Source organism: Ambystoma mexicanum, chromosome 2q, assembly GCF_040938575.1.
Source record: "Ambystoma mexicanum isolate Mex_15411 chromosome 2q, UKY_AmexF1_1, whole genome shotgun sequence".
NCBI lineage: Eukaryota > Metazoa > Chordata > Amphibia > Caudata > Ambystomatidae > Ambystoma > Ambystoma mexicanum.
Window position 1 is genome coordinate 186,459,306 of NC_090924.1, and position 123,644 is coordinate 186,582,949.

At 44.2% G+C, this 123,644-nt stretch overlaps 22 non-coding genes across 22 annotated transcripts; all 22 read right to left on the reverse strand.

Moving 5' to 3' along the window:
• Positions 1 to 2,088: 2,088 nt before the first annotated feature.
• LOC138570840 (U6 spliceosomal RNA) lies at positions 2,089 to 2,193 on the reverse strand. The gene has a single exon (XR_011303862.1). It is a non-coding gene; the product is annotated as a U6 spliceosomal RNA (small nuclear RNA).
• A 5,475-nt stretch (positions 2,194 to 7,668) lies between these two features.
• On the reverse strand, positions 7,669 to 7,773 carry LOC138570841 (U6 spliceosomal RNA). The gene has a single exon (XR_011303863.1). It is a non-coding gene; the product is annotated as a U6 spliceosomal RNA (small nuclear RNA).
• Positions 7,774 to 13,244: 5,471 nt separating this feature from the next.
• On the reverse strand, positions 13,245 to 13,349 carry LOC138570842 (U6 spliceosomal RNA). Its single transcript, XR_011303864.1, has one exon. It is a non-coding gene; the product is annotated as a U6 spliceosomal RNA (small nuclear RNA).
• A 5,475-nt stretch (positions 13,350 to 18,824) lies between these two features.
• Positions 18,825 to 18,929, reverse strand: LOC138570843 (U6 spliceosomal RNA). Its single transcript, XR_011303865.1, has one exon. It is a non-coding gene; the product is annotated as a U6 spliceosomal RNA (small nuclear RNA).
• A 5,467-nt stretch (positions 18,930 to 24,396) lies between these two features.
• On the reverse strand, positions 24,397 to 24,501 carry LOC138570844 (U6 spliceosomal RNA). Its single transcript, XR_011303866.1, has one exon. It is a non-coding gene; the product is annotated as a U6 spliceosomal RNA (small nuclear RNA).
• A 5,475-nt stretch (positions 24,502 to 29,976) lies between these two features.
• Positions 29,977 to 30,081, reverse strand: LOC138570846 (U6 spliceosomal RNA). Its single transcript, XR_011303867.1, has one exon. It is a non-coding gene; the product is annotated as a U6 spliceosomal RNA (small nuclear RNA).
• Positions 30,082 to 35,556: 5,475 nt separating this feature from the next.
• On the reverse strand, positions 35,557 to 35,661 carry LOC138570847 (U6 spliceosomal RNA). The gene has a single exon (XR_011303868.1). It is a non-coding gene; the product is annotated as a U6 spliceosomal RNA (small nuclear RNA).
• A 5,467-nt stretch (positions 35,662 to 41,128) lies between these two features.
• On the reverse strand, positions 41,129 to 41,233 carry LOC138570848 (U6 spliceosomal RNA). The gene has a single exon (XR_011303869.1). It is a non-coding gene; the product is annotated as a U6 spliceosomal RNA (small nuclear RNA).
• A 5,481-nt stretch (positions 41,234 to 46,714) lies between these two features.
• Positions 46,715 to 46,819, reverse strand: LOC138570849 (U6 spliceosomal RNA). Its single transcript, XR_011303870.1, has one exon. It is a non-coding gene; the product is annotated as a U6 spliceosomal RNA (small nuclear RNA).
• A 5,475-nt stretch (positions 46,820 to 52,294) lies between these two features.
• On the reverse strand, positions 52,295 to 52,399 carry LOC138570850 (U6 spliceosomal RNA). Its single transcript, XR_011303871.1, has one exon. It is a non-coding gene; the product is annotated as a U6 spliceosomal RNA (small nuclear RNA).
• Positions 52,400 to 57,889: 5,490 nt separating this feature from the next.
• On the reverse strand, positions 57,890 to 57,994 carry LOC138570851 (U6 spliceosomal RNA). Its single transcript, XR_011303872.1, has one exon. It is a non-coding gene; the product is annotated as a U6 spliceosomal RNA (small nuclear RNA).
• Positions 57,995 to 63,480: 5,486 nt separating this feature from the next.
• Positions 63,481 to 63,585, reverse strand: LOC138570780 (U6 spliceosomal RNA). Its single transcript, XR_011303809.1, has one exon. It is a non-coding gene; the product is annotated as a U6 spliceosomal RNA (small nuclear RNA).
• A 5,485-nt stretch (positions 63,586 to 69,070) lies between these two features.
• LOC138570781 (U6 spliceosomal RNA) lies at positions 69,071 to 69,175 on the reverse strand. Its single transcript, XR_011303810.1, has one exon. It is a non-coding gene; the product is annotated as a U6 spliceosomal RNA (small nuclear RNA).
• A 5,479-nt stretch (positions 69,176 to 74,654) lies between these two features.
• Positions 74,655 to 74,759, reverse strand: LOC138570782 (U6 spliceosomal RNA). The gene has a single exon (XR_011303811.1). It is a non-coding gene; the product is annotated as a U6 spliceosomal RNA (small nuclear RNA).
• A 5,479-nt stretch (positions 74,760 to 80,238) lies between these two features.
• Positions 80,239 to 80,343, reverse strand: LOC138570783 (U6 spliceosomal RNA). The gene has a single exon (XR_011303812.1). It is a non-coding gene; the product is annotated as a U6 spliceosomal RNA (small nuclear RNA).
• Positions 80,344 to 85,822: 5,479 nt separating this feature from the next.
• On the reverse strand, positions 85,823 to 85,927 carry LOC138570784 (U6 spliceosomal RNA). Its single transcript, XR_011303813.1, has one exon. It is a non-coding gene; the product is annotated as a U6 spliceosomal RNA (small nuclear RNA).
• A 5,479-nt stretch (positions 85,928 to 91,406) lies between these two features.
• Positions 91,407 to 91,511, reverse strand: LOC138570785 (U6 spliceosomal RNA). Its single transcript, XR_011303814.1, has one exon. It is a non-coding gene; the product is annotated as a U6 spliceosomal RNA (small nuclear RNA).
• A 5,481-nt stretch (positions 91,512 to 96,992) lies between these two features.
• LOC138570786 (U6 spliceosomal RNA) lies at positions 96,993 to 97,097 on the reverse strand. Its single transcript, XR_011303815.1, has one exon. It is a non-coding gene; the product is annotated as a U6 spliceosomal RNA (small nuclear RNA).
• Positions 97,098 to 102,572: 5,475 nt separating this feature from the next.
• LOC138570787 (U6 spliceosomal RNA) lies at positions 102,573 to 102,677 on the reverse strand. The gene has a single exon (XR_011303816.1). It is a non-coding gene; the product is annotated as a U6 spliceosomal RNA (small nuclear RNA).
• Positions 102,678 to 108,172: 5,495 nt separating this feature from the next.
• LOC138570789 (U6 spliceosomal RNA) lies at positions 108,173 to 108,277 on the reverse strand. Its single transcript, XR_011303817.1, has one exon. It is a non-coding gene; the product is annotated as a U6 spliceosomal RNA (small nuclear RNA).
• Positions 108,278 to 113,757: 5,480 nt separating this feature from the next.
• Positions 113,758 to 113,862, reverse strand: LOC138570790 (U6 spliceosomal RNA). The gene has a single exon (XR_011303818.1). It is a non-coding gene; the product is annotated as a U6 spliceosomal RNA (small nuclear RNA).
• Positions 113,863 to 119,343: 5,481 nt separating this feature from the next.
• On the reverse strand, positions 119,344 to 119,448 carry LOC138570791 (U6 spliceosomal RNA). Its single transcript, XR_011303819.1, has one exon. It is a non-coding gene; the product is annotated as a U6 spliceosomal RNA (small nuclear RNA).
• Positions 119,449 to 123,644: the final 4,196 nt, after the last annotated feature.

Here is a 123,644-nt window from a genome sequence, read left to right on the forward strand (position 1 = left end):
AACACTCTATTCCCCTGAGTGCATGTGGGCCCATGGCTGGATCAAGGACAAGGCAAGAACAGGAGCTGGCTTAAGCTGTCAGCACCCAGGCTGCCCCATTGCGTGCTGCAAGCAACAGATGTTGGACCATCCTTTAAGAGATTCTGAGGCTGATTTCAATGTTAACTCTGCTGCTGATTTAAGGATTGCTTAACCTTCGACCCGAGTCTAGTTTGCTTGGCTAAGCCCTGAAAATCTTTTACAGCTTGTATTGGTGGGAGATGATGTGAATTTATAAAGAGCAACGGGATATGAGGCTTGTGTGCCACAAAATGCAGGTCTATGATCTTTTATATGAAAGCCACTTTGGAAAATCCTATTGAGAGCAAAAGGATTACACAAAAGGAAAGGGGGTCAGTGGGTGAAGAGATACAATTAACTGACTCACAGTCAGATGTGCTAAGTCCAAATCCTACCCGTTTCGACATTTTGTCCAGGTTTTTCGTTTCATTTCTTAACAGATCCATTCCTATGTACCTCTGTGCTTTTAAGAGAGTTTTCATTGTAAGGGAGGGATATACAGTATGCCTTAAACATTCCTGGGCAGGGAAGACTCTCTGTAAAAGCAAGAGTAGCGTACAGCTTCATAAATAATCAGCAGGACCCTCTAGACCTTCCCCAAAAAACATGAAATGATTTCTCTGCATGTATGTGCGTTGAGCAGCGCAAGTCGTTTGCTTAATGCCAGTGGTTAAATGTCACTTTCCCACAGCGCAGAATAAAATCACTTGTACAGGTCCCTTCTGCAAAAGCATTACCGCTGTAGAAAGCAGTGAAAAGGTGAGGCAGTGTGCAGTCACCCCGACCCTTCACGGCCCTGATCGGCCACGATCGGCCAAGGACCTCTCTATGAGAGCTGAGGGTGGAATTTTTCTGGACCTCGGTAACTTAGGGAGACATGGCTAAAGGGTTCCTCAATCAACGGCCCAGCCTTTGCTTTGTGGCCTGTCCGAATATTTCTGTTCTCCAAATTATGTGCCGCTGCTCGGGTGTCATTTGGTGGGATGGAATGACCTCCCAGGAATGATCCTGGCAGATGATTTGCATAGGCACACCCCTTCTCCCTCTCTCTTAGCCCTGCTTTCTGCACAGTAGCAAGTATCTGGGGAAAATATAGTGGTCGAGGTAGGGTAGCAGTAACTAGCAACTCTGAGAAAGTAAATCTGGGGAGCTTGGCGACTTGTGGGGAACAACTGCAGAGCTCAGGTACTTTGTGGCACACGGAGGAGGTCTGTGGGATTTCAGTAAATTAGAGACATGCAACCTGGTCGGGAGTGCTTCAGGTCACCTTTGTTGCATGTTCCAAGCAACTCAACAAAGCATCAACAGGCTGAGATACCAGCCACAGAGCCTCTTTCCACTTGATTAAAAGCCTAAAATCTTTTCCATGTAAAAACATAGCCCCCCCCGAATACCATATTTTCTTTGTTTTTTCTCTCTCTCTCTCTCTCTCTCTCCCTCCCTCCTTAACCTTCCCCCCTCCTGCCCGCTCTCTTTCTCCCCCCGCCCCCTCCCTCCCCCTCTCACAACCATTTATTTTAAGTTTTCATGCACTGTAGCACATTCTGACAACGGTATTTCACAATGGGACTCTTTGAAAGTTACAGAAATCAAAAAAGAAACCAACCAACTAAAAGCAGCCAAAGCCAGAGTACACTGCTCAGCCCCAATTAAAGATTAAGGCCTAGAAGCAAGTAAAGCTGTAGTTCAGAACAATGTTTGCAAATAGCACCTTAAAGCAGTTTACGCTGGAGTGCACAACAAGGTGGAAACTGATAATACCGAGTTTGGTAAAATGGGATAAAAAAACAAAAGAAGCGTGCCACTTCTAAAAGTACAAGTCAAGAAATTGAAGGAGAGGGGGCTGTTCATTCAGTCAATAGGACTCACAAGTAAAAGGCTCCTGAGGCATGAGTGTTGAATTTGGCGCAAAATGTATTGTGTTGTCGTGTAATATGTATGAACATACAATTTCAATCTTCATTAAAAAAACATGTATTAAAAAATAAAGACTTGCAAATTAAGAAAGTTTCTGTCCTGTCATGTGCCAAAAATAGTGAATGCTTTACGAATGTGCGTGTCATCCTTTAGAGCAGGGGACAATTAAATGTTCACATTATCATTCCAATATTAGTACATGTGTTGCTGAAGCAAGTGCAAAGGGAGAGTCAATCAAACCATTGATTAGGACATCTAGTCAAAGGTTTGCCATACCAAATGTCCTTATGTCAGAGGGTAGAAAGTCCAAACACCATTTAAATATCGGGTGGTATGAAATGAAGAGGGAAACAACAATGAATAAGCATTCTTTGCTGCTGTATTGATCTGGTCCTAAAGGGTTTGGTTTAATGCCAATTATATTTGAAGATATACAGATTCATGCTCCAGGGTGCTTGCAAAATGACACCCCTCCCCATCACAATGGCTGGGTGATGCAAGCCTGAGAGCATCACAATAGACCCATAGACTTGAGAAAAACTCTGTACCACTGAGTGTATGTGGGCCCATGGCTGTATCAAGGACAAGGCAACAACAGGAAGTGGCTTAAGGCATCAGTGCCAGAAGCTGTCCGATTGAGCCCTGTAAGCAATAGATGTGGGACCATCCTTGAAGAGATTCTGAGGCTGATTTCAATGTTAACTTTACTGCTGATTTAAGGATTGCTGAACCTTCGACCCACGTCTAGTTTGCTCGGATAAGGCCTGGAAATCTTTTACAGCTTGTATTGGGGGGAGATGATGTGAGTTTATCAAGAGCAACGGGATATGAGGCATGTGTGCCACAAAAAGCAGGTCTAGGATTTTTTATAAGAAAGCCGCTTTAAGAAGAGAACTTTGGACAACCCTACTGAGAGCAAAAGTATTACACAAAAGGTAAGGGGGTCAGTGGGTCAACGGATAGCACATTTGACTGTGAGTCCGTCTTTTGTAAGTCCAAATACTACCTGGTTCGACATTTTCCAGGCTTTTTGTTTCATTTCTTAACAGATCCATTCCTATGTACCTCTGTGCTTTCAACAGAGTTTTCATTGTAAGGGAGGGACATACAATATGCCTTAAACATTCCTGGGCAGGGAAGACTCTATGTAAAAGAAAGAGTAGCAGACAGTTTAATAAATCATCAGCAGGACCCTCTAGATCTTCCCCAAAAAACATAACATTATTTCTCTGCATGTATGTGTGTTGAACAGCGCAAGTAGTTTGACATTTATCCACTGACATTAACCACTTTCCCACAGCGCAGAACAAAATCACTTGTACTGGCCCCTTCTGCAAAAGCATTACCACTGTAGAAAGCAGTGAAAAGGTGAGGCAGTGTGCAGTCACCCCCGACCCTTTACTCCCCTGATCGGCCACGATCGGCCAAGGACCTCTCTATGAGAGCTGAGGGTGGAATTTTTCTGGACCTCGGTAACTTAGGGAGGCATGGCTAAAGGGATCCTCAATCAACGGCCCAACCTTTGCTTTGTGGCCTGTCCGTATATGTCTGTTCTCCAAATTACCTGCTGCTGCCCAGGTGTCAGCTGGTAAGATGGAATGACCTGCCAGGTAGGATCCTGGCAGATGATTTGCATAGGCAAACCCCCTCTCCCTCTTTATTAGCCCTGCTTACTCCACAGTAGCAAGTATCTGGGGAAAATATAGTGGTCGAGGTGGGGTAGCAGTCACTAGCAACTTTGAGAAAGTAAATCTGGGGTGCTTTGCGACTTGTGGGGAACTACAGAGCTCAGTGCCCAGAACTTTGTGGCACAGGGAGGAGGTCTGTGGGATTTCAGTAACTTGGAGACATGCAACCTGGTTGGGAGTGCTTCAGGTCTCCTTCCTTGCATGTTCCAAGCAACTCAACAAAGCATCAACAGGCTGAGATACCAGCCACAGAGCCATTTCCACTTGATTAAAAGCCTAAAATCTTTTCCATGTAAAAACATAGCCCCCCAACCCCCGAATACCATATTTTCTTTGTTTCCTCTCTCTCTGTCTCTCTCTCTCTCTCCCTTCCTCCTTCCCTCCCTCCTTCCTCCCTCCCGCCCGCTCTCTTTCTCCCCCCGCCCCCTCCCTCCCCCTCTCCCTCTCCCTCTCACAACCATTTATTTTAAGTTTTCATGCACTGTAGCATATTCTGACAATGGTATTTCATAATGGGACTCTTTGAAGGTTACAGAAATCAAAAAAGAAATCAACCAACTAAAAGCAGCCAAATCCAGAGTACACTGCTCAGCCCCAATTAAAGATAAAGGCCTAGAAGCAAATAAAGCTGTAGTTCAGAGCGATGTTTGCAAATAGCACCTTAAAGCAGTTTACGCTGGCGTGCACAACAATGGGGAAAGTGATAATACTGAATTTGGTCGAATGGGAACCGTGCTACTTCTAAAAGTACAAGTCAAGAAATTGAAGGGGACGGGGCTGTTCATTCAGTCACTAGGACTCACAAGTAAAAGGCTCCTGAGGCATTAGTGTTGAATTTGGCGCAAAATGTATTGTGTTGTTGTTTAATATGTATGAATAATATTTCTGTTCTCCAAATTGCCTGCCGCTGCCCAGGCGTCAGCCCCTATGAACATACAATTTCAATCTTCATCAAAAAAGATGAATTAAAAAATAAAGACTTGCAAATTAACAAAGTTTCTGTCCCGTCATGTGCTAAAAATAGTGAATGCTTTACAAATGTACGTGTCATCCTTCAGAGCAGGGGCCAATTCAATGTTCCCATTATCATTCCAATATTAGTACATGTGTTGCTGAGCTACATAGGAATGGATCTGTTAAGAAATTAAACAAAAAGCCTGGGAAAATGTTGAAACAGGTAGGATTTGGACTAACAATAAACTGACTCACAGTCAGATGTGCTATCCCTTGACCCACTGACCCCCTTATCTTTTGTGTAATCCTTTTGCTCTCAGCAGGGCTGTCCATCCAAAGTTCCCTACTTAAAGGGGCTTTCTTATTAAAAAAAAATCCCAGAGCTGTTTTTTATGGCCCACATGCCTCATATCCCGTTGCTCTCGATAAACTCACATCATCTCCCACCAATGCAAGCTGTAAAAGATGTCAAGGGCATAGCCAAGGAAACTAGACGTGGGTCGAAGGTTGAGCAATCGTTAAATCAGCAGCAAAAATAACATTGAAATCAGCCTCAGAATCTCTTAAAGGATGGGTCAACATTGGTTGCTTTCAGGGCGCAATCGGGCAGCCTCTGGTGCTGGCGCCTTAAGGCAAGCGCAAAGGGAGAGCCAACCAAACCATTGATTAGGACCTCTGAACTTTCTGCCTGTGACATAAGGACATTTGATATGGCAAATCATTGACCAAACACCATTTATATGTTGGATGGTATGAAATTAAGAGGCAAACAGCAATACATCAGCATTCTTTTTCTGCCGTATTGATCCGGTCCTAAAGGGTTTGGTTTAATGGCAATTATATTTAAAGATAAACAGATTCATGCTGCAGGGTGCTTGCAAATTGACACACCCTCCCCATCACGAAGGCTGGGTGATGCAAGCGTGAGAGCATCACGGCAGACCCATAGACACGAGAAACACTCTATTCCCCTGAGTGCATGTGGGCCCATGGCTGGATCAAGGACAAGGCAAGAACAGGAGCTGGCTTAAGCTGTCAGCACCCAGGCTGCCCCATTGCGTGCTGCAAGCAACAGATGTTGGACCATCCTTTAAGAGATTCTGAGGCTGATTTCAATGTTAACTCTGCTGCTGATTTAAGGATTGCTTAACCTTTGACCCGAGTCTAGTTTGCTTGGCTAAGCCCTGAAAATCTTTTACAGCTTGTATTGGTGGGAGATGATGTGAATTTATAAAGAGCAACGGGATATGAGGCTTGTGTGCCACAAAATGCAGGTCTATGATCTTTTATATGAAAGCCACTTTGGAAAATCCTATTGAGAGCAAAAGGATTACACAAAAGGAAAGGGGGTCAGTGGGTGAAGAGATACAATTAACTGACTCACAGTCAGATGTGCTAAGTCCAAATCCTACCCGTTTCGACATTTTGTCCAGGTTTTTCGTTTCATTTCTTAACAGATCCATTCCTATGTACCTCTGTGCTTTTAACAGAGTTTTCATTGTAAGGGAGGGATATACAGTATGCCTTAAACATTCCTGGGCAGGGAAGACTCTCTGTAAAAGCAAGAGTAGCGTACAGCTTCATAAATAATCAGCAGGACCCTCTAGACCTTCCCCAAAAAACATGAAATGATTTCTCTGCATGTATGTGCGTTGAGCAGCGCAAGTCGTTTGGTTAATGCCAGTGGTTAAATGTCACTTTCCCACAGCGCAGAATAAAATCACTTGTACAGGTCCCTTCTGCAAAAGCATTACCGCTGTAGAAAGCAGTGAAAAGGTGAGGCAGTGTGCAGTCACCCCGACCCTTCACGGCCCTGATCGGCCACGATCGGCCAAGGACCTCTCTATGAGAGCTGAGGGTGGAATTTTTCTGGACCTCGGTAACTTAGGGAGACATGGCTAAAGGGTTCCTCAATCAACGGCCCAGCCTTTGCTTTGTGGCCTGTCCGAATATTTCTGTTCTCCAAATTATGTGCCGCTGCTCGGGTGTCATTTGGTGGGATGGAATGACCTCCCAGGAATGATCCTGGCAGATGATTTGCATAGGCACACCCCTTCTCCCTCTCTCTTAGCCCTGCTTTCTGCACAGTAGCAAGTATCTGGGGAAAATATAGTGGTCGAGGTAGGGTAGCAGTAACTAGCAACTCTGAGAAAGTAAATCTGGGGAGCTTGGCGACTTGTGGGGAACAACTGCAGAGCTCAGGTACTTTGTGGCACACGGAGGAGGTCTGTGGGATTTCAGTAAATTAGAGACATGCAACCTGGTCGGGAGTGCTTCAGGTCACCTTTGTTGCATGTTCCAAGCAACTCAACAAAGCATCAACAGGCTGAGATACCAGCCACAGAGCCTCTTTCCACTTGATTAAAAGCCTAAAATCTTTTCCATGTAAAAACATAGCCCCCCCCGAATACCATATTTTCTTTGTTTTTTCTCTCTCTCTCTCTCTCTCTCTCTCTCCCTCCCTCCTTAACCTTCCCCCCTCCTGCCCGCTCTCTTTCTCCCCCCGCCCCCTCCCTCCCCCTCTCACAACCATTTATTTTAAGTTTTCATGCACTGTAGCACATTCTGACAACGGTATTTCACAATGGGACTCTTTGAAAGTTACAGAAATCAAAAAAGAAACCAACCAACTAAAAGCAGCCAAAGCCAGAGTACACTGCTCAGCCCCAATTAAAGATTAAGGCCTAGAAGCAAGTAAAGCTGTAGTTCAGAACAATGTTTGCAAATAGCACCTTAAAGCAGTTTACGCTGGAGTGCACAACAAGGTGGAAACTGATAATACCGAGTTTGGTAAAATGGGATAAAAAAACAAAAGAAGCGTGCCACTTCTAAAAGTACAAGTCAAGAAATTGAAGGAGAGGGGGCTGTTCATTCAGTCAATAGGACTCACAAGTAAAAGGCTCCTGAGGCATGAGTGTTGAATTTGGCGCAAAATGTATTGTGTTGTCGTGTAATATGTATGAACATACAATTTCAATCTTCATTAAAAAAACATGTATTAAAAAATAAAGACTTGCAAATTAAGAAAGTTTCTGTCCTGTCATGTGCCAAAAATAGTGAATGCTTTACGAATGTGCGTGTCATCCTTTAGAGCAGGGGACAATTAAATGTTCACATTATCATTCCAATATTAGTACATGTGTTGCTGAAGCAAGTGCAAAGGGAGAGTCAATCAAACCATTGATTAGGACATCTAGTCAAAGGTTTGCCATACCAAATGTCCTTATGTCAGAGGGTAGAAAGTCCAAACACCATTTAAATATCGGGTGGTATGAAATGAAGAGGGAAACAACAATGAATAAGCATTCTTTGCTGCTGTATTGATCTGGTCCTAAAGGGTTTGGTTTAATGCCAATTATATTTGAAGATATACAGATTCATGCTCCAGGGTGCTTGCAAAATGACACCCCTCCCCATCACAATGGCTGGGTGATGCAAGCCTGAGAGCATCACAATAGACCCATAGACTTGAGAAAAACTCTGTACCACTGAGTGTATGTGGGCCCATGGCTGTATCAAGGACAAGGCAACAACAGGAAGTGGCTTAAGGCATCAGTGCCAGAAGCTGTCCGATTGAGCCCTGTAAGCAATAGATGTGGGACCATCCTTGAAGAGATTCTGAGGCTGATTTCAATGTTAACTTTACTGCTGATTTAAGGATTGCTGAACCTTCGACCCACGTCTAGTTTGCTCGGATAAGGCCTGGAAATCTTTTACAGCTTGTATTGGGGGGAGATGATGTGAGTTTATCAAGAGCAACGGGATATGAGGCATGTGTGCCACAAAAAGCAGGTCTAGGATTTTTTATAAGAAAGCCGCTTTAAGAAGAGAACTTTGGACAACCCTACTGAGAGCAAAAGTATTACACAAAAGGTAAGGGGGTCAGTGGGTCAACGGATAGCACATTTGACTGTGAGTCCGTCTTTTGTAAGTCCAAATACTACCTGGTTCGACATTTTCCAGGCTTTTTGTTTCATTTCTTAACAGATCCATTCCTATGTACCTCTGTGCTTTCAACAGAGTTTTCATTGTAAGGGAGGGACATACAATATGCCTTAAACATTCCTGGGCAGGGAAGACTCTATGTAAAAGAAAGAGTAGCAGACAGTTTAATAAATCATCAGCAGGACCCTCTAGATCTTCCCCAAAAAACATAACATTATTTCTCTGCATGTATGTGTGTTGAACAGCGCAAGTAGTTTGACATTTATCCACTGACGTTAACCACTTTCCCACAGCGCAGAACAAAATCACTTGTACTGGCCCCTTCTGCAAAAGCATTACCACTGTAGAAAGCAGTGAAAAGGTGAGGCAGTGTGCAGTCACCCCCGACCCTTTACTCCCCTGATCGGCCACGATCGGCCAAGGACCTCTCTATGAGAGCTGAGGGTGGAATTTTTCTGGACCTCGGTAACTTAGGGAGGCATGGCTAAAGGGATCCTCAATCAACGGCCCAACCTTTGCTTTGTGGCCTGTCCGTATATGTCTGTTCTCCAAATTACCTGCTGCTGCCCAGGTGTCAGCTGGTAAGATGGAATGACCTGCCAGGTAGGATCCTGGCAGATGATTTGCATAGGCAAACCCCCTCTCCCTCTTTATTAGCCCTGCTTACTCCACAGTAGCAAGTATCTGGGGAAAATATAGTGGTCGAGGTGGGGTAGCAGTCACTAGCAACTTTGAGAAAGTAAATCTGGGGTGCTTTGCGACTTGTGGGGAACTACAGAGCTCAGTGCCCAGAACTTTGTGGCACAGGGAGGAGGTCTGTGGGATTTCAGTAACTTGGAGACATGCAACCTGGTTGGGAGTGCTTCAGGTCTCCTTCCTTGCATGTTCCAAGCAACTCAACAAAGCATCAACAGGCTGAGATACCAGCCACAGAGCCATTTCCACTTGATTAAAAGCCTAAAATCTTTTCCATGTAAAAACATAGCCCCCCAACCCCCGAATACCATATTTTCTTTGTTTCCTCTCTCTCTGTCTCTCTCTCTCTCTCCCTTCCTCCTTCCCTCCCTCCTTCCTCCCTCCCGCCCGCTCTCTTTCTCCCCCCGCCCCCTCCCTCCCCCTCTCCCTCTCCCTCTCACAACCATTTATTTTAAGTTTTCATGCACTGTAGCATATTCTGACAATGGTATTTCATAATGGGACTCTTTGAAGGTTACAGAAATCAAAAAAGAAATCAACCAACTAAAAGCAGCCAAATCCAGAGTACACTGCTCAGCCCCAATTAAAGATAAAGGCCTAGAAGCAAATAAAGCTGTAGTTCAGAGCGATGTTTGCAAATAGCACCTTAAAGCAGTTTACGCTGGCGTGCACAACAATGGGGAAAGTGATAATACTGAATTTGGTCGAATGGGAACCGTGCTACTTCTAAAAGTACAAGTCAAGAAATTGAAGGGGACGGGGCTGTTCATTCAGTCACTAGGACTCACAAGTAAAAGGCTCCTGAGGCATTAGTGTTGAATTTGGCGCAAAATGTATTGTGTTGTTGTTTAATATGTATGAATAATATTTCTGTTCTCCAAATTGCCTGCCGCTGCCCAGGCGTCAGCCCCTATGAACATACAATTTCAATCTTCATCAAAAAAGATGAATTAAAAAATAAAGACTTGCAAATTAACAAAGTTTCTGTCCCGTCATGTGCTAAAAATAGTGAATGCTTTACAAATGTACGTGTCATCCTTCAGAGCAGGGGCCAATTCAATGTTCCCATTATCATTCCAATATTAGTACATGTGTTGCTGAGCTACATAGGAATGGATCTGTTAAGAAATTAAACAAAAAGCCTGGGAAAATGTTGAAACAGGTAGGATTTGGACTAACAATAAACTGACTCACAGTCAGATGTGCTATCCCTTGACCCACTGACCCCCTTATCTTTTGTGTAATCCTTTTGCTCTCAGCAGGGCTGTCCATCCAAAGTTCCCTACTTAAAGGGGCTTTCTTATTAAAAAAAAATCCCAGAGCTGTTTTTTATGGCCCACATGCCTCATATCCCGTTGCTCTCGATAAACTCACATCATCTCCCACCAATGCAAGCTGTAAAAGATGTCAAGGGCATAGCCAAGGAAACTAGACGTGGGTCGAAGGTTGAGCAATCGTTAAATCAGCAGCAAAAATAACATTGAAATCAGCCTCAGAATCTCTTAAAGGATGGGTCAACATTGGTTGCTTTCAGGGCGCAATCGGGCAGCCTCTGGTGCTGGCGCCTTAAGGCAAGCGCAAAGGGAGAGCCAACCAAACCATTGATTAGGACCTCTGAACTTTCTGCCTGTGACATAAGGACATTTGATATGGCAAATCATTGACCAAACACCATTTATATGTTGGATGGTATGAAATTAAGAGGCAAACAGCAATACATCAGCATTCTTTTTCTGCCGTATTGATCCGGTCCTAAAGGGTTTGGTTTAATGGCAATTATATTTAAAGATAAACAGATTCATGCTGCAGGGTGCTTGCAAATTGACACACCCTCCCCATCACGAAGGCTGGGTGATGCAAGCGTGAGAGCATCACGGCAGACCCATAGACACGAGAAACACTCTATTCCCCTGAGTGCATGTGGGCCCATGGCTGGATCAAGGACAAGGCAAGAACAGGAGCTGGCTTAAGCTGTCAGCACCCAGGCTGCCCCATTGCGTGCTGCAAGCAACAGATGTTGGACCATCCTTTAAGAGATTCTGAGGCTGATTTCAATGTTAACTCTGCTGCTGATTTAAGGATTGCTTAACCTTCGACCCGAGTCTAGTTTGCTTGGCTAAGCCCTGAAAATCTTTTACAGCTTGTATTGGTGGGAGATGATGTGAATTTATAAAGAGCAACGGGATATGAGGCTTGTGTGCCACAAAATGCAGGTCTATGATCTTTTATATGAAAGCCACTTTGGAAAATCCTATTGAGAGCAAAAGGATTACACAAAAGGAAAGGGGGTCAGTGGGTGAAGAGATACAATTAACTGACTCACAGTCAGATGTGCTAAGTCCAAATCCTACCCGTTTCGACATTTTGTCCAGGTTTTTCGTTTCATTTCTTAACAGATCCATTCCTATGTACCTCTGTGCTTTTAAGAGAGTTTTCATTGTAAGGGAGGGATATACAGTATGCCTTAAACATTCCTGGGCAGGGAAGACTCTCTGTAAAAGCAAGAGTAGCGTACAGCTTCATAAATAATCAGCAGGACCCTCTAGACCTTCCCCAAAAAACATGAAATGATTTCTCTGCATGTATGTGCGTTGAGCAGCGCAAGTCGTTTGCTTAATGCCAGTGGTTAAATGTCACTTTCCCACAGCGCAGAATAAAATCACTTGTACAGGTCCCTTCTGCAAAAGCATTACCGCTGTAGAAAGCAGTGAAAAGGTGAGGCAGTGTGCAGTCACCCCGACCCTTCACGGCCCTGATCGGCCACGATCGGCCAAGGACCTCTCTATGAGAGCTGAGGGTGGAATTTTTCTGGACCTCGGTAACTTAGGGAGACATGGCTAAAGGGTTCCTCAATCAACGGCCCAGCCTTTGCTTTGTGGCCTGTCCGAATATTTCTGTTCTCCAAATTATGTGCCGCTGCTCGGGTGTCATTTGGTGGGATGGAATGACCTCCCAGGAATGATCCTGGCAGATGATTTGCATAGGCACACCCCTTCTCCCTCTCTCTTAGCCCTGCTTTCTGCACAGTAGCAAGTATCTGGGGAAAATATAGTGGTCGAGGTAGGGTAGCAGTAACTAGCAACTCTGAGAAAGTAAATCTGGGGAGCTTGGCGACTTGTGGGGAACAACTGCAGAGCTCAGGTACTTTGTGGCACACGGAGGAGGTCTGTGGGATTTCAGTAAATTAGAGACATGCAACCTGGTCGGGAGTGCTTCAGGTCACCTTTGTTGCATGTTCCAAGCAACTCAACAAAGCATCAACAGGCTGAGATACCAGCCACAGAGCCTCTTTCCACTTGATTAAAAGCCTAAAATCTTTTCCATGTAAAAACATAGCCCCCCCCGAATACCATATTTTCTTTGTTTTTTCTCTCTCTCTCTCTCTCTCTCTCCCTCCCTCCTTAACCTTCCCCCCTCCTGCCCGCTCTCTTTCTCCCCCCGCCCCCTCCCTCCCCCTCTCACAACCATTTATTTTAAGTTTTCATGCACTGTAGCACATTCTGACAACGGTATTTCACAATGGGACTCTTTGAAAGTTACAGAAATCAAAAAAGAAACCAACCAACTAAAAGCAGCCAAAGCCAGAGTACACTGCTCAGCCCCAATTAAAGATTAAGGCCTAGAAGCAAGTAAAGCTGTAGTTCAGAACAATGTTTGCAAATAGCACCTTAAAGCAGTTTACGCTGGAGTGCACAACAAGGTGGAAACTGATAATACCGAGTTTGGTAAAATGGGATAAAAAAACAAAAGAAGCGTGCCACTTCTAAAAGTACAAGTCAAGAAATTGAAGGAGAGGGGGCTGTTCATTCAGTCAATAGGACTCACAAGTAAAAGGCTCCTGAGGCATGAGTGTTGAATTTGGCGCAAAATGTATTGTGTTGTCGTGTAATATGTATGAACATACAATTTCAATCTTCATTAAAAAAACATGTATTAAAAAATAAAGACTTGCAAATTAAGAAAGTTTCTGTCCTGTCATGTGCCAAAAATAGTGAATGCTTTACGAATGTGCGTGTCATCCTTTAGAGCAGGGGACAATTAAATGTTCACATTATCATTCCAATATTAGTACATGTGTTGCTGAAGCAAGTGCAAAGGGAGAGTCAATCAAACCATTGATTAGGACATCTAGTCAAAGGTTTGCCATACCAAATGTCCTTATGTCAGAGGGTAGAAAGTCCAAACACCATTTAAATATCGGGTGGTATGAAATGAAGAGGGAAACAACAATGAATAAGCATTCTTTGCTGCTGTATTGATCTGGTCCTAAAGGGTTTGGTTTAATGCCAATTATATTTGAAGATATACAGATTCATGCTCCAGGGTGCTTGCAAAATGACACCCCTCCCCATCACAATGGCTGGGTGATGCAAGCCTGAGAGCATCACAATAGACCCATAGACTTGAGAAAAACTCTGTACCACTGAGTGTATGTGGGCCCATGGCTGTATCAAGGACAAGGCAACAACAGGAAGTGGCTTAAGGCATCAGTGCCAGAAGCTGTCCGATTGAGCCCTGTAAGCAATAGATGTGGGACCATCCTTGAAGAGATTCTGAGGCTGATTTCAATGTTAACTTTACTGCTGATTTAAGGATTGCTGAACCTTCGACCCACGTCTAGTTTGCTCGGATAAGGCCTGGAAATCTTTTACAGCTTGTATTGGGGGGAGATGATGTGAGTTTATCAAGAGCAACGGGATATGAGGCATGTGTGCCACAAAAAGCAGGTCTAGGATTTTTTATAAGAAAGCCGCTTTAAGAAGAGAACTTTGGACAACCCTACTGAGAGCAAAAGTATTACACAAAAGGTAAGGGGGTCAGTGGGTCAACGGATAGCACATTTGACTGTGAGTCCGTCTTTTGTAAGTCCAAATACTACCTGGTTCGACATTTTCCAGGCTTTTTGTTTCATTTCTTAACAGATCCATTCCTATGTACCTCTGTGCTTTCAACAGAGTTTTCATTGTAAGGGAGGGACATACAATATGCCTTAAACATTCCTGGGCAGGGAAGACTCTATGTAAAAGAAAGAGTAGCAGACAGTTTAATAAATCATCAGCAGGACCCTCTAGATCTTCCCCAAAAAACATAACATTATTTCTCTGCATGTATGTGTGTTGAACAGCGCAAGTAGTTTGACATTTATCCACTGACATTAACCACTTTCCCACAGCGCAGAACAAAATCACTTGTACTGGCCCCTTCTGCAAAAGCATTACCACTGTAGAAAGCAGTGAAAAGGTGAGGCAGTGTGCAGTCACCCCCGACCCTTTACTCCCCTGATCGGCCACGATCGGCCAAGGACCTCTCTATGAGAGCTGAGGGTGGAATTTTTCTGGACCTCGGTAACTTAGGGAGGCATGGCTAAAGGGATCCTCAATCAACGGCCCAACCTTTGCTTTGTGGCCTGTCCGTATATGTCTGTTCTCCAAATTACCTGCTGCTGCCCAGGTGTCAGCTGGTAAGATGGAATGACCTGCCAGGTAGGATCCTGGCAGATGATTTGCATAGGCAAACCCCCTCTCCCTCTTTATTAGCCCTGCTTACTCCACAGTAGCAAGTATCTGGGGAAAATATAGTGGTCGAGGTGGGGTAGCAGTCACTAGCAACTTTGAGAAAGTAAATCTGGGGTGCTTTGCGACTTGTGGGGAACTACAGAGCTCAGTGCCCAGAACTTTGTGGCACAGGGAGGAGGTCTGTGGGATTTCAGTAACTTGGAGACATGCAACCTGGTTGGGAGTGCTTCAGGTCTCCTTCCTTGCATGTTCCAAGCAACTCAACAAAGCATCAACAGGCTGAGATACCAGCCACAGAGCCATTTCCACTTGATTAAAAGCCTAAAATCTTTTCCATGTAAAAACATAGCCCCCCAACCCCCGAATACCATATTTTCTTTGTTTCCTCTCTCTCTGTCTCTCTCTCTCTCTCCCTTCCTCCTTCCCTCCCTCCTTCCTCCCTCCCGCCCGCTCTCTTTCTCCCCCCGCCCCCTCCCTCCCCCTCTCCCTCTCCCTCTCACAACCATTTATTTTAAGTTTTCATGCACTGTAGCATATTCTGACAATGGTATTTCATAATGGGACTCTTTGAAGGTTACAGAAATCAAAAAAGAAATCAACCAACTAAAAGCAGCCAAATCCAGAGTACACTGCTCAGCCCCAATTAAAGATAAAGGCCTAGAAGCAAATAAAGCTGTAGTTCAGAGCGATGTTTGCAAATAGCACCTTAAAGCAGTTTACGCTGGCGTGCACAACAATGGGGAAAGTGATAATACTGAATTTGGTCGAATGGGAACCGTGCTACTTCTAAAAGTACAAGTCAAGAAATTGAAGGGGACGGGGCTGTTCATTCAGTCACTAGGACTCACAAGTAAAAGGCTCCTGAGGCATTAGTGTTGAATTTGGCGCAAAATGTATTGTGTTGTTGTTTAATATGTATGAATAATATTTCTGTTCTCCAAATTGCCTGCCGCTGCCCAGGCGTCAGCCCCTATGAACATACAATTTCAATCTTCATCAAAAAAGATGAATTAAAAAATAAAGACTTGCAAATTAACAAAGTTTCTGTCCCGTCATGTGCTAAAAATAGTGAATGCTTTACAAATGTACGTGTCATCCTTCAGAGCAGGGGCCAATTCAATGTTCCCATTATCATTCCAATATTAGTACATGTGTTGCTGAGCTACATAGGAATGGATCTGTTAAGAAATTAAACAAAAAGCCTGGGAAAATGTTGAAACAGGTAGGATTTGGACTAACAATAAACTGACTCACAGTCAGATGTGCTATCCCTTGACCCACTGACCCCCTTATCTTTTGTGTAATCCTTTTGCTCTCAGCAGGGCTGTCCATCCAAAGTTCCCTACTTAAAGGGGCTTTCTTATTAAAAAAAAATCCCAGAGCTGTTTTTTATGGCCCACATGCCTCATATCCCGTTGCTCTCGATAAACTCACATCATCTCCCACCAATGCAAGCTGTAAAAGATGTCAAGGGCATAGCCAAGGAAACTAGACGTGGGTCGAAGGTTGAGCAATCGTTAAATCAGCAGCAAAAATAACATTGAAATCAGCCTCAGAATCTCTTAAAGGATGGGTCAACATTGGTTGCTTTCAGGGCGCAATCGGGCAGCCTCTGGTGCTGGCGCCTTAAGGCAAGCGCAAAGGGAGAGCCAACCAAACCATTGATTAGGACCTCTGAACTTTCTGCCTGTGACATAAGGACATTTGATATGGCAAATCATTGACCAAACACCATTTATATGTTGGATGGTATGAAATTAAGAGGCAAACAGCAATACATCAGCATTCTTTTTCTGCCGTATTGATCCGGTCCTAAAGGGTTTGGTTTAATGGCAATTATATTTAAAGATAAACAGATTCATGCTGCAGGGTGCTTGCAAATTGACACACCCTCCCCATCACGAAGGCTGGGTGATGCAAGCGTGAGAGCATCACGGCAGACCCATAGACACGAGAAACACTCTATTCCCCTGAGTGCATGTGGGCCCATGGCTGGATCAAGGACAAGGCAAGAACAGGAGCTGGCTTAAGCTGTCAGCACCCAGGCTGCCCCATTGCGTGCTGCAAGCAACAGATGTTGGACCATCCTTTAAGAGATTCTGAGGCTGATTTCAATGTTAACTCTGCTGCTGATTTAAGGATTGCTTAACCTTCGACCCGAGTCTAGTTTGCTTGGCTAAGCCCTGAAAATCTTTTACAGCTTGTATTGGTGGGAGATGATGTGAATTTATAAAGAGCAACGGGATATGAGGCTTGTGTGCCACAAAATGCAGGTCTATGATCTTTTATATGAAAGCCACTTTGGAAAATCCTATTGAGAGCAAAAGGATTACACAAAAGGAAAGGGGGTCAGTGGGTGAAGAGATACAATTAACTGACTCACAGTCAGATGTGCTAAGTCCAAATCCTACCCGTTTCGACATTTTGTCCAGGTTTTTCGTTTCATTTCTTAACAGATCCATTCCTATGTACCTCTGTGCTTTTAACAGAGTTTTCATTGTAAGGGAGGGATATACAGTATGCCTTAAACATTCCTGGGCAGGGAAGACTCTCTGTAAAAGCAAGAGTAGCGTACAGCTTCATAAATAATCAGCAGGACCCTCTAGACCTTCCCCAAAAAACATGAAATGATTTCTCTGCATGTATGTGCGTTGAGCAGCGCAAGTCGTTTGCTTAATGCCAGTGGTTAAATGTCACTTTCCCACAGCGCAGAATAAAATCACTTGTACAGGTCCCTTCTGCAAAAGCATTACCGCTGTAGAAAGCAGTGAAAAGGTGAGGCAGTGTGCAGTCACCCCGACCCTTCACGGCCCTGATCGGCCACGATCGGCCAAGGACCTCTCTATGAGAGCTGAGGGTGGAATTTTTCTGGACCTCGGTAACTTAGGGAGACATGGCTAAAGGGTTCCTCAATCAACGGCCCAGCCTTTGCTTTGTGGCCTGTCCGAATATTTCTGTTCTCCAAATTATGTGCCGCTGCTCGGGTGTCATTTGGTGGGATGGAATGACCTCCCAGGAATGATCCTGGCAGATGATTTGCATAGGCACACCCCTTCTCCCTCTCTCTTAGCCCTGCTTTCTGCACAGTAGCAAGTATCTGGGGAAAATATAGTGGTCGAGGTAGGGTAGCAGTAACTAGCAACTCTGAGAAAGTAAATCTGGGGAGCTTGGCGACTTGTGGGGAACAACTGCAGAGCTCAGGTACTTTGTGGCACACGGAGGAGGTCTGTGGGATTTCAGTAAATTAGAGACATGCAACCTGGTCGGGAGTGCTTCAGGTCACCTTTGTTGCATGTTCCAAGCAACTCAACAAAGCATCAACAGGCTGAGATACCAGCCACAGAGCCTCTTTCCACTTGATTAAAAGCCTAAAATCTTTTCCATGTAAAAACATAGCCCCCCCCGAATACCATATTTTCTTTGTTTTTTCTCTCTCTCTCTCTCTCTCTCTCTCTCCCTCCCTCCTTAACCTTCCCCCCTCCTGCCCGCTCTCTTTCTCCCCCCGCCCCCTCCCTCCCCCTCTCACAACCATTTATTTTAAGTTTTCATGCACTGTAGCACATTCTGACAACGGTATTTCACAATGGGACTCTTTGAAAGTTACAGAAATCAAAAAAGAAACCAACCAACTAAAAGCAGCCAAAGCCAGAGTACACTGCTCAGCCCCAATTAAAGATTAAGGCCTAGAAGCAAGTAAAGCTGTAGTTCAGAACAATGTTTGCAAATAGCACCTTAAAGCAGTTTACGCTGGAGTGCACAACAAGGTGGAAACTGATAATACCGAGTTTGGTAAAATGGGATAAAAAAACAAAAGAAGCGTGCCACTTCTAAAAGTACAAGTCAAGAAATTGAAGGAGAGGGGGCTGTTCATTCAGTCAATAGGACTCACAAGTAAAAGGCTCCTGAGGCATGAGTGTTGAATTTGGCGCAAAATGTATTGTGTTGTCGTGTAATATGTATGAACATACAATTTCAATCTTCATTAAAAAAACATGTATTAAAAAATAAAGACTTGCAAATTAAGAAAGTTTCTGTCCTGTCATGTGCCAAAAATAGTGAATGCTTTACGAATGTGCGTGTCATCCTTTAGAGCAGGGGACAATTAAATGTTCACATTATCATTCCAATATTAGTACATGTGTTGCTGAAGCAAGTGCAAAGGGAGAGTCAATCAAACCATTGATTAGGACATCTAGTCAAAGGTTTGCCATACCAAATGTCCTTATGTCAGAGGGTAGAAAGTCCAAACACCATTTAAATATCGGGTGGTATGAAATGAAGAGGGAAACAACAATGAATAAGCATTCTTTGCTGCTGTATTGATCTGGTCCTAAAGGGTTTGGTTTAATGCCAATTATATTTGAAGATATACAGATTCATGCTCCAGGGTGCTTGCAAAATGACACCCCTCCCCATCACAATGGCTGGGTGATGCAAGCCTGAGAGCATCACAATAGACCCATAGACTTGAGAAAAACTCTGTACCACTGAGTGTATGTGGGCCCATGGCTGTATCAAGGACAAGGCAACAACAGGAAGTGGCTTAAGGCATCAGTGCCAGAAGCTGTCCGATTGAGCCCTGTAAGCAATAGATGTGGGACCATCCTTGAAGAGATTCTGAGGCTGATTTCAATGTTAACTTTACTGCTGATTTAAGGATTGCTGAACCTTCGACCCACGTCTAGTTTGCTCGGATAAGGCCTGGAAATCTTTTACAGCTTGTATTGGGGGGAGATGATGTGAGTTTATCAAGAGCAACGGGATATGAGGCATGTGTGCCACAAAAAGCAGGTCTAGGATTTTTTATAAGAAAGCCGCTTTAAGAAGAGAACTTTGGACAACCCTACTGAGAGCAAAAGTATTACACAAAAGGTAAGGGGGTCAGTGGGTCAACGGATAGCACATTTGACTGTGAGTCCGTCTTTTGTAAGTCCAAATACTACCTGGTTCGACATTTTCCAGGCTTTTTGTTTCATTTCTTAACAGATCCATTCCTATGTACCTCTGTGCTTTCAACAGAGTTTTCATTGTAAGGGAGGGACATACAATATGCCTTAAACATTCCTGGGCAGGGAAGACTCTATGTAAAAGAAAGAGTAGCAGACAGTTTAATAAATCATCAGCAGGACCCTCTAGATCTTCCCCAAAAAACATAACATTATTTCTCTGCATGTATGTGTGTTGAACAGCGCAAGTAGTTTGACATTTATCCACTGACATTAACCACTTTCCCACAGCGCAGAACAAAATCACTTGTACTGGCCCCTTCTGCAAAAGCATTACCACTGTAGAAAGCAGTGAAAAGGTGAGGCAGTGTGCAGTCACCCCCGACCCTTTACTCCCCTGATCGGCCACGATCGGCCAAGGACCTCTCTATGAGAGCTGAGGGTGGAATTTTTCTGGACCTCGGTAACTTAGGGAGGCATGGCTAAAGGGATCCTCAATCAACGGCCCAACCTTTGCTTTGTGGCCTGTCCGTATATGTCTGTTCTCCAAATTACCTGCTGCTGCCCAGGTGTCAGCTGGTAAGATGGAATGACCTGCCAGGTAGGATCCTGGCAGATGATTTGCATAGGCAAACCCCCTCTCCCTCTTTATTAGCCCTGCTTACTCCACAGTAGCAAGTATCTGGGGAAAATATAGTGGTCGAGGTGGGGTAGCAGTCACTAGCAACTTTGAGAAAGTAAATCTGGGGTGCTTTGCGACTTGTGGGGAACTACAGAGCTCAGTGCCCAGAACTTTGTGGCACAGGGAGGAGGTCTGTGGGATTTCAGTAACTTGGAGACATGCAACCTGGTTGGGAGTGCTTCAGGTCTCCTTCCTTGCATGTTCCAAGCAACTCAACAAAGCATCAACAGGCTGAGATACCAGCCACAGAGCCATTTCCACTTGATTAAAAGCCTAAAATCTTTTCCATGTAAAAACATAGCCCCCCAACCCCCGAATACCATATTTTCTTTGTTTCCTCTCTCTCTGTCTCTCTCTCTCTCTCCCTTCCTCCTTCCCTCCCTCCTTCCTCCCTCCCGCCCGCTCTCTTTCTCCCCCCGCCCCCTCCCTCCCCCTCTCCCTCTCCCTCTCACAACCATTTATTTTAAGTTTTCATGCACTGTAGCATATTCTGACAATGGTATTTCATAATGGGACTCTTTGAAGGTTACAGAAATCAAAAAAGAAATCAACCAACTAAAAGCAGCCAAATCCAGAGTACACTGCTCAGCCCCAATTAAAGATAAAGGCCTAGAAGCAAATAAAGCTGTAGTTCAGAGCGATGTTTGCAAATAGCACCTTAAAGCAGTTTACGCTGGCGTGCACAACAATGGGGAAAGTGATAATACTGAATTTGGTCGAATGGGAACCGTGCTACTTCTAAAAGTACAAGTCAAGAAATTGAAGGGGACGGGGCTGTTCATTCAGTCACTAGGACTCACAAGTAAAAGGCTCCTGAGGCATTAGTGTTGAATTTGGCGCAAAATGTATTGTGTTGTTGTTTAATATGTATGAATAATATTTCTGTTCTCCAAATTGCCTGCCGCTGCCCAGGCGTCAGCCCCTATGAACATACAATTTCAATCTTCATCAAAAAAGATGAATTAAAAAATAAAGACTTGCAAATTAACAAAGTTTCTGTCCCGTCATGTGCTAAAAATAGTGAATGCTTTACAAATGTACGTGTCATCCTTCAGAGCAGGGGCCAATTCAATGTTCCCATTATCATTCCAATATTAGTACATGTGTTGCTGAGCTACATAGGAATGGATCTGTTAAGAAATTAAACAAAAAGCCTGGAAAAATGTTGAAACAGGTAGGATTTGGACTAACAATAAACTGACTCACAGTCAGATGTGCTATCCCTTGACCCACTGACCCCCTTATCTTTTGTGTAATCCTTTTGCTCTCAGCAGGGCTGTCCATCCAAAGTTCCCTACTTAAAGGGGCTTTCTTATTAAAAAAAAATCCCAGAGCTGTTTTTTATGGCCCACATGCCTCATATCCCGTTGCTCTCGATAAACTCACATCATCTCCCACCAATGCAAGCTGTAAAAGATGTCAAGGGCATAGCCAAGGAAACTAGACGTGGGTCGAAGGTTGAGCAATCGTTAAATCAGCAGCAAAAATAACATTGAAATCAGCCTCAGAATCTCTTAAAGGATGGGTCAACATTGGTTGCTTTCAGGGCGCAATCGGGCAGCCTCTGGTGCTGGCGCCTTAAGGCAAGCGCAAAGGGAGAGCCAACCAAACCATTGATTAGGACCTCTGAACTTTCTGCCTGTGACATAAGGACATTTGATATGGCAAATCATTGACCAAACACCATTTATATGTTGGATGGTATGAAATTAAGAGGCAAACAGCAATACATCAGCATTCTTTTTCTGCCGTATTGATCCGGTCCTAAAGGGTTTGGTTTAATAGCAATTATATTTAAAGATAAACAGATTCATGCTGCAGGGTGCTTGCAAATTGACACACCCTCCCCATCACGAAGGCTGGGTGATGCAAGCGTGAGAGCATCACGGCAGACCCATAGACACGAGAAACACTCTATTCCTCTGAGTGCATGTGGGCCCATGGCTGGATCAAGGACAAGGCAAGAACAGGAGCTGGCTTAAGCTGTCAGCACCCAGGCTGCCCCATTGCGTGCTGCAAGCAACAGATGTTGGACCATCCTTTAAGAGATTCTGAGGCTGATTTCAATGTTAACTCTGCTGCTGATTTAAGGATTGCTTAACCTTCGACCCGAGTCTAGTTTGCTTGGCTAAGCCCTGAAAACCTTTTACAGCTTGTATTGGTGGGAGATGATGTGAATTTATAAAGAGCAACGGGATATGAGGCTTGTGTGCCACAAAATGCAGGTCTATGATCTTTTATATGAAAGCCACTTTGGAAAATCCTATTGAGAGCAAAAGGATTACACAAAAGGAAAGGGGGTCAGTGGGTGAAGAGATACAATTAACTGACTCACAGTCAGATGTGCTAAGTCCAAATCCTACCCGTTTCGACATTTTGTCCAGGTTTTTCGTTTCATTTCTTAACAGATCCATTCCTATGTACCTCTGTGCTTTTAACAGAGTTTTCATTGTAAGGGAGGGATATACAGTATGCCTTAAACATTCCTGGGCAGGGAAGACTCTCTGTAAAAGCAAGAGTAGCGTACAGCTTCATAAATAATCAGCAGGACCCTCTAGACCTTCCCCAAAAAACATGAAATGATTTCTCTGCATGTATGTGCGTTGAGCAGCGCAAGTCGTTTGGTTAATGCCAGTGGTTAAATATCACTTTCCCACAGCGCAGAATAAAATCACTTGTACAGGTCCCTTCTGCAAAAGCATTACCGCTGTAGAAAGCAGTGAAAAGGTGAGGCAGTGTGCAGTCACCCCGACCCTTCACGGCCCTGATCGGCCACGATCGGCCAAGGACCTCTCTATGAGAGCTGAGGGTGGAATTTTTCTGGACCTCGGTAACTTAGGGAGACATGGCTAAAGGGTTCCTCAATCAACGGCCCAGCCTTTGCTTTGTGGCCTGTCCGAATATTTCTGTTCTCCAAATTATGTGCCGCTGCTCGGGTGTCATTTGGTGGGATGGAATGACCTCCCAGGAATGATCCTGGCAGATGATTTGCATAGGCACACCCCTTCTCCCTCTCTCTTAGCCCTGCTTTCTGCACAGTAGCAAGTATCTGGGGAAAATATAGTGGTCGAGGTAGGGTAGCAGTAACTAGCAACTCTGAGAAAGTAAATCTGGGGAGCTTGGCGACTTGTGGGGAACAACTGCAGAGCTCAGGTACTTTGTGGCACACGGAGGAGGTCTGTGGGATTTCAGTAAATTAGAGACATGCAACCTGGTCGGGAGTGCTTCAGGTCACCTTTGTTGCATGTTCCAAGCAACTCAACAAAGCATCAACAGGCTGAGATACCAGCCACAGAGCCTCTTTCCACTTGATTAAAAGCCTAAAATCTTTTCCATGTAAAAACATAGCCCCCCCCGAATACCATATTTTCTTTGTTTTTTCTCTCTCTCTCTCTCTCTCCCTCCCTCCTTAACCTTCCCCCCTCCTGCCCGCTCTCTTTCTCCCCCCGCCCCCTCCCTCCCCCTCTCACAACCATTTATTTTAAGTTTTCATGCACTGTAGCACATTCTGACAACGGTATTTCACAATGGGACTCTTTGAAAGTTACAGAAATCAAAAAAGAAACCAACCAACTAAAAGCAGCCAAAGCCAGAGTACACTGCTCAGCCCCAATTAAAGATTAAGGCCTAGAAGCAAGTAAAGCTGTAGTTCAGAACAATGTTTGCAAATAGCACCTTAAAGCAGTTTACGCTGGAGTGCACAACAAGGTGGAAACTGATAATACCGAGTTTGGTAAAATGGGATAAAAAAACAAAAGAAGCGTGCCACTTCTAAAAGTACAAGTCAAGAAATTGAAGGAGAGGGGGCTGTTCATTCAGTCAATAGGACTCACAAGTAAAAGGCTCCTGAGGCATGAGTGTTGAATTTGGCGCAAAATGTATTGTGTTGTCGTGTAATATGTATGAACATACAATTTCAATCTTCATTAAAAAAACATGTATTAAAAAATAAAGACTTGCAAATTAAGAAAGTTTCTGTCCTGTCATGTGCCAAAAATAGTGAATGCTTTACGAATGTGCGTGTCATCCTTTAGAGCAGGGGACAATTAAATGTTCACATTATCATTCCAATATTAGTACATGTGTTGCTGAAGCAAGTGCAAAGGGAGAGTCAATCAAACCATTGATTAGGACATCTAGTCAAAGGTTTGCCATACCAAATGTCCTTATGTCAGAGGGTAGAAAGTCCAAACACCATTTAAATATCGGGTGGTATGAAATGAAGAGGGAAACAACAATGAATAAGCATTCTTTGCTGCTGTATTGATCTGGTCCTAAAGGGTTTGGTTTAATGCCAATTATATTTGAAGATATACAGATTCATGCTCCAGGGTGCTTGCAAAATGACACCCCTCCCCATCACAATGGCTGGGTGATGCAAGCCTGAGAGCATCACAATAGACCCATAGACTTGAGAAAAACTCTGTACCACTGAGTGTATGTGGGCCCATGGCTGTATCAAGGACAAGGCAACAACAGGAAGTGGCTTAAGGCATCAGTGCCAGAAGCTGTCCGATTGAGCCCTGTAAGCAATAGATGTGGGACCATCCTTGAAGAGATTCTGAGGCTGATTTCAATGTTAACTTTACTGCTGATTTAAGGATTGCTGGACCTTCGACCCACGTCTAGTTTGCTCGGATAAGGCCTGGAAATCTTTTACAGCTTGTATTGGGGGGAGATGATGTGAGTTTATCAAGAGCAACGGGATATGAGGCATGTGTGCCACAAAAAGCAGGTCTAGGATTTTTTATAAGAAAGCCGCTTTAAGAAGAGAACTTTGGACAACCCTACTGAGAGCAAAAGTATTACACAAAAGGTAAGGGGGTCAGTGGGTCAACGGATAGCACATTTGACTGTGAGTCCGTCTTTTGTAAGTCCAAATACTACCTGGTTCGACATTTTCCAGGCTTTTTGTTTCATTTCTTAACAGATCCATTCCTATGTACCTCTGTGCTTTCAACAGAGTTTTCATTGTAAGGGAGGGACATACAATATGCCTTAAACATTCCTGGGCAGGGAAGACTCTATGTAAAAGAAAGAGTAGCAGACAGTTTAATAAATCATCAGCAGGACCCTCTAGATCTTCCCCAAAAAACATAACATTATTTCTCTGCATGTATGTGTGTTGAACAGCGCAAGTAGTTTGACATTTATCCACTGACATTAACCACTTTCCCACAGCGCAGAACAAAATCACTTGTACTGGCCCCTTCTGCAAAAGCATTACCACTGTAGAAAGCAGTGAAAAGGTGAGGCAGTGTGCAGTCACCCCCGACCCTTTACTCCCCTGATCGGCCACGATCGGCCAAGGACCTCTCTATGAGAGCTGAGGGTGGAATTTTTCTGGACCTCGGTAACTTAGGGAGGCATGGCTAAAGGGATCCTCAATCAACGGCCCAACCTTTGCTTTGTGGCCTGTCCGTATATGTCTGTTCTCCAAATTACCTGCTGCTGCCCAGGTGTCAGCTGGTAAGATGGAATGACCTGCCAGGTAGGATCCTGGCAGATGATTTGCATAGGCAAACCCCCTCTCCCTCTTTATTAGCCCTGCTTACTCCACAGTAGCAAGTATCTGGGGAAAATATAGTGGTCGAGGTGGGGTAGCAGTCACTAGCAACTTTGAGAAAGTAAATCTGGGGTGCTTTGCGACTTGTGGGGAACTACAGAGCTCAGTGCCCAGAACTTTGTGGCACAGGGAGGAGGTCTGTGGGATTTCAGTAACTTGGAGACATGCAACCTGGTTGGGAGTGCTTCAGGTCTCCTTCCTTGCATGTTCCAAGCAACTCAACAAAGCATCAACAGGCTGAGATACCAGCCACAGAGCCATTTCCACTTGATTAAAAGCCTAAAATCTTTTCCATGTAAAAACATAGCCCCCCAACCCCCGAATACCATATTTTCTTTGTTTCCTCTCTCTCTGTCTCTCTCTCTCTCTCCCTTCCTCCTTCCCTCCCTCCTTCCTCCCTCCCGCCCGCTCTCTTTCTCCCCCCGCCCCCTCCCTCCCCCTCTCCCTCTCCCTCTCACAACCATTTATTTTAAGTTTTCATGCACTGTAGCATATTCTGACAATGGTATTTCATAATGGGACTCTTTGAAGGTTACAGAAATCAAAAAAGAAATCAACCAACTAAAAGCAGCCAAATCCAGAGTACACTGCTCAGCCCCAATTAAAGATAAAGGCCTAGAAGCAAATAAAGCTGTAGTTCAGAGCGATGTTTGCAAATAGCACCTTAAAGCAGTTTACGCTGGCGTGCACAACAATGGGGAAAGTGATAATACTGAATTTGGTCGAATGGGAACCGTGCTACTTCTAAAAGTACAAGTCAAGAAATTGAAGGGGACGGGGCTGTTCATTCAGTCACTAGGACTCACAAGTAAAAGGCTCCTGAGGCATTAGTGTTGAATTTGGCGCAAAATGTATTGTGTTGTTGTTTAATATGTATGAATAATATTTCTGTTCTCCAAATTGCCTGCCGCTGCCCAGGCGTCAGCCCCTATGAACATACAATTTCAATCTTCATCAAAAAAGATGAATTAAAAAATAAAGACTTGCAAATTAACAAAGTTTCTGTCCCGTCATGTGCTAAAAATAGTGAATGCTTTACAAATGTACGTGTCATCCTTCAGAGCAGGGGCCAATTCAATGTTCCCATTATCATTCCAATATTAGTACATGTGTTGCTGAGCTACATAGGAATGGATCTGTTAAGAAATTAAACAAAAAGCCTGGAAAAATGTTGAAACAGGTAGGATTTGGACTAACAATAAACTGACTCACAGTCAGATGTGCTATCCCTTGACCCACTGACCCCCTTATCTTTTGTGTAATCCTTTTGCTCTCAGCAGGGCTGTCCATCCAAAGTTCCCTACTTAAAGGGGCTTTCTTATTAAAAAAAAATCCCAGAGCTGTTTTTTATGGCCCACATGCCTCATATCCCGTTGCTCTCGATAAACTCACATCATCTCCCACCAATGCAAGCTGTAAAAGATGTCAAGGGCATAGCCAAGGAAACTAGACGTGGGTCGAAGGTTGAGCAATCGTTAAATCAGCAGCAAAAATAACATTGAAATCAGCCTCAGAATCTCTTAAAGGATGGGTCAACATTGGTTGCTTTCAGGGCGCAATCGGGCAGCCTCTGGTGCTGGCGCCTTAAGGCAAGCGCAAAGGGAGAGCCAACCAAACCATTGATTAGGACCTCTGAACTTTCTGCCTGTGACATAAGGACATTTGATATGGCAAATCATTGACCAAACACCATTTATATGTTGGATGGTATGAAATTAAGAGGCAAACAGCAATACATCAGCATTCTTTTTCTGCCGTATTGATCCGGTCCTAAAGGGTTTGGTTTAATAGCAATTATATTTAAAGATAAACAGATTCATGCTGCAGGGTGCTTGCAAATTGACACACCCTCCCCATCACGAAGGCTGGGTGATGCAAGCGTGAGAGCATCACGGCAGACCCATAGACACGAGAAACACTCTATTCCTCTCAGTGCATGTGGGCCCATGGCTGGATCAAGGACAAGGCAAGAACAGGAGCTGGCTTAAGCTGTCAGCACCCAGGCTGCCCCATTGCATGCTGCAAGCAACAGATGTTGGACCATCCTTTAAGAGATTCTGAGGCTGATTTCAATGTTAACTCTGCTGCTGATTTAAGGATTGCTTAACCTTCGACCCGAGTCTAGTTTGCTTGGCTAAGCCCTGAAAACCTTTTACAGCTTGTATTGGTGGGAGATGATGTGAATTTATAAAGAGCAACGGGATATGAGGCTTGTGTGCCACAAAATGCAGGTCTATGATCTTTTATATGACAGCCACTTTGGAAAATCCTATTGAGAGCAAAAGGATTACACAAAAGGAAAGGGGGTCAGTGGGTGAAGAGATACAATTAACTGACTCACAGTCAGATGTGCTAAGTCCAAATCCTACCCGTTTCGACATTTTGTCCAGGTTTTTCGTTTCATTTCTTAACAGATCCATTCCTATGTACCTCTGTGCTTTTAACAGAGTTTTCATTGTAAGGGAGGGATATACAGTATGCCTTAAACATTCCTGGGCAGGGAAGACTCTCTGTAAAAGCAAGAGTAGCGTACAGCTTCATAAATAATCAGCAGGACCCTCTAGACCTTCCCCAAAAAACATGAAATGATTTCTCTGCATGTATGTGCGTTGAGCAGCGCAAGTCGTTTGGTTAATGCCAGTGGTTAAATGTCACTTTCCCACAGCGCAGAATAAAATCACTTGTACAGGTCCCTTCTGCAAAAGCATTACCGCTGTAGAAAGCAGTGAAAAGGTGAGGCAGTGTGCAGTCACCCCGACCCTTCACGGCCCTGATCGGCCACGATCGGCCAAGGACCTCTCTATGAGAGCTGAGGGTGGAATTTTTCTGGACCTCGGTAACTTAGGGAGACATGGCTAAAGGGTTCCTCAATCAACGGCCCAGCCTTTGCTTTGTGGCCTGTCCGAATATTTCTGTTCTCCAAATTATGTGCCGCTGCTCGGGTGTCATTTGGTGGGATGGAATGACCTCCCAGGAATGATCCTGGCAGATGATTTGCATAGGCACACCCCTTCTCCCTCTCTCTTAGCCCTGCTTTCTGCACAGTAGCAAGTATCTGGGGAAAATATAGTGGTCGAGGTAGGGTAGCAGTAACTAGCAACTCTGAGAAAGTAAATCTGGGGAGCTTGGCGACTTGTGGGGAACAACTGCAGAGCTCAGGTACTTTGTGGCACACGGAGGAGGTCTGTGGGATTTCAGTAAATTAGAGACATGCAACCTGGTCGGGAGTGCTTCAGGTCACCTTTGTTGCATGTTCCAAGCAACTCAACAAAGCATCAACAGGCTGAGATACCAGCCACAGAGCCTCTTTCCACTTGATTAAAAGCCTAAAATCTTTTCCATGTAAAAACATAGCCCCCCCCGAATACCATATTTTCTTTGTTTTTTCTCTCTCTCTCTCTCTCTCTCTCTCTCCCTCCCTCCTTAACCTTCCCCCCTCCTGCCCGCTCTCTTTCTCCCCCCGCCCCCTCCCTCCCCCTCTCACAACCATTTATTTTAAGTTTTCATGCACTGTAGCACATTCTGACAACGGTATTTCACAATGGGACTCTTTGAAAGTTACAGAAATCAAAAAAGAAACCAACCAACTAAAAGCAGCCAAAGCCAGAGTACACTGCTCAGCCCCAATTAAAGATTAAGGCCTAGAAGCAAGTAAAGCTGTAGTTCAGAACAATGTTTGCAAATAGCACCTTAAAGCAGTTTACGCTGGAGTGCACAACAAGGTGGAAACTGATAATACCGAGTTTGGTAAAATGGGATAAAAAAACAAAAGAAGCGTGCCACTTCTAAAAGTACAAGTCAAGAAATTGAAGGAGAGGGGGCTGTTCATTCAGTCAATAGGACTCACAAGTAAAAGGCTCCTGAGGCATGAGTGTTGAATTTGGCGCAAAATGTATTGTGTTGTCGTGTAATATGTATGAACATACAATTTCAATCTTCATTAAAAAAACATGTATTAAAAAATAAAGACTTGCAAATTAAGAAAGTTTCTGTCCTGTCATGTGCCAAAAATAGTGAATGCTTTACGAATGTGCGTGTCATCCTTTAGAGCAGGGGACAATTAAATGTTCACATTATCATTCCAATATTAGTACATGTGTTGCTGAAGCAAGTGCAAAGGGAGAGTCAATCAAACCATTGATTAGGACATCTAGTCAAAGGTTTGCCATACCAAATGTCCTTATGTCAGAGGGTAGAAAGTCCAAACACCATTTAAATATCGGGTGGTATGAAATGAAGAGGGAAACAACAATGAATAAGCATTCTTTGCTGCTGTATTGATCTGGTCCTAAAGGGTTTGGTTTAATGCCAATTATATTTGAAGATATACAGATTCATGCTCCAGGGTGCTTGCAAAATGACACCCCTCCCCATCACAATGGCTGGGTGATGCAAGCCTGAGAGCATCACAATAGACCCATAGACTTGAGAAAAACTCTGTACCACTGAGTGTATGTGGGCCCATGGCTGTATCAAGGACAAGGCAACAACAGGAAGTGGCTTAAGGCATCAGTGCCAGAAGCTGTCCGATTGAGCCCTGTAAGCAATAGATGTGGGACCATCCTTGAAGAGATTCTGAGGCTGATTTCAATGTTAACTTTACTGCTGATTTAAGGATTGCTGAACCTTCGACCCACGTCTAGTTTGCTCGGATAAGGCCTGGAAATCTTTTACAGCTTGTATTGGGGGGAGATGATGTGAGTTTATCAAGAGCAACGGGATATGAGGCATGTGTGCCACAAAAAGCAGGTCTAGGATTTTTTATAAGAAAGCCGCTTTAAGAAGAGAACTTTGGACAACCCTACTGAGAGCAAAAGTATTACACAAAAGGTAAGGGGGTCAGTGGGTCAACGGATAGCACATTTGACTGTGAGTCCGTCTTTTGTAAGTCCAAATACTACCTGGTTCGACATTTTCCAGGCTTTTTGTTTCATTTCTTAACAGATCCATTCCTATGTACCTCTGTGCTTTCAACAGAGTTTTCATTGTAAGGGAGGGACATACAATATGCCTTAAACATTCCTGGGCAGGGAAGACTCTATGTAAAAGAAAGAGTAGCAGACAGTTTAATAAATCATCAGCAGGACCCTCTAGATCTTCCCCAAAAAACATAACATTATTTCTCTGCATGTATGTGTGTTGAACAGCGCAAGTAGTTTGACATTTATCCACTGACATTAACCACTTTCCCACAGCGCAGAACAAAATCACTTGTACTGGCCCCTTCTGCAAAAGCATTACCACTGTAGAAAGCAGTGAAAAGGTGAGGCAGTGTGCAGTCACCCCCGACCCTTTACTCCCCTGATCGGCCACGATCGGCCAAGGACCTCTCTATGAGAGCTGAGGGTGGAATTTTTCTGGACCTCGGTAACTTAGGGAGGCATGGCTAAAGGGATCCTCAATCAACGGCCCAACCTTTGCTTTGTGGCCTGTCCGTATATGTCTGTTCTCCAAATTACCTGCTGCTGCCCAGGTGTCAGCTGGTAAGATGGAATGACCTGCCAGGTAGGATCCTGGCAGATGATTTGCATAGGCAAACCCCCTCTCCCTCTTTATTAGCCCTGCTTACTCCACAGTAGCAAGTATCTGGGGAAAATATAGTGGTCGAGGTGGGGTAGCAGTCACTAGCAACTTTGAGAAAGTAAATCTGGGGTGCTTTGCGACTTGTGGGGAACTACAGAGCTCAGTGCCCAGAACTTTGTGGCACAGGGAGGAGGTCTGTGGGATTTCAGTAACTTGGAGACATGCAACCTGGTTGGGAGTGCTTCAGGTCTCCTTCCTTGCATGTTCCAAGCAACTCAACAAAGCATCAACAGGCTGAGATACCAGCCACAGAGCCATTTCCACTTGATTAAAAGCCTAAAATCTTTTCCATGTAAAAACATAGCCCCCCAACCCCCGAATACCATATTTTCTTTGTTTCCTCTCTCTCTGTCTCTCTCTCTCTCTCCCTTCCTCCTTCCCTCCCTCCTTCCTCCCTCCCGCCCGCTCTCTTTCTCCCCCCGCCCCCTCCCTCCCCCTCTCCCTCTCCCTCTCACAACCATTTATTTTAAGTTTTCATGCACTGTAGCATATTCTGACAATGGTATTTCATAATGGGACTCTTTGAAGGTTACAGAAATCAAAAAAGAAATCAACCAACTAAAAGCAGCCAAATCCAGAGTACACTGCTCAGCCCCAATTAAAGATAAAGGCCTAGAAGCAAATAAAGCTGTAGTTCAGAGCGATGTTTGCAAATAGCACCTTAAAGCAGTTTACGCTGGCGTGCACAACAATGGGGAAAGTGATAATACTGAATTTGGTCGAATGGGAACCGTGCTACTTCTAAAAGTACAAGTCAAGAAATTGAAGGGGACGGGGCTGTTCATTCAGTCACTAGGACTCACAAGTAAAAGGCTCCTGAGGCATTAGTGTTGAATTTGGCGCAAAATGTATTGTGTTGTTGTTTAATATGTATGAATAATATTTCTGTTCTCCAAATTGCCTGCCGCTGCCCAGGCGTCAGCCCCTATGAACATACAATTTCAATCTTCATCAAAAAAGATGAATTAAAAAATAAAGACTTGCAAATTAACAAAGTTTCTGTCCCGTCATGTGCTAAAAATAGTGAATGCTTTACAAATGTACGTGTCATCCTTCAGAGCAGGGGCCAATTCAATGTTCCCATTATCATTCCAATATTAGTACATGTGTTGCTGAGCTACATAGGAATGGATCTGTTAAGAAATTAAACAAAAAGCCTGGAAAAATGTTGAAACAGGTAGGATTTGGACTAACAATAAACTGACTCACAGTCAGATGTGCTATCCCTTGACCCACTGACCCCCTTATCTTTTGTGTAATCCTTTTGCTCTCAGCAGGGCTGTCCATCCAAAGTTCCCTACTTAAAGGGGCTTTCTTATTAAAAAAAAATCCCAGAGCTGTTTTTTATGGCCCACATGCCTCATATCCCGTTGCTCTCGATAAACTCACATCATCTCCCACCAATGCAAGCTGTAAAAGATGTCAAGGGCATAGCCAAGGAAACTAGACGTGGGTCGAAGGTTGAGCAATCGTTAAATCAGCAGCAAAAATAACATTGAAATCAGCCTCAGAATCTCTTAAAGGATGGGTCAACATTGGTTGCTTTCAGGGCGCAATCGGGCAGCCTCTGGTGCTGGCGCCTTAAGGCAAGCGCAAAGGGAGAGCCAACCAAACCATTGATTAGGACCTCTGAACTTTCTGCCTGTGACATAAGGACATTTGATATGGCAAATCATTGACCAAACACCATTTATATGTTGGATGGTATGAAATTAAGAGGCAAACAGCAATACATCAGCATTCTTTTTCTGCCGTATTGATCCGGTCCTAAAGGGTTTGGTTTAATAGCAATTATATTTAAAGATAAACAGATTCATGCTGCAGGGTGCTTGCAAATTGACACACCCTCCCCATCACGAAGGCTGGGTGATGCAAGCGTGAGAGCATCACGGCAGACCCATAGACACGAGAAACACTCTATTCCTCTGAGTGCATGTGGGCCCATGGCTGGATCAAGGACAAGGCAAGAACAGGAGCTGGCTTAAGCTGTCAGCACCCAGGCTGCCCCATTGCGTGCTGCAAGCAACAGATGTTGGACCATCCTTTAAGAGATTCTGAGGCTGATTTCAATGTTAACTCTGCTGCTGATTTAAGGATTGCTTAACCTTCGACCCGAGTCTAGTTTGCTTGGCTAAGCCCTGAAAACCTTTTACAGCTTGTATTGGTGGGAGATGATGTGAATTTATAAAGAGCAACGGGATATGAGGCTTGTGTGCCACAAAATGCAGGTCTATGATCTTTTATATGACAGCCACTTTGGAAAATCCTATTGAGAGCAAAAGGATTACACAAAAGGAAAGGGGGTCAGTGGGTGAAGAGATACAATTAACTGACTCACAGTCAGATGTGCTAAGTCCAAATCCTACCCGTTTCGACATTTTGTCCAGGTTTTTCGTTTCATTTCTTAACAGATCCATTCCTATGTACCTCTGTGCTTTTAACAGAGTTTTCATTGTAAGGGAGGGATATACAGTATGCCTTAAACATTCCTGGGCAGGGAAGACTCTCTGTAAAAGCAAGAGTAGCGTACAGCTTCATAAATAATCAGCAGGACCCTCTAGACCTTCCCCAAAAAACATGAAATGATTTCTCTGCATGTATGTGCGTTGAGCAGCGCAAGTCGTTTGGTTAATGCCAGTGGTTAAATGTCACTTTCCCACAGCGCAGAATAAAATCACTTGTACAGGTCCCTTCTGCAAAAGCATTACCGCTGTAGAAAGCAGTGAAAAGGTGAGGCAGTGTGCAGTCACCCCGACCCTTCACGGCCCTGATCGGCCACGATCGGCCAAGGACCTCTCTATGAGAGCTGAGGGTGGAATTTTTCTGGACCTCGGTAACTTAGGGAGACATGGCTAAAGGGTTCCTCAATCAACGGCCCAGCCTTTGCTTTGTGGCCTGTCCGAATATTTCTGTTCTCCAAATTATGTGCCGCTGCTCGGGTGTCATTTGGTGGGATGGAATGACCTCCCAGGAATGATCCTGGCAGATGATTTGCATAGGCACACCCCTTCTCCCTCTCTCTTAGCCCTGCTTTCTGCACAGTAGCAAGTATCTGGGGAAAATATAGTGGTCGAGGTAGGGTAGCAGTAACTAGCAACTCTGAGAAAGTAAATCTGGGGAGCTTGGCGACTTGTGGGGAACAACTGCAGAGCTCAGGTACTTTGTGGCACACGGAGGAGGTCTGTGGGATTTCAGTAAATTAGAGACATGCAACCTGGTCGGGAGTGCTTCAGGTCACCTTTGTTGCATGTTCCAAGCAACTCAACAAAGCATCAACAGGCTGAGATACCAGCCACAGAGCCTCTTTCCACTTGATTAAAAGCCTAAAATCTTTTCCATGTAAAAACATAGCCCCCCCCGAATACCATATTTTCTTTGTTTTTTCTCTCTCTCTCTCTCTCTCTCTCTCTCCCTCCCTCCTTAACCTTCCCCCCTCCTGCCCGCTCTCTTTCTCCCCCCGCCCCCTCCCTCCCCCTCTCACAACCATTTATTTTAAGTTTTCATGCACTGTAGCACATTCTGACAACGGTATTTCACAATGGGACTCTTTGAAAGTTACAGAAATCAAAAAAGAAACCAACCAACTAAAAGCAGCCAAAGCCAGAGTACACTGCTCAGCCCCAATTAAAGATTAAGGCCTAGAAGCAAGTAAAGCTGTAGTTCAGAACAATGTTTGCAAATAGCACCTTAAAGCAGTTTACGCTGGAGTGCACAACAAGGTGGAAACTGATAATACCGAGTTTGGTAAAATGGGATAAAAAAACAAAAGAAGCGTGCCACTTCTAAAAGTACAAGTCAAGAAATTGAAGGAGAGGGGGCTGTTCATTCAGTCAATAGGACTCACAAGTAAAAGGCTCCTGAGGCATGAGTGTTGAATTTGGCGCAAAATGTATTGTGTTGTCGTGTAATATGTATGAACATACAATTTCAATCTTCATTAAAAAAACATGTATTAAAAAATAAAGACTTGCAAATTAAGAAAGTTTCTGTCCTGTCATGTGCCAAAAATAGTGAATGCTTTACGAATGTGCGTGTCATCCTTTAGAGCAGGGGACAATTAAATGTTCACATTATCATTCCAATATTAGTACATGTGTTGCTGAAGCAAGTGCAAAGGGAGAGTCAATCAAACCATTGATTAGGACATCTAGTCAAAGGTTTGCCATACCAAATGTCCTTATGTCAGAGGGTAGAAAGTCCAAACACCATTTAAATATCGGGTGGTATGAAATGAAGAGGGAAACAACAATGAATAAGCATTCTTTGCTGCTGTATTGATCTGGTCCTAAAGGGTTTGGTTTAATGCCAATTATATTTGAAGATATACAGATTCATGCTCCAGGGTGCTTGCAAAATGACACCCCTCCCCATCACAATGGCTGGGTGATGCAAGCCTGAGAGCATCACAATAGACCCATAGACTTGAGAAAAACTCTGTACCACTGAGTGTATGTGGGCCCATGGCTGTATCAAGGACAAGGCAACAACAGGAAGTGGCTTAAGGCATCAGTGCCAGAAGCTGTCCGATTGAGCCCTGTAAGCAATAGATGTGGGACCATCCTTGAAGAGATTCTGAGGCTGATTTCAATGTTAACTTTACTGCTGATTTAAGGATTGCTGAACCTTCGACCCACGTCTAGTTTGCTCGGATAAGGCCTGGAAATCTTTTACAGCTTGTATTGGGGGGAGATGATGTGAGTTTATCAAGAGCAACGGGATATGAGGCATGTGTGCCACAAAAAGCAGGTCTAGGATTTTTTATAAGAAAGCCGCTTTAAGAAGAGAACTTTGGACAACCCTACTGAGAGCAAAAGTATTACACAAAAGGTAAGGGGGTCAGTGGGTCAACGGATAGCACATTTGACTGTGAGTCCGTCTTTTGTAAGTCCAAATACTACCTGGTTCGACATTTTCCAGGCTTTTTGTTTCATTTCTTAACAGATCCATTCCTATGTACCTCTGTGCTTTCAACAGAGTTTTCATTGTAAGGGAGGGACATACAATATGCCTTAAACATTCCTGGGCAGGGAAGACTCTATGTAAAAGAAAGAGTAGCAGACAGTTTAATAAATCATCAGCAGGACCCTCTAGATCTTCCCCAAAAAACATAACATTATTTCTCTGCATGTATGTGTGTTGAACAGCGCAAGTAGTTTGACATTTATCCACTGACATTAACCACTTTCCCACAGCGCAGAACAAAATCACTTGTACTGGCCCCTTCTGCAAAAGCATTACCACTGTAGAAAGCAGTGAAAAGGTGAGGCAGTGTGCAGTCACCCCCGACCCTTTACTCCCCTGATCGGCCACGATCGGCCAAGGACCTCTCTATGAGAGCTGAGGGTGGAATTTTTCTGGACCTCGGTAACTTAGGGAGGCATGGCTAAAGGGATCCTCAATCAACGGCCCAACCTTTGCTTTGTGGCCTGTCCGTATATGTCTGTTCTCCAAATTACCTGCTGCTGCCCAGGTGTCAGCTGGTAAGATGGAATGACCTGCCAGGTAGGATCCTGGCAGATGATTTGCATAGGCAAACCCCCTCTCCCTCTTTATTAGCCCTGCTTACTCCACAGTAGCAAGTATCTGGGGAAAATATAGTGGTCGAGGTGGGGTAGCAGTCACTAGCAACTTTGAGAAAGTAAATCTGGGGTGCTTTGCGACTTGTGGGGAACTACAGAGCTCAGTGCCCAGAACTTTGTGGCACAGGGAGGAGGTCTGTGGGATTTCAGTAACTTGGAGACATGCAACCTGGTTGGGAGTGCTTCAGGTCTCCTTCCTTGCATGTTCCAAGCAACTCAACAAAGCATCAACAGGCTGAGATACCAGCCACAGAGCCATTTCCACTTGATTAAAAGCCTAAAATCTTTTCCATGTAAAAACATAGCCCCCCAAACCCCGAATACCATATTTTCTTTGTTTCCTCTCTCTCTGTCTCTCTCTCTCTCTCCCTTCCTCCTTCCCTCCCTCCTTCCTCCCTCCCGCCCGCTCTCTTTCTCCCCCCGCCCCCTCCCTCCCCCTCTCCCTCTCCCTCTCACAACCATTTATTTTAAGTTTTCATGCACTGTAGCATATTCTGACAATGGTATTTCATAATGGGACTCTTTGAAGGTTACAGAAATCAAAAAAGAAATCAACCAACTAAAAGCAGCCAAATCCAGAGTACACTGCTCAGCCCCAATTAAAGATAAAGGCCTAGAAGCAAATAAAGCTGTAGTTCAGAGCGATGTTTGCAAATAGCACCTTAAAGCAGTTTACGCTGGCGTGCACAACAATGGGGAAAGTGATAATACTGAATTTGGTCGAATGGGAACCGTGCTACTTCTAAAAGTACAAGTCAAGAAATTGAAGGGGACGGGGCTGTTCATTCAGTCACTAGGACTCACAAGTAAAAGGCTCCTGAGGCATTAGTGTTGAATTTGGCGCAAAATGTATTGTGTTGTTGTTTAATATGTATGAATAATATTTCTGTTCTCCAAATTGCCTGCCGCTGCCCAGGCGTCAGCCCCTATGAACATACAATTTCAATCTTCATCAAAAAAGATGAATTAAAAAATAAAGACTTGCAAATTAACAAAGTTTCTGTCCCGTCATGTGCTAAAAATAGTGAATGCTTTACAAATGTACGTGTCATCCTTCAGAGCAGGGGCCAATTCAATGTTCCCATTATCATTCCAATATTAGTACATGTGTTGCTGAGCTACATAGGAATGGATCTGTTAAGAAATTAAACAAAAAGCCTGGAAAAATGTTGAAACAGGTAGGATTTGGACTAACAATAAACTGACTCACAGTCAGATGTGCTATCCCTTGACCCACTGACCCCCTTATCTTTTGTGTAATCCTTTTGCTCTCAGCAGGGCTGTCCATCCAAAGTTCCCTACTTAAAGGGGCTTTCTTATTAAAAAAAAATCCCAGAGCTGTTTTTTATGGCCCACATGCCTCATATCCCGTTGCTCTCGATAAACTCACATCATCTCCCACCAATGCAAGCTGTAAAAGATGTCAAGGGCATAGCCAAGGAAACTAGACGTGGGTCGAAGGTTGAGCAATCGTTAAATCAGCAGCAAAAATAACATTGAAATCAGCCTCAGAATCTCTTAAAGGATGGGTCAACATTGGTTGCTTTCAGGGCGCAATCGGGCAGCCTCTGGTGCTGGCGCCTTAAGGCAAGCGCAAAGGGAGAGCCAACCAAACCATTGATTAGGACCTCTGAACTTTCTGCCTGTGACATAAGGACATTTGATATGGCAAATCATTGACCAAACACCATTTATATGTTGGATGGTATGAAATTAAGAGGCAAACAGCAATACATCAGCATTCTTTTTCTGCCGTATTGATCCGGTCCTAAAGGGTTTGGTTTAATAGCAATTATATTTAAAGATAAACAGATTCATGCTGCAGGGTGCTTGCAAATTGACACACCCTCCCCATCACGAAGGCTGGGTGATGCAAGCGTGAGAGCATCACGGCAGACCCATAGACACGAGAAACACTCTATTCCTCTGAGTGCATGTGGGCCCATGGCTGGATCAAGGACAAGGCAAGAACAGGAGCTGGCTTAAGCTGTCAGCACCCAGGCTGCCCCATTGCGTGCTGCAAGCAACAGATGTTGGACCATCCTTTAAGAGATTCTGAGGCTGATTTCAATGTTAACTCTGCTGCTGATTTAAGGATTGCTTAACCTTCGACCCGAGTCTAGTTTGCTTGGCTAAGCCCTGAAAACCTTTTACAGCTTGTATTGGTGGGAGATGATGTGAATTTATAAAGAGCAACGGGATATGAGGCTTGTGTGCCACAAAATGCAGGTCTATGATCTTTTATATGAAAGCCACTTTGGAAAATCCTATTGAGAGCAAAAGGATTACACAAAAGGAAAGGGGGTCAGTGGGTGAAGAGATACAATTAACTGACTCACAGTCAGATGTGCTAAGTCCAAATCCTACCCGTTTCGACATTTTGTCCAGGTTTTTCGTTTCATTTCTTAACAGATCCATTCCTATGTACCTCTGTGCTTTTAACAGAGTTTTCATTGTAAGGGAGGGATATACAGTATGCCTTAAACATTCCTGGGCAGGGAAGACTCTCTGTAAAAGCAAGAGTAGCGTACAGCTTCATAAATAATCAGCAGGACCCTCTAGACCTTCCCCAAAAAACATGAAATGATTTCTCTGCATGTATGTGCGTTGAGCAGCGCAAGTCGTTTGGTTAATGCCAGTGGTTAAATATCACTTTCCCACAGCGCAGAATAAAATCACTTGTACAGGTCCCTTCTGCAAAAGCATTACCGCTGTAGAAAGCAGTGAAAAGGTGAGGCAGTGTGCAGTCACCCCGACCCTTCACGGCCCTGATCGGCCACGATCGGCCAAGGACCTCTCTATGAGAGCTGAGGGTGGAATTTTTCTGGACCTCGGTAACTTAGGGAGACATGGCTAAAGGGTTCCTCAATCAACGGCCCAGCCTTTGCTTTGTGGCCTGTCCGAATATTTCTGTTCTCCAAATTATGTGCCGCTGCTCGGGTGTCATTTGGTGGGATGGAATGACCTCCCAGGAATGATCCTGGCAGATGATTTGCATAGGCACACCCCTTCTCCCTCTCTCTTAGCCCTGCTTTCTGCACAGTAGCAAGTATCTGGGGAAAATATAGTGGTCGAGGTAGGGTAGCAGTAACTAGCAACTCTGAGAAAGTAAATCTGGGGAGCTTGGCGACTTGTGGGGAACAACTGCAGAGCTCAGGTACTTTGTGGCACACGGAGGAGGTCTGTGGGATTTCAGTAAATTAGAGACATGCAACCTGGTCGGGAGTGCTTCAGGTCACCTTTGTTGCATGTTCCAAGCAACTCAACAAAGCATCAACAGGCTGAGATACCAGCCACAGAGCCTCTTTCCACTTGATTAAAAGCCTAAAATCTTTTCCATGTAAAAACATAGCCCCCCCCGAATACCATATTTTCTTTGTTTTTTCTCTCTCTCTCTCTCTCTCCCTCCCTCCTTAACCTTCCCCCCTCCTGCCCGCTCTCTTTCTCCCCCCGCCCCCTCCCTCCCCCTCTCACAACCATTTATTTTAAGTTTTCATGCACTGTAGCACATTCTGACAACGGTATTTCACAATGGGACTCTTTGAAAGTTACAGAAATCAAAAAAGAAACCAACCAACTAAAAGCAGCCAAAGCCAGAGTACACTGCTCAGCCCCAATTAAAGATTAAGGCCTAGAAGCAAGTAAAGCTGTAGTTCAGAACAATGTTTGCAAATAGCACCTTAAAGCAGTTTACGCTGGAGTGCACAACAAGGTGGAAACTGATAATACCGAGTTTGGTAAAATGGGATAAAAAAACAAAAGAAGCGTGCCACTTCTAAAAGTACAAGTCAAGAAATTGAAGGAGAGGGGGCTGTTCATTCAGTCAATAGGACTCACAAGTAAAAGGCTCCTGAGGCATGAGTGTTGAATTTGGCGCAAAATGTATTGTGTTGTCGTGTAATATGTATGAACATACAATTTCAATCTTCATTAAAAAAACATGTATTAAAAAATAAAGACTTGCAAATTAAGAAAGTTTCTGTCCTGTCATGTGCCAAAAATAGTGAATGCTTTACGAATGTGCGTGTCATCCTTTAGAGCAGGGGACAATTAAATGTTCACATTATCATTCCAATATTAGTACATGTGTTGCTGAAGCAAGTGCAAAGGGAGAGTCAATCAAACCATTGATTAGGACATCTAGTCAAAGGTTTGCCATACCAAATGTCCTTATGTCAGAGGGTAGAAAGTCCAAACACCATTTAAATATCGGGTGGTATGAAATGAAGAGGGAAACAACAATGAATAAGCATTCTTTGCTGCTGTATTGATCTGGTCCTAAAGGGTTTGGTTTAATGCCAATTATATTTGAAGATATACAGATTCATGCTCCAGGGTGCTTGCAAAATGACACCCCTCCCCATCACAATGGCTGGGTGATGCAAGCCTGAGAGCATCACAATAGACCCATAGACTTGAGAAAAACTCTGTACCACTGAGTGTATGTGGGCCCATGGCTGTATCAAGGACAAGGCAACAACAGGAAGTGGCTTAAGGCATCAGTGCCAGAAGCTGTCCGATTGAGCCCTGTAAGCAATAGATGTGGGACCATCCTTGAAGAGATTCTGAGGCTGATTTCAATGTTAACTTTACTGCTGATTTAAGGATTGCTGGACCTTCGACCCACGTCTAGTTTGCTCGGATAAGGCCTGGAAATCTTTTACAGCTTGTATTGGGGGGAGATGATGTGAGTTTATCAAGAGCAACGGGATATGAGGCATGTGTGCCACAAAAAGCAGGTCTAGGATTTTTTATAAGAAAGCCGCTTTAAGAAGAGAACTTTGGACAACCCTACTGAGAGCAAAAGTATTACACAAAAGGTAAGGGGGTCAGTGGGTCAACGGATAGCACATTTGACTGTGAGTCCGTCTTTTGTAAGTCCAAATACTACCTGGTTCGACATTTTCCAGGCTTTTTGTTTCATTTCTTAACAGATCCATTCCTATGTACCTCTGTGCTTTCAACAGAGTTTTCATTGTAAGGGAGGGACATACAATATGCCTTAAACATTCCTGGGCAGGGAAGACTCTATGTAAAAGAAAGAGTAGCAGACAGTTTAATAAATCATCAGCAGGACCCTCTAGATCTTCCCCAAAAAACATAACATTATTTCTCTGCATGTATGTGTGTTGAACAGCGCAAGTAGTTTGACATTTATCCACTGACATTAACCACTTTCCCACAGCGCAGAACAAAATCACTTGTACTGGCCCCTTCTGCAAAAGCATTACCACTGTAGAAAGCAGTGAAAAGGTGAGGCAGTGTGCAGTCACCCCCGACCCTTTACTCCCCTGATCGGCCACGATCGGCCAAGGACCTCTCTATGAGAGCTGAGGGTGGAATTTTTCTGGACCTCGGTAACTTAGGGAGGCATGGCTAAAGGGATCCTCAATCAACGGCCCAACCTTTGCTTTGTGGCCTGTCCGTATATGTCTGTTCTCCAAATTACCTGCTGCTGCCCAGGTGTCAGCTGGTAAGATGGAATGACCTGCCAGGTAGGATCCTGGCAGATGATTTGCATAGGCAAACCCCCTCTCCCTCTTTATTAGCCCTGCTTACTCCACAGTAGCAAGTATCTGGGGAAAATATAGTGGTCGAGGTGGGGTAGCAGTCACTAGCAACTTTGAGAAAGTAAATCTGGGGTGCTTTGCGACTTGTGGGGAACTACAGAGCTCAGTGCCCAGAACTTTGTGGCACAGGGAGGAGGTCTGTGGGATTTCAGTAACTTGGAGACATGCAACCTGGTTGGGAGTGCTTCAGGTCTCCTTCCTTGCATGTTCCAAGCAACTCAACAAAGCATCAACAGGCTGAGATACCAGCCACAGAGCCATTTCCACTTGATTAAAAGCCTAAAATCTTTTCCATGTAAAAACATAGCCCCCCAACCCCCGAATACCATATTTTCTTTGTTTCCTCTCTCTCTGTCTCTCTCTCTCTCTCCCTTCCTCCTTCCCTCCCTCCTTCCTCCCTCCCGCCCGCTCTCTTTCTCCCCCCGCCCCCTCCCTCCCCCTCTCCCTCTCCCTCTCACAACCATTTATTTTAAGTTTTCATGCACTGTAGCATATTCTGACAATGGTATTTCATAATGGGACTCTTTGAAGGTTACAGAAATCAAAAAAGAAATCAACCAACTAAAAGCAGCCAAATCCAGAGTACACTGCTCAGCCCCAATTAAAGATAAAGGCCTAGAAGCAAATAAAGCTGTAGTTCACAGCGATGTTTGCAAATAGCACCTTAAAGCAGTTTACGCTGGCGTGCACAACAATGGGGAAAGTGATAATACTGAATTTGGTCGAATGGGAACCGTGCTACTTCTAAAAGTACAAGTCAAGAAATTGAAGGGGACGGGGCTGTTCATTCAGTCACTAGGACTCACAAGTAAAAGGCTCCTGAGGCATTAGTGTTGAATTTGGCGCAAAATGTATTGTGTTGTTGTTTAATATGTATGAATAATATTTCTGTTCTCCAAATTGCCTGCCGCTGCCCAGGCGTCAGCCCCTATGAACATACAATTTCAATCTTCATCAAAAAAGATGAATTAAAAAATAAAGACTTGCAAATTAACAAAGTTTCTGTCCCGTCATGTGCTAAAAATAGTGAATGCTTTACAAATGTACGTGTCATCCTTCAGAGCAGGGGCCAATTCAATGTTCCCATTATCATTCCAATATTAGTACATGTGTTGCTGAGCTACATAGGAATGGATCTGTTAAGAAATTAAACAAAAAGCCTGGAAAAATGTTGAAACAGGTAGGATTTGGACTAACAATAAACTGACTCACAGTCAGATGTGCTATCCCTTGACCCACTGACCCCCTTATCTTTTGTGTAATCCTTTTGCTCTCAGCAGGGCTGTCCATCCAAAGTTCCCTACTTAAAGGGGCTTTCTTATTAAAAAAAAATCCCAGAGCTGTTTTTTATGGCCCACATGCCTCATATCCCGTTGCTCTCGATAAACTCACATCATCTCCCACCAATGCAAGCTGTAAAAGATGTCAAGGGCATAGCCAAGGAAACTAGACGTGGGTCGAAGGTTGAGCAATCGTTAAATCAGCAGCAAAAATAACATTGAAATCAGCCTCAGAATCTCTTAAAGGATGGGTCAACATTGGTTGCTTTCAGGGCGCAATCGGGCAGCCTCTGGTGCTGGCGCCTTAAGGCAAGCGCAAAGGGAGAGCCAACCAAACCATTGATTAGGACCTCTGAACTTTCTGCCTGTGACATAAGGACATTTGATATGGCAAATCATTGACCAAACACCATTTATATGTTGGATGGTATGAAATTAAGAGGCAAACAGCAATACATCAGCATTCTTTTTCTGCCGTATTGATCCGGTCCTAAAGGGTTTGGTTTAATAGCAATTATATTTAAAGATAAACAGATTCATGCTGCAGGGTGCTTGCAAATTGACACACCCTCCCCATCACGAAGGCTGGGTGATGCAAGCGTGAGAGCATCACGGCAGACCCATAGACACGAGAAACACTCTATTCCTCTGAGTGCATGTGGGCCCATGGCTGGATCAAGGACAAGGCAAGAACAGGAGCTGGCTTAAGCTGTCAGCACCCAGGCTGCCCCATTGCGTGCTGCAAGCAACAGATGTTGGACCATCCTTTAAGAGATTCTGAGGCTGATTTCAATGTTAACTCTGCTGCTGATTTAAGGATTGCTTAACCTTCGACCCGAGTCTAGTTTGCTTGGCTAAGCCCTGAAAACCTTTTACAGCTTGTATTGGTGGGAGATGATGTGAATTTATAAAGAGCAACGGGATATGAGGCTTGTGTGCCACAAAATGCAGGTCTATGATCTTTTATATGAAAGCCACTTTGGAAAATCCTATTGAGAGCAAAAGGATTACACAAAAGGAAAGGGGGTCAGTGGGTGAAGAGATACAATTAACTGACTCACAGTCAGATGTGCTAAGTCCAAATCCTACCCGTTTCGACATTTTGTCCAGGTTTTTCGTTTCATTTCTTAACAGATCCATTCCTATGTACCTCTGTGCTTTTAACAGAGTTTTCATTGTAAGGGAGGGATATACAGTATGCCTTAAACATTCCTGGGCAGGGAAGACTCTCTGTAAAAGCAAGAGTAGCGTACAGCTTCATAAATAATCAGCAGGACCCTCTAGACCTTCCCCAAAAAACATGAAATGATTTCTCTGCATGTATGTGCGTTGAGCAGCACAAGTCGTTTGGTTAATGCCAGTGGTTAAATGTCACTTTCCCACAGCGCAGAATAAAATCACTTGTACAGGTCCCTTCTGCAAAAGCATTACCGCTGTAGAAAGCAGTGAAAAGGTGAGGCAGTGTGCAGTCACCCCGACCCTTCACGGCCCTGATCGGCCACGATCGGCCAAGGACCTCTCTATGAGAGCTGAGGGTGGAATTTTTCTGGACCTCGGTAACTTAGGGAGACATGGCTAAAGGGTTCCTCAATCAACGGCCCAGCCTTTGCTTTGTGGCCTGTCCGAATATTTCTGTTCTCCAAATTATGTGCCGCTGCTCGGGTGTCATTTGGTGGGATGGAATGACCTCCCAGGAATGATCCTGGCAGATGATTTGCATAGGCACACCCCTTCTCCCTCTCTCTTAGCCCTGCTTTCTGCACAGTAGCAAGTATCTGGGGAAAATATAGTGGTCGAGGTAGGGTAGCAGTAACTAGCAACTCTGAGAAAGTAAATCTGGGGAGCTTGGCGACTTGTGGGGAACAACTGCAGAGCTCAGGTACTTTGTGGCACACGGAGGAGGTCTGTGGGATTTCAGTAAATTAGAGACATGCAACCTGGTCGGGAGTGCTTCAGGTCACCTTTGTTGCATGTTCCAAGCAACTCAACAAAGCATCAACAGGCTGAGATACCAGCCACAGAGCCTCTTTCCACTTGATTAAAAGCCTAAAATCTTTTCCATGTAAAAACATAGCCCCCCCCGAATACCATATTTTCTTTGTTTTTTCTCTCTCTCTCTCTCTCTCTCTCTCTCTCTCTCCCTCCCTCCTTAACCTTCCCCCCTCCCGCCCGCTCTCTTTCTCCCCCCGCCCCCTCCCTCCCCCTCTCACAACCATTTATTTTAAGTTTTCATGCACTGTAGCACATTCTGACAACGGTATTTCACAATGGGACTCTTTGAAAGTTACAGAAATCAAAAAAGAAACCAACCAACTAAAAGCAGCCAAAGCCAGAGTACACTGCTCAGCCCCAATTAAAGATTAAGGCCTAGAAGCAAGTAAAGCTGTAGTTCAGAACAATGTTTGCAAATAGCACCTTAAAGCAGTTTACGCTGGAGTGCACAACAAGGTGGAAACTGATAATACGGAGTTTGGTAAAATGGGATAAAAAAACAAAAGAAGCGTGCCACTTCTAAAAGTACAAGTCAAGAAATTGAAGGAGAGGGGGCTGTTCATTCAGTCAATAGGACTCACAAGTAAAAGGCTCCTGAGGCATGAGTGTTGAATTTGGCGCAAAATGTATTGTGTTGTCGTGTAATATGTATGAACATACAATTTCAATCTTCATTAAAAAAACATGTATTAAAAAATAAAGACTTGCAAATTAAGAAAGTTTCTGTCCTGTCATGTGCCAAAAATAGTGAATGCTTTACGAATGTGCGTGTCATCCTTTAGAGCAGGGGACAATTAAATGTTCACATTATCATTCCAATATTAGTACATGTGTTGCTGAAGCAAGTGCAAAGGGAGAGTCAATCAAACCATTGATTAGGACATCTAGTCAAAGGTTTGCCATACCAAATGTCCTTATGTCAGAGGGTAGAAAGTCCAAACACCATTTAAATATCGGGTGGTATGAAATGAAGAGGGAAACAACAATGAATAAGCATTCTTTGCTGCTGTATTGATCTGGTCCTAAAGGGTTTGGTTTAATGCCAATTATATTTGAAGATATACAGATTCATGCTCCAGGGTGCTTGCAAAATGACACCCCTCCCCATCACAATGGCTGGGTGATGCAAGCCTGAGAGCATCACAATAGACCCATAGACTTGAGAAAAACTCTGTACCACTGAGTGTATGTGGGCCCATGGCTGTATCAAGGACAAGGCAACATCAGGAAGTGGCTTAAGGCATCAGTGCCAGAAGCTGTCCGATTGAGCCCTGTAAGCAATAGATGTGGGACCATCCTTGAAGAGATTCTGAGGCTGATTTCAATGTTAACTTTACTGCTGATTTAAGGATTGCTGAACCTTCGACCCACGTCTAGTTTGCTCGGATAAGGCCTGGAAATCTTTTACAGCTTGTATTGGGGGGAGATGATGTGAGTTTATCAAGAGCAACGGGATATGAGGCATGTGTGCCACAAAAAGCAGGTCTAGGATTTTTTATAAGAAAGCCGCTTTAAGAAGAGAACTTTGGACAACCCTACTGAGAGCAAAAGTATTACACAAAAGGTAAGGGGGTCAGTGGGTCAACGGATAGCACATTTGACTGTGAGTCCGTCTTTTGTAAGTCCAAATACTACCTGGTTCGACATTTTCCAGGCTTTTTGTTTCATTTCTTAACAGATCCATTCCTATGTACCTCTGTGCTTTCAACAGAGTTTTCATTGTAAGGGAGGGACATACAATATGCCTTAAACATTCCTGGGCAGGGAAGACTCTATGTAAAAGAAAGAGTAGCAGACAGTTTAATAAATCATCAGCAGGACCCTCTAGATCTTCCCCAAAAAACATAACATTATTTCTCTGCATGTATGTGTGTTGAACAGCGCAAGTAGTTTGACATTTATCCACTGACATTAACCACTTTCCCACAGCGCAGAACAAAATCACTTGTACTGGCCCCTTCTGCAAAAGCATTACCACTGTAGAAAGCAGTGAAAAGGTGAGGCAGTGTGCAGTCACCCCCGACCCTTTACTCCCCTGATCGGCCACGATCGGCCAAGGACCTCTCTATGAGAGCTGAGGGTGGAATTTTTCTGGACCTCGGTAACTTAGGGAGGCATGGCTAAAGGGATCCTCAATCAACGGCCCAACCTTTGCTTTGTGGCCTGTCCGTATATGTCTGTTCTCCAAATTACCTGCTGCTGCCCAGGTGTCAGCTGGTAAGATGGAATGACCTGCCAGGTAGGATCCTGGCAGATGATTTGCATAGGCAAACCCCCTCTCCCTCTTTATTAGCCCTGCTTACTCCACAGTAGCAAGTATCTGGGGAAAATATAGTGGTCGAGGTGGGGTAGCAGTCACTAGCAACTTTGAGAAAGTAAATCTGGGGTGCTTTGCGACTTGTGGGGAACTACAGAGCTCAGTGCCCAGAACTTTGTGGCACAGGGAGGAGGTCTGTGGGATTTCAGTAACTTGGAGACATGCAACCTGGTTGGGAGTGCTTCAGGTCTCCTTCCTTGCATGTTCCAAGCAACTCAACAAAGCATCAACAGGCTGAGATACCAGCCACAGAGCCATTTCCACTTGATTAAAAGCCTAAAATCTTTTCCATGTAAAAACATAGCCCCCCAACCCCCGAATACCATATTTTCTTTGTTTCCTCTCTCTCTGTCTCTCTCTCTCTCTCCCTTCCTCCTTCCCTCCCTCCTTCCTCCCTCCCGCCCGCTCTCTTTCTCCCCCCGCCCCCTCCCTCCCCCTCTCCCTCTCCCTCTCACAACCATTTATTTTAAGTTTTCATGCACTGTAGCATATTCTGACAATGGTATTTCATAATGGGACTCTTTGAAGGTAACAGAAATCAAAAAAGAAATCAACCAACTAAAAGCAGCCAAATCCAGAGTACACTGCTCAGCCCCAATTAAAGATAAAGGCCTAGAAGCAAATAAAGCTGTAGTTCAGAGCGATGTTTGCAAATAGCACCTTAAAGCAGTTTACGCTGGCGTGCACAACAATGGGGAAAGTGATAATACTGAATTTGGTCGAATGGGAACCGTGCTACTTCTAAAAGTACAAGTCAAGAAATTGAAGGGGACGGGGCTGTTCATTCAGTCACTAGGACTCACAAGTAAAAGGCTCCTGAGGCATTAGTGTTGAATTTGGCGCAAAATGTATTGTGTTGTTGTTTAATATGTATGAATAATATTTCTGTTCTCCAAATTGCCTGCCGCTGCCCAGGCGTCAGCCCCTATGAACATACAATTTCAATCTTCATCAAAAAAGATGAATTAAAAAATAAAGACTTGCAAATTAACAAAGTTTCTGTCCCGTCATGTGCTAAAAATAGTGAATGCTTTACAAATGTACGTGTCATCCTTCAGAGCAGGGGCCAATTCAATGTTCCCATTATCATTCCAATATTAGTACATGTGTTGCTGAGCTACATAGGAATGGATCTGTTAAGAAATTAAACAAAAAGCCTGGAAAAATGTTGAAACAGGTAGGATTTGGACTAACAATAAACTGACTCACAGTCAGATGTGCTATCCCTTGACCCACTGACCCCCTTATCTTTTGTGTAATCCTTTTGCTCTCAGCAGGGCTGTCCATCCAAAGTTCCCTACTTAAAGGGGCTTTCTTATTAAAAAAAAATCCCAGAGCTGTTTTTTATGGCCCACATGCCTCATATCCCGTTGCTCTCGATAAACTCACATCATCTCCCACCAATGCAAGCTGTAAAAGATGTCAAGGGCATAGCCAAGGAAACTAGACGTGGGTCGAAGGTTGAGCAATCGTTAAATCAGCAGCAAAAATAACATTGAAATCAGCCTCAGAATCTCTTAAAGGATGGGTCAACATTGGTTGCTTTCAGGGCGCAATCGGGCAGCCTCTGGTGCTGGCGCCTTAAGGCAAGTGCAAAGGGAGAGCCAACCAAACCATTGATTAGGACCTCTGAACTTTCTGCCTGTGACATAAGGACATTTGATATGGTAAATCATTGACCAAACACCATTTATATGTTGGATGGTATGAAATTAAGAGGCAAACAGCAATACATCAGCATTCTTTTTCTGCCGTATTGATCCGGTCCTAAAGGGTTTGGTTTAATAGCAATTATATTTAAAGATAAACAGATTCATGCTGCAGGGTGCTTGCAAATTGACACACCCTCCCCATCACGAAGGCTGGGTGATGCAAGCGTGAGAGCATCACGGCAGACCCATAGACACGAGAAACACTCTATTCCTCTGAGTGCATGTGGGCCCATGGCTGGATCAAGGACAAGGCAAGAACAGGAGCTGGCTTAAGCTGTCAGCACCCAGGCTGCCCCATTGCGTGCTGCAAGCAACAGATGTTGGACCATCCTTTAAGAGATTCTGAGGCTGATTTCAATGTTAACTCTGCTGCTGATTTAAGGATTGCTTAACCTTCGACCCGAGTCTAGTTTGCTTGGCTAAGCCCTGAAAACCTTTTACAGCTTGTATTGGTGGGAGATGATGTGAATTTATAAAGAGCAACGGGATATGAGGCTTGTGTGCCACAAAATGCAGGTCTATGATCTTTTATATGAAAGCCACTTTGGAAAATCCTATTGAGAGCAAAAGGATTACACAAAAGGAAAGGGGGTCAGTGGGTGAAGAGATACAATTAACTGACTCACAGTCAGATGTGCTAAGTCCAAATCCTACCCGTTTCGACATTTTGTCCAGGTTTTTCGTTTCATTTCTTAACAGATCCATTCCTATGTACCTCTGTGCTTTTAACAGAGTTTTCATTGTAAGGGAGGGATATACAGTATGCCTTAAACATTCCTGGGCAGGGAAGACTCTCTGTAAAAGCAAGAGTAGCGTACAGCTTCATAAATAATCAGCAGGACCCTCTAGACCTTCCCCAAAAAACATGAAATGATTTCTCTGCATGTATGTGCGTTGAGCAGCGCAAGTCGTTTGGTTAATGCCAGTGGTTAAATGTCACTTTCCCACAGCACAGAATAAAATCACTTGTACAGGTCCCTTCTGCAAAAGCATTACCGCTGTAGAAAGCAGTGAAAAGGTGAGGCAGTGTGCAGTCACCCCGACCCTTCACGGCCCTGATCGGCCACGATCGGCCAAGGACCTCTCTATGAGAGCTGAGGGTGGAATTTTTCTGGACCTCGGTAACTTAGGGAGACATGGCTAAAGGGTTCCTCAATCAACGGCCCAGCCTTTGCTTTGTGGCCTGTCCGAATATTTCTGTTCTCCAAATTATGTGCCGCTGCTCGGGTGTCATTTGGTGGGATGGAATGACCTCCCAGGAATGATCCTGGCAGATGATTTGCATAGGCACACCCCTTCTCCCTCTCTCTTAGCCCTGCTTTCTGCACAGTAGCAAGTATCTGGGGAAAATATAGTGGTCGAGGTAGGGTAGCAGTAACTAGCAACTCTGAGAAAGTAAATCTGGGGAGCTTGGCGACTTGTGGGGAACAACTGCAGAGCTCAGGTACTTTGTGGCACACGGAGGAGGTCTGTGGGATTTCAGTAAATTAGAGACATGCAACCTGGTCGGGAGTGCTTCAGGTCACCTTTGTTGCATGTTCCAAGCAACTCAACAAAGCATCAACAGGCTGAGATACCAGCCACAGAGCCTCTTTCCACTTGATTAAAAGCCTAAAATCTTTTCCATGTAAAAACATAGCCCCCCCCGAATACCATATTTTCTTTGTTTTTTCTCTCTCTCTCTCTCTCTCTCTCTCTCCCTCCCTCCTTAACCTTCCCCCCTCCTGCCCGCTCTCTTTCTCCCCCCGCCCCCTCCCTCCCCCTCTCACAACCATTTATTTTAAGTTTTCATGCACTGTAGCACATTCTGACAACGGTATTTCACAATGGGACTCTTTGAAAGTTACAGAAATCAAAAAAGAAACCAACCAACTAAAAGCAGCCAAAGCCAGAGTACACTGCTCAGCCCCAATTAAAGATTAAGGCCTAGAAGCAAGTAAAGCTGTAGTTCAGAACAATGTTTGCAAATAGCACCTTAAAGCAGTTTACGCTGGAGTGCACAACAAGGTGGAAACTGATAATACCGAGTTTGGTAAAATGGGATAAAAAAACAAAAGAAGCGTGCCACTTCTAAAAGTACAAGTCAAGAAATTGAAGGAGAGGGGGCTGTTCATTCAGTCAATAGGACTCACAAGTAAAAGGCTCCTGAGGCATGAGTGTTGAATTTGGCGCAAAATGTATTGTGTTGTCGTGTAATATGTATGAACATACAATTTCAATCTTCATTAAAAAAACATGTATTAAAAAATAAAGACTTGCAAATTAAGAAAGTTTCTGTCCTGTCATGTGCCAAAAATAGTGAATGCTTTACGAATGTGCGTGTCATCCTTTAGAGCAGGGGACAATTAAATGTTCACATTATCATTCCAATATTAGTACATGTGTTGCTGAAGCAAGTGCAAAGGGAGAGTCAATCAAACCATTGATTAGGACATCTAGTCAAAGGTTTGCCATACCAAATGTCCTTATGTCAGAGGGTAGAAAGTCCAAACACCATTTAAATATCGGGTGGTATGAAATGAAGAGGGAAACAACAATGAATAAGCATTCTTTGCTGCTGTATTGATCTGGTCCTAAAGGGTTTGGTTTAATGCCAATTATATTTGAAGATATACAGATTCATGCTCCAGGGTGCTTGCAAAATGACACCCCTCCCCATCACAATGGCTGGGTGATGCAAGCCTGAGAGCATCACAATAGACCCATAGACTTGAGAAAAACTCTGTACCACTGAGTGTATGTGGGCCCATGGCTGTATCAAGGACAAGGCAACAACAGGAAGTGGCTTAAGGCATCAGTGCCAGAAGCTGTCCGATTGAGCCCTGTAAGCAATAGATGTGGGACCATCCTTGAAGAGATTCTGAGGCTGATTTCAATGTTAACTTTACTGCTGATTTAAGGATTGCTGAACCTTCGACCCACGTCTAGTTTGCTCGGATAAGGCCTGGAAATCTTTTACAGCTTGTATTGGGGGGAGATGATGTGAGTTTATCAAGAGCAACGGGATATGAGGCATGTGTGCCACAAAAAGCAGGTCTAGGATTTTTTATAAGAAAGCCGCTTTAAGAAGAGAACTTTGGACAACCCTACTGAGAGCAAAAGTATTACACAAAAGGTAAGGGGGTCAGTGGGTCAACGGATAGCACATTTGACTGTGAGTCCGTCTTTTGTAAGTCCAAATACTACCTGGTTCGACATTTTCCAGGCTTTTTGTTTCATTTCTTAACAGATCCATTCCTATGTACCTCTGTGCTTTCAACAGAGTTTTCATTGTAAGGGAGGGACATACAATATGCCTTAAACATTCCTGGGCAGGGAAGACTCTATGTAAAAGAAAGAGTAGCAGACAGTTTAATAAATCATCAGCAGGACCCTCTAGATCTTCCCCCAAAAAACATAACATTATTTCTCTGCATGTATGTGTGTTGAACAGCGCAAGTAGTTTGACATTTATCCACTGACATTAACCACTTTCCCACAGCGCAGAACAAAATCACTTGTACTGGCCCCTTCTGCAAAAGCATTACCACTGTAGAAAGCAGTGAAAAGGTGAGGCAGTGTGCAGTCACCCCCGACCCTTTACTCCCCTGATCGGCCACGATCGGCCAAGGACCTCTCTATGAGAGCTGAGGGTGGAATTTTTCTGGACCTCGGTAACTTAGGGAGGCATGGCTAAAGGGATCCTCAATCAACGGCCCAACCTTTGCTTTGTGGCCTGTCCGTATATGTCTGTTCTCCAAATTACCTGCTGCTGCCCAGGTGTCAGCTGGTAAGATGGAATGACCTGCCAGGTAGGATCCTGGCAGATGATTTGCATAGGCAAACCCCCTCTCCCTCTTTATTAGCCCTGCTTACTCCACAGTAGCAAGTATCTGGGGAAAATATAGTGGTCGAGGTGGGGTAGCAGTCACTAGCAACTTTGAGAAAGTAAATCTGGGGTGCTTTGCGACTTGTGGGGAACTACAGAGCTCAGTGCCCAGAACTTTGTGGCACAGGGAGGAGGTCTGTGGGATTTCAGTAACTTGGAGACATGCAACCTGGTTGGGAGTGCTTCAGGTCTCCTTCCTTGCATGTTCCAAGCAACTCAACAAAGCATCAACAGGCTGAGATACCAGCCACAGAGCCATTTCCACTTGATTAAAAGCCTAAAATCTTTTCCATGTAAAAACATAGCCCCCCAACCCCCGAATACCATATTTTCTTTGTTTCCTCTCTCTCTGTCTCTCTCTCTCTCTCCCTTCCTCCTTCCCTCCCTCCTTCCTCCCTCCCGCCCGCTCTCTTTCTCCCCCCGCCCCCTCCCTCCCCCTCTCCCTCTCCCTCTCACAACCATTTATTTTAAGTTTTCATGCACTGTAGCATATTCTGACAATGGTATTTCATAATGGGACTCTTTGAAGGTTACAGAAATCAAAAAAGAAATCAACCAACTAAAAGCAGCCAAATCCAGAGTACACTGCTCAGCCCCAATTAAAGATAAAGGCCTAGAAGCAAATAAAGCTGTAGTTCAGAGCGATGTTTGCAAATAGCACCTTAAAGCAGTTTACGCTGGCGTGCACAACAATGGGGAAAGTGATAATACTGAATTTGGTCGAATGGGAACCGTGCCACTTCTAAAAGTACAAGTCAAGAAATTGAAGGGGACGGGGCTGTTCATTCAGTCACTAGGACTCACAAGTAAAAGGCTCCTGAGGCATTAGTGTTGAATTTGGCGCAAAATGTATTGTGTTGTTGTTTAATATGTATGAATAATATTTCTGTTCTCCAAATTGCCTGCCGCTGCCCAGGCGTCAGCCCCTATGAACATACAATTTCAATCTTCATCAAAAAAGATGAATTAAAAAATAAAGACTTGCAAATTAACAAAGTTTCTGTCCCGTCATGTGCTAAAAATAGTGAATGCTTTACAAATGTACGTGTCATCCTTCAGAGCAGGGGCCAATTCAATGTTCCCATTATCATTCCAATATTAGTACATGTGTTGCTGAGCTACATAGGAATGGATCTGTTAAGAAATTAAACAAAAAGCCTGGAAAAATGTTGAAACAGGTAGGATTTGGACTAACAATAAACTGACTCACAGTCAGATGTGCTATCCCTTGACCCACTGACCCCCTTATCTTTTGTGTAATCCTTTTGCTCTCAGCAGGGCTGTCCATCCAAAGTTCCCTACTTAAAGGGGCTTTCTTATTAAAAAAAAATCCCAGAGCTGTTTTTTATGGCCCACATGCCTCATATCCCGTTGCTCTCGATAAACTCACATCATCTCCCACCAATGCAAGCTGTAAAAGATGTCAAGGGCATAGCCAAGGAAACTAGACGTGGGTCGAAGGTTGAGCAATCGTTAAATCAGCAGCAAAAATAACATTGAAATCAGCCTCAGAATCTCTTAAAGGATGGGTCAACATTGGTTGCTTTCAGGGCGCAATCGGGCAGCCTCTGGTGCTGGCGCCTTAAGGCAAGCGCAAAGGGAGAGCCAACCAAACCATTGATTAGGACCTCTGAACTTTCTGCCTGTGACATAAGGACATTTGATATGGCAAATCATTGACCAAACACCATTTATATGTTGGATGGTATGAAATTAAGAGGCAAACAGCAATACATCAGCATTCTTTTTCTGCCGTATTGATCCGGTCCTAAAGGGTTTGGTTTAATAGCAATTATATTTAAAGATAAACAGATTCATGCTGCAGGGTGCTTGCAAATTGACACACCCTCCCCATCACGAAGGCTGGGTGATGCAAGCGTGAGAGCATCACGGCAGACCCATAGACACGAGAAACACTCTATTCCTCTGAGTGCATGTGGGCCCATGGCTGGATCAAGGACAAGGCAAGAACAGGAGCTGGCTTAAGCTGTCAGCACCCAGGCTGCCCCATTGCGTGCTGCAAGCAACAGATGTTGGACCATCCTTTAAGAGATTCTGAGGCTGATTTCAATGTTAACTCTGCTGCTGATTTAAGGATTGCTTAACCTTCGACCCGAGTCTAGTTTGCTTGGCTAAGCCCTGAAAACCTTTTACAGCTTGTATTGGTGGGAGATGATGTGAATTTATAAAGAGCAACGGGATATGAGGCTTGTGTGCCACAAAATGCAGGTCTATGATCTTTTATATGAAAGCCACTTTGGAAAATCCTATTGAGAGCAAAAGGATTACACAAAAGGAAAGGGGGTCAGTGGGTGAAGAGATACAATTAACTGACTCACAGTCAGATGTGCTAAGTCCAAATCCTACCCGTTTCGACATTTTGTCCAGGTTTTTCGTTTCATTTCTTAACAGATCCATTCCTATGTACCTCTGTGCTTTTAACAGAGTTTTCATTGTAAGGGAGGGATATACAGTATGCCTTAAACATTCCTGGGCAGGGAAGACTCTCTGTAAAAGCAAGAGTAGCGTACAGCTTCATAAATAATCAGCAGGACCCTCTAGACCTTCCCCAAAAAACATGAAATGATTTCTCTGCATGTATGTGCGTTGAGCAGCACAAGTCGTTTGGTTAATGCCAGTGGTTAAATGTCACTTTCCCACAGCGCAGAATAAAATCACTTGTACAGGTCCCTTCTGCAAAAGCATTACCGCTGTAGAAAGCAGTGAAAAGGTGAGGCAGTGTGCAGTCACCCCGACCCTTCACGGCCCTGATCGGCCACGATCGGCCAAGGACCTCTCTATGAGAGCTGAGGGTGGAATTTTTCTGGACCTCGGTAACTTAGGGAGACATGGCTAAAGGGTTCCTCAATCAACGGCCCAGCCTTTGCTTTGTGGCCTGTCCGAATATTTCTGTTCTCCAAATTATGTGCCGCTGCTCGGGTGTCATTTGGTGGGATGGAACGACCTCCCAGGAATGATCCTGGCAGATGATTTGCATAGGCACACCCCTTCTCCCTCTCTCTTAGCCCTGCTTTCTGCACAGTAGCAAGTATCTGGGGAAAATATAGTGGTCGAGGTAGGGTAGCAGTAACTAGCAACTCTGAGAAAGTAAATCTGGGGAGCTTGGCGACTTGTGGGGAACAACTGCAGAGCTCAGGTACTTTGTGGCACACGGAGGAGGTCTGTGGGATTTCAGTAAATTAGAGACATGCAACCTGGTCGGGAGTGCTTCAGGTCACCTTTGTTGCATGTTCCAAGCAACTCAACAAAGCATCAACAGGCTGAGATACCAGCCACAGAGCCTCTTTCCACTTGATTAAAAGCCTAAAATCTTTTCCATGTAAAAACATAGCCCCCCCCGAATACCATATTTTCTTTGTTTTTTCTCTCTCTCTCTCTCTCTCTCTCTCTCTCTCTCTCTCTCTCCCTCCCTCCTTAACCTTCCCCCCTCCCGCCCGCTCTCTTTCTCCCCCCGCCCCCTCCCTCCCCCTCTCACAACCATTTATTTTAAGTTTTCATGCACTGTAGCACATTCTGACAACGGTATTTCACAATGGGACTCTTTGAAAGTTACAGAAATCAAAAAAGAAACCAACCAACTAAAAGCAGCCAAAGCCAGAGTACACTGCTCAGCCCCAATTAAAGATTAAGGCCTAGAAGCAAGTAAAGCTGTAGTTCAGAACAATGTTTGCAAATAGCACCTTAAAGCAGTTTACGCTGGAGTGCACAACAAGGTGGAAACTGATAATACCGAGTTTGGTAAAATGGGATAAAAAAACAAAAGAAGCGTGCCACTTCTAAAAGTACAAGTCAAGAAATTGAAGGAGAGGGGGCTGTTCATTCAGTCAATAGGACTCACAAGTAAAAGGCTCCTGAGGCATGAGTGTTGAATTTGGCGCAAAATGTATTGTGTTGTCGTGTAATATGTATGAACATACAATTTCAATCTTCATTAAAAAAACATGTATTAAAAAATAAAGACTTGCAAATTAAGAAAGTTTCTGTCCTGTCATGTGCCAAAAATAGTGAATGCTTTACGAATGTGCGTGTCATCCTTTAGAGCAGGGGACAATTAAATGTTCACATTATCATTCCAATATTAGTACATGTGTTGCTGAAGCAAGTGCAAAGGGAGAGTCAATCAAACCATTGATTAGGACATCTAGTCAAAGGTTTGCCATACCAAATGTCCTTATGTCAGAGGGTAGAAAGTCCAAACACCATTTAAATATCGGGTGGTATGAAATGAAGAGGGAAACAACAATGAATAAGCATTCTTTGCTGCTGTATTGATCTGGTCCTAAAGGGTTTGGTTTAATGCCAATTATATTTGAAGATATACAGATTCATGCTCCAGGGTGCTTGCAAAATGACACCCCTCCCCATCACAATGGCTGGGTGATGCAAGCCTGAGAGCATCACAATAGACCCATAGACTTGAGAAAAACTCTGTACCACTGAGTGTATGTGGGCCCATGGCTGTATCAAGGACAAGGCAACAACAGGAAGTGGCTTAAGGCATCAGTGCCAGAAGCTGTCCGATTGAGCCCTGTAAGCAATAGATGTGGGACCATCCTTGAAGAGATTCTGAGGCTGATTTCAATGTTAACTTTACTGCTGATTTAAGGATTGCTGAACCTTCGACCCACGTCTAGTTTGCTCAGATAAGGCCTGGAAATCTTTTACAGCTTGTATTGGGGGGAGATGATGTGAGTTTATCAAGAGCAACGGGATATGAGGCATGTGTGCCACAAAAAGCAGGTCTAGGATTTTTTATAAGAAAGCCGCTTTAAGAAGAGAACTTTGGACAACCCTACTGAGAGCAAAAGTATTACACAAAAGGTAAGGGGGTCAGTGGGTCAACGGATAGCACATTTGACTGTGAGTCCGTCTTTTGTAAGTCCAAATACTACCTGGTTCGACATTTTCCAGGCTTTTTGTTTCATTTCTTAACAGATCCATTCCTATGTACCTCTGTGCTTTCAACAGAGTTTTCATTGTAAGGGAGGGACATACAATATGCCTTAAACATTCCTGGGCAGGGAAGACTCTATGTAAAAGAAAGAGTAGCAGACAGTTTAATAAATCATCAGCAGGACCCTCTAGATCTTCCCCCAAAAAACATAACATTATTTCTCTGCATGTATGTGTGTTGAACAGCGCAAGTAGTTTGACATTTATCCACTGACATTAACCACTTTCCCACAGCGCAGAACAAAATCACTTGTACTGGCCCCTTCTGCAAAAGCATTACCACTGTAGAAAGCAGTGAAAAGGTGAGGCAGTGTGCAGTCACCCCCGACCCTTTACTCCCCTGATCGGCCACGATCGGCCAAGGACCTCTCTATGAGAGCTGAGGGTGGAATTTTTCTGGACCTCGGTAACTTAGGGAGGCATGGCTAAAGGGATCCTCAATCAACGGCCCAACCTTTGCTTTGTGGCCTGTCCGTATATGTCTGTTCTCCAAATTACCTGCTGCTGCCCAGGTGTCAGCTGGTAAGATGGAATGACCTGCCAGGTAGGATCCTGGCAGATGATTTGCATAGGCAAACCCCCTCTCCCTCTTTATTAGCCCTGCTTACTCCACAGTAGCAAGTATCTGGGGAAAATATAGTGGTCGAGGTGGGGTAGCAGTCACTAGCAACTTTGAGAAAGTAAATCTGGGGTGCTTTGCGACTTGTGGGGAACTACAGAGCTCAGTGCCCAGAACTTTGTGGCACAGGGAGGAGGTCTGTGGGATTTCAGTAACTTGGAGACATGCAACCTGGTTGGGAGTGCTTCAGGTCTCCTTCCTTGCATGTTCCAAGCAACTCAACAAAGCATCAACAGGCTGAGATACCAGCCACAGAGCCATTTCCACTTGATTAAAAGCCTAAAATCTTTTCCATGTAAAAACATAGCCCCCCAACCCCCGAATACCATATTTTCTTTGTTTCCTCTCTCTCTGTCTCTCTCTCTCTCTCCCTTCCTCCTTCCCTCCCTCCTTCCTCCCTCCCGCCCGCTCTCTTTCTCCCCCCGCCCCCTCCCTCCCCCTCTCCCTCTCCCTCTCCCAACCATTTATTTTAAGTTTTCATGCACTGTAGCATATTCTGACAATGGTATTTCATAATGGGACTCTTTGAAGGTTACAGAAATCAAAAAAGAAATCAACCAACTAAAAGCAGCCAAATCCAGAGTACACTGCTCAGCCCCAATTAAAGATAAAGGCCTAGAAGCAAATAAAGCTGTAGTTCAGAGCGATGTTTGCAAATAGCACCTTAAAGCAGTTTACGCTGGCGTGCACAACAATGGGGAAAGTGATAATACTGAATTTGGTCGAATGGGAACCGTGCCACTTCTAAAAGTACAAGTCAAGAAATTGAAGGGGACGGGGCTGTTCATTCAGTCACTAGGACTCACAAGTAAAAGGCTCCTGAGGCATTAGTGTTGAATTTGGCGCAAAATGTATTGTGTTGTTGTTTAATATGTATGAATAATATTTCTGTTCTCCAAATTGCCTGCCGCTGCCCAGGCGTCAGCCCCTATGAACATACAATTTCAATCTTCATCAAAAAAGATGAATTAAAAAATAAAGACTTGCAAATTAACAAAGTTTCTGTCCCGTCATGTGCTAAAAATAGTGAATGCTTTACAAATGTACGTGTCATCCTTCAGAGCAGGGGCCAATTCAATGTTCCCATTATCATTCCAATATTAGTACATGTGTTGCTGAGCTACATAGGAATGGATCTGTTAAGAAATTAAACAAAAAGCCTGGAAAAATGTTGAAACAGGTAGGATTTGGACTAACAATAAACTGACTCACAGTCAGATGTGCTATCCCTTGACCCACTGACCCCCTTATCTTTTGTGTAATCCTTTTGCTCTCAGCAGGGCTGTCCATCCAAAGTTCCCTACTTAAAGGGGCTTTCTTATTAAAAGAAAATCCCAGAGCTGTTTTTTATGGCCCACATGCCTCATATCCCGTTGCTCTCGATAAACTCACATCATCTCCCACCAATGCAAGCTGTAAAAGATGTCAAGGGCATAGCCAAGGAAACTAGACGTGGGTCGAAGGTTGAGCAATCGTTAAATCAGCAGCAAAAATAACATTGAAATCAGCCTCAGAATCTCTTAAAGGATGGGTCAACATTGGTTGCTTTCAGGGCGCAATCGGGCAGCCTCTGGTGCTGGCGCCTTAAGGCAAGCGCAAAGGGAGAGCCAACCAAACCATTGATTAGGACCTCTGAACTTTCTGCCTGTGACATAAGGACATTTGATATGGCAAATCATTGACCAAACACCATTTATATGTTGGATGGTATGAAATTAAGAGGCAAACAGCAATACATCAGCATTCTTTTTCTGCCATATTGATCCGGTCCTAAAGGGTTTGGTTTAATAGCAATTATATTTAAAGATAAACAGATTCATGCTGCAGGGTGCTTGCAAATTGACACACCCTCCCCATCACGAAGGCTGGGTGATGCAAGCGTGAGAGCATCACGGCAGACCCATAGACACGAGAAACACTCTATTCCTCTGAGTGCATGTGGGCCCATGGCTGGATCAAGGACAAGGCAAGAACAGGAGCTGGCTTAAGCTGTCAGCACCCAGGCTGCCCCATTGCGTGCTGCAAGCAACAGATGTTGGACCATCCTTTAAGAGATTCTGAGGCTGATTTCAATGTTAACTCTGCTGCTGATTTAAGGATTGCTTAACCTTCGACCCAAGTCTAGTTTGCTTGGCTAAGCCCTGAAAACCTTTTACAGCTTGTATTGGTGGGAGATGATGTGAATTTATAAAGAGCAACGGGATATGAGGCTTGTGTGCCACAAAATGCAGGTCTATGATCTTTTATATGAAAGCCACTTTGGAAAATCCTATTGAGAGCAAAAGGATTACACAAAAGGAAAGGGGGTCAGTGGGTGAAGAGATACAATTAACTGACTCACAGTCAGGTGTGCTAAGTCCAAATCCTACCCGTTTCGACATTTTGTCCAGGTTTTTCGTTTCATTTCTTAACAGATCCATTCCTATGTACCTCTGTGCTTTTAACAGAGTTTTCATTGTAAGGGAGGGATATACAGTATGCCTTAAACATTCCTGGGCAGGGAAGACTCTCTGTAAAAGCAAGAGTAGCGTACAGCTTCATAAATAATCAGCAAGACCCTCTAGACCTTCCCCAAAAAACATGAAATGATTTCTCTGCATGTATGTGCGTTGAGCAGCGCAAGTCGTTTGGTTAATGCCAGTGGTTAAATGTCACTTTCCCACAGCGCAGAATAAAATCACTTGTACAGGTCCCTTCTGCAAAAGCATTACCGCTGTAGAAAGCAGTGAAAAGGTGAGGCAGTGTGCAGTCACCCCGACCCTTCACGGCCCTGATCGGCCACGATCGGCCAAGGACCTCTCTATGAGAGCTGAGGGTGGAATTTTTCTGGACCTCGGTAACTTAGGGAGACATGGCTAAAGGGTTCCTCAATCAACGGCCCAGCCTTTGCTTTGTGGCCTGTCCGAATATTTCTGTTCTCCAAATTATGTGCCGCTGCTCGGGTGTCATTTGGTGGGATGGAATGACCTCCCAGGAATGATCCTGGCAGATGATTTGCATAGGCACACCCCTTCTCCCTCTCTCTTAGCCCTGCTTTCTGCACAGTAGCAAGTATCTGGGGAAAATATAGTGGTCGAGGTAGGGTAGCAGTAACTAGCAACTCTGAGAAAGTAAATCTGGGGAGCTTGGCGACTTGTGGGGAACAACTGCAGAGCTCAGGTACTTTGTGGCACACGGAGGAGGTCTGTGGGATTTCAGTAAATTAGAGACATGCAACCTGGTCGGGAGTGCTTCAGGTCACCTTTGTTGCATGTTCCAAGCAACTCAACAAAGCATCAACAGGCTGAGATACCAGCCACAGAGCCTCTTTCCACTTGATTAAAAGCCTAAAATCTTTTCCATGTAAAAACATAGCCCCCCCCGAATACCATATTTTCTTTGTTTTTTCTCTCTCTCTCTCTCTCTCTCTCTCTCTCTCTCTCTCCCTCCCTCCTTAACCTTCCCCCCTCCCGCCCGCTCTCTTTCTCCCCCCGCCCCCTCCCTCCCCCTCTCACAACCATTTATTTTAAGTTTTCATGCACTGTAGCACATTCTGACAACGGTATTTCACAATGGGACTCTTTGAAAGTTACAGAAATCAAAAAAGAAACCAACCAACTAAAAGCAGCCAAAGCCAGAGTACACTGCTCAGCCCCAATTAAAGATTAAGGCCTAGAAGCAAGTAAAGCTGTAGTTCAGAACAATGTTTGCAAATAGCACCTTAAAGCAGTTTACGCTGGAGTGCACAACAAGGTGGAAACTGATAATACCGAGTTTGGTAAAATGGGATAAAAAAACAAAAGAAGCGTGCCACTTCTAAAAGTACAAGTCAAGAAATTGAAGGAGAGGGGGCTGTTCATTCAGTCAATAGGACTCACAAGTAAAAGGCTCCTGAGGCATGAGTGTTGAATTTGGCGCAAAATGTATTGTGTTGTCGTGTAATATGTATGAACATACAATTTCAATCTTCATTAAAAAAACATGTATTAAAAAATAAAGACTTGCAAATTAAGAAAGTTTCTGTCCTGTCATGTGCCAAAAATAGTGAATGCTTTACGAATGTGCGTGTCATCCTTTAGAGCAGGGGACAATTTAATGTTCACATTATCATTCCAATATTAGTACATGTGTTGCTGAAGCAAGTGCAAAGGGAGAGTCAATCAAACCATTGATTAGGACATCTAGTCAAAGGTTTGCCATACCAAATGTCCTTATGTCAGAGGGTAGAAAGTCCAAACACCATTTAAATATCGGGTGGTATGAAATGAAGAGGGAAACAACAATGAATAAGCATTCTTTGCTGCTGTATTGATCTGGTCCTAAAGGGTTTGGTTTAATGCCAATTATATTTGAAGATATACAGATTCATGCTCCAGGGTGCTTGCAAAATGACACCCCTCCCCATCACAATGGCTGGGTGATGCAAGCCTGAGAGCATCACAATAGACCCATAGACATGAGAAAAACTCTGTACCACTGAGTGTATGTGGGCCCATGGCTGTATCAAGGACAAGGCAACAACAGGAGGTGGCTTAAGGCATCAGTGCCAGAAGCTGTCCGATTGAGCCCTGTAAGCAATAGATGTTGGACCATCCTTGAAGAGATTCTGAGGCTGATTTCAATGTTAACTTTACTGCTGATTTAAGGATTGCTGAACCTTCGACCCACGTCTAGTTTGCTCGGATAAGGCCTGGAAATCTTTTACAGCTTGTATTGGGGGGAGATGATGTGAGTTTATCAAGAGCAACGGGATATGAGGCATGTGTGCCACAAAAAGCAGGTCTAGGATTTTTTATAAGAAAGCCGCTTTAAGAAGAGAACTTTGGACAACCCTACTGAGAGCAAAAGTCTTACACAAAAGGTAAGGGGGTCAGTGGGTCAACGGATAGCACATTTGACTGTGAGTCCGTCTTTTGTAAGTCCAAATACTACCTGGTTCGACATTTTCCAGGCTTTTTGTTTCATTTCTTAACAGATCCATTCCTATGTACCTCTGTGCTTTCAACAGAGTTTTCATTGTAAGGGAGGGACATACAATATGCCTTAAACATTCCTGGGCAGGGAAGACTCTATGTAAAAGAAAGAGTAGCAGACAGTTTAATAAATCATCAGCAGGACCCTCTAGATCTTCCCCAAAAAACATAACATTATTTCTCTGCATGTATGTGTGTTGAACAGCGCAAGTAGTTTGACATTTATCCACTGACATTAACCACTTTCCCACAGCGCAGAACAAAATCACTTGTACTGGCCCCTTCTGCAAAAGCATTACCACTGTAGAAAGCAGTGAAAAGGTGAGGCAGTGTGCAGTCACCCCCGACCCTTTACTCCCCTGATCGGCCACGATCGGCCAAGGACCTCTCTATGAGAGCTGAGGGTGGAATTTTTCTGGACCTCGGTAACTTAGGGAGGCATGGCTAAAGGGATCCTCAATCAACGGCCCAACCTTTGCTTTGTGGCCTGTCCGTATATGTCTGTTCTCCAAATTACCTGCCGCTGCCCAGGTGTCAGCTGGTAAGATGGAATGACCTGCCAGGTAGGATCCTGGCAGATGATTTGCATAGGCAAACCCCCTCTCCCTCTTTATTAGCCCTGCTTACTCCACAGTAGCAAGTATCTGGGGAAAATATAGTGGTCGAGGTGGGGTAGCAGTCACTAGCAACTTTGAGAAAGTAAATCTGGGGTGCTTTGCGACTTGTGGGGAACTACAGAGCTCAGTGCCCAGAACTTTGTGGCACAGGGAGGAGGTCTGTGGGATTTCAGTAACTTGGAGACATGCAACCTGGTTGGGAGTGCTTCAGGTCTCCTTCCTTGCATGTTCCAAGCAACTCAACAAAGCATCAACAGGCTGAGATACCAGCCACAGAGCCATTTCCACTTGATTAAAAGCCTAAAATCTTTTCCATGTAAAAACATAGCCCCCCAACCCCCGAATACCATATTTTCTTTGTTTCCTCTCTCTCTGTCTCTCTCTCTCTCTCCCTTCCTCCTTCCCTCCCTCCTTCCTCCCTCCAGCCCGCTCTCTTTCTCCCCCCGCCCCCTCCCTCCCCCTCTCCCTCTCCCTCTCACAACCATTTATTTTAAGTTTTCATGCACTGTAGCATATTCTGACAATGGTATTTCACAATGGGACTCTTTGAAGGTTACAGAAATCAAAAAAGAAATCAACCAACTAAAAGCAGCCAAATCCAGAGTACACTGCTCAGCCCCAATTAAAGATAAAGGCCTAGAAGCAAATAAAGCTGTAGTTCAGAGCGATGTTTGCAAATAGCACCTTAAAGCAGTTTACGCTGGCGTGCACAACAATGGGGAAAGTGATAATACTGAATTTGGTCGAATGGGAACCGTGCCACTTCTAAAAGTACAAGTCAAGAAATTGAAGGGGACGGGGCTGTTCATTCAGTCACTAGGACTCACAAGTAAAAGGCTCCTGAGGCATTAGTGTTGAATTTGGCGCAAAATGTATTGTGTTGTTGTTTAATATGTATGAATAATATTTCTGTTCTCCAAATTGCCTGCCGCTGCCCAGGCGTCAGCCCCTATGAACATACAATTTCAATCTTCATCAAAAAAGATGAATTAAAAAATAAAGACTTGCAAATTAACAAAGTTTCTGTCCCGTCATGTGCTAAAAATAGTGAATGCTTTACAAATGTACGTGTCATCCTTCAGAGCAGGGGCCAATTCAATGTTCCCATTATCATTCCAATATTAGTACATGTGTTGCTGAGCTACATAGGAATGGATCTGTTAAGAAATTAAACAAAAAGCCTGGAAAAATGTTGAAACAGGTAGGATTTGGACTAACAATAAACTGACTCACAGTCAGATGTGCTATCCCTTGACCCACTGACCCCCTTATCTTTTGTGTAATCCTTTTGCTCTCAGCAGGGCTGTCCATCCAAAGTTCCCTACTTAAAGGGGCTTTCTTATTAAAAGAAAATCCCAGAGCTGTTTTTTATGGCCCACATGCCTCATATCCCGTTGCTCTCGATAAACTCACATCATCTCCCACCAATGCAAGCTGTAAAAGATGTCAAGGGCATAGCCAAGGAAACTAGACGTGGGTCGAAGGTTGAGCAATCGTTAAATCAGCAGCAAAAATAACATTGAAATCAGCCTCAGAATCTCTTAAAGGATGGGTCAACATTGGTTGCTTTCAGGGCGCAATCGGGCAGCCTCTGGTGCTGGCGCCTTAAGGCAAGCGCAAAGGGAGAGCCAACCAAACCATTGATTAGGACCTCTGAACTTTCTGCCTGTGACATAAGGACATTTGATATGGCAAATCATTGACCAAACACCATTTATATGTTGGATGGTATGAAATTAAGAGGCAAACAGCAATACATCAGCATTCTTTTTCTGCCGTATTGATCCGGTCCTAAAGGGTTTGGTTTAATAGCAATTATATTTAAAGATAAACAGATTCATGCTGCAGGGTGCTTGCAAATTGACACACCCTCCCCATCACGAAGGCTGGGTGATGCAAGCGTGAGAGCATCACGGCAGACCCATAGACACGAGAAACACTCTATTCCTCTGAGTGCATGTGGGCCCATGGCTGGATCAAGGACAAGGCAAGAACAGGAGCTGGCTTAAGCTGTCAGCACCCAGGCTGCCCCATTGCGTGCTGCAAGCAACAGATGTTGGACCATCCTTTAAGAGATTCTGAGGCTGATTTCAATGTTAACTCTGCTGCTGATTTAAGGATTGCTTAACCTTCGACCCAAGTCTAGTTTGCTTGGCTAAGCCCTGAAAACCTTTTACAGCTTGTATTGGTGGGAGATGATGTGAATTTATAAAGAGCAACGGGATATGAGGCTTGTGTGCCACAAAATGCAGGTCTATGATCTTTTATATGAAAGCCACTTTGGAAAATCCTATTGAGAGCAAAAGGATTACACAAAAGGAAAGGGGGTCAGTGGGTGAAGAGATACAATTAACTGACTCACAGTCAGATGTGCTAAGTCCAAATCCTACCCGTTTCGACATTTTGTCCAGGTTTTTCGTTTCATTTCTTAACAGATCCATTCCTATGTACCTCTGTGCTTTTAACAGAGTTTTCATTGTAAGGGAGGGATATACAGTATGCCTTAAACATTCCTGGGCAGGGAAGACTCTCTGTAAAAGCAAGAGTAGCGTACAGCTTCATAAATAATCAGCAAGACCCTCTAGACCTTCCCCAAAAAACATGAAATGATTTCTCTGCATGTATGTGCGTTGAGCAGCGCAAGTCGTTTGGTTAATGCCAGTGGTTAAATGTCACTTTCCCACAGCGCAGAATAAAATCACTTGTACAGGTCCCTTCTGCAAAAGCATTACCGCTGTAGAAAGCAGTGAAAAGGTGAGGCAGTGTGCAGTCACCCCGACCCTTCACGGCCCTGATCGGCCACGATCGGCCAAGGACCTCTCTATGAGAGCTGAGGGTGGAATTTTTCTGGACCTCGGTAACTTAGGGAGACATGGCTAAAGGGTTCCTCAATCAACGGCCCAGCCTTTGCTTTGTGGCCTGTCCGAATATTTCTGTTCTCCAAATTATGTGCCGCTGCTCGGGTGTCATTTGGTGGGATGGAATGACCTCCCAGGAATGATCCTGGCAGATGATTTGCATAGGCACACCCCTTCTCCCTCTCTCTTAGCCCTGCTTTCTGCACAGTAGCAAGTATCTGGGGAAAATATAGTGGTCGAGGTAGGGTAGCAGTAACTAGCAACTCTGAGAAAGTAAATCTGGGGAGCTTGGCGACTTGTGGGGAACAACTGCAGAGCTCAGGTACTTTGTGGCACACGGAGGAGGTCTGTGGGATTTCAGTAAATTAGAGACATGCAACCTGGTCGGGAGTGCTTCAGGTCACCTTTGTTGCATGTTCCAAGCAACTCAACAAAGCATCAACAGGCTGAGATACCAGCCACAGAGCCTCTTTCCACTTGATTAAAAGCCTAAAATCTTTTCCATGTAAAAACATAGCCCCCCCCGAATACCATATTTTCTTTGTTTTTTCTCTCTCTCTCTCTCTCTCTCTCTCTCTCTCTCTCTCCCTCCCTCCTTAACCTTCCCCCCTCCCGCCCGCTCTCTTTCTCCCCCCGCCCCCTCCCTCCCCCTCTCACAACCATTTATTTTAAGTTTTCATGCACTGTAGCACATTCTGACAACGGTATTTCACAATGGGACTCTTTGAAAGTTACAGAAATCAAAAAAGAAACCAACCAACTAAAAGCAGCCAAAGCCAGAGTACACTGCTCAGCCCCAATTAAAGATTAAGGCCTAGAAGCAAGTAAAGCTGTAGTTCAGAACAATGTTTGCAAATAGCACCTTAAAGCAGTTTACGCTGGAGTGCACAACAAGGTGGAAACTGATAATACCGAGTTTGGTAAAATGGGATAAAAAAACAAAAGAAGCGTGCCACTTCTAAAAGTACAAGTCAAGAAATTGAAGGAGAGGGGGCTGTTCATTCAGTCAATAGGACTCACAAGTAAAAGGCTCCTGAGGCATGAGTGTTGAATTTGGCGCAAAATGTATTGTGTTGTCGTGTAATATGTATGAACATACAATTTCAATCTTCATTAAAAAAACATGTATTAAAAAATAAAGACTTGCAAATTAAGAAAGTTTCTGTCCTGTCATGTGCCAAAAATAGTGAATGCTTTACGAATGTGCGTGTCATCCTTTAGAGCAGGGGACAATTTAATGTTCACATTATCATTCCAATATTAGTACATGTGTTGCTGAAGCAAGTGCAAAGGGAGAGTCAATCAAACCATTGATTAGGACATCTAGTCAAAGGTTTGCCATACCAAATGTCCTTATGTCAGAGGGTAGAAAGTCCAAACACCATTTAAATATCGGGTGGTATGAAATGAAGAGGGAAACAACAATGAATAAGCATTCTTTGCTGCTGTATTGATCTGGTCCTAAAGGGTTTGGTTTAATGCCAATTATATTTGAAGATATACAGATTCATGCTCCAGGGTGCTTGCAAAATGACACCCCTCCCCATCACAATGGCTGGGTGATGCAAGCCTGAGAGCATCACAATAGACCCATAGACATGAGAAAAACTCTGTACCACTGAGTGTATGTGGGCCCATGGCTGTATCAAGGACAAGGCAACAACAGGAGGTGGCTTAAGGCATCAGTGCCAGAAGCTGTCCGATTGAGCCCTGTAAGCAATAGATGTTGGACCATCCTTGAAGAGATTCTGAGGCTGATTTCAATGTTAACTTTACTGCTGATTTAAGGATTGCTGAACCTTCGACCCACGTCTAGTTTGCTCGGATAAGGCCTGGAAATCTTTTACAGCTTGTATTGGGGGGAGATGATGTGAGTTTATCAAGAGCAACGGGATATGAGGCATGTGTGCCACAAAAAGCAGGTCTAGGATTTTTTATAAGAAAGCCGCTTTAAGAAGAGAACTTTGGACAACCCTACTGAGAGCAAAAGTCTTACACAAAAGGTAAGGGGGTCAGTGGGTCAACGGATAGCACATTTGACTGTGAGTCCGTCTTTTGTAAGTCCAAATACTACCTGGTTCGACATTTTCCAGGCTTTTTGTTTCATTTCTTAACAGATCCATTCCTATGTACCTCTGTGCTTTCAACAGAGTTTTCATTGTAAGGGAGGGACATACAATATGCCTTAAACATTCCTGGGCAGGGAAGACTCTATGTAAAAGAAAGAGTAGCAGACAGTTTAATAAATCATCAGCAGGACCCTCTAGATCTTCCCCAAAAAACATAACATTATTTCTCTGCATGTATGTGTGTTGAACAGCGCAAGTAGTTTGACATTTATCCACTGACATTAACCACTTTCCCACAGCGCAGAACAAAATCACTTGTACTGGCCCCTTCTGCAAAAGCATTACCACTGTAGAAAGCAGTGAAAAGGTGAGGCAGTGTGCAGTCACCCCCGACCCTTTACTCCCCTGATCGGCCACGATCGGCCAAGGACCTCTCTATGAGAGCTGAGGGTGGAATTTTTCTGGACCTCGGTAACTTAGGGAGGCATGGCTAAAGGGATCCTCAATCAACGGCCCAACCTTTGCTTTGTGGCCTGTCCGTATATGTCTGTTCTCCAAATTACCTGCCGCTGCCCAGGTGTCAGCTGGTAAGATGGAATGACCTGCCAGGTAGGATCCTGGCAGATGATTTGCATAGGCAAACCCCCTCTCCCTCTTTATTAGCCCTGCTTACTCCACAGTAGCAAGTATCTGGGGAAAATATAGTGGTCGAGGTGGGGTAGCAGTCACTAGCAACTTTGAGAAAGTAAATCTGGGGTGCTTTGCGACTTGTGGGGAACTACAGAGCTCAGTGCCCAGAACTTTGTGGCACAGGGAGGAGGTCTGTGGGATTTCAGTAACTTGGAGACATGCAACCTGGTTGGGAGTGCTTCAGGTCTCCTTCCTTGCATGTTCCAAGCAACTCAACAAAGCATCAACAGGCTGAGATACCAGCCACAGAGCCATTTCCACTTGATTAAAAGCCTAAAATCTTTTCCATGTAAAAACATAGCCCCCCAACCCCCGAATACCATATTTTCTTTGTTTCCTCTCTCTCTGTCTCTCTCTCTCTCTCCCTTCCTCCTTCCCTCCCTCCTTCCTCCCTCCCGCCCGCTCTCTTTCTCCCCCCGCCCCCTCCCTCCCCCTCTCCCTCTCCCAACCATTTATTTTAAGTTTTCATGCACTGTAGCATATTCTGACAATGGTATTTCACAATGGGACTCTTTGAAGGTTACAGAAATCAAAAAAGAAATCAACCAACTAAAAGCAGCCAAATCCAGAGTACACTGCTCAGCCCCAATTAAAGATAAAGGCCTAGAAGCAAATAAAGCTGTAGTTCAGAGCGATGTTTGCAAATAGCACCTTAAAGCAGTTTACGCTGGCGTGCACAACAATGGGGAAAGTGATAATACTGAATTTGGTCGAATGGGAACCGTGCCACTTCTAAAAGTACAAGTCAAGAAATTGAAGGGGACGGGGCTGTTCATTCAGTCACTAGGACTCACAAGTAAAAGGCTCCTGAGGCATTAGTGTTGAATTTGGCGCAAAATGTATTGTGTTGTTGTTTAATATGTATGAATAATATTTCTGTTCTCCAAATTGCCTGCCGCTGCCCAGGCGTCAGCCCCTATGAACATACAATTTCAATCTTCATCAAAAAAGATGAATTAAAAAATAAAGACTTGCAAATTAACAAAGTTTCTGTCCCGTCATGTGCTAAAAATAGTGAATGCTTTACAAATGTACGTGTCATCCTTCAGAGCAGGGGCCAATTCAATGTTCCCATTATCATTCCAATATTAGTACATGTGTTGCTGAGCTACATAGGAATGGATCTGTTAAGAAATTAAACAAAAAGCCTGGAAAAATGTTGAAACAGGTAGGATTTGGACTAACAATAAACTGACTCACAGTCAGATGTGCTATCCCTTGACCCACTGACCCCCTTATCTTTTGTGTAATCCTTTTGCTCTCAGCAGGGCTGTCCATCCAAAGTTCCCTACTTAAAGGGGCTTTCTTATTAAAAGAAAATCCCAGAGCTGTTTTTTATGGCCCACATGCCTCATATCCCGTTGCTCTCGATAAACTCACATCATCTCCCACCAATGCAAGCTGTAAAAGATGTCAAGGGCATAGCCAAGGAAACTAGACGTGGGTCGAAGGTTGAGCAATCGTTAAATCAGCAGCAAAAATAACATTGAAATCAGCCTCAGAATCTCTTAAAGGATGGGTCAACATTGGTTGCTTTCAGGGCGCAATCGGGCAGCCTCTGGTGCTGGCGCCTTAAGGCAAGCGCAAAGGGAGAGCCAACCAAACCATTGATTAGGACCTCTGAACTTTCTGCCTGTGACATAAGGACATTTGATATGGCAAATCATTGACCAAACACCATTTATATGTTGGATGGTATGAAATTAAGAGGCAAACAGCAATACATCAGCATTCTTTTTCTGCCGTATTGATCCGGTCCTAAAGGGTTTGGTTTAATAGCAATTATATTTAAAGATAAACAGATTCATGCTGCAGGGTGCTTGCAAATTGACACACCCTCCCCATCACGAAGGCTGGGTGATGCAAGCGTGAGAGCATCACGGCAGACCCATAGACACGAGAAACACTCTATTCCTCTGAGTGCATGTGGGCCCATGGCTGGATCAAGGACAAGGCAAGAACAGGAGCTGGCTTAAGCTGTCAGCACCCAGGCTGCCCCATTGCGTGCTGCAAGCAACAGATGTTGGACCATCCTTTAAGAGATTCTGAGGCTGATTTCAATGTTAACTCTGCTGCTGATTTAAGGATTGCTTAACCTTCGACCCAAGTCTAGTTTGCTTGGCTAAGCCCTGAAAACCTTTTACAGCTTGTATTGGTGGGAGATGATGTGAATTTATAAAGAGCAACGGGATATGAGGCTTGTGTGCCACAAAATGCAGGTCTATGATCTTTTATATGAAAGCCACTTTGGAAAATCCTATTGAGAGCAAAAGGATTACACAAAAGGAAAGGGGGTCAGTGGGTGAAGAGATACAATTAACTGACTCACAGTCAGATGTGCTAAGTCCAAATCCTACCCGTTTCGACATTTTGTCCAGGTTTTTCGTTTCATTTCTTAACAGATCCATTCCTATGTACCTCTGTGCTTTTAAGAGAGTTTTCATTGTAAGGGAGGGATATACAGTATGCCTTAAACATTCCTGGGCAGGGAAGACTCTCTGTAAAAGCAAGAGTAGCGTACAGCTTCATAAATAATCAGCAGGACCCTCTAGACCTTCCCCAAAAAACATGAAATGATTTCTCTGCATGTATGTGCGTTGAGCAGCGCAAGTCGTTTGCTTAATGCCAGTGGTTAAATGTCACTTTCCCACAGCGCAGAATAAAATCACTTGTACAGGTCCCTTCTGCAAAAGCATTACCGCTGTAGAAAGCAGTGAAAAGGTGAGGCAGTGTGCAGTCACCCCGACCCTTCACGGCCCTGATCGGCCACGATCGGCCAAGGACCTCTCTATGAGAGCTGAGGGTGGAATTTTTCTGGACCTCGGTAACTTAGGGAGACATGGCTAAAGGGTTCCTCAATCAACGGCCCAGCCTTTGCTTTGTGGCCTGTCCGAATATTTCTGTTCTCCAAATTATGTGCCGCTGCTCGGGTGTCATTTGGTGGGATGGAATGACCTCCCAGGAATGATCCTGGCAGATGATTTGCATAGGCACACCCCTTCTCCCTCTCTCTTAGCCCTGCTTTCTGCACAGTAGCAAGTATCTGGGGAAAATATAGTGGTCGAGGTAGGGTAGCAGTAACTAGCAACTCTGAGAAAGTAAATCTGGGGAGCTTGGCGACTTGTGGGGAACAACTGCAGAGCTCAGGTACTTTGTGGCACACGGAGGAGGTCTGTGGGATTTCAGTAAATTAGAGACATGCAACCTGGTCGGGAGTGCTTCAGGTCACCTTTGTTGCATGTTCCAAGCAACTCAACAAAGCATCAACAGGCTGAGATACCAGCCACAGAGCCTCTTTCCACTTGATTAAAAGCCTAAAATCTTTTCCATGTAAAAACATAGCCCCCCCCGAATACCATATTTTCTTTGTTTTTTCTCTCTCTCTCTCTCTCTCTCTCTCTCTCTCTCTCTCCCTCCCTCCTTAACCTTCCCCCCTCCCGCCCGCTCTCTTTCTCCCCCCGCCCCCTCCCTCCCCCTCTCACAACCATTTATTTTAAGTTTTCATGCACTGTAGCACATTCTGACAACGGTATTTCACAATGGGACTCTTTGAAAGTTACAGAAATCAAAAAAGAAACCAACCAACTAAAAGCAGCCAAAGCCAGAGTACACTGCTCAGCCCCAATTAAAGATTAAGGCCTAGAAGCAAGTAAAGCTGTAGTTCAGAACAATGTTTGCAAATAGCACCTTAAAGCAGTTTACGCTGGAGTGCACAACAAGGTGGAAACTGATAATACCGAGTTTGGTAAAATGGGATAAAAAAACAAAAGAAGCGTGCCACTTCTAAAAGTACAAGTCAAGAAATTGAAGGAGAGGGGGCTGTTCATTCAGTCAATAGGACTCACAAGTAAAAGGCTCCTGAGGCATGAGTGTTGAATTTGGCGCAAAATGTATTGTGTTGTCGTGTAATATGTATGAACATACAATTTCAATCTTCATTAAAAAAACATGTATTAAAAAATAAAGACTTGCAAATTAAGAAAGTTTCTGTCCTGTCATGTGCCAAAAATAGTGAATGCTTTACGAATGTGCGTGTCATCCTTTAGAGCAGGGGACAATTTAATGTTCACATTATCATTCCAATATTAGTACATGTGTTGCTGAAGCAAGTGCAAAGGGAGAGTCAATCAAACCATTGATTAGGACATCTAGTCAAAGGTTTGCCATACCAAATGTCCTTATGTCAGAGGGTAGAAAGTCCAAACACCATTTAAATATCGGGTGGTATGAAATGAAGAGGGAAACAACAATGAATAAGCATTCTTTGCTGCTGTATTGATCTGGTCCTAAAGGGTTTGGTTTAATGCCAATTATATTTGAAGATATACAGATTCATGCTCCAGGGTGCTTGCAAAATGACACCCCTCCCCATCACAATGGCTGGGTGATGCAAGCCTGAGAGCATCACAATAGACCCATAGACATGAGAAAAACTCTGTACCACTGAGTGTATGTGGGCCCATGGCTGTATCAAGGACAAGGCAACAACAGGAGGTGGCTTAAGGCATCAGTGCCAGAAGCTGTCCGATTGAGCCCTGTAAGCAATAGATGTTGGACCATCCTTGAAGAGATTCTGAGGCTGATTTCAATGTTAACTTTACTGCTGATTTAAGGATTGCTGAACCTTCGACCCACGTCTAGTTTGCTCGGATAAGGCCTGGAAATCTTTTACAGCTTGTATTGGGGGGAGATGATGTGAGTTTATCAAGAGCAACGGGATATGAGGCATGTGTGCCACAAAAAGCAGGTCTAGGATTTTTTATAAGAAAGCCGCTTTAAGAAGAGAACTTTGGACAACCCTACTGAGAGCAAAAGTCTTACACAAAAGGTAAGGGGGTCAGTGGGTCAACGGATAGCACATTTGACTGTGAGTCCGTCTTTTGTAAGTCCAAATACTACCTGGTTCGACATTTTCCAGGCTTTTTGTTTCATTTCTTAACAGATCCATTCCTATGTACCTCTGTGCTTTCAACAGAGTTTTCATTGTAAGGGAGGGACATACAATATGCCTTAAACATTCCTGGGCAGGGAAGACTCTATGTAAAAGAAAGAGTAGCAGACAGTTTAATAAATCATCAGCAGGACCCTCTAGATCTTCCCCAAAAAACATAACATTATTTCTCTGCATGTATGTGTGTTGAACAGCGCAAGTAGTTTGACATTTATCCACTGACATTAACCACTTTCCCACAGCGCAGAACAAAATCACTTGTACTGGCCCCTTCTGCAAAAGCATTACCACTGTAGAAAGCAGTGAAAAGGTGAGGCAGTGTGCAGTCACCCCCGACCCTTTACTCCCCTGATCGGCCACGATCGGCCAAGGACCTCTCTATGAGAGCTGAGGGTGGAATTTTTCTGGACCTCGGTAACTTAGGGAGGCATGGCTAAAGGGATCCTCAATCAACGGCCCAACCTTTGCTTTGTGGCCTGTCCGTATATGTCTGTTCTCCAAATTACCTGCCGCTGCCCAGGTGTCAGCTGGTAAGATGGAATGACCTGCCAGGTAGGATCCTGGCAGATGATTTGCATAGGCAAACCCCCTCTCCCTCTTTATTAGCCCTGCTTACTCCACAGTAGCAAGTATCTGGGGAAAATATAGTGGTCGAGGTGGGGTAGCAGTCACTAGCAACTTTGAGAAAGTAAATCTGGGGTGCTTTGCGACTTGTGGGGAACTACAGAGCTCAGTGCCCAGAACTTTGTGGCACAGGGAGGAGGTCTGTGGGATTTCAGTAACTTGGAGACATGCAACCTGGTTGGGAGTGCTTCAGGTCTCCTTCCTTGCATGTTCCAAGCAACTCAACAAAGCATCAACAGGCTGAGATACCAGCCACAGAGCCATTTCCACTTGATTAAAAGCCTAAAATCTTTTCCATGTAAAAACATAGCCCCCCAACCCCCGAATACCATATTTTCTTTGTTTCCTCTCTCTCTGTCTCTCTCTCTCTCTCCCTTCCTCCTTCCCTCCCTCCTTCCTCCCTCCCGCCCGCTCTCTTTCTCCCCCCGCCCCCTCCCTCCCCCTCTCCCTCTCCCAACCATTTATTTTAAGTTTTCATGCACTGTAGCATATTCTGACAATGGTATTTCACAATGGGACTCTTTGAAGGTTACAGAAATCAAAAAAGAAATCAACCAACTAAAAGCAGCCAAATCCAGAGTACACTGCTCAGCCCCAATTAAAGATAAAGGCCTAGAAGCAAATAAAGCTGTAGTTCAGAGCGATGTTTGCAAATAGCACCTTAAAGCAGTTTACGCTGGCGTGCACAACAATGGGGAAAGTGATAATACTGAATTTGGTCGAATGGGAACCGTGCCACTTCTAAAAGTACAAGTCAAGAAATTGAAGGGGACGGGGCTGTTCATTCAGTCACTAGGACTCACAAGTAAAAGGCTCCTGAGGCATTAGTGTTGAATTTGGCGCAAAATGTATTGTGTTGTTGTTTAATATGTATGAATAATATTTCTGTTCTCCAAATTGCCTGCCGCTGCCCAGGCGTCAGCCCCTATGAACATACAATTTCAATCTTCATCAAAAAAGATGAATTAAAAAATAAAGACTTGCAAATTAACAAAGTTTCTGTCCCGTCATGTGCTAAAAATAGTGAATGCTTTACAAATGTACGTGTCATCCTTCAGAGCAGGGGCCAATTCAATGTTCCCATTATCATTCCAATATTAGTACATGTGTTGCTGAGCTACATAGGAATGGATCTGTTAAGAAATTAAACAAAAAGCCTGGAAAAATGTTGAAACAGGTAGGATTTGGACTAACAATAAACTGACTCACAGTCAGATGTGCTATCCCTTGACCCACTGACCCCCTTATCTTTTGTGTAATCCTTTTGCTCTCAGCAGGGCTGTCCATCCAAAGTTCCCTACTTAAAGGGGCTTTCTTATTAAAAGAAAATCCCAGAGCTGTTTTTTATGGCCCACATGCCTCATATCCCGTTGCTCTCGATAAACTCACATCATCTCCCACCAATGCAAGCTGTAAAAGATGTCAAGGGCATAGCCAAGGAAACTAGACGTGGGTCGAAGGTTGAGCAATCGTTAAATCAGCAGCAAAAATAACATTGAAATCAGCCTCAGAATCTCTTAAAGGATGGGTCAACATTGGTTGCTTTCAGGGCGCAATCGGGCAGCCTCTGGTGCTGGCGCCTTAAGGCAAGCGCAAAGGGAGAGCCAACCAAACCATTGATTAGGACCTCTGAACTTTCTGCCTGTGACATAAGGACATTTGATATGGCAAATCATTGACCAAACACCATTTATATGTTGGATGGTATGAAATTAAGAGGCAAACAGCAATACATCAGCATTCTTTTTCTGCCGTATTGATCCGGTCCTAAAGGGTTTGGTTTAATAGCAATTATATTTAAAGATAAACAGATTCATGCTGCAGGGTGCTTGCAAATTGACACACCCTCCCCATCACGAAGGCTGGGTGATGCAAGCGTGAGAGCATCACGGCAGACCCATAGACACGAGAAACACTCTATTCCTCTGAGTGCATGTGGGCCCATGGCTGGATCAAGGACAAGGCAAGAACAGGAGCTGGCTTAAGCTGTCAGCACCCAGGCTGCCCCATTGCGTGCTGCAAGCAACAGATGTTGGACCATCCTTTAAGAGATTCTGAGGCTGATTTCAATGTTAACTCTGCTGCTGATTTAAGGATTGCTTAACCTTCGACCCAAGTCTAGTTTGCTTGGCTAAGCCCTGAAAACCTTTTACAGCTTGTATTGGTGGGAGATGATGTGAATTTATAAAGAGCAACGGGATATGAGGCTTGTGTGCCACAAAATGCAGGTCTATGATCTTTTATATGAAAGCCACTTTGGAAAATCCTATTGAGAGCAAAAGGATTACACAAAAGGAAAGGGGGTCAGTGGGTGAAGAGATACAATTAACTGACTCACAGTCAGATGTGCTAAGTCCAAATCCTACCCGTTTCGACATTTTGTCCAGGTTTTTCGTTTCATTTCTTAACAGATCCATTCCTATGTACCTCTGTGCTTTTAACAGAGTTTTCATTGTAAGGGAGGGATATACAGTATGCCTTAAACATTCCTGGGCAGGGAAGACTCTCTGTAAAAGCAAGAGTAGCGTACAGCTTCATAAATAATCAGCAAGACCCTCTAGACCTTCCCCAAAAAACATGAAATGATTTCTCTGCATGTATGTGCGTTGAGCAGCGCAAGTCGTTTGGTTAATGCCAGTGGTTAAATGTCACTTTCCCACAGCGCAGAATAAAATCACTTGTACAGGTCCCTTCTGCAAAAGCATTACCGCTGTAGAAAGCAGTGAAAAGGTGAGGCAGTGTGCAGTCACCCCGACCCTTCACGGCCCTGATCGGCCACGATCGGCCAAGGACCTCTCTATGAGAGCTGAGGGTGGAATTTTTCTGGACCTCGGTAACTTAGGGAGACATGGCTAAAGGGTTCCTCAATCAACGGCCCAGCCTTTGCTTTGTGGCCTGTCCGAATATTTCTGTTCTCCAAATTATGTGCCGCTGCTCGGGTGTCATTTGGTGGGATGGAATGACCTCCCAGGAATGATCCTGGCAGATGATTTGCATAGGCACACCCCTTCTCCCTCTCTCTTAGCCCTGCTTTCTGCACAGTAGCAAGTATCTGGGGAAAATATAGTGGTCGAGGTAGGGTAGCAGTAACTAGCAACTCTGAGAAAGTAAATCTGGGGAGCTTGGCGACTTGTGGGGAACAACTGCAGAGCTCAGGTACTTTGTGGCACACGGAGGAGGTCTGTGGGATTTCAGTAAATTAGAGACATGCAACCTGGTCGGGAGTGCTTCAGGTCACCTTTGTTGCATGTTCCAAGCAACTCAACAAAGCATCAACAGGCTGAGATACCAGCCACAGAGCCTCTTTCCACTTGATTAAAAGCCTAAAATCTTTTCCATGTAAAAACATAGCCCCCCCCGAATACCATATTTTCTTTGTTTTTTCTCTCTCTCTCTCTCTCTCTCTCTCTCTCTCTCTCTCCCTCCCTCCTTAACCTTCCCCCCTCCCGCCCGCTCTCTTTCTCCCCCCGCCCCCTCCCTCCCCCTCTCACAACCATTTATTTTAAGTTTTCATGCACTGTAGCACATTCTGACAACGGTATTTCACAATGGGACTCTTTGAAAGTTACAGAAATCAAAAAAGAAACCAACCAACTAAAAGCAGCCAAAGCCAGAGTACACTGCTCAGCCCCAATTAAAGATTAAGGCCTAGAAGCAAGTAAAGCTGTAGTTCAGAACAATGTTTGCAAATAGCACCTTAAAGCAGTTTACGCTGGAGTGCACAACAAGGTGGAAACTGATAATACCGAGTTTGGTAAAATGGGATAAAAAAACAAAAGAAGCGTGCCACTTCTAAAAGTACAAGTCAAGAAATTGAAGGAGAGGGGGCTGTTCATTCAGTCAATAGGACTCACAAGTAAAAGGCTCCTGAGGCATGAGTGTTGAATTTGGCGCAAAATGTATTGTGTTGTCGTGTAATATGTATGAACATACAATTTCAATCTTCATTAAAAAAACATGTATTAAAAAATAAAGACTTGCAAATTAAGAAAGTTTCTGTCCTGTCATGTGCCAAAAATAGTGAATGCTTTACGAATGTGCGTGTCATCCTTTAGAGCAGGGGACAATTTAATGTTCACATTATCATTCCAATATTAGTACATGTGTTGCTGAAGCAAGTGCAAAGGGAGAGTCAATCAAACCATTGATTAGGACATCTAGTCAAAGGTTTGCCATACCAAATGTCCTTATGTCAGAGGGTAGAAAGTCCAAACACCATTTAAATATCGGGTGGTATGAAATGAAGAGGGAAACAACAATGAATAAGCATTCTTTGCTGCTGTATTGATCTGGTCCTAAAGGGTTTGGTTTAATGCCAATTATATTTGAAGATATACAGATTCATGCTCCAGGGTGCTTGCAAAATGACACCCCTCCCCATCACAATGGCTGGGTGATGCAAGCCTGAGAGCATCACAATAGACCCATAGACATGAGAAAAACTCTGTACCACTGAGTGTATGTGGGCCCATGGCTGTATCAAGGACAAGGCAACAACAGGAGGTGGCTTAAGGCATCAGTGCCAGAAGCTGTCCGATTGAGCCCTGTAAGCAATAGATGTTGGACCATCCTTGAAGAGATTCTGAGGCTGATTTCAATGTTAACTTTACTGCTGATTTAAGGATTGCTGAACCTTCGACCCACGTCTAGTTTGCTCGGATAAGGCCTGGAAATCTTTTACAGCTTGTATTGGGGGGAGATGATGTGAGTTTATCAAGAGCAACGGGATATGAGGCATGTGTGCCACAAAAAGCAGGTCTAGGATTTTTTATAAGAAAGCCGCTTTAAGAAGAGAACTTTGGACAACCCTACTGAGAGCAAAAGTCTTACACAAAAGGTAAGGGGGTCAGTGGGTCAACGGATAGCACATTTGACTGTGAGTCCGTCTTTTGTAAGTCCAAATACTACCTGGTTCGACATTTTCCAGGCTTTTTGTTTCATTTCTTAACAGATCCATTCCTATGTACCTCTGTGCTTTCAACAGAGTTTTCATTGTAAGGGAGGGACATACAATATGCCTTAAACATTCCTGGGCAGGGAAGACTCTATGTAAAAGAAAGAGTAGCAGACAGTTTAATAAATCATCAGCAGGACCCTCTAGATCTTCCCCAAAAAACATAACATTATTTCTCTGCATGTATGTGTGTTGAACAGCGCAAGTAGTTTGACATTTATCCACTGACATTAACCACTTTCCCACAGCGCAGAACAAAATCACTTGTACTGGCCCCTTCTGCAAAAGCATTACCACTGTAGAAAGCAGTGAAAAGGTGAGGCAGTGTGCAGTCACCCCCGACCCTTTACTCCCCTGATCGGCCACGATCGGCCAAGGACCTCTCTATGAGAGCTGAGGGTGGAATTTTTCTGGACCTCGGTAACTTAGGGAGGCATGGCTAAAGGGATCCTCAATCAACGGCCCAACCTTTGCTTTGTGGCCTGTCCGTATATGTCTGTTCTCCAAATTACCTGCCGCTGCCCAGGTGTCAGCTGGTAAGATGGAATGACCTGCCAGGTAGGATCCTGGCAGATGATTTGCATAGGCAAACCCCCTCTCCCTCTTTATTAGCCCTGCTTACTCCACAGTAGCAAGTATCTGGGGAAAATATAGTGGTCGAGGTGGGGTAGCAGTCACTAGCAACTTTGAGAAAGTAAATCTGGGGTGCTTTGCGACTTGTGGGGAACTACAGAGCTCAGTGCCCAGAACTTTGTGGCACAGGGAGGAGGTCTGTGGGATTTCAGTAACTTGGAGACATGCAACCTGGTTGGGAGTGCTTCAGGTCTCCTTCCTTGCATGTTCCAAGCAACTCAACAAAGCATCAACAGGCTGAGATACCAGCCACAGAGCCATTTCCACTTGATTAAAAGCCTAAAATCTTTTCCATGTAAAAACATAGCCCCCCAACCCCCGAATACCATATTTTCTTTGTTTCCTCTCTCTCTGTCTCTCTCTCTCTCTCCCTTCCTCCTTCCCTCCCTCCTTCCTCCCTCCCGCCCGCTCTCTTTCTCCCCCCGCCCCCTCCCTCCCCCTCTCCCTCTCCCAACCATTTATTTTAAGTTTTCATGCACTGTAGCATATTCTGACAATGGTATTTCACAATGGGACTCTTTGAAGGTTACAGAAATCAAAAAAGAAATCAACCAACTAAAAGCAGCCAAATCCAGAGTACACTGCTCAGCCCCAATTAAAGATAAAGGCCTAGAAGCAAATAAAGCTGTAGTTCAGAGCGATGTTTGCAAATAGCACCTTAAAGCAGTTTACGCTGGCGTGCACAACAATGGGGAAAGTGATAATACTGAATTTGGTCGAATGGGAACCGTGCCACTTCTAAAAGTACAAGTCAAGAAATTGAAGGGGACGGGGCTGTTCATTCAGTCACTAGGACTCACAAGTAAAAGGCTCCTGAGGCATTAGTGTTGAATTTGGCGCAAAATGTATTGTGTTGTTGTTTAATATGTATGAATAATATTTCTGTTCTCCAAATTGCCTGCCGCTGCCCAGGCGTCAGCCCCTATGAACATACAATTTCAATCTTCATCAAAAAAGATGAATTAAAAAATAAAGACTTGCAAATTAACAAAGTTTCTGTCCCGTCATGTGCTAAAAATAGTGAATGCTTTACAAATGTACGTGTCATCCTTCAGAGCAGGGGCCAATTCAATGTTCCCATTATCATTCCAATATTAGTACATGTGTTGCTGAGCTACATAGGAATGGATCTGTTAAGAAATTAAACAAAAAGCCTGGAAAAATGTTGAAACAGGTAGGATTTGGACTAACAATAAACTGACTCACAGTCAGATGTGCTATCCCTTGACCCACTGACCCCCTTATCTTTTGTGTAATCCTTTTGCTCTCAGCAGGGCTGTCCATCCAAAGTTCCCTACTTAAAGGGGCTTTCTTATTAAAAGAAAATCCCAGAGCTGTTTTTTATGGCCCACATGCCTCATATCCCGTTGCTCTCGATAAACTCACATCATCTCCCACCAATGCAAGCTGTAAAAGATGTCAAGGGCATAGCCAAGGAAACTAGACGTGGGTCGAAGGTTGAGCAATCGTTAAATCAGCAGCAAAAATAACATTGAAATCAGCCTCAGAATCTCTTAAAGGATGGGTCAACATTGGTTGCTTTCAGGGCGCAATCGGGCAGCCTCTGGTGCTGGCGCCTTAAGGCAAGCGCAAAGGGAGAGCCAACCAAACCATTGATTAGGACCTCTGAACTTTCTGCCTGTGACATAAGGACATTTGATATGGCAAATCATTGACCAAACACCATTTATATGTTGGATGGTATGAAATTAAGAGGCAAACAGCAATACATCAGCATTCTTTTTCTGCCGTATTGATCCGGTCCTAAAGGGTTTGGTTTAATAGCAATTATATTTAAAGATAAACAGATTCATGCTGCAGGGTGCTTGCAAATTGACACACCCTCCCCATCACGAAGGCTGGGTGATGCAAGCGTGAGAGCATCACGGCAGACCCATAGACACGAGAAACACTCTATTCCTCTGAGTGCATGTGGGCCCATGGCTGGATCAAGGACAAGGCAAGAACAGGAGCTGGCTTAAGCTGTCAGCACCCAGGCTGCCCCATTGCGTGCTGCAAGCAACAGATGTTGGACCATCCTTTAAGAGATTCTGAGGCTGATTTCAATGTTAACTCTGCTGCTGATTTAAGGATTGCTTAACCTTCGACCCAAGTCTAGTTTGCTTGGCTAAGCCCTGAAAACCTTTTACAGCTTGTATTGGTGGGAGATGATGTGAATTTATAAAGAGCAACGGGATATGAGGCTTGTGTGCCACAAAATGCAGGTCTATGATCTTTTATATGAAAGCCACTTTGGAAAATCCTATTGAGAGCAAAAGGATTACACAAAAGGAAAGGGGGTCAGTGGGTGAAGAGATACAATTAACTGACTCACAGTCAGATGTGCTAAGTCCAAATCCTACCCGTTTCGACATTTTGTCCAGGTTTTTCGTTTCATTTCTTAACAGATCCATTCCTATGTACCTCTGTGCTTTTAACAGAGTTTTCATTGTAAGGGAGGGATATACAGTATGCCTTAAACATTCCTGGGCAGGGAAGACTCTCTGTAAAAGCAAGAGTAGCGTACAGCTTCATAAATAATCAGCAAGACCCTCTAGACCTTCCCCAAAAAACATGAAATGATTTCTCTGCATGTATGTGCGTTGAGCAGCGCAAGTCGTTTGGTTAATGCCAGTGGTTAAATGTCACTTTCCCACAGCGCAGAATAAAATCACTTGTACAGGTCCCTTCTGCAAAAGCATTACCGCTGTAGAAAGCAGTGAAAAGGTGAGGCAGTGTGCAGTCACCCCGACCCTTCACGGCCCTGATCGGCCACGATCGGCCAAGGACCTCTCTATGAGAGCTGAGGGTGGAATTTTTCTGGACCTCGGTAACTTAGGGAGACATGGCTAAAGGGTTCCTCAATCAACGGCCCAGCCTTTGCTTTGTGGCCTGTCCGAATATTTCTGTTCTCCAAATTATGTGCCGCTGCTCGGGTGTCATTTGGTGGGATGGAATGACCTCCCAGGAATGATCCTGGCAGATGATTTGCATAGGCACACCCCTTCTCCCTCTCTCTTAGCCCTGCTTTCTGCACAGTAGCAAGTATCTGGGGAAAATATAGTGGTCGAGGTAGGGTAGCAGTAACTAGCAACTCTGAGAAAGTAAATCTGGGGAGCTTGGCGACTTGTGGGGAACAACTGCAGAGCTCAGGTACTTTGTGGCACACGGAGGAGGTCTGTGGGATTTCAGTAAATTAGAGACATGCAACCTGGTCGGGAGTGCTTCAGGTCACCTTTGTTGCATGTTCCAAGCAACTCAACAAAGCATCAACAGGCTGAGATACCAGCCACAGAGCCTCTTTCCACTTGATTAAAAGCCTAAAATCTTTTCCATGTAAAAACATAGCCCCCCCCGAATACCATATTTTCTTTGTTTTTTCTCTCTCTCTCTCTCTCTCTCTCTCTCTCTCTCTCTCCCTCCCTCCTTAACCTTCCCCCCTCCCGCCCGCTCTCTTTCTCCCCCCGCCCCCTCCCTCCCCCTCTCACAACCATTTATTTTAAGTTTTCATGCACTGTAGCACATTCTGACAACGGTATTTCACAATGGGACTCTTTGAAAGTTACAGAAATCAAAAAAGAAACCAACCAACTAAAAGCAGCCAAAGCCAGAGTACACTGCTCAGCCCCAATTAAAGATTAAGGCCTAGAAGCAAGTAAAGCTGTAGTTCAGAACAATGTTTGCAAATAGCACCTTAAAGCAGTTTACGCTGGAGTGCACAACAAGGTGGAAACTGATAATACCGAGTTTGGTAAAATGGGATAAAAAAACAAAAGAAGCGTGCCACTTCTAAAAGTACAAGTCAAGAAATTGAAGGAGAGGGGGCTGTTCATTCAGTCAATAGGACTCACAAGTAAAAGGCTCCTGAGGCATGAGTGTTGAATTTGGCGCAAAATGTATTGTGTTGTCGTGTAATATGTATGAACATACAATTTCAATCTTCATTAAAAAAACATGTATTAAAAAATAAAGACTTGCAAATTAAGAAAGTTTCTGTCCTGTCATGTGCCAAAAATAGTGAATGCTTTACGAATGTGCGTGTCATCCTTTAGAGCAGGGGACAATTTAATGTTCACATTATCATTCCAATATTAGTACATGTGTTGCTGAAGCAAGTGCAAAGGGAGAGTCAATCAAACCATTGATTAGGACATCTAGTCAAAGGTTTGCCATACCAAATGTCCTTATGTCAGAGGGTAGAAAGTCCAAACACCATTTAAATATCGGGTGGTATGAAATGAAGAGGGAAACAACAATGAATAAGCATTCTTTGCTGCTGTATTGATCTGGTCCTAAAGGGTTTGGTTTAATGCCAATTATATTTGAAGATATACAGATTCATGCTCCAGGGTGCTTGCAAAATGACACCCCTCCCCATCACAATGGCTGGGTGATGCAAGCCTGAGAGCATCACAATAGACCCATAGACATGAGAAAAACTCTGTACCACTGAGTGTATGTGGGCCCATGGCTGTATCAAGGACAAGGCAACAACAGGAGGTGGCTTAAGGCATCAGTGCCAGAAGCTGTCCGATTGAGCCCTGTAAGCAATAGATGTTGGACCATCCTTGAAGAGATTCTGAGGCTGATTTCAATGTTAACTTTACTGCTGATTTAAGGATTGCTGAACCTTCGACCCACGTCTAGTTTGCTCGGATAAGGCCTGGAAATCTTTTACAGCTTGTATTGGGGGGAGATGATGTGAGTTTATCAAGAGCAACGGGATATGAGGCATGTGTGCCACAAAAAGCAGGTCTAGGATTTTTTATAAGAAAGCCGCTTTAAGAAGAGAACTTTGGACAACCCTACTGAGAGCAAAAGTCTTACACAAAAGGTAAGGGGGTCAGTGGGTCAACGGATAGCACATTTGACTGTGAGTCCGTCTTTTGTAAGTCCAAATACTACCTGGTTCGACATTTTCCAGGCTTTTTGTTTCATTTCTTAACAGATCCATTCCTATGTACCTCTGTGCTTTCAACAGAGTTTTCATTGTAAGGGAGGGACATACAATATGCCTTAAACATTCCTGGGCAGGGAAGACTCTATGTAAAAGAAAGAGTAGCAGACAGTTTAATAAATCATCAGCAGGACCCTCTAGATCTTCCCCAAAAAACATAACATTATTTCTCTGCATGTATGTGTGTTGAACAGCGCAAGTAGTTTGACATTTATCCACTGACATTAACCACTTTCCCACAGCGCAGAACAAAATCACTTGTACTGGCCCCTTCTGCAAAAGCATTACCACTGTAGAAAGCAGTGAAAAGGTGAGGCAGTGTGCAGTCACCCCCGACCCTTTACTCCCCTGATCGGCCACGATCGGCCAAGGACCTCTCTATGAGAGCTGAGGGTGGAATTTTTCTGGACCTCGGTAACTTAGGGAGGCATGGCTAAAGGGATCCTCAATCAACGGCCCAACCTTTGCTTTGTGGCCTGTCCGTATATGTCTGTTCTCCAAATTACCTGCCGCTGCCCAGGTGTCAGCTGGTAAGATGGAATGACCTGCCAGGTAGGATCCTGGCAGATGATTTGCATAGGCAAACCCCCTCTCCCTCTTTATTAGCCCTGCTTACTCCACAGTAGCAAGTATCTGGGGAAAATATAGTGGTCGAGGTGGGGTAGCAGTCACTAGCAACTTTGAGAAAGTAAATCTGGGGTGCTTTGCGACTTGTGGGGAACTACAGAGCTCAGTGCCCAGAACTTTGTGGCACAGGGAGGAGGTCTGTGGGATTTCAGTAACTTGGAGACATGCAACCTGGTTGGGAGTGCTTCAGGTCTCCTTCCTTGCATGTTCCAAGCAACTCAACAAAGCATCAACAGGCTGAGATACCAGCCACAGAGCCATTTCCACTTGATTAAAAGCCTAAAATCTTTTCCATGTAAAAACATAGCCCCCCAACCCCCGAATACCATATTTTCTTTGTTTCCTCTCTCTCTGTCTCTCTCTCTCTCTCCCTTCCTCCTTCCCTCCCTCCTTCCTCCCTCCAGCCCGCTCTCTTTCTCCCCCCGCCCCCTCCCTCCCCCTCTCCCTCTCCCTCTCACAACCATTTATTTTAAGTTTTCATGCACTGTAGCATATTCTGACAATGGTATTTCACAATGGGACTCTTTGAAGGTTACAGAAATCAAAAAAGAAATCAACCAACTAAAAGCAGCCAAATCCAGAGTACACTGCTCAGCCCCAATTAAAGATAAAGGCCTAGAAGCAAATAAAGCTGTAGTTCAGAGCGATGTTTGCAAATAGCACCTTAAAGCAGTTTACGCTGGCGTGCACAACAATGGGGAAAGTGATAATACTGAATTTGGTCGAATGGGAACCGTGCCACTTCTAAAAGTACAAGTCAAGAAATTGAAGGGGACGGGGCTGTTCATTCAGTCACTAGGACTCACAAGTAAAAGGCTCCTGAGGCATTAGTGTTGAATTTGGCGCAAAATGTATTGTGTTGTTGTTTAATATGTATGAATAATATTTCTGTTCTCCAAATTGCCTGCCGCTGCCCAGGCGTCAGCCCCTATGAACATACAATTTCAATCTTCATCAAAAAAGATGAATTAAAAAATAAAGACTTGCAAATTAACAAAGTTTCTGTCCCGTCATGTGCTAAAAATAGTGAATGCTTTACAAATGTACGTGTCATCCTTCAGAGCAGGGGCCAATTCAATGTTCCCATTATCATTCCAATATTAGTACATGTGTTGCTGAGCTACATAGGAATGGATCTGTTAAGAAATTAAACAAAAAGCCTGGAAAAATGTTGAAACAGGTAGGATTTGGACTAACAATAAACTGACTCACAGTCAGATGTGCTATCCCTTGACCCACTGACCCCCTTATCTTTTGTGTAATCCTTTTGCTCTCAGCAGGGCTGTCCATCCAAAGTTCCCTACTTAAAGGGGCTTTCTTATTAAAAGAAAATCCCAGAGCTGTTTTTTATGGCCCACATGCCTCATATCCCGTTGCTCTCGATAAACTCACATCATCTCCCACCAATGCAAGCTGTAAAAGATGTCAAGGGCATAGCCAAGGAAACTAGACGTGGGTCGAAGGTTGAGCAATCGTTAAATCAGCAGCAAAAATAACATTGAAATCAGCCTCAGAATCTCTTAAAGGATGGGTCAACATTGGTTGCTTTCAGGGCGCAATCGGGCAGCCTCTGGTGCTGGCGCCTTAAGGCAAGCGCAAAGGGAGAGCCAACCAAACCATTGATTAGGACCTCTGAACTTTCTGCCTGTGACATAAGGACATTTGATATGGCAAATCATTGACCAAACACCATTTATATGTTGGATGGTATGAAATTAAGAGGCAAACAGCAATACATCAGCATTCTTTTTCTGCCGTATTGATCCGGTCCTAAAGGGTTTGGTTTAATAGCAATTATATTTAAAGATAAACAGATTCATGCTGCAGGGTGCTTGCAAATTGACACACCCTCCCCATCACGAAGGCTGGGTGATGCAAGCGTGAGAGCATCACGGCAGACCCATAGACACGAGAAACACTCTATTCCTCTGAGTGCATGTGGGCCCATGGCAGGATCAAGGACAAGGCAAGAACAGGAGCTGGCTTAAGCTGTCAGCACCCAGGCTGCCCCATTGCGTGCTGCAAGCAACAGATGTTGGACCATCCTTTAAGAGATTCTGAGGCTGATTTCAATGTTAACTCTGCTGCTGATTTAAGGATTGCTTAACCTTCGACCCAAGTCTAGTTTGCTTGGCTAAGCCCTGAAAACCTTTTACAGCTTGTATTGGTGGGAGATGATGTGAATTTATAAAGAGCAACGGGATATGAGGCTTGTGTGCCACAAAATGCAGGTCTATGATCTTTTATATGAAAGCCACTTTGGAAAATCCTATTGAGAGCAAAAGGATTACACAAAAGGAAAGGGGGTCAGTGGGTGAAGAGATACAATTAACTGACTCACAGTCAGATGTGCTAAGTCCAAATCCTACCCGTTTCGACATTTTGTCCAGGTTTTTCGTTTCATTTCTTAACAGATCCATTCCTATGTACCTCTGTGCTTTTAACAGAGTTTTCATTGTAAGGGAGGGATATACAGTATGCCTTAAACATTCCTGGGCAGGGAAGACTCTCTGTAAAAGCAAGAGTAGCGTACAGCTTCATAAATAATCAGCAAGACCCTCTAGACCTTCCCCAAAAAACATGAAATGATTTCTCTGCATGTATGTGCGTTGAGCAGCGCAAGTCGTTTGGTTAATGCCAGTGGTTAAATGTCACTTTCCCACAGCGCAGAATAAAATCACTTGTACAGGTCCCTTCTGCAAAAGCATTACCGCTGTAGAAAGCAGTGAAAAGGTGAGGCAGTGTGCAGTCACCCCGACCCTTCACGGCCCTGATCGGCCACGATCGGCCAAGGACCTCTCTATGAGAGCTGAGGGTGGAATTTTTCTGGACCTCGGTAACTTAGGGAGACATGGCTAAAGGGTTCCTCAATCAACGGCCCAGCCTTTGCTTTGTGGCCTGTCCGAATATTTCTGTTCTCCAAATTATGTGCCGCTGCTCGGGTGTCATTTGGTGGGATGGAATGACCTCCCAGGAATGATCCTGGCAGATGATTTGCATAGGCACACCCCTTCTCCCTCTCTCTTAGCCCTGCTTTCTGCACAGTAGCAAGTATCTGGGGAAAATATAGTGGTCGAGGTAGGGTAGCAGTAACTAGCAACTCTGAGAAAGTAAATCTGGGGAGCTTGGCGACTTGTGGGGAACAACTGCAGAGCTCAGGTACTTTGTGGCACACGGAGGAGGTCTGTGGGATTTCAGTAAATTAGAGACATGCAACCTGGTCGGGAGTGCTTCAGGTCACCTTTGTTGCATGTTCCAAGCAACTCAACAAAGCATCAACAGGCTGAGATACCAGCCACAGAGCCTCTTTCCACTTGATTAAAAGCCTAAAATCTTTTCCATGTAAAAACATAGCCCCCCCCGAATACCATATTTTCTTTGTTTTTTCTCTCTCTCTCTCTCTCTCTCTCTCTCTCTCCCTCCCTCCTTAACCTTCCCCCCTCCCGCCCGCTCTCTTTCTCCCCCCGCCCCCTCCCTCCCCCTCTCACAACCATTTATTTTAAATTTTCATGCACTGTAGCACATTCTGACAACGGTATTTCACAATGGGACTCTTTGAAAGTTACAGAAATCAAAAAAGAAACCAACCAACTAAAAGCAGCCAAAGCCAGAGTACACTGCTCAGCCCCAATTAAAGATTAAGGCCTAGAAGCAAGTAAAGCTGTAGTTCAGAACAATGTTTGCAAATAGCACCTTAAAGCAGTTTACGCTGGAGTGCACAACAAGGTGGAAACTGATAATACCGAGTTTGGTAAAATGGGATAAAAAAACAAAAGAAGCGTGCCACTTCTAAAAGTACAAGTCAAGAAATTGAAGGAGAGGGGGCTGTTCATTCAGTCAATAGGACTCACAAGTAAAAGGCTCCTGAGGCATGAGTGTTGAATTTGGCGCAAAATGTATTGTGTTGTCGTGTAATATGTATGAACATACAATTTCAATCTTCATTAAAAAAACATGTATTAAAAAATAAAGACTTGCAAATTAAGAAAGTTTCTGTCCTGTCATGTGCCAAAAATAGTGAATGCTTTACGAATGTGCGTGTCATCCTTTAGAGCAGGGGACAATTTAATGTTCACATTATCATTCCAATATTAGTACATGTGTTGCTGAAGCAAGTGCAAAGGGAGAGTCAATCAAACCATTGATTAGGACATCTAGTCAAAGGTTTGCCATACCAAATGTCCTTATGTCAGAGGGTAGAAAGTCCAAACACCATTTAAATATCGGGTGGTATGAAATGAAGAGGGAAACAACAATGAATAAGCATTCTTTGCTGCTGTATTGATCTGGTCCTAAAGGGTTTGGTTTAATGCCAATTATATTTGAAGATATACAGATTCATGCTCCAGGGTGCTTGCAAAATGACACCCCTCCCCATCACAATGGCTGGGTGATGCAAGCCTGAGAGCATCACAATAGACCCATAGACATGAGAAAAACTCTGTACCACTGAGTGTATGTGGGCCCATGGCTGTATCAAGGACAAGGCAACAACAGGAGGTGGCTTAAGGCATCAGTGCCAGAAGCTGTCCGATTGAGCCCTGTAAGCAATAGATGTTGGACCATCCTTGAAGAGATTCTGAGGCTGATTTCAATGTTAACTTTACTGCTGATTTAAGGATTGCTGAACCTTCGACCCACGTCTAGTTTGCTCGGATAAGGCCTGGAAATCTTTTACAGCTTGTATTGGGGGGAGATGATGTGAGTTTATCAAGAGCAACGGGATATGAGGCATGTGTGCCACAAAAAGCAGGTCTAGGATTTTTTATAAGAAAGCCGCTTTAAGAAGAGAACTTTGGACAACCCTACTGAGAGCAAAAGTCTTACACAAAAGGTAAGGGGGTCAGTGGGTCAACGGATAGCACATTTGACTGTGAGTCCGTCTTTTGTAAGTCCAAATACTACCTGGTTCGACATTTTCCAGGCTTTTTGTTTCATTTCTTAACAGATCCATTCCTATGTACCTCTGTGCTTTCAACAGAGTTTTCATTGTAAGGGAGGGACATACAATATGCCTTAAACATTCCTGGGCAGGGAAGACTCTATGTAAAAGAAAGAGTAGCAGACAGTTTAATAAATCATCAGCAGGACCCTCTAGATCTTCCCCAAAAAACATAACATTATTTCTCTGCATGTATGTGTGTTGAACAGCGCAAGTAGTTTGACATTTATCCACTGACATTAACCACTTTCCCACAGCGCAGAACAAAATCACTTGTACTGGCCCCTTCTGCAAAAGCATTACCACTGTAGAAAGCAGTGAAAAGGTGAGGCAGTGTGCAGTCACCCCCGACCCTTTACTCCCCTGATCGGCCACGATCGGCCAAGGACCTCTCTATGAGAGCTGAGGGTGGAATTTTTCTGGACCTCGGTAACTTAGGGAGGCATGGCTAAAGGGATCCTCAATCAACGGCCCAACCTTTGCTTTGTGGCCTGTCCGTATATGTCTGTTCTCCAAATTACCTGCCGCTGCCCAGGTGTCAGCTGGTAAGATGGAATGACCTGCCAGGTAGGATCCTGGCAGATGATTTGCATAGGCAAACCCCCTCTCCCTCTTTATTAGCCCTGCTTACTCCACAGTAGCAAGTATCTGGGGAAAATATAGTGGTCGAGGTGGGGTAGCAGTCACTAGCAACTTTGAGAAAGTAAATCTGGGGTGCTTTGCGACTTGTGGGGAACTACAGAGCTCAGTGCCCAGAACTTTGTGGCACAGGGAGGAGGTCTGTGGGATTTCAGTAACTTGGAGACATGCAACCTGGTTGGGAGTGCTTCAGGTCTCCTTCCTTGCATGTTCCAAGCAACTCAACAAAGCATCAACAGGCTGAGATACCAGCCACAGAGCCATTTCCACTTGATTAAAAGCCTAAAATCTTTTCCATGTAAAAACATAGCCCCCCAACCCCCGAATACCATATTTTCTTTGTTTCCTCTCTCTCTGTCTCTCTCTCTCTCTCCCTTCCTCCTTCCCTCCCTCCTTCCTCCCTCCAGCCCGCTCTCTTTCTCCCCCCGCCCCCTCCCTCCCCCTCTCCCTCTCCCTCTCACAACCATTTATTTTAAGTTTTCATGCACTGTAGCATATTCTGACAATGGTATTTCACAATGGGACTCTTTGAAGGTTACAGAAATCAAAAAAGAAATCAACCAACTAAAAGCAGCCAAATCCAGAGTACACTGCTCAGCCCCAATTAAAGATAAAGGCCTAGAAGCAAATAAAGCTGTAGTTCAGAGCGATGTTTGCAAATAGCACCTTAAAGCAGTTTACGCTGGCGTGCACAACAATGGGGAAAGTGATAATACTGAATTTGGTCGAATGGGAACCGTGCCACTTCTAAAAGTACAAGTCAAGAAATTGAAGGGGACGGGGCTGTTCATTCAGTCACTAGGACTCACAAGTAAAAGGCTCCTGAGGCATTAGTGTTGAATTTGGCGCAAAATGTATTGTGTTGTTGTTTAATATGTATGAATAATATTTCTGTTCTCCAAATTGCCTGCCGCTGCCCAGGCGTCAGCCCCTATGAACATACAATTTCAATCTTCATCAAAAAAGATGAATTAAAAAATAAAGACTTGCAAATTAACAAAGTTTCTGTCCCGTCATGTGCTAAAAATAGTGAATGCTTTACAAATGTACGTGTCATCCTTCAGAGCAGGGGCCAATTCAATGTTCCCATTATCATTCCAATATTAGTACATGTGTTGCTGAGCTACATAGGAATGGATCTGTTAAGAAATTAAACAAAAAGCCTGGAAAAATGTTGAAACAGGTAGGATTTGGACTAACAATAAACTGACTCACAGTCAGATGTGCTATCCCTTGACCCACTGACCCCCTTATCTTTTGTGTAATCCTTTTGCTCTCAGCAGGGCTGTCCATCCAAAGTTCCCTACTTAAAGGGGCTTTCTTATTAAAAGAAAATCCCAGAGCTGTTTTTTATGGCCCACATGCCTCATATCCCGTTGCTCTCGATAAACTCACATCATCTCCCACCAATGCAAGCTGTAAAAGATGTCAAGGGCATAGCCAAGGAAACTAGACGTGGGTCGAAGGTTGAGCAATCGTTAAATCAGCAGCAAAAATAACATTGAAATCAGCCTCAGAATCTCTTAAAGGATGGGTCAACATTGGTTGCTTTCAGGGCGCAATCGGGCAGCCTCTGGTGCTGGCGCCTTAAGGCAAGCGCAAAGGGAGAGCCAACCAAACCATTGATTAGGACCTCTGAACTTTCTGCCTGTGACATAAGGACATTTGATATGGCAAATCATTGACCAAACACCATTTATATGTTGGATGGTATGAAATTAAGAGGCAAACAGCAATACATCAGCATTCTTTTTCTGCCGTATTGATCCGGTCCTAAAGGGTTTGGTTTAATAGCAATTATATTTAAAGATAAACAGATTCATGCTGCAGGGTGCTTGCAAATTGACACACCCTCCCCATCACGAAGGCTGGGTGATGCAAGCGTGAGAGCATCACGGCAGACCCATAGACACGAGAAACACTCTATTCCTCTGAGTGCATGTGGGCCCATGGCAGGATCAAGGACAAGGCAAGAACAGGAGCTGGCTTAAGCTGTCAGCACCCAGGCTGCCCCATTGCGTGCTGCAAGCAACAGATGTTGGACCATCCTTTAAGAGATTCTGAGGCTGATTTCAATGTTAACTCTGCTGCTGATTTAAGGATTGCTTAACCTTCGACCCAAGTCTAGTTTGCTTGGCTAAGCCCTGAAAACCTTTTACAGCTTGTATTGGTGGGAGATGATGTGAATTTATAAAGAGCAACGGGATATGAGGCTTGTGTGCCACAAAATGCAGGTCTATGATCTTTTATATGAAAGCCACTTTGGAAAATCCTATTGAGAGCAAAAGGATTACACAAAAGGAAAGGGGGTCAGTGGGTGAAGAGATACAATTAACTGACTCACAGTCAGATGTGCTAAGTCCAAATCCTACCCGTTTCGACATTTTGTCCAGGTTTTTCGTTTCATTTCTTAACAGATCCATTCCTATGTACCTCTGTGCTTTTAACAGAGTTTTCATTGTAAGGGAGGGATATACAGTATGCCTTAAACATTCCTGGGCAGGGAAGACTCTCTGTAAAAGCAAGAGTAGCGTACAGCTTCATAAATAATCAGCAAGACCCTCTAGACCTTCCCCAAAAAACATGAAATGATTTCTCTGCATGTATGTGCGTTGAGCAGCGCAAGTCGTTTGGTTAATGCCAGTGGTTAAATGTCACTTTCCCACAGCGCAGAATAAAATCACTTGTACAGGTCCCTTCTGCAAAAGCATTACCGCTGTAGAAAGCAGTGAAAAGGTGAGGCAGTGTGCAGTCACCCCGACCCTTCACGGCCCTGATCGGCCACGATCGGCCAAGGACCTCTCTATGAGAGCTGAGGGTGGAATTTTTCTGGACCTCGGTAACTTAGGGAGACATGGCTAAAGGGTTCCTCAATCAACGGCCCAGCCTTTGCTTTGTGGCCTGTCCGAATATTTCTGTTCTCCAAATTATGTGCCGCTGCTCGGGTGTCATTTGGTGGGATGGAATGGCCTCCCAGGAATGATCCTGGCAGATGATTTGCATAGGCACACCCCTTCTCCCTCTCTCTTAGCCCTGCTTTCTGCACAGTAGCAAGTATCTGGGGAAAATATAGTGGTCGAGGTAGGGTAGCAGTAACTAGCAACTCTGAGAAAGTAAATCTGGGGAGCTTGGCGACTTGTGGGGAACAACTGCAGAGCTCAGGTACTTTGTGGCACACGGAGGAGGTCTGTGGGATTTCAGTAAATTAGAGACATGCAACCTGGTCGGGAGTGCTTCAGGTCACCTTTGTTGCATGTTCCAAGCAACTCAACAAAGCATCAACAGGCTGAGATACCAGCCACAGAGCCTCTTTCCACTTGATTAAAAGCCTAAAATCTTTTCCATGTAAAAACATAGCCCCCCCCGAATACCATATTTTCTTTGTTTTTTCTCTCTCTCTCTCTCTCTCTCTCTCTCTCTCTCCCTCCCTCCTTAACCTTCCCCCCTCCCGCCCGCTCTCTTTCTCCCCCCGCCCCCTCCCTCCCCCTCTCACAACCATTTATTTTAAGTTTTCATGCACTGTAGCACATTCTGACAACGGTATTTCACAATGGGACTCTTTGAAAGTTACAGAAATCAAAAAAGAAACCAACCAACTAAAAGCAGCCAAAGCCAGAGTACACTGCTCAGCCCCAATTAAAGATTAAGGCCTAGAAGCAAGTAAAGCTGTAGTTCAGAACAATGTTTGCAAATAGCACCTTAAAGCAGTTTACGCTGGAGTGCACAACAAGGTGGAAACTGATAATACCGAGTTTGGTAAAATGGGATAAAAAAACAAAAGAAGCGTGCCACTTCTAAAAGTACAAGTCAAGAAATTGAAGGAGAGGGGGCTGTTCATTCAGTCAATAGGACTCACAAGTAAAAGGCTCCTGAGGCATGAGTGTTGAATTTGGCGCAAAATGTATTGTGTTGTCGTGTAATATGTATGAACATACAATTTCAATCTTCATTAAAAAAACATGTATTAAAAAATAAAGACTTGCAAATTAAGAAAGTTTCTGTCCTGTCATGTGCCAAAAATAGTGAATGCTTTACGAATGTGCGTGTCATCCTTTAGAGCAGGGGACAATTTAATGTTCACATTATCATTCCAATATTAGTACATGTGTTGCTGAAGCAAGTGCAAAGGGAGAGTCAATCAAACCATTGATTAGGACATCTAGTCAAAGGTTTGCCATACCAAATGTCCTTATGTCAGAGGGTAGAAAGTCCAAACACCATTTAAATATCGGGTGGTATGAAATGAAGAGGGAAACAACAATGAATAAGCATTCTTTGCTGCTGTATTGATCTGGTCCTAAAGGGTTTGGTTTAATGCCAATTATATTTGAAGATATACAGATTCATGCTCCAGGGTGCTTGCAAAATGACACCCCTCCCCATCACAATGGCTGGGTGATGCAAGCCTGAGAGCATCACAATAGACCCATAGACATGAGAAAAACTCTGTACCACTGAGTGTATGTGGGCCCATGGCTGTATCAAGGACAAGGCAACAACAGGAGGTGGCTTAAGGCATCAGTGCCAGAAGCTGTCCGATTGAGCCCTGTAAGCAATAGATGTTGGACCATCCTTGAAGAGATTCTGAGGCTGATTTCAATGTTAACTTTACTGCTGATTTAAGGATTGCTGAACCTTCGACCCACGTCTAGTTTGCTCGGATAAGGCCTGGAAATCTTTTACAGCTTGTATTGGGGGGAGATGATGTGAGTTTATCAAGAGCAACGGGATATGAGGCATGTGTGCCACAAAAAGCAGGTCTAGGATTTTTTATAAGAAAGCCGCTTTAAGAAGAGAACTTTGGACAACCCTACTGAGAGCAAAAGTCTTACACAAAAGGTAAGGGGGTCAGTGGGTCAACGGATAGCACATTTGACTGTGAGTCCGTCTTTTGTAAGTCCAAATACTACCTGGTTCGACATTTTCCAGGCTTTTTGTTTCATTTCTTAACAGATCCATTCCTATGTACCTCTGTGCTTTCAACAGAGTTTTCATTGTAAGGGAGGGACATACAATATGCCTTAAACATTCCTGGGCAGGGAAGACTCTATGTAAAAGAAAGAGTAGCAGACAGTTTAATAAATCATCAGCAGGACCCTCTAGATCTTCCCCAAAAAACATAACATTATTTCTCTGCATGTATGTGTGTTGAACAGCGCAAGTAGTTTGACATTTATCCACTGACATTAACCACTTTCCCACAGCGCAGAACAAAATCACTTGTACTGGCCCCTTCTGCAAAAGCATTACCACTGTAGAAAGCAGTGAAAAGGTGAGGCAGTGTGCAGTCACCCCCGACCCTTTACTCCCCTGATCGGCCACGATCGGCCAAGGACCTCTCTATGAGAGCTGAGGGTGGAATTTTTCTGGACCTCGGTAACTTAGGGAGGCATGGCTAAAGGGATCCTCAATCAACGGCCCAACCTTTGCTTTGTGGCCTGTCCGTATATGTCTGTTCTCCAAATTACCTGCCGCTGCCCAGGTGTCAGCTGGTAAGATGGAATGACCTGCCAGGTAGGATCCTGGCAGATGATTTGCATAGGCAAACCCCCTCTCCCTCTTTATTAGCCCTGCTTACTCCACAGTAGCAAGTATCTGGGGAAAATATAGTGGTCGAGGTGGGGTAGCAGTCACTAGCAACTTTGAGAAAGTAAATCTGGGGTGCTTTGCGACTTGTGGGGAACTACAGAGCTCAGTGCCCAGAACTTTGTGGCACAGGGAGGAGGTCTGTGGGATTTCAGTAACTTGGAGACATGCAACCTGGTTGGGAGTGCTTCAGGTCTCCTTCCTTGCATGTTCCAAGCAACTCAACAAAGCATCAACAGGCTGAGATACCAGCCACAGAGCCATTTCCACTTGATTAAAAGCCTAAAATCTTTTCCATGTAAAAACATAGCCCCCCAACCCCCGAATACCATATTTTCTTTGTTTCCTCTCTCTCTGTCTCTCTCTCTCTCTCCCTTCCTCCTTCCCTCCCTCCTTCCTCCCTCCCGCCCGCTCTCTTTCTCCCCCCGCCCCCTCCCTCCCCCTCTCCCTCTCCCAACCATTTATTTTAAGTTTTCATGCACTGTAGCATATTCTGACAATGGTATTTCACAATGGGACTCTTTGAAGGTTACAGAAATCAAAAAAGAAATCAACCAACTAAAAGCAGCCAAATCCAGAGTACACTGCTCAGCCCCAATTAAAGATAAAGGCCTAGAAGCAAATAAAGCTGTAGTTCAGAGCGATGTTTGCAAATAGCACCTTAAAGCAGTTTACGCTGGCGTGCACAACAATGGGGAAAGTGATAATACTGAATTTGGTCGAATGGGAACCGTGCCACTTCTAAAAGTACAAGTCAAGAAATTGAAGGGGACGGGGCTGTTCATTCAGTCACTAGGACTCACAAGTAAAAGGCTCCTGAGGCATTAGTGTTGAATTTGGCGCAAAATGTATTGTGTTGTTGTTTAATATGTATGAATAATATTTCTGTTCTCCAAATTGCCTGCCGCTGCCCAGGCGTCAGCCCCTATGAACATACAATTTCAATCTTCATCAAAAAAGATGAATTAAAAAATAAAGACTTGCAAATTAACAAAGTTTCTGTCCCGTCATGTGCTAAAAATAGTGAATGCTTTACAAATGTACGTGTCATCCTTCAGAGCAGGGGCCAATTCAATGTTCCCATTATCATTCCAATATTAGTACATGTGTTGCTGAGCTACATAGGAATGGATCTGTTAAGAAATTAAACAAAAAGCCTGGAAAAATGTTGAAACAGGTAGGATTTGGACTAACAATAAACTGACTCACAGTCAGATGTGCTATCCCTTGACCCACTGACCCCCTTATCTTTTGTGTAATCCTTTTGCTCTCAGCAGGGCTGTCCATCCAAAGTTCCCTACTTAAAGGGGCTTTCTTATTAAAAGAAAATCCCAGAGCTGTTTTTTATGGCCCACATGCCTCATATCCCGTTGCTCTCGATAAACTCACATCATCTCCCACCAATGCAAGCTGTAAAAGATGTCAAGGGCATAGCCAAGGAAACTAGACGTGGGTCGAAGGTTGAGCAATCGTTAAATCAGCAGCAAAAATAACATTGAAATCAGCCTCAGAATCTCTTAAAGGATGGGTCAACATTGGTTGCTTTCAGGGCGCAATCGGGCAGCCTCTGGTGCTGGCGCCTTAAGGCAAGCGCAAAGGGAGAGCCAACCAAACCATTGATTAGGACCTCTGAACTTTCTGCCTGTGACATAAGGACATTTGATATGGCAAATCATTGACCAAACACCATTTATATGTTGGATGGTATGAAATTAAGAGGCAAACAGCAATACATCAGCATTCTTTTTCTGCCGTATTGATCCGGTCCTAAAGGGTTTGGTTTAATAGCAATTATATTTAAAGATAAACAGATTCATGCTGCAGGGTGCTTGCAAATTGACACACCCTCCCCATCACGAAGGCTGGGTGATGCAAGCGTGAGAGCATCACGGCAGACCCATAGACACGAGAAACACTCTATTCCTCTGAGTGCATGTGGGCCCATGGCTGGATCAAGGACAAGGCAAGAACAGGAGCTGGCTTAAGCTGTCAGCACCCAGGCTGCCCCATTGCGTGCTGCAAGCAACAGATGTTGGACCATCCTTTAAGAGATTCTGAGGCTGATTTCAATGTTAACTCTGCTGCTGATTTAAGGATTGCTTAACCTTCGACCCAAGTCTAGTTTGCTTGGCTAAGCCCTGAAAACCTTTTACAGCTTGTATTGGTGGGAGATGATGTGAATTTATAAAGAGCAACGGGATATGAGGCTTGTGTGCCACAAAATGCAGGTCTATGATCTTTTATATGAAAGCCACTTTGGAAAATCCTATTGAGAGCAAAAGGATTACACAAAAGGAAAGGGGGTCAGTGGGTGAAGAGATACAATTAACTGACTCACAGTCAGATGTGCTAAGTCCAAATCCTACCCGTTTCGACATTTTGTCCAGGTTTTTCGTTTCATTTCTTAACAGATCCATTCCTATGTACCTCTGTGCTTTTAACAGAGTTTTCATTGTAAGGGAGGGATATACAGTATGCCTTAAACATTCCTGGGCAGGGAAGACTCTCTGTAAAAGCAAGAGTAGCGTACAGCTTCATAAATAATCAGCAAGACCCTCTAGACCTTCCCCAAAAAACATGAAATGATTTCTCTGCATGTATGTGCGTTGAGCAGCGCAAGTCGTTTGGTTAATGCCAGTGGTTAAATGTCACTTTCCCACAGCGCAGAATAAAATCACTTGTACAGGTCCCTTCTGCAAAAGCATTACCGCTGTAGAAAGCAGTGAAAAGGTGAGGCAGTGTGCAGTCACCCCGACCCTTCACGGCCCTGATCGGCCACGATCGGCCAAGGACCTCTCTATGAGAGCTGAGGGTGGAATTTTTCTGGACCTCGGTAACTTAGGGAGACATGGCTAAAGGGTTCCTCAATCAACGGCCCAGCCTTTGCTTTGTGGCCTGTCCGAATATTTCTGTTCTCCAAATTATGTGCCGCTGCTCGGGTGTCATTTGGTGGGATGGAATGACCTCCCAGGAATGATCCTGGCAGATGATTTGCATAGGCACACCCCTTCTCCCTCTCTCTTAGCCCTGCTTTCTGCACAGTAGCAAGTATCTGGGGAAAATATAGTGGTCGAGGTAGGGTAGCAGTAACTAGCAACTCTGAGAAAGTAAATCTGGGGAGCTTGGCGACTTGTGGGGAACAACTGCAGAGCTCAGGTACTTTGTGGCACACGGAGGAGGTCTGTGGGATTTCAGTAAATTAGAGACATGCAACCTGGTCGGGAGTGCTTCAGGTCACCTTTGTTGCATGTTCCAAGCAACTCAACAAAGCATCAACAGGCTGAGATACCAGCCACAGAGCCTCTTTCCACTTGATTAAAAGCCTAAAATCTTTTCCATGTAAAAACATAGCCCCCCCCGAATACCATATTTTCTTTGTTTTTTCTCTCTCTCTCTCTCTCTCTCTCTCTCTCTCTCCCTCCCTCCTTAACCTTCCCCCCTCCCGCCCGCTCTCTTTCTCCCCCCGCCCCCTCCCTCCCCCTCTCACAACCATTTATTTTAAGTTTTCATGCACTGTAGCACATTCTGACAACGGTATTTCACAATGGGACTCTTTGAAAGTTACAGAAATCAAAAAAGAAACCAACCAACTAAAAGCAGCCAAAGCCAGAGTACACTGCTCAGCCCCAATTAAAGATTAAGGCCTAGAAGCAAGTAAAGCTGTAGTTCAGAACAATGTTTGCAAATAGCACCTTAAAGCAGTTTACGCTGGAGTGCACAACAAGGTGGAAACTGATAATACCGAGTTTGGTAAAATGGGATAAAAAAACAAAAGAAGCGTGCCACTTCTAAAAGTACAAGTCAAGAAATTGAAGGAGAGGGGGCTGTTCATTCAGTCAATAGGACTCACAAGTAAAAGGCTCCTGAGGCATGAGTGTTGAATTTGGCGCAAAATGTATTGTGTTGTCGTGTAATATGTATGAACATACAATTTCAATCTTCATTAAAAAAACATGTATTAAAAAATAAAGACTTGCAAATTAAGAAAGTTTCTGTCCTGTCATGTGCCAAAAATAGTGAATGCTTTACGAATGTGCGTGTCATCCTTTAGAGCAGGGGACAATTTAATGTTCACATTATCATTCCAATATTAGTACATGTGTTGCTGAAGCAAGTGCAAAGGGAGAGTCAATCAAACCATTGATTAGGACATCTAGTCAAAGGTTTGCCATACCAAATGTCCTTATGTCAGAGGGTAGAAAGTCCAAACACCATTTAAATATCGGGTGGTATGAAATGAAGAGGGAAACAACAATGAATAAGCATTCTTTGCTGCTGTATTGATCTGGTCCTAAAGGGTTTGGTTTAATGCCAATTATATTTGAAGATATACAGATTCATGCTCCAGGGTGCTTGCAAAATGACACCCCTCCCCATCACAATGGCTGGGTGATGCAAGCCTGAGAGCATCACAATAGACCCATAGACATGAGAAAAACTCTGTACCACTGAGTGTATGTGGGCCCATGGCTGTATCAAGGACAAGGCAACAACAGGAGGTGGCTTAAGGCATCAGTGCCAGAAGCTGTCCGATTGAGCCCTGTAAGCAATAGATGTTGGACCATCCTTGAAGAGATTCTGAGGCTGATTTCAATGTTAACTTTACTGCTGATTTAAGGATTGCTGAACCTTCGACCCACGTCTAGTTTGCTCGGATAAGGCCTGGAAATCTTTTACAGCTTGTATTGGGGGGAGATGATGTGAGTTTATCAAGAGCAACGGGATATGAGGCATGTGTGCCACAAAAAGCAGGTCTAGGATTTTTTATAAGAAAGCCGCTTTAAGAAGAGAACTTTGGACAACCCTACTGAGAGCAAAAGTCTTACACAAAAGGTAAGGGGGTCAGTGGGTCAACGGATAGCACATTTGACTGTGAGTCCGTCTTTTGTAAGTCCAAATACTACCTGGTTCGACATTTTCCAGGCTTTTTGTTTCATTTCTTAACAGATCCATTCCTATGTACCTCTGTGCTTTCAACAGAGTTTTCATTGTAAGGGAGGGACATACAATATGCCTTAAACATTCCTGGGCAGGGAAGACTCTATGTAAAAGAAAGAGTAGCAGACAGTTTAATAAATCATCAGCAGGACCCTCTAGATCTTCCCCAAAAAACATAACATTATTTCTCTGCATGTATGTGTGTTGAACAGCGCAAGTAGTTTGACATTTATCCACTGACATTAACCACTTTCCCACAGCGCAGAACAAAATCACTTGTACTGGCCCCTTCTGCAAAAGCATTACCACTGTAGAAAGCAGTGAAAAGGTGAGGCAGTGTGCAGTCACCCCCGACCCTTTACTCCCCTGATCGGCCACGATCGGCCAAGGACCTCTCTATGAGAGCTGAGGGTGGAATTTTTCTGGACCTCGGTAACTTAGGGAGGCATGGCTAAAGGGATCCTCAATCAACGGCCCAACCTTTGCTTTGTGGCCTGTCCGTATATGTCTGTTCTCCAAATTACCTGCCGCTGCCCAGGTGTCAGCTGGTAAGATGGAATGACCTGCCAGGTAGGATCCTGGCAGATGATTTGCATAGGCAAACCCCCTCTCCCTCTTTATTAGCCCTGCTTACTCCACAGTAGCAAGTATCTGGGGAAAATATAGTGGTCGAGGTGGGGTAGCAGTCACTAGCAACTTTGAGAAAGTAAATCTGGGGTGCTTTGCGACTTGTGGGGAACTACAGAGCTCAGTGCCCAGAACTTTGTGGCACAGGGAGGAGGTCTGTGGGATTTCAGTAACTTGGAGACATGCAACCTGGTTGGGAGTGCTTCAGGTCTCCTTCCTTGCATGTTCCAAGCAACTCAACAAAGCATCAACAGGCTGAGATACCAGCCACAGAGCCATTTCCACTTGATTAAAAGCCTAAAATCTTTTCCATGTAAAAACATAGCCCCCCAACCCCCGAATACCATATTTTCTTTGTTTCCTCTCTCTCTGTCTCTCTCTCTCTCTCCCTTCCTCCTTCCCTCCCTCCTTCCTCCCTCCAGCCCGCTCTCTTTCTCCCCCCGCCCCCTCCCTCCCCCTCTCCCTCTCCCTCTCACAACCATTTATTTTAAGTTTTCATGCACTGTAGCATATTCTGACAATGGTATTTCACAATGGGACTCTTTGAAGGTTACAGAAATCAAAAAAGAAATCAACCAACTAAAAGCAGCCAAATCCAGAGTACACTGCTCAGCCCCAATTAAAGATAAAGGCCTAGAAGCAAATAAAGCTGTAGTTCAGAGCGATGTTTGCAAATAGCACCTTAAAGCAGTTTACGCTGGCGTGCACAACAATGGGGAAAGTGATAATACTGAATTTGGTCGAATGGGAACCGTGCCACTTCTAAAAGTACAAGTCAAGAAATTGAAGGGGACGGGGCTGTTCATTCAGTCACTAGGACTCACAAGTAAAAGGCTCCTGAGGCATTAGTGTTGAATTTGGCGCAAAATGTATTGTGTTGTTGTTTAATATGTATGAATAATATTTCTGTTCTCCAAATTGCCTGCCGCTGCCCAGGCGTCAGCCCCTATGAACATACAATTTCAATCTTCATCAAAAAAGATGAATTAAAAAATAAAGACTTGCAAATTAACAAAGTTTCTGTCCCGTCATGTGCTAAAAATAGTGAATGCTTTACAAATGTACGTGTCATCCTTCAGAGCAGGGGCCAATTCAATGTTCCCATTATCATTCCAATATTAGTACATGTGTTGCTGAGCTACATAGGAATGGATCTGTTAAGAAATTAAACAAAAAGCCTGGAAAAATGTTGAAACAGGTAGGATTTGGACTAACAATAAACTGACTCACAGTCAGATGTGCTATCCCTTGACCCACTGACCCCCTTATCTTTTGTGTAATCCTTTTGCTCTCAGCAGGGCTGTCCATCCAAAGTTCCCTACTTAAAGGGGCTTTCTTATTAAAAGAAAATCCCAGAGCTGTTTTTTATGGCCCACATGCCTCATATCCCGTTGCTCTCGATAAACTCACATCATCTCCCACCAATGCAAGCTGTAAAAGATGTCAAGGGCATAGCCAAGGAAACTAGACGTGGGTCGAAGGTTGAGCAATCGTTAAATCAGCAGCAAAAATAACATTGAAATCAGCCTCAGAATCTCTTAAAGGATGGGTCAACATTGGTTGCTTTCAGGGCGCAATCGGGCAGCCTCTGGTGCTGGCGCCTTAAGGCAAGCGCAAAGGGAGAGCCAACCAAACCATTGATTAGGACCTCTGAACTTTCTGCCTGTGACATAAGGACATTTGATATGGCAAATCATTGACCAAACACCATTTATATGTTGGATGGTATGAAATTAAGAGGCAAACAGCAATACATCAGCATTCTTTTTCTGCCGTATTGATCCGGTCCTAAAGGGTTTGGTTTAATAGCAATTATATTTAAAGATAAACAGATTCATGCTGCAGGGTGCTTGCAAATTGACACACCCTCCCCATCACGAAGGCTGGGTGATGCAAGCGTGAGAGCATCACGGCAGACCCATAGACACGAGAAACACTCTATTCCTCTGAGTGCATGTGGGCCCATGGCAGGATCAAGGACAAGGCAAGAACAGGAGCTGGCTTAAGCTGTCAGCACCCAGGCTGCCCCATTGCGTGCTGCAAGCAACAGATGTTGGACCATCCTTTAAGAGATTCTGAGGCTGATTTCAATGTTAACTCTGCTGCTGATTTAAGGATTGCTTAACCTTCGACCCAAGTCTAGTTTGCTTGGCTAAGCCCTGAAAACCTTTTACAGCTTGTATTGGTGGGAGATGATGTGAATTTATAAAGAGCAACGGGATATGAGGCTTGTGTGCCACAAAATGCAGGTCTATGATCTTTTATATGAAAGCCACTTTGGAAAATCCTATTGAGAGCAAAAGGATTACACAAAAGGAAAGGGGGTCAGTGGGTGAAGAGATACAATTAACTGACTCACAGTCAGATGTGCTAAGTCCAAATCCTACCCGTTTCGACATTTTGTCCAGGTTTTTCGTTTCATTTCTTAACAGATCCATTCCTATGTACCTCTGTGCTTTTAACAGAGTTTTCATTGTAAGGGAGGGATATACAGTATGCCTTAAACATTCCTGGGCAGGGAAGACTCTCTGTAAAAGCAAGAGTAGCGTACAGCTTCATAAATAATCAGCAAGACCCTCTAGACCTTCCCCAAAAAACATGAAATGATTTCTCTGCATGTATGTGCGTTGAGCAGCGCAAGTCGTTTGGTTAATGCCAGTGGTTAAATGTCACTTTCCCACAGCGCAGAATAAAATCACTTGTACAGGTCCCTTCTGCAAAAGCATTACCGCTGTAGAAAGCAGTGAAAAGGTGAGGCAGTGTGCAGTCACCCCGACCCTTCACGGCCCTGATCGGCCACGATCGGCCAAGGACCTCTCTATGAGAGCTGAGGGTGGAATTTTTCTGGACCTCGGTAACTTAGGGAGACATGGCTAAAGGGTTCCTCAATCAACGGCCCAGCCTTTGCTTTGTGGCCTGTCCGAATATTTCTGTTCTCCAAATTATGTGCCGCTGCTCGGGTGTCATTTGGTGGGATGGAATGACCTCCCAGGAATGATCCTGGCAGATGATTTGCATAGGCACACCCCTTCTCCCTCTCTCTTAGCCCTGCTTTCTGCACAGTAGCAAGTATCTGGGGAAAATATAGTGGTCGAGGTAGGGTAGCAGTAACTAGCAACTCTGAGAAAGTAAATCTGGGGAGCTTGGCGACTTGTGGGGAACAACTGCAGAGCTCAGGTACTTTGTGGCACACGGAGGAGGTCTGTGGGATTTCAGTAAATTAGAGACATGCAACCTGGTCGGGAGTGCTTCAGGTCACCTTTGTTGCATGTTCCAAGCAACTCAACAAAGCATCAACAGGCTGAGATACCAGCCACAGAGCCTCTTTCCACTTGATTAAAAGCCTAAAATCTTTTCCATGTAAAAACATAGCCCCCCCCGAATACCATATTTTCTTTGTTTTTTCTCTCTCTCTCTCTCTCTCTCTCTCTCTCTCTCTCTCTCTCTCTCTCCCTCCCTCCTTAACCTTCCCCCCTCCCGCCCGCTCTCTTTCTCCCCCCGCCCCCTCCCTCCCCCTCTCACAACCATTTATTTTAAGTTTTCATGCACTGTAGCACATTCTGACAACGGTATTTCACAATGGGACTCTTTGAAAGTTACAGAAATCAAAAAAGAAACCAACCAACTAAAAGCAGCCAAAGCCAGAGTACACTGCTTAGCCCCAATTAAAGATTAAGGCCTAGAAGCAAGTAAAGCTGTAGTTCAGAACAATGTTTGCAAATAGCACCTTAAAGCAGTTTACGCTGGAGTGCACAACAAGGTGGAAACTGATAATACCGAGTTTGGTAAAATGGGATAAAAAAACAAAAGAAGCGTGCCACTTCTAAAAGTACAAGTCAAGAAATTGAAGGAGAGGGGGCTGTTCATTCAGTCAATAGGACTCACAAGTAAAAGGCTCCTGAGGCATGAGTGTTGAATTTGGCGCAAAATGTATTGTGTTGTCGTGTAATATGTATGAACATACAATTTCAATCTTCATTAAAAAAACATGTATTAAAAAATAAAGACTTGCAAATTAAGAAAGTTTCTGTCCTGTCATGTGCCAAAAATAGTGAATGCTTTACGAATGTGCGTGTCATCCTTTAGAGCAGGGGACAATTTAATGTTCACATTATCATTCCAATATTAGTACATGTGTTGCTGAAGCAAGTGCAAAGGGAGAGTCAATCAAACCATTGATTAGGACATCTAGTCAAAGGTTTGCCATACCAAATGTCCTTATGTCAGAGGGTAGAAAGTCCAAACACCATTTAAATATCGGGTGGTATGAAATGAAGAGGGAAACAACAATGAATAAGCATTCTTTGCTGCTGTATTGATCTGGTCCTAAAGGGTTTGGTTTAATGCCAATTATATTTGAAGATATACAGATTCATGCTCCAGGGTGCTTGCAAAATGACACCCCTCCCCATCACAATGGCTGGGTGATGCAAGCCTGAGAGCATCACAATAGACCCATAGACATGAGAAAAACTCTGTACCACTGAGTGTATGTGGGCCCATGGCTGTATCAAGGACAAGGCAACAACAGGAGGTGGCTTAAGGCATCAGTGCCAGAAGCTGTCCGATTGAGCCCTGTAAGCAATAGATGTTGGACCATCCTTGAAGAGATTCTGAGGCTGATTTCAATGTTAACTTTACTGCTGATTTAAGGATTGCTGAACCTTCGACCCACGTCTAGTTTGCTCGGATAAGGCCTGGAAATCTTTTACAGCTTGTATTGGGGGGAGATGATGTGAGTTTATCAAGAGCAACGGGATATGAGGCATGTGTGCCACAAAAAGCAGGTCTAGGATTTTTTATAAGAAAGCCGCTTTAAGAAGAGAACTTTGGACAACCCTACTGAGAGCAAAAGTCTTACACAAAAGGTAAGGGGGTCAGTGGGTCAACGGATAGCACATTTGACTGTGAGTCCGTCTTTTGTAAGTCCAAATACTACCTGGTTCGACATTTTCCAGGCTTTTTGTTTCATTTCTTAACAGATCCATTCCTATGTACCTCTGTGCTTTCAACAGAGTTTTCATTGTAAGGGAGGGACATACAATATGCCTTAAACATTCCTGGGCAGGGAAGACTCTATGTAAAAGAAAGAGTAGCAGACAGTTTAATAAATCATCAGCAGGACCCTCTAGATCTTCCCCAAAAAACATAACATTATTTCTCTGCATGTATGTGTGTTGAACAGCGCAAGTAGTTTGACATTTATCCACTGACATTAACCACTTTCCCACAGCGCAGAACAAAATCACTTGTACTGGCCCCTTCTGCAAAAGCATTACCACTGTAGAAAGCAGTGAAAAGGTGAGGCAGTGTGCAGTCACCCCCGACCCTTTACTCCCCTGATCGGCCACGATCGGCCAAGGACCTCTCTATGAGAGCTGAGGGTGGAATTTTTCTGGACCTCGGTAACTTAGGGAGGCATGGCTAAAGGGATCCTCAATCAACGGCCCAACCTTTGCTTTGTGGCCTGTCCGTATATGTCTGTTCTCCAAATTACCTGCCGCTGCCCAGGTGTCAGCTGGTAAGATGGAATGACCTGCCAGGTAGGATCCTGGCAGATGATTTGCATAGGCAAACCCCCTCTCCCTCTTTATTAGCCCTGCTTACTCCACAGTAGCAAGTATCTGGGGAAAATATAGTGGTCGAGGTGGGGTAGCAGTCACTAGCAACTTTGAGAAAGTAAATCTGGGGTGCTTTGCGACTTGTGGGGAACTACAGAGCTCAGTGCCCAGAACTTTGTGGCACAGGGAGGAGGTCTGTGGGATTTCAGTAACTTGGAGACATGCAACCTGGTTGGGAGTGCTTCAGGTCTCCTTCCTTGCATGTTCCAAGCAACTCAACAAAGCATCAACAGGCTGAGATACCAGCCACAGAGCCATTTCCACTTGATTAAAAGCCTAAAATCTTTTCCATGTAAAAACATAGCCCCCCAACCCCCGAATACCATATTTTCTTTGTTTCCTCTCTCTCTGTCTCTCTCTCTCTCTCCCTTCCTCCTTCCCTCCCTCCTTCCTCCCTCCCGCCCGCTCTCTTTCTCCCCCCGCCCCCTCCCTCCCCCTCTCCCTCTCCCAACCATTTATTTTAAGTTTTCATGCACTGTAGCATATTCTGACAATGGTATTTCACAATGGGACTCTTTGAAGGTTACAGAAATCAAAAAAGAAATCAACCAACTAAAAGCAGCCAAATCCAGAGTACACTGCTCAGCCCCAATTAAAGATAAAGGCCTAGAAGCAAATAAAGCTGTAGTTCAGAGCGATGTTTGCAAATAGCACCTTAAAGCAGTTTACGCTGGCGTGCACAACAATGGGGAAAGTGATAATACTGAATTTGGTCGAATGGGAACCGTGCCACTTCTAAAAGTACAAGTCAAGAAATTGAAGGGGACGGGGCTGTTCATTCAGTCACTAGGACTCACAAGTAAAAGGCTCCTGAGGCATTAGTGTTGAATTTGGCGCAAAATGTATTGTGTTGTTGTTTAATATGTATGAATAATATTTCTGTTCTCCAAATTGCCTGCCGCTGCCCAGGCGTCAGCCCCTATGAACATACAATTTCAATCTTCATCAAAAAAGATGAATTAAAAAATAAAGACTTGCAAATTAACAAAGTTTCTGTCCCGTCATGTGCTAAAAATAGTGAATGCTTTACAAATGTACGTGTCATCCTTCAGAGCAGGGGCCAATTCAATGTTCCCATTATCATTCCAATATTAGTACATGTGTTGCTGAGCTACATAGGAATGGATCTGTTAAGAAATTAAACAAAAAGCCTGGAAAAATGTTGAAACAGGTAGGATTTGGACTAACAATAAACTGACTCACAGTCAGATGTGCTATCCCTTGACCCACTGACCCCCTTATCTTTTGTGTAATCCTTTTGCTCTCAGCAGGGCTGTCCATCCAAAGTTCCCTACTTAAAGGGGCTTTCTTATTAAAAGAAAATCCCAGAGCTGTTTTTTATGGCCCACATGCCTCATATCCCGTTGCTCTCGATAAACTCACATCATCTCCCACCAATGCAAGCTGTAAAAGATGTCAAGGGCATAGCCAAGGAAACTAGACGTGGGTCGAAGGTTGAGCAATCGTTAAATCAGCAGCAAAAATAACATTGAAATCAGCCTCAGAATCTCTTAAAGGATGGGTCAACATTGGTTGCTTTCAGGGCGCAATCGGGCAGCCTCTGGTGCTGGCGCCTTAAGGCAAGCGCAAAGGGAGAGCCAACCAAACCATTGATTAGGACCTCTGAACTTTCTGCCTGTGACATAAGGACATTTGATATGGCAAATCATTGACCAAACACCATTTATATGTTGGATGGTATGAAATTAAGAGGCAAACAGCAATACATCAGCATTCTTTTTCTGCCGTATTGATCCGGTCCTAAAGGGTTTGGTTTAATAGCAATTATATTTAAAGATAAACAGATTCATGCTGCAGGGTGCTTGCAAATTGACACACCCTCCCCATCACGAAGGCTGGGTGATGCAAGCGTGAGAGCATCACGGCAGACCCATAGACACGAGAAACACTCTATTCCTCTGAGTGCATGTGGGCCCATGGCTGGATCAAGGACAAGGCAAGAACAGGAGCTGGCTTAAGCGGTCAGCACCCAGGCTGCCCCATTGCGTGCTGCAAGCAACAGATGTTGGACCATCCTTTAAGAGATTCTGAGGCTGATTTCAATGTTAACTCTGCTGCTGATTTAAGGATTGCTTAACCTTCGACCCAAGTCTAGTTTGCTTGGCTAAGCCCTGAAAACCTTTTACAGCTTGTATTGGTGGGAGATGATGTGAATTTATAAAGAGCAACGGGATATGAGGCTTGTGTGCCACAAAATGCAGGTCTATGATCTTTTATATGAAAGCCACTTTGGAAAATCCTATTGAGAGCAAAAGGATTACACAAAAGGAAAGGGGGTCAGTGGGTGAAGAGATACAATTAACTGACTCACAGTCAGATGTGCTAAGTCCAAATCCTACCCGTTTCGACATTTTGTCCAGGTTTTTCGTTTCATTTCTTAACAGATCCATTCCTATGTACCTCTGTGCTTTTAACAGAGTTTTCATTGTAAGGGAGGGATATACAGTATGCCTTAAACATTCCTGGGCAGGGAAGACTCTCTGTAAAAGCAAGAGTAGCGTACAGCTTCATAAATAATCAGCAAGACCCTCTAGACCTTCCCCAAAAAACATGAAATGATTTCTCTGCATGTATGTGCGTTGAGCAGCGCAAGTCGTTTGGTTAATGCCAGTGGTTAAATGTCACTTTCCCACAGCGCAGAATAAAATCACTTGTACAGGTCCCTTCTGCAAAAGCATTACCGCTGTAGAAAGCAGTGAAAAGGTGAGGCAGTGTGCAGTCACCCCGACCCTTCACGGCCCTGATCGGCCACGATCGGCCAAGGACCTCTCTATGAGAGCTGAGGGTGGAATTTTTCTGGACCTCGGTAACTTAGGGAGACATGGCTAAAGGGTTCCTCAATCAACGGCCCAGCCTTTGCTTTGTGGCCTGTCCGAATATTTCTGTTCTCCAAATTATGTGCCGCTGCTCGGGTGTCATTTGGTGGGATGGAATGACCTCCCAGGAATGATCCTGGCAGATGATTTGCATAGGCACACCCCTTCTCCCTCTCTCTTAGCCCTGCTTTCTGCACAGTAGCAAGTATCTGGGGAAAATATAGTGGTCGAGGTAGGGTAGCAGTAACTAGCAACTCTGAGAAAGTAAATCTGGGGAGCTTGGCGACTTGTGGGGAACAACTGCAGAGCTCAGGTACTTTGTGGCACACGGAGGAGGTCTGTGGGATTTCAGTAAATTAGAGACATGCAACCTGGTCGGGAGTGCTTCAGGTCACCTTTGTTGCATGTTCCAAGCAACTCAACAAAGCATCAACAGGCTGAGATACCAGCCACAGAGCCTCTTTCCACTTGATTAAAAGCCTAAAATCTTTTCCATGTAAAAACATAGCCCCCCCCCGAATACCATATTTTCTTTGTTTTTTCTCTCTCTCTCTCTCTCTCTCTCTCTCTCTCTCTCTCCCTCCCTCCTTAACCTTCCCCCCTCCCGCCCGCTCTCTTTCTCCCCCCGCCCCCTCCCTCCCCCTCTCACAACCATTTATTTTAAGTTTTCATGCACTGTAGCACATTCTGACAACGGTATTTCACAATGGGACTCTTTGAAAGTTACAGAAATCAAAAAAGAAACCAACCAACTAAAAGCAGCCAAAGCCAGAGTACACTGCTTAGCCCCAATTAAAGATTAAGGCCTAGAAGCAAGTAAAGCTGTAGTTCAGAACAATGTTTGCAAATAGCACCTTAAAGCAGTTTACGCTGGAGTGCACAACAAGGTGGAAACTGATAATACCGAGTTTGGTAAAATGGGATAAAAAAACAAAAGAAGCGTGCCACTTCTAAAAGTACAAGTCAAGAAATTGAAGGAGAGGGGGCTGTTCATTCAGTCAATAGGACTCACAAGTAAAAGGCTCCTGAGGCATGAGTGTTGAATTTGGCGCAAAATGTATTGTGTTGTCGTGTAATATGTATGAACATACAATTTCAATCTTCATTAAAAAAACATGTATTAAAAAATAAAGACTTGCAAATTAAGAAAGTTTCTGTCCTGTCATGTGCCAAAAATAGTGAATGCTTTACGAATGTGCGTGTCATCCTTTAGAGCAGGGGACAATTTAATGTTCACATTATCATTCCAATATTAGTACATGTGTTGCTGAAGCAAGTGCAAAGGGAGAGTCAATCAAACCATTGATTAGGACATCTAGTCAAAGGTTTGCCATACCAAATGTCCTTATGTCAGAGGGTAGAAAGTCCAAACACCATTTAAATATCGGGTGGTATGAAATGAAGAGGGAAACAACAATGAATAAGCATTCTTTGCTGCTGTATTGATCTGGTCCTAAAGGGTTTGGTTTAATGCCAATTATATTTGAAGATATACAGATTCATGCTCCAGGGTGCTTGCAAAATGACACCCCTCCCCATCACAATGGCTGGGTGATGCAAGCCTGAGAGCATCACAATAGACCCATAGACATGAGAAAAACTCTGTACCACTGAGTGTATGTGGGCCCATGGCTGTATCAAGGACAAGGCAACAACAGGAGGTGGCTTAAGGCATCAGTGCCAGAAGCTGTCCGATTGAGCCCTGTAAGCAATAGATGTTGGACCATCCTTGAAGAGATTCTGAGGCTGATTTCAATGTTAACTTTACTGCTGATTTAAGGATTGCTGAACCTTCGACCCACGTCTAGTTTGCTCGGATAAGGCCTGGAAATCTTTTACAGCTTGTATTGGGGGGAGATGATGTGAGTTTATCAAGAGCAACGGGATATGAGGCATGTGTGCCACAAAAAGCAGGTCTAGGATTTTTTATAAGAAAGCCGCTTTAAGAAGAGAACTTTGGACAACCCTACTGAGAGCAAAAGTCTTACACAAAAGGTAAGGGGGTCAGTGGGTCAACGGATAGCACATTTGACTGTGAGTCCGTCTTTTGTAAGTCCAAATACTACCTGGTTCGACATTTTCCAGGCTTTTTGTTTCATTTCTTAACAGATCCATTCCTATGTACCTCTGTGCTTTCAACAGAGTTTTCATTGTAAGGGAGGGACATACAATATGCCTTAAACATTCCTGGGCAGGGAAGACTCTATGTAAAAGAAAGAGTAGCAGACAGTTTAATAAATCATCAGCAGGACCCTCTAGATCTTCCCCAAAAAACATAACATTATTTCTCTGCATGTATGTGTGTTGAACAGCGCAAGTAGTTTGACATTTATCCACTGACATTAACCACTTTCCCACAGCGCAGAACAAAATCACTTGTACTGGCCCCTTCTGCAAAAGCATTACCACTGTAGAAAGCAGTGAAAAGGTGAGGCAGTGTGCAGTCACCCCCGACCCTTTACTCCCCTGATCGGCCACGATCGGCCAAGGACCTCTCTATGAGAGCTGAGGGTGGAATTTTTCTGGACCTCGGTAACTTAGGGAGGCATGGCTAAAGGGATCCTCAATCAACGGCCCAACCTTTGCTTTGTGGCCTGTCCGTATATGTCTGTTCTCCAAATTACCTGCCGCTGCCCAGGTGTCAGCTGGTAAGATGGAATGACCTGCCAGGTAGGATCCTGGCAGATGATTTGCATAGGCAAACCCCCTCTCCCTCTTTATTAGCCCTGCTTACTCCACAGTAGCAAGTATCTGGGGAAAATATAGTGGTCGAGGTGGGGTAGCAGTCACTAGCAACTTTGAGAAAGTAAATCTGGGGTGCTTTGCGACTTGTGGGGAACTACAGAGCTCAGTGCCCAGAACTTTGTGGCACAGGGAGGAGGTCTGTGGGATTTCAGTAACTTGGAGACATGCAACCTGGTTGGGAGTGCTTCAGGTCTCCTTCCTTGCATGTTCCAAGCAACTCAACAAAGCATCAACAGGCTGAGATACCAGCCACAGAGCCATTTCCACTTGATTAAAAGCCTAAAATCTTTTCCATGTAAAAACATAGCCCCCCAACCCCCGAATACCATATTTTCTTTGTTTCCTCTCTCTCTGTCTCTCTCTCTCTCTCCCTTCCTCCTTCCCTCCCTCCTTCCTCCCTCCCGCCCGCTCTCTTTCTCCCCCCGCCCCCTCCCTCCCCCTCTCCCTCTCCCAACCATTTATTTTAAGTTTTCATGCACTGTAGCATATTCTGACAATGGTATTTCACAATGGGACTCTTTGAAGGTTACAGAAATCAAAAAAGAAATCAACCAACTAAAAGCAGCCAAATCCAGAGTACACTGCTCAGCCCCAATTAAAGATAAAGGCCTAGAAGCAAATAAAGCTGTAGTTCAGAGCGATGTTTGCAAATAGCACCTTAAAGCAGTTTACGCTGGCGTGCACAACAATGGGGAAAGTGATAATACTGAATTTGGTCGAATGGGAACCGTGCCACTTCTAAAAGTACAAGTCAAGAAATTGAAGGGGACGGGGCTGTTCATTCAGTCACTAGGACTCACAAGTAAAAGGCTCCTGAGGCATTAGTGTTGAATTTGGCGCAAAATGTATTGTGTTGTTGTTTAATATGTATGAATAATATTTCTGTTCTCCAAATTGCCTGCCGCTGCCCAGGCGTCAGCCCCTATGAACATACAATTTCAATCTTCATCAAAAAAGATGAATTAAAAAATAAAGACTTGCAAATTAACAAAGTTTCTGTCCCGTCATGTGCTAAAAATAGTGAATGCTTTACAAATGTACGTGTCATCCTTCAGAGCAGGGGCCAATTCAATGTTCCCATTATCATTCCAATATTAGTACATGTGTTGCTGAGCTACATAGGAATGGATCTGTTAAGAAATTAAACAAAAAGCCTGGAAAAATGTTGAAACAGGTAGGATTTGGACTAACAATAAACTGACTCACAGTCAGATGTGCTATCCCTTGACCCACTGACCCCCTTATCTTTTGTGTAATCCTTTTGCTCTCAGCAGGGCTGTCCATCCAAAGTTCCCTACTTAAAGGGGCTTTCTTATTAAAAGAAAATCCCAGAGCTGTTTTTTATGGCCCACATGCCTCATATCCCGTTGCTCTCGATAAACTCACATCATCTCCCACCAATGCAAGCTGTAAAAGATGTCAAGGGCATAGCCAAGGAAACTAGACGTGGGTCGAAGGTTGAGCAATCGTTAAATCAGCAGCAAAAATAACATTGAAATCAGCCTCAGAATCTCTTAAAGGATGGGTCAACATTGGTTGCTTTCAGGGCGCAATCGGGCAGCCTCTGGTGCTGGCGCCTTAAGGCAAGCGCAAAGGGAGAGCCAACCAAACCATTGATTAGGACCTCTGAACTTTCTGCCTGTGACATAAGGACATTTGATATGGCAAATCATTGACCAAACACCATTTATATGTTGGATGGTATGAAATTAAGAGGCAAACAGCAATACATCAGCATTCTTTTTCTGCCGTATTGATCCGGTCCTAAAGGGTTTGGTTTAATAGCAATTATATTTAAAGATAAACAGATTCATGCTGCAGGGTGCTTGCAAATTGACACACCCTCCCCATCACGAAGGCTGGGTGATGCAAGCGTGAGAGCATCACGGCAGACCCATAGACACGAGAAACACTCTATTCCTCTGAGTGCATGTGGGCCCATGGCAGGATCAAGGACAAGGCAAGAACAGGAGCTGGCTTAAGCTGTCAGCACCCAGGCTGCCCCATTGCGTGCTGCAAGCAACAGATGTTGGACCATCCTTTAAGAGATTCTGAGGCTGATTTCAATGTTAACTCTGCTGCTGATTTAAGGATTGCTTAACCTTCGACCCAAGTCTAGTTTGCTTGGCTAAGCCCTGAAAACCTTTTACAGCTTGTATTGGTGGGAGATGATGTGAATTTATAAAGAGCAACGGGATATGAGGCTTGTGTGCCACAAAATGCAGGTCTATGATCTTTTATATGAAAGCCACTTTGGAAAATCCTATTGAGAGCAAAAGGATTACACAAAAGGAAAGGGGGTCAGTGGGTGAAGAGATACAATTAACTGACTCACAGTCAGATGTGCTAAGTCCAAATCCTACCCGTTTCGACATTTTGTCCAGGTTTTTCGTTTCATTTCTTAACAGATCCATTCCTATGTACCTCTGTGCTTTTAACAGAGTTTTCATTGTAAGGGAGGGATATACAGTATGCCTTAAACATTCCTGGGCAGGGAAGACTCTCTGTAAAAGCAAGAGTAGCGTACAGCTTCATAAATAATCAGCAAGACCCTCTAGACCTTCCCCAAAAAACATGAAATGATTTCTCTGCATGTATGTGCGTTGAGCAGCGCAAGTCGTTTGGTTAATGCCAGTGGTTAAATGTCACTTTCCCACAGCGCAGAATAAAATCACTTGTACAGGTCCCTTCTGCAAAAGCATTACCGCTGTAGAAAGCAGTGAAAAGGTGAGGCAGTGTGCAGTCACCCCGACCCTTCACGGCCCTGATCGGCCACGATCGGCCAAGGACCTCTCTATGAGAGCTGAGGGTGGAATTTTTCTGGACCTCGGTAACTTAGGGAGACATGGCTAAAGGGTTCCTCAATCAACGGCCCAGCCTTTGCTTTGTGGCCTGTCCGAATATTTCTGTTCTCCAAATTATGTGCCGCTGCTCGGGTGTCATTTGGTGGGATGGAATGACCTCCCAGGAATGATCCTGGCAGATGATTTGCATAGGCACACCCCTTCTCCCTCTCTCTTAGCCCTGCTTTCTGCACAGTAGCAAGTATCTGGGGAAAATATAGTGGTCGAGGTAGGGTAGCAGTAACTAGCAACTCTGAGAAAGTAAATCTGGGGAGCTTGGCGACTTGTGGGGAACAACTGCAGAGCTCAGGTACTTTGTGGCACACGGAGGAGGTCTGTGGGATTTCAGTAAATTAGAGACATGCAACCTGGTCGGGAGTGCTTCAGGTCACCTTTGTTGCATGTTCCAAGCAACTCAACAAAGCATCAACAGGCTGAGATACCAGCCACAGAGCCTCTTTCCACTTGATTAAAAGCCTAAAATCTTTTCCATGTAAAAACATAGCCCCCCCCGAATACCATATTTTCTTTGTTTTTTCTCTCTCTCTCTCTCTCTCTCTCTCTCTCTCTCTCTCTCCCTCCCTCCTTAACCTTCCCCCCTCCCGCCCGCTCTCTTTCTCCCCCCGCCCCCTCCCTCCCCCTCTCACAACCATTTATTTTAAGTTTTCATGCACTGTAGCACATTCTGACAACGGTATTTCACAATGGGACTCTTTGAAAGTTACAGAAATCAAAAAAGAAACCAACCAACTAAAAGCAGCCAAAGCCAGAGTACACTGCTCAGCCCCAATTAAAGATTAAGGCCTAGAAGCAAGTAAAGCTGTAGTTCAGAACAATGTTTGCAAATAGCACCTTAAAGCAGTTTACGCTGGAGTGCACAACAAGGTGGAAACTGATAATACCGAGTTTGGTAAAATGGGATAAAAAAACAAAAGAAGCGTGCCACTTCTAAAAGTACAAGTCAAGAAATTGAAGGAGAGGGGGCTGTTCATTCAGTCAATAGGACTCACAAGTAAAAGGCTCCTGAGGCATGAGTGTTGAATTTGGCGCAAAATGTATTGTGTTGTCGTGTAATATGTATGAACATACAATTTCAATCTTCATTAAAAAAACATGTATTAAAAAATAAAGACTTGCAAATTAAGAAAGTTTCTGTCCTGTCATGTGCCAAAAATAGTGAATGCTTTACGAATGTGCGTGTCATCCTTTAGAGCAGGGGACAATTTAATGTTCACATTATCATTCCAATATTAGTACATGTGTTGCTGAAGCAAGTGCAAAGGGAGAGTCAATCAAACCATTGATTAGGACATCTAGTCAAAGGTTTGCCATACCAAATGTCCTTATGTCAGAGGGTAGAAAGTCCAAACACCATTTAAATATCGGGTGGTATGAAATGAAGAGGGAAACAACAATGAATAAGCATTCTTTGCTGCTGTATTGATCTGGTCCTAAAGGGTTTGGTTTAATGCCAATTATATTTGAAGATATACAGATTCATGCTCCAGGGTGCTTGCAAAATGACACCCCTCCCCATCACAATGGCTGGGTGATGCAAGCCTGAGAGCATCACAATAGACCCATAGACATGAGAAAAACTCTGTACCACTGAGTGTATGTGGGCCCATTGCTGTATCAAGGACAAGGCAACAACAGGAGGTGGCTGAAGGCATCAGTGCCAGAAGCTGTCCGATTGAGCCCTGTAAGCAATAGATGTTGGACCATCCTTGAAGAGATTCTGAGGCTGATTTCAATGTTAACTTTACTGCTGATTTAAGGATTGCTGAACCTTCGACCCACGTCTAGTTTGCTCGGATAAGGCCTGGAAATCTTTTACAGCTTGTATTGGGGGGAGATGATGTGAGTTTATCAAGAGCAACGGGATATGAGGCATGTGTGCCACAAAAAGCAGGTCTAGGATTTTTTATAAGAAAGCCGCTTTAAGAAGAGAACTTTGGACAACCCTACTGAGAGCAAAAGTCTTACACAAAAGGTAAGGGGGTCAGTGGGTCAACGGATAGCACATTTGACTGTGAGTCCGTCTTTTGTAAGTCCAAATACTACCTGGTTCGACATTTTCCAGGCTTTTTGTTTCATTTCTTAACAGATCCATTCCTATGTACCTCTGTGCTTTCAACAGAGTTTTCATTGTAAGGGAGGGACATACAATATGCCTTAAACATTCCTGGGCAGGGAAGACTCTATGTAAAAGAAAGAGTAGCAGACAGTTTAATAAATCATCAGCAGGACCCTCTAGATCTTCCCCAAAAAACATAACATTATTTCTCTGCATGTATGTGTGTTGAACAGCGCAAGTAGTTTGACATTTATCCACTGACATTAACCACTTTCCCACAGCGCAGAACAAAATCACTTGTACTGGCCCCTTCTGCAAAAGCATTACCACTGTAGAAAGCAGTGAAAAGGTGAGGCAGTGTGCAGTCACCCCCGACCCTTTACTCCCCTGATCGGCCACGATCGGCCAAGGACCTCTCTATGAGAGCTGAGGGTGGAATTTTTCTGGACCTCGGTAACTTAGGGAGGCATGGCTAAAGGGATCCTCAATCAACGGCCCAACCTTTGCTTTGTGGCCTGTCCGTATATGTCTGTTCTCCAAATTACCTGCCGCTGCCCAGGTGTCAGCTGGTAAGATGGAATGACCTGCCAGGTAGGATCCTGGCAGATGATTTGCATAGGCAAACCCCCTCTCCCTCTTTATTAGCCCTGCTTACTCCACAGTAGCAAGTATCTGGGGAAAATATAGTGGTCGAGGTGGGGTAGCAGTCACTAGCAACTTTGAGAAAGTAAATCTGGGGTGCTTTGCGACTTGTGGGGAACTACAGAGCTCAGTGCCCAGAACTTTGTGGCACAGGGAGGAGGTCTGTGGGATTTCAGTAACTTGGAGACATGCAACCTGGTTGGGAGTGCTTCAGGTCTCCTTCCTTGCATGTTCCAAGCAACTCAACAAAGCATCAACAGGCTGAGATACCAGCCACAGAGCCATTTCCACTTGATTAAAAGCCTAAAATCTTTTCCATGTAAAAACATAGCCCCCCAACCCCCGAATACCATATTTTCTTTGTTTCCTCTCTCTCTGTCTCTCTCTCTCTCTCCCTTCCTCCTTCCCTCCCTCCTTCCTCCCTCCCGCCCGCTCTCTTTCTCCCCCCGCCCCCTCCCTCCCCCTCTCCCTCTCCCAACCATTTATTTTAAGTTTTCATGCACTGTAGCATATTCTGACAATGGTATTTCACAATGGGACTCTTTGAAGGTTACAGAAATCAAAAAAGAAATCAACCAACTAAAAGCAGCCAAATCCAGAGTACACTGCTCAGCCCCAATTAAAGATAAAGGCCTAGAAGCAAATAAAGCTGTAGTTCAGAGCGATGTTTGCAAATAGCACCTTAAAGCAGTTTACGCTGGCGTGCACAACAATGGGGAAAGTGATAATACTGAATTTGGTCGAATGGGAACCGTGCCACTTCTAAAAGTACAAGTCAAGAAATTGAAGGGGACGGGGCTGTTCATTCAGTCACTAGGACTCACAAGTAAAAGGCTCCTGAGGCATTAGTGTTGAATTTGGCGCAAAATGTATTGTGTTGTTGTTTAATATGTATGAATAATATTTCTGTTCTCCAAATTGCCTGCCGCTGCCCAGGCGTCAGCCCCTATGAACATACAATTTCAATCTTCATCAAAAAAGATGAATTAAAAAATAAAGACTTGCAAATTAACAAAGTTTCTGTCCCGTCATGTGCTAAAAATAGTGAATGCTTTACAAATGTACGTGTCATCCTTCAGAGCAGGGGCCAATTCAATGTTCCCATTATCATTCCAATATTAGTACATGTGTTGCTGAGCTACATAGGAATGGATCTGTTAAGAAATTAAACAAAAAGCCTGGAAAAATGTTGAAACAGGTAGGATTTGGACTAACAATAAACTGACTCACAGTCAGATGTGCTATCCCTTGACCCACTGACCCCCTTATCTTTTGTGTAATCCTTTTGCTCTCAGCAGGGCTGTCCATCCAAAGTTCCCTACTTAAAGGGGCTTTCTTATTAAAAGAAAATCCCAGAGCTGTTTTTTATGGCCCACATGCCTCATATCCCGTTGCTCTCGATAAACTCACATCATCTCCCACCAATGCAAGCTGTAAAAGATGTCAAGGGCATAGCCAAGGAAACTAGACGTGGGTCGAAGGTTGAGCAATCGTTAAATCAGCAGCAAAAATAACATTGAAATCAGCCTCAGAATCTCTTAAAGGATGGGTCAACATTGGTTGCTTTCAGGGCGCAATCGGGCAGCCTCTGGTGCTGGCGCCTTAAGGCAAGCGCAAAGGGAGAGCCAACCAAACCATTGATTAGGACCTCTGAACTTTCTGCCTGTGACATAAGGACATTTGATATGGCAAATCATTGACCAAACACCATTTATATGTTGGATGGTATGAAATTAAGAGGCAAACAGCAATACATCAGCATTCTTTTTCTGCCGTATTGATCCGGTCCTAAAGGGTTTGGTTTAATAGCAATTATATTTAAAGATAAACAGATTCATGCTGCAGGGTGCTTGCAAATTGACACACCCTCCCCATCACGAAGGCTGGGTGATGCAAGCGTGAGAGCATCACGGCAGACCCATAGACACGAGAAACACTCTATTCCTCTGAGTGCATGTGGGCCCATGGCTGGATCAAGGACAAGGCAAGAACAGGAGCTGGCTTAAGCTGTCAGCACCCAGGCTGCCCCATTGCGTGCTGCAAGCAACAGATGTTGGACCATCCTTTAAGAGATTCTGAGGCTGATTTCAATGTTAACTCTGCTGCTGATTTAAGGATTGCTTAACCTTCGACCCAAGTCTAGTTTGCTTGGCTAAGCCCTGAAAACCTTTTACAGCTTGTATTGGTGGGAGATGATGTGAATTTATAAAGAGCAACGGGATATGAGGCTTGTGTGCCACAAAATGCAGGTCTATGATCTTTTATATGAAAGCCACTTTGGAAAATCCTATTGAGAGCAAAAGGATTACACAAAAGGAAAGGGGGTCAGTGGGTGAAGAGATACAATTAACTGACTCACAGTCAGATGTGCTAAGTCCAAATCCTACCCGTTTCGACATTTTGTCCAGGTTTTTCGTTTCATTTCTTAACAGATCCATTCCTATGTACCTCTGTGCTTTTAACAGAGTTTTCATTGTAAGGGAGGGATATACAGTATGCCTTAAACATTCCTGGGCAGGGAAGACTCTCTGTAAAAGCAAGAGTAGCGTACAGCTTCATAAATAATCAGCAAGACCCTCTAGACCTTCCCCAAAAAACATGAAATGATTTCTCTGCATGTATGTGCGTTGAGCAGCGCAAGTCGTTTGGTTAATGCCAGTGGTTAAATGTCACTTTCCCACAGCGCAGAATAAAATCACTTGTACAGGTCCCTTCTGCAAAAGCATTACCGCTGTAGAAAGCAGTGAAAAG